This window comes from Salminus brasiliensis, chromosome 12 (genome assembly GCF_030463535.1).
Source record: "Salminus brasiliensis chromosome 12, fSalBra1.hap2, whole genome shotgun sequence".
NCBI lineage: Eukaryota > Metazoa > Chordata > Actinopteri > Characiformes > Bryconidae > Salminus > Salminus brasiliensis.
In genome coordinates this window covers 1,461,212-1,604,408 of record NC_132889.1, presented here as the reverse complement: position 1 = coordinate 1,604,408, position 143,197 = coordinate 1,461,212, and the positions used below count along the sequence as shown (strand labels likewise).

Here is a 143,197-nt window from a genome sequence, read left to right as displayed (position 1 = left end):
AGACCAGCGGCACACCCTCCTACCACTGCTATCCGTTTAATGACCATGTTAAACCTAAATGGACTCGTAACTATCTGCCACTATTAATATGACCATTATTAACTATCTGCTATATCTGGTTTGGTCATTTTTATCAATAATTAATAAATAGTTCTGATCAGAGGAGGACGGGTCGGGTCTCTACCGAGTCTACCGAGTCTTGGTTCCTCCCAAGGTTTCTTCCTCCAGCTCTGAGGGAGGTTCTCCTTGCCACTGTCACTGGGGTCTTCGTTCATGTCTTACGTTATTTCTTTGTTGTCTCTGTCTTTTATTAATTATTAATGTAAAGTTGCTTTGTGACGACAACAGTTGTAAAAAGCTACACAAATAAATCTGACTTGACTTAACTTGACTTTACTGCTGTCATTAGAAAAGCTCCGTACTGATGGGTGCTGTCTTCAGGTGCAGGCTCTGATCAAGGCCACAACATGGGCCGAGACGTCCTCCGGCACTCCCAGAAAGCCGGTGACACATGACAGGCTCATGCACACCATGCTTTCCAAATGACATCAGGTTTAAACTGCAGCTTGAACGCACAACTCTGGCTCCAGTGCATCCAGGTTATTTACAGTCCTGGTGCTATGAATCTTCTGAATACGCTGATGCTTTAGGTGGCCCCAGGGATCATGCAGCTCTACGGGAAGTCCACACGTTATATGGAGGTGGCGTGTGTTCCCCCAGTTAAGGTGCATATGATGTCACTTGGACACCAATTGCATCGTCTTGAAGAAGGTGCTTTTTTACCCGAGGTGCATAAATTAAACAGCATTCTTCTCCACTGCTTGATGTTATAGATGGTGTTGGCAGCAGGGAGCGAAGCATGGCTACCTTCCATGTGACACTCTCTTTATTAAGTGTTACCAGACTCACCTGTTGATGGTTTAAGCAGAGATCATAAAGACCCGTCCTTTTTAGAGTACAGCTGGCCGAGAGACTGCAGTGAGGATACAGTAGGACTGCTTGGTCCTAATTCAGGTCTGCTACACAGTTTTCTTCAGGCCAGTAAGCAGGTTCTGAGGTCCAGAGACCTCTTCAAACACCCCTTTGTAATTATTGCCAATAGAATAGGACTCTCCAGAGCAGATAAACATGAACCTATTGGTACCACGTGGGCTAGTAGAGGGGTATAAAGCCTCCCAGCATTGAGGAGCTGTGGAGCAGTGGAAGAACTGTGTTCTCTGGAATGATGGTGGTGGAGCTCCATCCAATACTTCTGGGATCAGTTGGGGAATTGATGAGGGGAAGGATGAGGTGGGTGGTGATCAATCATCCAACATCCTGACCTCAGTAGCGCTCTAATCACTAATAAATAATAAACAAAAATAATAACAAATTCCAGAAAATGTCTGAAAGAAGGCTGAGATCCAGGGACTGTGGACTGTGCCATGTTGCTGGAACCATTCAGTGATGATATGGGCCTTGTGACATTGGTCAATTATGTTGGGACTGTCCAACCTCATCCATGGAAGGATGAACTTGGTCTGCAAAAATGTTTAGATATGAAGTTTCATTCATATAATCTTCAGTGGTCCTAATGAGTGCCCACTTCATCACACCACCAGACCACACTAGTGGCCTGTACTGTTCAGTACAAGCAGGACAGTTCCATGGATCTGCTTGCGTCAAGGTCTTATCCTTCAGTCAGAATAGTGCAAAGCGTCCAGTCCGGCAACTTTGCTCAGTTTCTCAATGGTCCAGATTTGAAGCTCCTGGGTCTACGTGGGTCAGCTCTTGTATCCTATTAAAAACAAGATCTGGTAAGAACTCCTGAGTGTTCTGAGATGACGTGATTTGGTTGTACCATTGCTATTCTGCTCTGATCCTACAAACTCTGAAGCATCCTTTCACAAGATCAAGGTCTACATAGACGATATCATGCACTGCAGAATGGTGACCTGTTGGAATGTAAGTCATGTGAAGGTATAAAAATTGGCAACACAGTAGGTACAGTACCTTGGTTATTCCATGCCATGGAGATCACCAGAAGCCGTAGAAGGAAAGGTCGACCAAGTCCTTCATCTACACAGATTCTCTCCCAGTCTTTCCCTTCCAAAGCAGTGTTTGACATCCCTGCATGATTAACTACTGATCAGAAATCACCCTGGTTCTTCTCTTGCACAGAACATATATTTAGCGCTGGAAACTCACGTACTATTGCTCCATCCTGACCCACCACCAACCCCGGCCATCTGCATTAGCGTTCAATAAACCTGCCATTGTTTTGTAACCATGGTGCTCGCGTTCAAGCCCAGGTGCCTTCAGCCTGAAGGAGGTTGGGCTGAACTCATATTGTGGACACAGAAGAGAATCCAGCGTCGTTTGGACAGGATCTGAGTTAAACTGCAGGGCTGATTAGGGGAACGATAGAGACTGAGATATGACCTCATTCTAAGAAGCTGCAGCTGGACAGCAGCTCGGGTTACGGAGAGTGGAGGAATCGGGCATAAATAACAGAAACCTGGGAGAGGAGAAAAGAGTCAAACAGCTTTGGTGGACCAGATCCAGGGAGTTTAGCTGATCAGACAGTTCCCCAAAAGCGTTGCACATCTTCATGCTATGATGTTTTTGGAGGAGTCATGCCAAGAGCCGTAAACTCATTTAGTCCTGGACGAACTGGCCAGAAACACCAAGGCACATTCTTCCACTGCAGATTATGCCGATTAACCTCCTGAACCCTGGGTTTATAATTCTGCCATTAATTACAATGTAGAAACCATTATAAATTATTTGGTAACCATTTGGTTTAGCATATTTTGTGGAGTCCCTCAAGGTTCTATTTTAGGGTCAATGAAACTGCTGTTCTGGACAGGGTTTAAGGAGTTAATAACAGCCATTACTCACAGAGATGGGGATCAGCAACTTCACTGTGGCTTTATTGGTTGCTCAGATCTTCATCTTGAACTGTTCATTAAAAGCACCAACTAGGTTCTAAGCAATAGCGTTCTACACAGTACTGCCAAGATCTGCTACCATAAATGCAACCATAAATAAACATCTACAGAATGCTTGCCACATTGCTAAGAACCTTTAGAATCAATGCAAACCCTATTTAAGCTTCTATATAGCACCATTGCCTTTCTTTAGGAACCCTTGAGGAACCCTCGACAGACACTGCAGAAACCTGTTTAACTCCACCATTGGGCCTAACTGTGTAAGCTCAGATCTAAGCTGCCGTTATAGAAGTATTTATAAAAATCATCAACTATACTCTGGAGTTCGACTTGTATGACTTGTATGAACAATGGAACCCTTTTTGGTGCTAAAGAGAATCCACCAAATGTTTTCACCCTTAACCCTCACCCTTAACCCAGCAAATAACCATTCAAGCTTCCAAATTCTCCTTTGAGGTGCCATGGTTTTATATATTCAGTTCTGGAAAAACTTAAGAGACCACCCGACATGATCAGTTCCTCTGGTTTTACTATTTGTAGGCAGTGTGTTTAAGGGAAATTAACATTTGCGTTGTGTTTTATACACCATGGACAACATTTCCTCTAAATTCCAAATAAAAATATTACTATTTAGAGCATTTATTTATTTATTTGAAGAAATGACAACTGCTCAAAAACAGCTGCTCAAATAATACAAATAAATTATCATAATAATTATAAAGTAAAGAAGTTATTATTCAGGTTTAAACACAGTACTAATATCTGAACTTTGAGAGCATTCAGAAATCACTATGGTGAAATAATAACCTCGACTGACAATCACAGCTCAGCCAGCTCGCCACTAGTCTTTCACACTGCTGTTGGGACTTTATACCATTCATAGTCTGCAGATTTAGCAAACTCAGCTCTGTTGAAATACCTGGAATTCAACGGCTGCCAGACACATAGAGATGCAAAATTATGAAAACATTTAGTGGTCTCTTAATTTTTTCCAGAGCTGTAGAACCGTTGAAGAGCCTTTCACTGCAGAAACTGTGTAACCATGTGATCAGTATGACTGTTAGCAACATCTCCTGAGATGTTTTCAAAAGATTCCTCAACAATGAATACTGTATAACCCCATTACAGGTACAATAATGAGCAGGTCAGGCAGATCACGTAAGAAACCCGTAAGCCCCAATCCTGTAGCACCCGGCCTACCCCAAATCACACGGCTCAACTTGGCAGCTGAAAGCCGTGTTCTTCACAAGCCGAAAGATGGGTGGTAGAGCAGAGCTGGGACTTCTGTTTCAGAAGCTGCCCACCAATCAAATATACAGTGTCCTATATAGTGCCCTATCTGGTGCACACTGTCAAACTGGGAGCTGTTTTGGACTGAGGCCATCACTCAGTCCAGATGTCAAGAACGCCCTCCCTGATTCTCCCTCCAGAGCTCTCCGAGGTGCTGAAACACAACAGTCCACCTGCAGGATCTGCTGTGCCAAGTTCAAGGCAGCATAGTGCAACGCCCTCAACAAGAGGGTGTCATTGATAACCTGCTTCTGCCATCGCACTAAAAGATGCTCTGGATGCGAGGCCCTGCACTGCGTTCCTGGCTAATTCGTGGCGACGTACGGCTTAATAACCGATACTGGCGGCAAATTGTTGCAGCTCTCGCGCCTTCTCCGGCATGCCCTCCCCACCTGCAGAGAGTAAAAGAGATGAAGCAAGCGAGAGAAAGAGAGAGAGAGAGAGGGGAAGAGCTAGGGAAGGCTCCGGGGCGTCTTCGTTTAGATTAACGACTTTTGAAAACGTGGCAGTGGCGCAGATTCGCGGCCCCGGCCCTCCGCCGAGCTCTCTTAAGGGGCCTCCACGTGGGGGGGTGCAGACCGACACTCAGTCTGTCAGCATCATTATCTGGCGCGAGTGCTGTCATTAAGGCAGCAAAGAGCTGAAGGGTGTCACCCCCCGAAGCAGAGATTTAGCCTAAAGTCCTCATCAGCTCAGACAACCGGTGTGTAGGACCCTCCCAGGCGAGAGACAGAGGCGGTGTGAAGCTCGTTTCATTAGCCCTCCACACCAGCGCCATCGACCTGTTAGTAACCTTACACTGACAGCAAAAGAGAGAGCGTTTGACTGGCACTCAGCGTCTGATCTCCGGTCTCTGGCGATGAGCTCAACAGTTACGGCTGCGTATCGTCGGCGGGGTCTATCTGCCCCCTCAGTTTCACATTCATGAATGTCACCAACAAGGTCAGGGGGTTGAGCAGAAAAGTGAAGGTACAGATTTCAGAGTAGTTCATGGAAAAGGAAGGTGCAAGGTCAAGAAACAGCGATGCTGAAGCTTAACCTTCTCAAGCACCCTTTGATTTGTCACTGGTGGGCACTGAAGCAATGGTGGGCCCTATAGTGTGGAGCCTTGTCCTGCAGACCTCCTTAATTGCCTTGTGTGCAACACCTGTGCTTGTTCTCCACAAAGAGGATGACCATCGGTTGTCCATCGGTCGTCCAACATCACAACCTCACTGTCACTGAATGCCATCAAATCCTCACAGCAATTCTCCAGCTCCAAAATCTAGTAGAAAGCCTTCTTCCCTGGACAGTTGAGACAGTTACTCCCACAAAAGCAGGATACACCCTAGATTTCGGAAGAATAAAGATTGAGCAGGTGTCCCAATACTTTTGTCACCAGTACTTGAAGTACATTTTCTCGTGCAGTGCTTTTCTTCGCCAGGGTCAGAGCACTGGGTCAGCCATGCTATGCTACCCCTGGTGCCCCTGGAGCCTGAGAAGGTTCAGTACCCAACAGTGGCAGTGGAGTAGCAGACCTGGATATCAAACCCACAACCCTGTGACGTGGGGGTTGCTAGTCTCTCAGACTGAAGGTTCTTTTTGAGGTTGAGTCCAGCTGTGAGTGTCAGTACCTCTGCCACGGTCCCATGTTCTCTGCTGGTACCGCTCAGACTTTTCTGGGTCTTTAGTGAGGAACGCTTTAACCTTTGAACAGGTGAGGCACAGAAGCAGAGTGTATCAGTAACAGGCCACACTCCAACCCCTCCCCCTAACTCCCCGTGACGGCCGTCATCTGGCTCTCACACACACACACACACACACACACACACACACACACACTTCCACACACAGCCTCGGTTCCCAGACACAAATCTGCGCTGATGTTTGCCACATGTCTAAATGGATGTGCTGAAATCCATGCATTGTCATGCACCCCATAAAACAGTCGCTTCTAATTAGGCCGCTCGCTCTCGGGACGGGGACACGTTTATAGGGGGACTGTAAACCATGTCTGACTGAGGGCTGTGACCTGGTTTTTAGGGGAGTGTAGAAGGTCAGCGAGTCACTGTACGTGTAAATCACTCCCAGCGCCTTGTGGGTTTCTTGGGCAGTGCACTGCGGTCAAGTGTGAGTTCACAGATGGTGGTAGGAGCTGTCTTAGGTCACCTGCACACCATGAACCGTCCCCTCATGCACCCGTTTATTTATCCCGTCTGCGCGTCTGCAGGCCATTTCACAAAGATCATCACTGCAAGAAGTACACTGACCAGTCCTGACCACTGCCTGTGTTATAAAAGTCTATTTAGTGCTTTTTTTTACTAAAACCGTGTCCCTCCGCTGACGTGTTGACGACAGTTGAAGTGGCTGTGCTGGCCCAGTCGATCTGGACACCTGGACAGTTGACAGGGTCCATCCGTGAGGTGAGTCTTACACTATCAGCAGTCCTCCTGGACTGAGTACAGGGCTCAACGGGCACCTTCACAAGCCTCCGCTTAGTCTGTCCTGCTGTTCTGGAATTGTTACTGTTGAATAGCAGTACCTCGTTTTTTTGGAACTACTTTTAGGCGGAGCTAAGCATAGCATATCCTAGCATAAGCACAGCTTTGATGATCGACGACCAAATCTTCTTACAGTCTTCTCCTGCTCTGTGAGCATCAGTTACTTTAGTAGCTGCTGGTTGTTGGGATGAGATTTGGGGAGTCAAATTTCTAAAATTCTAATTTGGCCTTTTCTAACAATGATTAGTAAATAAATATTCAATAAAATAAACTCTATAAAACAAACACTCTATAAAATAAACACTCTACAAAATAAACACTAAATAAACACCCTACAAAATAAACACTATAAAATAAACACTAAATAAACACCCTACAAAATAAACACTATAAAATAAACACTAAATAAACACTATAAAATAAACACTAAATAAACACCCTACAAAATAAACACTATAAAATAAACACAAAATAAACACTATATAATAAACATTAAATAAACACTATAAGTAAACACTCTATAAATAAACACTATAAATAAACACTATAAAATAAACACTAAATAAATACTCTATAAATAAACACTCTATAAATAAACACTATAAATAAACACTATAAATAAACACTCATTTTGCTTATAAAGTTGAAAATAGTGTCTCTTTAGAGATATTTGAAGATCAGTTCATCTTCTACTCACTTAACTATTCCTGAGAAACTTGAACCAGGGGTGCCCAAACTTTTGCAGGCCACTGTAAATCAGGCCTGGCATATCACAGCTCTGCCTTTCCAGCTGAGCGGGACCGTTACTGTTAAAGTTCTTAAAGATCAAGCACAGCGTGTCGTGAACGTGGAGCAGGACGTTCAGATTCAGGGTTAGGGAAGGTCTCTGTGAAGGCCTTATGAAAGCCCTTTTGCACACACACTGGGAGGAGGTGGGATTAGGGTCAGGATTAAGGGTAGGAAATGAGGCCTTTGCTTTTTCCACACATGGCACCGGTACCAGATTCACACCATCGTTACGATGGCCTCGAAAGCCTCTGCAGCCTCCTTCTCAGCCGCGGTGGCGGTTCCTGAGAGCAGCTGGGCCGCAGCGTGGAGATTAATAAAGCCGGCATGAGGGGCATTACGCACCAGCGCTGACCATGCCAACTCCAGGGAGGACGGTAATGGCTTTAATATTACCGGGGCATGTATGAGAGAAACCTTACATTAATTCGTTTAAACAGCAATTTACGCCCCGTGGTGAGGGAGTGCCACGGTGAGCCAGCCTCGCCGCCGGTGTAATAGGGTCACTCTGGCACGTCGGGCTGCGCTTAGTTAGTTCACTTGATTAAATCCTCCTGATTGAGCTCAATTACAGTACGCTTCTGTGGCTTAAGCTCTGGGGAGAAGGCTTATTGCTGGTAAAACGTCCATAAGCAGCACTTTTAACTCTTCCTAAACACCCAAAACAGTCCATATTAATATTCAAAATGAGGCTAATGTCGCTAACAGATGGCTAACAGATGATCTAGTTTTAAAAGACCATTAAAAGTTAGTTTTAGTTGAATTTTCACTCAGAATTAGTTTGGAGTTTGTGTTTTAGTATTAAGGCACTTTATTAAAAACAAATACCATAATATTTTAATATAAATACATTAACATAAATGTAATTTTTAATCAAACCTATTATTGACAGGATCAAATGTGTCTCTGTTTACAGTATATATATATAGTTATTCAAAATAATAATAATAACAAGTCTCTTTGGCAAAAATGCTATGATTTCTGTGCCTTACCACCCCGTCACAGTAACAGGTTCTGTCTTTAAAAAATTTACTGTTGCTTTAAATTACATCACACAGAGGAAGTGACATCATTTAAGCCTTTTGGGACAAAATAAGGCAAGTTCTGATGTTTCTGAACATTGTTTTTATTTATTTTTTATGTTTTTTTGTGGGACAGGGTCCATCCAGCTCCATCCAACCACCCCGTCACGCAAAATACATGTGAGAAATTGTTCAATAAAATTATTCAAATGTTTCCATTATATTTCAAATGGATTGGCATGTGTTCAAGGCCAGGAACTTGACCACTCAAAAAGCTGCAGCCATGCTAAAATGCTAGGATGAAATTTACCACCCCGTCACATTTTGTTGTGAGTATGGCTCCCATATCAGAATAAAAAGGATAATATTAATACATTTATTGGTTTTGTCGAACGACTCTCCTGTCTAGCGCCCAGTGTTTCCGGGTATTATATAAATAAATGAAATGGACAAAAGTATTGGGACACCAGCTCATTTAATCATAATTTCTTCTGAATTCAAGAGTTTTAAAATGAGTTTATCCTGCTATTGTTGGAGTAACTGTCTCTACTGTCAAGATAAGAAGACTTTCTACTAGATGTAGTAGGAGAATTGCTGTGAGGATTTGATTGCATTGAGTAAGAGTAAGAGCGTTAGTGAGGTCAGGATGTTGGAAGATTGATCACCACCCCACCTCATCATCCCCAACTCCCCAACTCATCCCATTCAAAAGTACTGGATGGAGCTCCACCACCATCATTCTAGAGAACACAGCAGCTCTTCCACTGCTCCACAGCTCCTCAATGCTGAGGGGCTTTATACCCCTCTACTAGCCCACGCCTGGCATTATTAGACATCATGGTGCAGATAGGGTCATGATGTTGATCTGCTCCAGAGACTTGATGATGTGGTTTCTAGAACATGGATAAAATAGACAAAACAAGCTTAAGCTTCTTTAAAATGATTCGTTGGATCATTCCGAGCTGGAAAGCAGGTAAGTTAAGAAGCACTTGCTGAATATTCATGAGCACCTGTCTTTCCCAGGAGACTGCGGGGTTAACCGATGCGTCGGCGGTGGCCCGTTCGAGGCCTGTGTGATGGTGAGCCAGGCAGGAGAAGCGAGTACAAAGTAACAGGTTGCAAGACAAAAACATGTCCTACAAACCCTCTCCAGCTCCTTCTTTAAGAACACCACCCCCAAACAACCACCCAGCGATCACACTGTTGTTTCCGAAGCGCTTTCAACTCGCTTCTCCAAGGCGTCCCAGGCGGAAGCGTCCGCCGCAACGTCCTCACGCGTTCCGAGATGATATGAATTCCACCCGCTGCTCCATCTATCACCATGAAACAAATGCGGCTCATTACCGGGGAAAATACAGCCGCCGTTCCGGCAAGGGCAATTTCGCCTCCCCCAAAAAACGTGTGGGAGTTTTTAATACTGTGGAGTGTGAGCACCCGGCACCCAGGGAGCCACTTCAGCTTCTCATCAATCTGCTGCTTGCTGCTCTCTCTCTCTCACACACACACACACACACACACTCACACACATATATACGTACACATACACCCAACGGACCACGGCGGAGATGAACACAAGAAACCGAGCATCAAGTGAACAATGCTACTCTCACCTCACTGGAGAAATGTCCTATTTTATTCCACCAGAAGCAAAACCATCTTTCATCTTCTAAGGAAGTCTTATTTTAGTGGCAATTAAAGCTCTTTTCAAGCAAGAAAAACACACACAAACAGCCCAGAACGGTTCATGTGTCTGACTGATGCCTTCATCAGCGGAGGCTCTACTCTTTCCCCTCATTTACAGGCTACAGAGTCAGCTGAAGTTGGGAATTTAGTGGTGGAGGAAGGGTCGGCGTGGCGACGGTAAGGGAAAGGAGTCGAGGAAGAAGGTGCTTTTAGCAAAATCCACTGACCCCTGAAGTCCATCAGACAAGACAAGCTTGGTGTTCGAATTGTAGCATAGCAGCTACCGTAGCTAGCAAACACTAGAAGTCAATAGTCACCTAGGCCTTTTGGCCAGGCCACATTCAGTAGTTACCTACTTTCTGATTGGCTACTGTCAACTAGGTAACTTTCTGATTCATTTTTTTTTGGATAGTCTATTTTCATAAAGGCTACTTTCTGATAGGCTATTTGCTACTAAGAAAGGTACTTTCTGATATGGTACTTTCTAATAAGGAACATTCTGATGGGGTACTTAATACCCCATCAGAATAATAACTTGCAACGTTCTGAAAAGGTACTTTAAACTAGGCACTTTCTGAAAGCATCTTTTGGTTGGGCTATTTTTAACAAGGTTACTTTTAGGTGGGCAACTTTCTGATAGGCTACTTACAAGTAGGAAAGTTTCTTTCGACGAAGCAACTGTTGATAAGCTACTTTTGACTACACAACTTTCTGATAGGATACTTTTTACTACACAACATCTAATAGGAGCTTTCTGATAGGGTACTTTTTACTACACAATTTTCTGATAGGGAACATTCTGATAGGGTACTTTCGACTTGGCAACATTTTGATGGGGTACTTTTAACTTGGAACTTTCTTGAAACTTTTTAACTATCTTTCTGATTCATTTCTTTTGGCTAGTCTATTTTCAAAAAGGCTACTTTCTGATCTATTTGCAACTAGGAAAGGTACTTTCTGATAGGATACTTTTGACTACACAACATTCTGATAGGCATGTTTTGGTTGGGCTATTTTTAACAAGTCACTTTCTGATAGGCTACTTACAAGTAGGAAAGTTTCTTTCGACAAAGCAACTGTTGATAAGCTACTTTTGACTACACAACTTTCTGATAGGGTACTTTCTTATAAGAAAAAATTCTAATGGGGTACTTTCGACTTGGCAACATTTTGATGGGATACTTTCTCATAGGCCTAAAAGACTACTTTTAGGTGGGCAACTTTCTGATTGGCTTCTTACAAGTAGGAAAGGTCCTTTCGACTAAGCAACTTTCTGATAGGGTACTTTTCACTAGGCTACGTTCAGCTAGGCTATGTTTGGCTTGGGTACTTTCTGATAGGCTGCTTTCGGTTAGGCTTAAGGCTAGGCTACTGAAAGTACTAGGGCACTTTTGGCTGGGCTAGTTTCAAATGGGCTATTTTCAGTTAGGAAAAGCAAAAACATCTTTCTTCTTATTTTATTCTTATTTCGTCTTATTTTAGTCTTATTTAGCTCAAAAAAAGAAAAACAGGGTCTACCATGTACACTCCTTTTACTGGTTCTGAAGTTAGTTCAGGTTGCGATTTCAGCTGTGGAAGAAGGTGCAACGTGAGTTAGTATAGGCAGAATTTTAACATCACAGGTTTGCAGCGACCTCTGATGACCTCAGATCTGATAGGCTACTTTTGTGTGGGCTACTCTTAGTCATACTGCACCCTGGACCACATCACATGAGACTACACCACCTGAATGAATACCTGGATGCAGTGTAAGCAGTTTGAGAAGTGTGTGAATGTGTGTGTGTGTGTGTGTGTGTGTGGAGCAGATTTGGGAGAGTATTGACTATTATTGTTATTTACATTAACCTACCTCCAGTACCCCCATAGGTCATCAATCAGCTTTAAGACATGTTTTGATAGAGTGTGTGTGTGTGTGAGAGAGAGAAAGCGAGAGAGAGAGAGAGAGAACAAGAGAGAGAGAGAGAGAGAGAGAGAGAGAGAGAGCACAAAATGCATTATGTATCTTTACTGCTGGAAAAGCTTGTCAGCTCACACACACACACACACACACACTCACTCGCTGTCTGTGGGCCGTATTTAAGGAGCGGAGGAAGAGGCTGTTCGTTGTTGACGAGGCTCTGGCCTGAACTCCACACTCCTCAACTCAAACTCATCATAAGTTTCCTATCAGAGCGGCGTGGAAACGAGCCCGGGAAGAAGAAGGATTACACACAGCCTGTAAAAAACGATCTCCATCTGGACAAAAGGAGGCGAGGGGGTTACATGGGGAGAGGGGAGGGGGGGACGGTTGGAGGGTTCCTTCCCAAAAAAACATCTGGAGAAGCAATCTGGCGTAAATAAGCAGGCAGCCTTTCACTGCCCACCCAATAAATAACACAGAGAGAGAGAGAGAGAGAGGGAGAGAGAGGGAGGCCTCAACACCAGCCTGAACCGGTCCCCCGGGGTCCAGAGCTGGACACTGAGAGCAGGGCAAAGGACAGGACACTGGAGAGTGTCCGGTTTGTTACTTTACTGACTCTTTTCAGATACGTGTGTGTGTGTGTGTGTGTGTGTTCCGTTCAAAAATCATAGGAAAACACAGATGAGCCAAAACATTACAACCACCATGCTAGTGGTGCAAGTTGTAAGGTGCAGCCTATGTAGATCGGACTTGCTGTTTCAGCGCCCCCTACAGTTAGTTACAGTTGTGCTCCACAGCTCAATTCTGGGGGGCTTTATACCCCTCTACTAGCCCACGTCTGGCATTATTAGGCAGCATGGTGTCAATAGGTTCATGTATATTGATCTGCTCCACAGAGTCAAGCAGTGTGTGTGTGTATGTGTGTGTGTGTGTGTGTGTGTGTGTGTATGTGTGTGTGTGTCCGTTTGCACATCTGTGCCAGCAATGGGTGCCACTTAAAGTAGCATAGACACACTATGGTGTATATGCATAACCTAGATATACATAGTACTATCATGATATGCATGTGTGTGTGTGTGTGTGTGTGTGATTCCCCATTGATTCCCAGTTCCTCTCTTGGCTGTCTGTCCCTCGTTGGCAGGTACACACACTCTCCTCTTGTCCGCACTACAAACTGCCGCACCTTCCTGGATGGCTCTGCTTGCCAGCACATTTGAATTGTGCTAGATCCACACACACACACACACACACTTACACACACAGCTCCCCCTGGGGACTCCCCCCATCTCTCTACTTGAAATATTTGTTTTCTGCACTCGGGTAGTGGTTTAGGCAAACAGCATATTGCCCGCTCCTGGTTGGCACAAACATGTTCTGTTAATTGTATTTTCTCTGCCAAGCAAACACTGAAAAAGCGCCGGTTCACTTTTTTCCCTCCTTCTCTGACAATTCATCACTAAAAGTGCATGTTCTCGCACTGCAACCACCGAGCGCTGTATAGTTTAATGCGCTGTTGGCGGCGGCGGCGGCGGCGGCCGTGGCGGGAGCGGTAATTGCTCCTATGTAAACTCGACTTGTTCTAAACTTTTAAATGCACTGAAATCCATCAGCATCCATAACAGCTATTAATGTGTCCTGATTAAAAGTCCCCGTATCAAAGTAATGGACTGTAATTGTGTTCGAGGTGCTTAGCTTGTGCTAAAAACTTTGCCGCTAGCCAAAACAGACCAGGATTTGCTCTGCGGTGAATTCAGCGCACACCGTTTCCTCCTTTCCAACCAAGCAACTGTAGACAAGATCAGCCCAGAAATGTTTGGTGTGTGAAGTTTGCTTCCTTAGTTTAGAGCAGGAGCTATGAGGCTAATGTATCGGCTAAATGACCAATTAACATGTCACCTCACAAAATGACAAAAATTATTGTTTGCTACACTATATGAAAAAAAAAAGTATTGGGACACCTTCACATTCCATCTACAGGAGCTTTTATGCTGTCCCGCTCTAAACCCATAGGCATTATTAATAAGGAGCTGGTCCCCCTTTGCTCTGAGCTCTACCAGCAGCAGCAGGTCTGGAGCTCTGCAGTTACTGAGTCAGAACTTTATGTGGTCAGACAGAGAACTCTGTGGCTAAGCTGCTGTGCTTTACTTTGGGGGTCTTAGTTACAGTAGCAGTGTGTGAAACTACCTCCATCATGTTTGGAGGCTGGGCTTTACTTTGAGGGTCTTAGTTACAGTAGCAGTGTGTGAAACTACCTCCACCATGTTTGGAGGCTGTGCTTTACTTTAGGGGTCTTAGTTACAGTAGCAGTGTGTGAAACTACCTTCACCATGTCAACTTCAGTCAATGTTCTAGATAACAATGGGTCGTAAAGTATCAGAAACCACGTAAATAAGTCTAGTAGAGATTACTGACCTCCACACGGTTTCAGCGCCATGTCTTAGCTGGCTGATGGCATACGGAGTGAAAGTTTTCCACACTGTGGTTGTGGTGGTTGTTGTTGTTGTTGTTGTTGTCAGCAGAGTTTGAGGGGGACCAAAGGCAGATGGCATGGACCCGAGTCTGAGGAACCCTGCGCAGGAGGCCGGGGAGATCCGGAGCAGCAGCAGACCTCCACCCCCAACATCTACTGGAGCCGGGGTGTTAATGAGAGAGACTGAGAGAGGGAGAAGCAAGGGGGAGAGAGAGAGAGAGAGAGAGAGAGAGAGAGAGAGAGAGAGAGCAGACAGCTACAGCAAATGAGCTAGCGACACGTGAACAGGTGTTGTGAGAGTTGGGAAGAGGACGGAAAGAAAGAGACAAAGCAAAGCAAAGAAAGGAAAGAAAGAAGCCTCAGCCTTCAGTGTTCCTCGAAGACTCTTAAGACTTTCAAACTTCTCTGGCCCTCAGGGGCCCAAGCCCAAGAACGGAAGAGCCTCTAGGGGACTGTGGGAAGGAAGGTGGGTTCGATGTCCATGTTGATAAGCTGCCACTGCTGAGCCCTTGAGTAAGGCCCCAGGCTTTAGTTTTTAGGACTGAAGGAGCATGTGCTGCAGCGTCTTTCTGTATTTTGCACCTCCCACCCTCCCATCCATCCACCCATCTATCCATCCACCCATCTATACACCCACCCATCCATCCACCCATCTATCCATCCATCCATCCATCCACCCACCCATCTATCCTTCAAGTTTGACAAGACGCCCAGGCACCACCCAAGAACAGGCATCTCCAACATGATGCTGCCACCACCATGTTTCACCATTGAGATGCTATTTGTTGAGTAATTGTCAGTGTTGGGTTCTCTAAGGTTCTTTAAAATGGGGTTCTTTAAGGGTTCCTTAGTAAAGTCTCTGCTGTATGGACAACCATGGTAACTCAAATATCCATTGAATGCTTAAATGGTTCTTTGTCTGGTTAAAAAGTGAACTTCACTTTGGTGGACTCTCAGTTCTAGATGGTTCTATTTAGCACCAAAAAGTCAAAGAACCCTTTTTCAGTACTACATAGAACTTGTTGTGCTTAGCGTTTACCAAAATAGATATGCTGTCCCACATGAGATGCTCTAGCGGTGCCAAAACTGCACGAAAATGTCTCTCCGACTGAAGCTCTTCGAGTATTACTCCGCCAGGTGCACATGTATCCTTGCACCAACGCCAGCGCTTCCGAGACCAAACACCAAACGCCAAAGCTGAATATTAGAATTATAGAAGTAAAAGACTGACAATAAGGATTATAATGCGTTAATAATTAATTATAATTGCTTTAAAAACGATTGTTTAGCTTTAAATTTGGATGATGATGGTTTTACTGACCAGCCCGATACCTCCAATGAAGGCTAAAGCCCAACGAAAGCTAGATGCTGGAGATTTCACGCTGTTACAGGGCAGCACTCATCATAAGTGTTGCTAGGTTGGCAGGTAGGTAGGGTACATTGTGTGGTTTGAGACACGGAATAAGGTCAGCCAATCATAGAGCATGATCTGCTGCACAGCAAGTTCTTAATATTGAACATTGGCAGTGTGTGTAGCAGTGTGTGTAGCAGTGTGTGTCACCATGGGATTAATGTAACCTGTAAGAGCACCTAAAATTTTGCCCATCATAACCTGTTCCTCGACTGTTTTCACTGAAGGTCTGAGGATGTTGTTTAGCAGCAGGGGTGACTGATAGAGGGGGACTATTTTATCTGGCGGAAGGTCGATTAACACACAGATCATTTTATCTTCAATTCTAACAATAAACAGCGAAGACAGGACTGTGTGGTATAAGCTCAGTAACACACTGGAGGTTCGTGCTATAGTGAAGGTTGGGGGTAATGGTGGCTCAGCAGTAAGAGCTCCGGGCTATTGATAATAAGGTTGTGGGTTCGATACCCAGGCTCAGCAAGCTGCCACTGTTGGGCCCTCTGGGCATGTTGTGTTCACAGCACACACAAGCAGAAGCCAAATTCCATCTGTATCCGTCACAAAATGGTAAATATGGATGTCTTGTCTGAGAAATCAGGCGCTGATGTACTGACACTGACTCGTACCTACGACCACAGTGCGACAGTACCAATAAACCACTCCCTTTAGTGCTCCCTCTCATAAATCATTGCCTTAATAATGAACTATTTTGTTGTTTGGCAACCTGGCCTACTGTTAACAACCTCCACTAACTAGCAGAAGAATTGCTTGTCAGTATTACTGAGAATAGATTTAATTAATAATTAAATATTGATTAAAATTTGAGCTGTATTTTATTAAAGGGAATGTTTAACACCATCTTTTTATGATTTATCGCTTCATTTTTGTTGTTCTTTCGAAATAAAGAGTTCTACCAGAGCAGAGAACAAACCTTGCCTGCATCACATCCTGCTCCCAAAGCCAGGTGTGTGTGAGAGAGTGTGTGTGTGTGGCGGCCTTGTGGAACATTACATATGCATTATGGGAAGCGAGGGAAGGAAAAGAGGAGGGGGGGGGTCTCAAGAATGGACGAGGATCATGAATAGTTTATAGAACATGAGAGAGACCAAACGGAGGGCACCAGGAGATATCTGAGCCCATCAATATTACAGCACCTCTCCACATGTAGCGCATACACAGGGGCCAAACGTCTCGGGCTCTGGGCCGTCCGCCACGCTGGAGGAAGCCCGCAGAAGTTCGGGAAAGTTTGAAGATGAGATTCAACTTTCCGGAGCGGACTGCATCCTGTATCAGAGTGGCTGATTTAAAGGAGAATAACACTGGGCTTTTGGGGGACTATGACTGTAGCCCACCAATTAGCATGGTGCCAAAAGGAGCCATATGCACCATCCACCAATGAGCCACAACATTACGACCACCTCCCTAATATGTGTGACACCAAAACAGCTCCAACCTGCTGTGGCATGGCGTCTACAGGACCTCTGAAGGTGGTGGAACGTGGTCCCACAAAGCCCCCCACAGGTAAACGGCCTACACCTCCCAGGCCATCCACATGGTAGAGGAGGAAACGGGACTTGCCCTCGTCCATATATTCAGAGTCCAGTTACGAAGCTCCCGTGTCCATTGTAGGAGTTTTTAATGGTGGACAGGCGTTAGCATGGGCACCCTGATCTGCCCTATATACGCAGCAGGGGGCGCTGCACTGTGTGTTGTGACACGTTCCTCCTCCCGTAATCGGTTGGGCCCAGTGTCACTCTTGCACTTCGGTGAGCCTCGATCGCCCGGCGCTCTGTCGCCTGAGGCGTCTAGACCCTGTCCATGCGCTACCTGTAGAGAGGTGCTGTACTACTGATGGGATTGTGCAGAATGCGACAGGCACCAAACCAATCACAGAGCACCTTTTACTTGACCCCGCCCCTTTGTAGTACGTAGGAATTTCCCAGTTGTGCCTAAAGCTTTAATTTCTAAACTGTATGGTGTTTATTATTAATCAGTAAACGTCCGCTTGCGATCTGCTGCTGAATGCTGATTGGCTGCTAAACTGGAGTAAAGTGCTGGGCCATCGCAAATGCACATAACACACTGTTAGACACAGTCCTTTAATCGGAGTACAGTGCAGCGCCCCCTAGCACCTCATCAGCCTGGAAGACAACATTGAGTGGCAGTTTTCCTCAGTACAAGTTCAGGAGACAGGATGGGAGACAGGACAGGTGCACTGACAGGAGTCAGGATAGGACATAGGACAGGTGATGGGACAGGGGAATGGAGGGGAGATAGTGTAAGACAGAATAGGAGACAGTAACAGATAATGAGACATAAACCGTAACTGGGTTTACGGGACAGGGACAATAACAGGAACATGGATGACAACCGGAACAGGACAGGGAACCGAAGACAACACAGACAAAACACCAGGGATGTTAGAGGCTGATCAGACAGGGGACCAGGTGCCCAACATTGGGCTGCCGACGGTAGAGCAGTTGACCTGGGGTGGGTCTTTTTTTCAAAACTTCTAAATCAAGACATCATGAGCAAATATGGAAACCATCCCTCCGTCAATCTTCTTATCTGCTTTGTCCTGGCCTGGGTCGCGGCAGGTCCAGGGCCTACCTGGAATCCTTGGAGGCCTACCTGGAAGTATGTGGAGACCAGGCAACACTTAAAAAAATAAGACAAATGAAAAAACAACACCACAAACAAACAAGTAAATAACACTGTATGATCCAAGCGATCAGTGTTAATTAGAACCCAAACACTGAACTTCACCCAACAATCCGCTGGCATGTATAATACATCAGAAGAATATTAAGATGAGAATTGTGATGGCAAGAGGAGTCGTGTGGAAAAAAAACCCAAAACAAACGAGACTAATTAAGGGCTTATTTGCTTTTGTGTAATGTTGCCGTTTGTAGCTTAGCGGGGGTAAACAAACATCTTCAATTAAGCGGCGGGGCCCGGCCGCTGTATTTGTTCAACACGCGCTCTACAAATTCATCTGAACAATTGGATTATTGACAGTTTCACTACTCTGTTAGGGGTCAATAATTTATCAGTGGAGTGTAACACGCTGTTAGGCTTGCAGTAGGGGGTGGGATTAATATTTATACCACTGGAGCCCTATCGAGTGGAAACGGCACGCTGCACTAATGAGCAGAGCAAACTTTCACCAAATAAAAAAAGGGAAACACTTCACTGCACTGTATATTTATTCCCCCTTGAGGAGGGGGGTGGGGTGTGTGGGGGTGGGGGGCTAATGTGCACTGATGTAGGAGTGCGTATTGTTCCTGAGCTCCGTTATGGCAGGGTCGGGGGTCATGGCTGCCCAGGGCCAGGATCAGGACAGGGTCAGGACTCTGCATCCTTCTCTCTGTAATGATTCAGCAGGTGATGAAGCCCGGGTGCAAATATGAGTGGTGTTTATCACGGCCCATTATGGCGATGAACCCAAATAGAAAAAGCACAAAAGACTTATAAAAGCAGAAAAACATAGAAACTGGGCAGCAGGCCAGAAAACAAACGAGATCCAGACCATCTGAAAGTGCAAACACAATAAACAACAAACTTGGAAATGAGAACAAAGAGCAGAGAAGAACAACAACAACATCAACAGTACTCCACAAAGCTCAGGGAGAGCCCGAGGGGTTTAAGAGCACCGAACACGAACAAGAAACACCAGGGGCAAACGACGAGGGGCGGGGTCAGAGACAAGAAACAAGTGAGAACACTAAAGACCAGGCAGGGCGAGGGTGGAGACTGGGAGAAAAAACAAAAGCAGGAGTGCGTGGAGAAAGTCAACAAAGGGGGCCAGATGGAAGACAGGACAGGAGACAGAATAGATGACGGGACAGGGGACTAGACAAGAGACTGAACAGGTACACTGATGGGAGGTGGGACAGGAGATGGGACGGGGGCAAGATGGAAGACAGGACAGGAGACAGAATGGATGACGGGACAGGGGACTAGACAAGAGACTGAACAGGTACACTGATGGGAGGTGGGACAGGAAATGGGACGGGGGCAAGATGGGAGACAGGGAACTAGATGAAAGATGAGAGACTGAACAGGTACACTGATGGGAGACGAGACAGGAGATTGGACGGGGACAGATGGAAGACAGGACAGGAGACGGGATGGATGACGGGACAGGGGACTAAACAAGAGACTGAACAGGTACACTGATGGGAGGTGGGACAGGAGATGGGACGGGGGCAAGATGGGAGACAGGAGACAGAATGGATGACGGGACAGGGGACTAGACAAGAGACTGAACAGGAACACTGATGGGAGACGGGACAGGAGATGGGACAGGTGATGGGATAGGGGGCAAGATGGAAGACAGGGAACTAGATGAGAGATGAGAGACTGAATAGGTAAACTGATGGGAGACGGGACGTCTAGTCCCCTGTCCCACCATCCATGCTGCAGGGTGATGTACAATAAAACATTGTATCTGTCAGATTCGCCACTATTATACCATCATCAACATTTCATATATAAAACTCAGAAGACGTGTGTAGCCTCACTGGTGGATTTAGATAGGAAATAAAATATGGGCTATATCTGTGTTGTAGTCATGGCGACCGGCAACCAGCGACCCGTTCCATTCACCTTCACTGTAAAGAAATCAAAGTGGGTAAGTTTCTTTACAGTGAAGCACAATTTCACACCAAAGCCCGACTCTGAGTGTAGTATTCTCAAAGCCGGAGTGACAGGCTCCATGTTAACACAGCTTAGAGGCAGCTGGGCTTTCAGATGGCGTAAAAACACTGAGTTATGTGCTGAGGCTGCTGTGACCAGAGGCTCATACAGGACAGCGTTTCCCAAAATCTGCTCAAAGCACATTCTTTACTCTCTCTCTCTCCCTCTCTCTCTGTGCCTCACACACACACACACACTCACACACACACTGTAGCAGGTCGAAGTGCAGCCTCCCTCACCTGCCATAGATGAACAGAAGATGCACAGCAGGTCAGCCTGCAGCCTGAGCCCACAGCCTCACAGCTCATTAAACACACACACTTATACACACACACACACACACACACACAAACACAGTTCACCAGCTCAATCCCATACCAACACACACAGCTAACTCTCACACCAGCGTTGTAAACCCCAGTGTTGACGTTTAGTAATTTCATTGAGTGATGAGGGGAACGTCTTCAATGTTATTTATTTATTTATTTATTTATTTATTTGCAAGTTTAAAGAGGAAGTCCACCAATCTTTAAAAATGTCACTACAATTCCGTGGTTGGGATGTAAACAGCTGTTCAAAGTGGTTTTGGCTAAAAAACCCTCCGTTCTGGAGAAACTCACCACCTCAGATATCTTCACTGTGGTGGTGAATGGAACCAGGTGTCACAGTGTTGTGGGTATGATGTCCGGGTAGCCAATATTGGGTCCTTGAGCAAGGCCGTTGCATGGCTGACCCTGTGCTCTGCCCCTGGCACTCTAATCTGGGAAATGTAAATGCAGGCACACGTCACTACTTATAACTATGTGTGGTAGCTGTCATGTAAAAACCTCGTATCCCCAAAAAGGAAATTTTACAGGAGGAGGAAAAAACCTTCTCAGCGTTCAGTGGACGTCACTGGAAAAGGATTTAATTCCAGGTCATTTTGGAGTTTTTCTATTGGTTCATTCATCATGACATTCTGATACAGTATAAAGAACAGCTGCCAAATAACAAGCCCATCTGACTCCTTTTAGTCCTGGGCCGGAACGCCCTTCTCTCACGATGCACGACATTAAGACTGGGAGTGTAACCATATGACAGCTCAGGCTTAAACTTGTTCATAAGACCAGCAGAAGACTGTGCTTCATTTATCTGTAAGAGCAGATTCTAATTAGCTACTGAATTTATGAAGCTGTGCTGAAGTGGACCTGCAGCCCCACTCAGGCCAGAGGGAGCAATAAGCCCGGACGGTTCTCTCCCTGATACACCGCGGCCAGACAGAACCTGCAGATCTGGAGTCGCGCAAAGAACCAGAGAGAGAGAGAGAGTAAATATTGAAATAATTGTGGCTCACAATAAACACACACACACACACACACACACACACAAACACACGTATATATATATATATATATATGAATGGACCAATAGAAATGCTCCAAAATGACCTGGATTATTTTTTTACATTGACTTCCATTGAAAAGTTCAGAGGGTTTTTTCCTCCTCCTGTAAAGCTGCTGTTCTAAAGACAAGTTATTTGTGACACTGAGACGACAATAAATAAATAAATAAATAAATAAATAAATAAATAGTGTGTGTGTCTATTAGCCACAGCCAGGGTCAGGCAAAAAGCCTTGTTCCGACAGTGACATTACAGCACAGTACTGGACAAACAAACATTACACATAAAAATACAATTATCTATTGGATATTAGAATAAATACTAATAATATATATATATACACACAAAAAATGTGGTTTTATGTGTCTGTCTGTTTCACTAATGATTTCCAGCGCTCTCCTGGATGAAGCCCAGTTCATACAGTGGCCAGAAACTTGTGCTTTTCTGCAAATGCTAAATATTCTAGTTTCTGACTTTATGTTTATTTGGGTTTATTCTAATGTTATATAGAGTTAATTACAGATAGACACTCTCACTGACCACTGACTTTATGTTTATTTGGGTTTATTCTAATGTTATATAGAGTTAATTACAGATAGACACTCTCACTGACCACTGACTTTATGTTTATTTGGGTTTATTCTAATGTTATATAGAGTTAATTACAGATAGACACTCTCACTGACCACTGACTTTATGTTTATTTGGGTTTATTCTAATGTTATATAGAGTTAATTACAGGTAGACTCACTGACCACTGTCTTTATGTTTATTTGGGTTTATTCTAATGTTATATAGAGTTAATTACAGGTAGACACTCTCACTGACCACTGACTTTATGTTTATTTGGGTTTATTCTAATGTTATATAGAGTTAATTACAAGTAGACGCTCTCACTGACCACTGACTTTATGTTTATTTGGGTTTATTCTAATGTTATATAGAGTTAATTACAAGTAGACGCTCTCACTGACCACTGACTTTATGTTTATTTGGGTTTATTCTAATGTTATATAGAGTTAATTACAGGTAGACACTCTCACTGACCACTGACTTTATGTTTATTTGGGTTTATTCTAATGTTATATAGAGTTAATTACAGGTATATATATATATATTACATATATATTATATTATATATAATATATATTATTACATACATATTATATATATATTTCTGCTCATTTTACACACAATATTTATGTGTTTACTAAATTGAACATATTGGAAAAATAAAACACATAATGTGCTATTACATTTGCACATGGCACATTTTTAGTTCCCCCGTGGGTTAAATTAATAAAGAATAAACAGTAATTATGAACATGAAAATGTGTGTTTTTTCCTCAGCAGAGCTTTTGTTTGTTTATATTAATTTTAATTATATTTAAGTCAATTATACAGTTGATATTAACCATTACACTGTTTTCTTCAGTTGATCCTAAATTGATTGTTTCCTCCAGAAGCTGGAATTGTAAAATTCTGAGCTTTGTAAATCTGAGAAGCAGAAGGAGGGGAGGATCAGCTCTAATAGAGGAGTGAGGTAATGTCAGTAGGTTCGCTCGTGTTGTTGATTTTCTTATGACAAAATCTTCAAATTCTGTAATAATAATAATAATAATAAATGTTTCTGGCCCATTTTATATGTTATGTTTTATTGATGCGAATTGATACATATTGATAAGAGTTGTTAACAAACTATTAGCTAAATACAAATTGCTGTCATATCAGGGATCTGTTATTATAGCAGTATGCAAAGGGAATCAATGTAAATTCATACTGCGTTATTTTTTAATGTCCGTGTTTGTTCTTATTTATTTATTTTAAACTAGAATTCAGTGTTGGTTTTGATTCCCGACGCTGGGCTATTCCACAACTGGCATGTTTATTGTAGCATTTGTAGTTTACAAAGCTTATTTACTAAGTAGTAAATAAAAATGTATGTGGCATCTGCAAAACTAATGACACATCAAATGTGTTATATTATAAACACACACACACACACACACACACACACACACACATATATATATATATATACTATTATTATCATCATTATGCTGAATTCAGTAAACAGAACCTTTGTCTGAAACGTTTGCTTTTTGTTTATTTCTTTACTTATTTACATCAGCAGCCTTTGATCTGACATGTCCAAACATTTGTATAAGACTACATATATAAATACAGTTTTTGTCTTCATACATTTATATTAACATATATGTGTGTGTGTGTGTGTGTGTGTATGTGTGTGTATGACATCACTGTCAGATAAAAACCTTTTAAAAAAAATAAAATAAAACGTTCTCAGCTTTTATGGAAGTCAATGCAAAAGATTTTATTCCAGGTAATTTTGGAGCATTTCTATTGGTCCATTCAGCAGAATATCCTGATACAACCAATATAAATAAGAACTGTCAGATTTTAGTTTTGTCAAAATGTTTTTGTCTGACAGCAACAACATATATTTACAAAGCTTGTATCTCCAAAAACAGAACAATAGAAGGGAAAAAACATCTTACATTTTTTTTTTAATTTAAAAAATTACATTTAGACTTTTTAACTATGAAGCTCAGTTTTTGCAGTTTTTCTCTTTTTGCCATAATATAAATCTGACAGTTCTTCTTTATGTTGTATGAGAATATCAACGGAGCAATAGACACACTGCTGTGTGTGTGTGTGTGTGTGTGTGTGTGTGTGTGTGTGTGTGTGTGTGTGTATATATTTATTTATTTATTTATATCTATATTTATAGAAAGGCCAGTCTTCTCTTCAGTGCTGCATTAATCATGCAGACTGGCTGGGTAAGTCTCAGTGTTATAAAAGGTGTCTGCCCAGATGCCGGACACAGATCTGCAGCTCGTGGAGAGCGTTCTCTACCTGCAGGCCTGTGTGTGTCTGAGCTTTCTCTGCGGACAGTAACTAGATCGTAATTCAAATGAGGACAGCGCAGATAACCTCCCTCAGTGACTCATTTGAAAACTGTGCATAAATCACACTGTATATAAAGCTTCATTATCAGGAGTCCGCTCCACTGGACTTCTCTCTTATCTAAACTTCCATGCATAAAACATCAGCATCACTTCAGCAGACCGGCAGACGGACCACGTCTGAGACAGAGGTGGAAACCACAGGGCTGGACCGAACTCAGGCCTGCGTACAGAAAACACACACACTCACACACACACACACTCACACACACTCACACACACACACTTACACACTCACAGCAAGCGGCTAAATTGAATAATTCACAGCTCATAAACGAGGGAAGGACTTTAAAAAAAGGTGTGCAGATGAGGTGAGCGTCTGCTGAGGCATGTTGGACATTCATTATTGATGGAGGGCCGAGTTCTCTCTCACCCTCTTACTATAGAACAGGGCTCAGTAGGAGCACAGGTCCCCCAGGTCACCGCCATTCTAACCACTGTAAAGCCATGCAGAATTTGGGCAGATGTGCGGGATGTTCTGGGGTTGTCTGTTGGGTTGTTATGGTGCCGTTTCCACACATCTGTATGATCTGCAGCCGAGTTTTGGGGTCTTATGTGGAGTGAAGTGAAGTGCTGTAGCACAGAGGCCTGTTCTAACACAATTACAGTGCTTTGGTGCCATCTAGTGGCCGAGAGACTAAATAACCTTCAGATTGTGGGAAACTATATCTAACTACATCTAGCTTGTCTAGTCCCTGTAGAGAAGAAGTACTGCCAATAGAATAGGACTCTCTGGAGCAGATCAACATCATGACCCTATTGGCTCTGTGCTGCCTAATAATGCCAGGCGTGGACTAGAGGGGTATAAAGCCCCCCAGCATTGAGGAGCTGTGGAGCAGTGGAAGAACTGTGTTCTCTGGAATGATGGTGGTGGAGCTCCATCCAGTACTTTTGGGATGAGTTGGGGATGATGAGGTGGGGTGGTGATCAATAATATATAATATTTATGTGTGTGTGTGTGTGTGTGTATACACATATATATTTGAAGGTTATATATATATATATATATATATATATATATATATATATAGAGAGAGAGAGAGAGAGAGAGAGAGAGAGAGAGAGAGAAACAGATGTGGACCAGGTGTGTTAGGTTAAGGCTGTAACTGGACCGCAGGGTTTGGCAGCACACACTCTCCTGAAGTGTCCCAGGATGCAATGCACCATCGTGGGCACTAGATGGCGTGCTGTACCAACTTATTCGGATTCGAGTTTGACTTCCTGCAGGGCTCGAAAATATGAGTGTGTGTATCATCACAGAACAGTGTGAGTGTGTGAGTGTGTGAATGTAATCTGCATGATTAAACATTTATTTAAACAAAAGTTTAATAATTACAATTTTACTGTATTTGATTTTTTATACATTGTATAGATTATTGATTTCTTACTTGTTGTATAATAAAGTTATAATAATAATAAGAAGAATAATAAGAAGAAAAATAGAAAGACTAAACATTATTATTATTATTATTATTATTATTATTATTATTATACCAATTTAAAAATCCTTTTTTTTTAAATAATTTAAAGAACAAGAAGAAAGAAACCAAACTATTTTTACTAAATTTAATACTAAATTAATGTATTACTAAAAAGAAAATATATTATTGGTTATATTATTATCCAGTTACATATGTATATTAATTAGTACAATAATTATATATATAAATAATATATATATTATTTTAATGAAATTATGTTTTTTTTAATACCAATTTAAAAAAATACCAAAAACAAGAACTGATCTCAAACTATTATTACTAAACTAATTTATTACAAAAATATAGAAATATATTATTGGTTTTATTATAACCAATTACATATGTATATTAATTATGTTAAGTAAGATCAATTAATGGAATTATATATAAATTAATTAATTATAGTATATATTAATGTTTACTATATAATAAAAATAATAATAATAATAATAATATGAACTTATAATGTATGTCTACAATAAATTATATCATTAATTATATTAAGTAAGATATAAGATTTAAAGTAAATATATAGTTATTATTATTGTTGTTGTTGTTGTTTGTGTAGTCTATAATGTGTAGACAGACTGTTTTCCTTTGTAAGAGGATAATATTATTGTTCTGTTGTTTATTTACTTCTCGGGGATTATGCCTATGAATCAGCCTTAAATAAACAGGCTATTGCAACAATAACAGTGTCTGATCTGGTCTGATCTGGTGTGAGATCTGCTGCTGGGAGCTCGGCTGTGCTTTCTGCCGTCCCTCTACTCCATGTACTGTGGCCTGGTCTGGCTCTGAAACTGCACAGGGGGAAAAATAAATGCAGGCGGCTGCAGGACTGAGGGCAGCAGTGCGGACTGTGAGGCTGGTCATGGCATCACGCGGGACTCTCCTGTTTCTCATAGCTGTCCTGGTTGGGGTGAGGAGCACAACTGCTGCAGATACTGAATCTGCTCCAACCACTCCATACAGTTCCTCACCTAATCAGACAGAAGCAGCTCCACGCTTCAGTGCGAGACCGACTCCAACAGGCAGGAGAGTGGCTCCTGGAAAGACCACTGGTTTTACCCCAAGCACTGCAGGACCAACGGTCAGAACTACAACAAAAGCTGCTCGGCTGACCACACCGGTCAGCTTCAAGACTGAGGACCTGAGCGAGAAGAGTGAGCAGAAGTGGATTAGAGACAATGAGCCGCCCACATTAGGTAAAACCACCAAATACCACAAAGTAAACAAAGTAATCAATGAAATTCTGTAGAAATAAATGAAAGTGAGGATTTTGAGAGCACGCTTTTGTTAAAGGGAGTATTTGAGGATTTGATTCTTTTAAAATTTGCAGTAATTTGGTTTAATTATGTCAATTACATCAATGTTTACGTAAACATATGTAAAGATTAGGCTTATTTATAATTAAACTGTTTTATATGTATCTAGTGCAGAAATCCAGGTCATCCCAAAGGGGTTCACTTACTTTTTCACATTTTTCTGTTTATTCTCCAGTAGCATCGTACGACTGCGTTGACTGAAACACTGTGGTAATTAGTCTACGGATGTTTATTTTGCATGTAAATTTAATTTCGAACCAGTTAATAAAGATACCGAAAACTGAACACCTGTCATTACCGTAACCAACAGTTCTGCGTCGGTAATGACGGTGTTGCGGTAATGACAATTTTCACTTTTAGACTCCAGATCATGGAATTTGCTTTAAGATGGGCATTTAAATAAATATAAATAAAGTTAACGTAAAATGTTTGGGGGTAAAATATTGCCGTTACGATATGAGCGGTATAAGCGGTAATGACACTGAATAAATCTTTACCTTTAAAAAGTTCGGTAATGTTGTAGTAATCAGTGAAATGTTGGAGACGGTGATATATTATTCACAAATATGCAAAAGTACACAAAAATATGCAGCTATGACTGTAAATAATAATCGTGTTTTTAGGTTTTTATAAAAACATAAATTATGTTTTTTTTATTTGTTAATCATTTATTCATTTTTTTAATTAATTTTACACTTTTTAATCATTTTATTAGAGCAGACAACGAGCAAAGTATTGATTTTTGGGCCATATTTAGTTTAAATAATTACTGATTTATCACTGATTAATGCCATTCCGCTGCATGAAGGGTCCTGCTGAGAGTGAGGGGTCTCTTTGTGAGGACCTCCTCCATAATTCTGGGCTTATTCAAACACTGTAAAGTCGCCTCTTCCTGTGTCCAGAGCCAGCTAGGGCAGAGTGAGGTTTGCGCTCTGAACAGGGGCTAACAGAGGCCATAATCACTCTACTGTGTGGTGATTTTCCACAGAGCGTGAGCAGAAGTCTGGACTTCAGGGCTAATAGAGTAGCGTAGTTCAATGTACAGATGTGTGGAAGTGTGCATGTCCATGTGATGAGTTATACTGTAGTAAACACTGCTATGTAGCACTGTATAACACTAGATACCAGGCAGCAAGGTCACCCAGGGTCAGAGAGTGAGTGTCTGTCTCTACTCAGGCTAAGCCAAGGGCTCAGATCCACAACAAACACAGTCTGTAGTAGAGCAGCTGATATAGAGATGCAGTATCAGTATGGATGGGTATGGATTGTATGGGTATGGATTGTAAGGGTATGGAGTGTAGTGGTATGGATTGTAAGGGTATGGATTGTAAGGGTATGGAGTGTAGTGGTATGGATTGTAAGGGTATGGATTGTAAGGGTATGGAGTGTAGTGGTATGGATTGTAAGGGTATGGATTGTAAGGGTATGGATTGTAAGGGTATGGAGTGTAGTGGTATGGATTGTAAGGGTATGGATTGTAAGGGTATGGATTGTAAGGGTATGGAGTGTAATGGTATGGATTGTAAGGTTGTGAGTATTGGATGAGTTTAGATGGGTATGGATTGTAAGGGTATGGATTGTAAGGGTATGGAGTGTAATGGTATGGATTGTAAGGGTATAGATTGTAAGGGTATGGAGTGTAATGGTATGGAGTGTAGTGGTATGGATTGTAAGGGTATAGATTGTAAGGGTATGGAGTGTAATGGTATGGATTATAAAGGTATGGATTGTAAGGTAATGAGTATAGGATGAGTTTAGATGGGTATGGATTGTAAGGGTATGGACTGTAAAGGGTATGTGTTTAGATGGGTATGGATGGTATGGGTATATGGTGATTTTTTGATGAGTAAGGGTATGGATTGGTGATGGTATGGATTGGTACGCTTACAGATGGGTATGGATGCTATGGGTATAGATTGGGGATATATGGTTGGGTATGGGTATAGATTGGTGATGTATAGATGACTAAGTGTATAAACTAGTGATGGTATGGGTTGGTACGCTTACAGATGGGTATGAATGGTATGGGTATGGATGGTGTGGGTATAGATTTGTGATTTATGGGTGGGTATGGGTATAGATGGGTGTAACCTTGCTGTTATGGGTGCAGAAGGGTTTAGATTGTAAGGGTATGAAAGGGTATCAAAATATGTATTTCATTATAGTTGAATTGCCGCCTCCAGACTCCTGCATTTCTAACTACCCCCAAGTATTCATGCCGTATGACTGAATGGTGAAGAATGTCATAGTCATACTGTCCACTGTAGCAAAACCCAAGCCCCACCACCCCAAGATGCCTAGTTATCAATCTACAGGCTCTGTCTTTGCACTTACAGTGGAGTAAACACTATAGTGCTTTTGGGAAAACAGAGCTCCAGATTGTATCCAGCCTTCACTAATTACCTCCAAAGGACTCAAAGGCCCTATAAAAACCACAGACACTCCTGGCTGACTAATATGAAGGGTATTATGGAGGGGGAGAGACCAGATCTTGGTGTACACTAAACGATCCAGCTGTTAGTACAAAGAGAAACCTGTAAGGTGAAAAGTTCACAGTGTACAAATCAGATTTGTTTTACAGTGGTGGTGAATGGAATCAGGCGTCTTCATGACCACAACACAAATATGGCCAATCTATTTACTATCCAAACCCACCCGTGACCCTTCTGAGTTTTATATCTAATATGTTAATGATGGTAACATCTGTGGAATCAGTGGAAAATCTGTAGAACAATAGTTTTCATTAGGCACTATTTTTTGCCGCATAACGTCCTGCAGCATGTATCCCTCCACCATTTTAATCATATGCGATTTTAAAAGCAGGTTCTAGAGCCAAACTCTTCTCAGAACTCTGGTTTTCATCTTCAACATTTAATTACGAAGGAATTTTGAAAAATCTGTGAAATTTCCCTTTTCCTTTAAATTGTATGGTCATGAGTACCATACATACTATTGCTGCCACATTAAAACCTCCATCATTTCACACACAGGTATCAGAAATACGAGGTTCTGCTACAGCAAGATAACTTAAGACCTAAAGTAATTTTCCATTAGAGTGAAGTAAACCCTTTTTCTGCAGTACAGCAGTTAGCATGTCTCCTGGTGGTCTGCATAGAGCCTTTCCTGTACCGTATACCAGGTCAGAGTAATTGGGTCATCAAAATATCAGCTCCAGATGTGAGAGTGGATTTTGTGTTGAGTCAGCAAATCATCCATAAACGCTCTCTAACTCGCCCACAGATATTTTTCCATAGCTTGGTGCCTAGTTGCCACGTCCTACACTTACACAAAGCTAAGCCATAACACACAATACAGACACATGCCAGACGTAACAGGGGCTACATTCAATCCCCTACGAGGCATCTCAGGAGGGATATCTCCGGGTAATGGGTTTATACTAGGGTGGATAAGCAACCAATAGTAACTGTTATACTGTAATTTACTTTAAAGAGCCAATATCATGGAAATCAAACATTTCCATTCTTATTTAAAAACAGTGGGTAAAACAGTTTAAACAGTTAAAATATTTAAGTGTTAAGCTGGAAATCCCATTTTAAATTTATAATGGTTGTGATGTCACAACCATGGACACATTTTATTTAGTTTAGTATTGTATAGTATAACACTTTATAGTGCAGTATAGTATTGTATAGTATGGTATTGTATGGTACTGTATGGTATAGTATAGTATAGTACAGTATAGTAAAGTATAGTATTGCAAAGTATAGTATTGTATGGTATAGTATAGTATAGTATAGAATAGTACAATATAGTAAAGTATGGTATGGTATAGTATAGTATAGTATAGTATGGTATGGTATGGTATAGTATGGCATTGTATAGTATAGTAAAGTATAGTATAGTATTGTATGGTATGGTATGGTATAGTATGGTATTGTATAGTATAGTATAGTATTGTATGGTATAGTGGAGTACAGTATAGTATAGTATATTGTGGTATAGTAACAAGTTCCTTCACATCAGTACATTATATTTATTAAGAGAATATTTTAGAACATTCTCAAAAATAAAGGTGTCTAACAGGTTCTTTGGAGTTATATTAGAGAAGAGCCACATTTGGTTCTCTTTCTGTCCACTCATTAGTCGGTCTGCCCCTTTTATAGCTAAGCTAGTGAGAAGCTCGTCTGGGAAGGTAGGGAAGAAGGCTAAAAAAGTGCAGAAGAAAATCCTGACACCAAAGACCACACCAGGAAAATCCAAACCCAGAAAGACTGGAACATCGTCAGCTCCAGGGAAAGCCAAGAAACCAGTAGACCGTATGTATGAAGAGTGTGTGTTGTATACAATATGGGCCTGCTCGCATCTGCCATACTGTATACAGTCCACTTTACCGGTGGTCATAGCCAGCATTTAGCATTCGCTCTTCTCCAGGCCTCGCTGACACTCTCCTCTGAGAAATTTAGATTTCAAAGGAGAGTCTACTATACAGATTTTTGGATAGCTTGCCTTGCAGAAGTATTTAATCCATCTAAAGTCATCAGATTTGTCTGGATTACAAAAAATAGACTTTCTGGCATTTTGTCCCTTGTCACATGCTGTTTATATAAGTATTTGGCCCCTGTTTTGTGTCTAGACCCTCCACAAACACATTTGAAGGCTGATGATTGGCGTTAATGTCACTAGCTATAGGACATGATTGTTGGCAATGTCAGACTTAGCTTATCTTGGAAATCAGCAAATTAACAAGGAGATGATGAATGAACTTCAAATAGGTAGTGATACTAGTTCATTGGCTGCTTAGTCTTCTCACAGGCTGAGTTTTGAAGGTCAGAGTTTAATGCTGCTGTTGTATCAATAACATGCAAAAGAGAACCTTACAGGTAGCCTACATACCGGGCAGGGCTTGTGCGTACTATTAAATTCATTCCTGCCGTCGCCACTGAGGCTACAGAACCCTAGTCTGAAGGGGTTGAATACTTGTGGAAGCAGCAGTTTTCAGCTCTTCATTGCTGACAAATAATGAATTCTGACTTGGAGCTCGGACTGCTCTGCAGTATAAACACTGTCTGGAACCGTCTGTGTAATCTTTATAAGTATCATTTGTAATCCAGACGAATCTGCCGACCTTTTAAAGGGCTGAATGCACTGTTTTTGAGTAAAGCACACACATGCCGACTGGTTTGGCCATCTATCTGCAGTATTTCCTGTCCGCTGCAGTGCGCTTTGTCTGCCGACCCCCTTTCTGTAGAGCAGCTTTTCTCTAGTTTGCTTCTCTGAACTGGACAGGACCACAGGGAGCCCCCTCTTTTTTGTCTGGCCTCCCCCCACCCCAACTATATACTTTATAATCTTTGTGGTTTACACTTTCCTCACTCTCTCTCTCTCTCTCTCTCGTTCTCCCTCTCTCTATCTCTCTTTATCTCTGGTGCAACAACACAGACCCCATTAACTCCCTTTCCCTGCTCCTCGTCTCGCTCACCGCCTGTCCCGGACACTTCCTCTGAAAGGGGCCTCGGGTGCATTCTCTGGGCTGGAAGTGGGGTGTTGTAGTTTCAAGGCTGGAAGAGGAAGTATGTGTGTGTGTGTGTGTGTGTGTATGTGTGTCAGAATGTGTGTGTGTGTATAAACAGAGAAAGGGGGAAAGTTCACTTCAGTGAGAGTGCCTGAGGCAGCTGAAGTAAGGGGTGGGGGGTTCACATGGTCACATTTTTCACAGTTACACATTCCCAGCGCTGGCTTACAGGCACTCCAGTCAAACTGCACTTTGTAAGAGTTTAAAGCAACAGTCTGCAGCTATTCTCCCTTCAACCAGCAGCTTCAGGATCATGCTGATGCTCCACTGGCTGGAACAGGGGGAAAATGGCGTCTCCATCATTCCCACTCCGGGCCGGAACGCTGCTGCTGCTACTGCACTATGGAGCTTTGGTGGTGGAGCTGCAGGAGGAGAACCTCTCTCCAGAACTGCTGCTGTGTAACGCTGCAGAACCCATAGAGTCATATTAGTGTAAAATCCTGTAGTATTACTCTACCGCCTCCACAGTCCACATGCTGCTCCACCTTCAGATCAAGCTTCTGCAGCTCTCAGCTTGTCCAGAAATGCATATGTACAGCTGTCCATGAGGGTGCGCTTACAGAGCTGATAGTTCCGTATGTTTGGTCAAGTGTGAAAGCCAATCTCGAATCCCCTTGCAATCAGTGGTCAGAGGTCCGTTTCAAGCGGACTCTGGTGCAGCCAGCCTCACATGTGGAAGCTATCTGCTCCAGGTGTCACATGACTGCTTTGACTTATCTGAGATGGGGAAAACCCGTTTGCATCTGGTACATAGTTCCGATTGGTTCTGCCACCAGAAGAACATTAGGTCAGATATCTGGATCCCAAAGGTACTGGAGGGAGGATCCTAGGGGATTTGTACCTCTCTAGTCCAAACTTACAGTTGAGCATGGTGGCTTTTGTACAGCTCCTCCAGAGCGTCCTCCATTCGACCAGCAATGCTTTTCTATGAAGATTATGCAAAAGATTTTGAATTAATGAATTTTGCTTTGCCAAGACGTCAGGAAATCTGCCACAAAGATTTCTATTGGTCTAAAAGCTTTGGCAGGTCATGAGATCCCTAAACCATTCGGCTTAACTGGAAGGAAATGACTCATCCATCTCATATTCATGCAGGACAGCTCGCTCAGGACAGAAGACACCAGACTACAGGTCCAGTGGGATTCAGAAGTGAGAAAGTGTTACGCTGTTGTAGCCCGGAGAATGCAGGGTGAGGGAGGGTGTGTTTGTAGAAGAGATGGACCGAGCTGAACTCTAACAATAGCCACCAGTCTGTCCTGCAGATGTGCAGATTGGGTTTGGTGGGTTTGGTGGGAATTCCCTCTGAAAGCACATGTCACAATGCTCGTCTGATATTCCGACACACAGTACAGGATCTTCCTTGTTGGGAATTTGTGATCCTGATGAGTGTGGTTGGGTCTCTGAAAGGAAGTAGGTTAGGTTGCTGCAGTCCCACCCCACTAACACTGGCTTGGTCATGATGGTCAAAAAGTTTGGTCTTACTGGTTGACTAGCTTGGTCAGGTTGGTCATGCTGGGATGCCATCTAAACCATCATGGTCAAAAGGCAGCATACCCTACTCTGAGCTGGACCAAGCTTGCTCCAGTACGACTAACCTGAGCACTCTGGTCCACCATTACGGTCCACCAGTATTCCTCCGACCATCAGACCACTCATCTTGTTCTTCCACCCATCCACACCATTTCTCTTTCTCCATCCCTCAACCTTGGAGTGTCCATTAAAGTTGACTATCTGCACCGTGTTCTGTGTCAACCTCTGCCTCAGAGTGCCCCCCGCTGGGTCTGGAGAGTTTGCGGGTGAAGGACTCCCAGTTGCAGGCATCGTCCCACCAGCGCCGTGGCCTGGGACCTCACCGTGGACGACTCAACATACAGGCAAGGCTTACACTGCTAACATCCGTATGCATGCAGCACATCAGCGAGGCTTACCCTGCTAACACGGCTGCTGTTGTGTTTGTGTGTGTGTGAAATCATGCAGTCTGGTATTGAGGATGGGGATATTTACGATGGAGCCTGGTGTGCTTTGCATGAGGATAAAAACCAGTGGCTGCAAGTGGATGCCTTGAGGGCTACTCGATTCACAGGGGTCATCATACAGGGCCGCACTTCTCTCTGGAGGTAAAGTATGGCAAAAACGAACACTGTAAGTAAGTAATGTTGTCAGCGAGGTTACAATTATTATATGTATTTATTTTTTCACTTTTTTGCCAAACCTTTAGCTGGAATTGGGTCGAATCCTTCAAGGTGCAGTTCAGCAATGACTCCATAAGCTGGAAGCCTTGTATGAATGGGACGCAAGAGGCGGTAAGGCTTGCCCCTGTAAACACTGCCTGTAAGATTGATGTATGGCGTCCTGCTCAGGGCCTGAAGCAGTCCAGGCCAAAACGGGACTCCTTATAACCAGCATGAATGGGCGGGGCTAAACTGCATATATAAATGTAGATGTAAATGTGCTGGATTTTCTGAAGACCATCAAAGCAAATGAGCTCAGAAAGATGATTCATTAACCTCTGGTATAAGTTTCAAGTCAGTGGGTTTTCAGTTCTTCTCCAAGTTCAGGGAAACGTCTCAAAATTATGGTCTGTGGAAAACTGAATGTAAACTACAGATGCAGAAGTGTTTCCGCATCACAAGGCTGAAGGCAGGGCCCTGGCCGGCACAGTAGGGCTGACTGGACGCTGCTGATGTTGGACATCAGCTCTGGCGTCCCCACGACGCTGTATCATCCCCATCATTTGGCGGGCCTGGGACCCCCTGGCAGCACACTCGAGGCTCTATTAGAGACTGGAGGCAGCTGTTGGCAGCAGTTGGCAGGGTTAAGTGGCTCTTCTGGAAAGAATGGCCTGCCCGCTGCTGTGTACTCAATGCCAGCTTTCAGTTTGCCCACGCGGCATACACTGGCACACTCAAAAACCCCTGCCAAATGCTGCTGAGCCAAAAGCCATTTGGGCTAGTTGAGCCGGAGGGGTCCGATGAATGTGATCTTTGGTGCTAACAGGTGTTTGAGGGGAACCAGGACACTGAAACCCCGGTGCTGGGCGACTTCCCCGAGTCCACGGTGGCGCGCTACATTCGGATCAACCCTCAGACCTGGTTCAAGAACGGAACCATCTGCCTCCGAGCAGAGGTGCTGGGCTGTGCTCTCCCAGGTACTGTACGGCACTAGCTGAGCCAAATTCATACAGCATAACACCATGAATAAGCAGCCACTGGAGTAGTAAATACATCAATTCACATATTTTTCCACCTTCAGAGAGCACCACCATTTACTTCATTTACCATCAAAAAGGCCATTAAGTACAAGTAATTTTCAGGAGACTCACTTTCAGTGTTTCAGCTGAAATCTGCAAGCTTTCCTCACCTCCTGCCCAAGATCCGAAGCGTACCACCTCATCTGTTAAACATGGTGGAGGGTGTGTTCTAAAATTCTGCAGAAAGATCTTTCCTCACCTCCTGCCCATGATATAAATCATACCACCTTATCTGTTAAACAAGGTGGTGGGTGTTCTGAAATCTTCGGGGAGGTTTTTCCACACCTCCAAAGTTCAGTCTTATAAGTCTTATAAGTCCAAGTCCATCATGCTAAGTTGTCGGTAGTATGGGTGGTCCCCCGGGTTTCTTCTATCTGATCTCCTCAGAAAGATCTTCTGAACTATGAAGAACTTGCACTTAGTGGCTGCTTTGACTGGGAATGAAAGTAAATCAACAGAGATTATATGTACATGAAGACATAGTGACCTTTCTAACTGACCTTTGTAACTCCCTTTAGATCCCAACAACATCTACCAGTGGCAGGCACCGGCGGTCACGCAGGACAAGCTGGACTTCAGGCATCACAACTACAAAGAACTGAGGAAGGTATGATGTTTCCCGAGGAGATCTGGAATTGATCCAACTCAGTTGTTGAACCAGGCTTAAGCTTTCTTGACCTCTAGAAGGCCTCTAGAATGATGAAAGAGGCAATATTAAGGTTCCTAAGAGACGTGAATTCTCTACTGAAAGACGTTCTTCTGCGGAAGCCTGTGGCGGCTGCCTGATGAAGATGAAGGGTGTAAGTGTGCAAGTCAGGCCAAGTTGGACTTCACGGTGTGTCTGTAAGCCTTGGCTTGTGTGGGCTGAGGTTTGCCACACTCACCAGAAAGCAAATATTACTCTGGGCTCTTCTGTAAATAAACGCTAGCCAGTGGGCCACAGGGGGGCGACTCTACCGCAGACCCTATTCCTAAACGGTGACTCTATTAACACAGGTTCATGGGTAAACAGGTGTATATACACTCCAGATTCTTTCCATGCACTGTATACTGTCTTACAGAAATGATCTACTGGAAGGATGTACAGAAAGTGCCCAGTGCCTGTGTTCTTCTGGCTGATGGTTATGGTTTTACCGTTTCAGGACCCTATGTAGGAAAAAAGGTTCTCTGAACTTGATGAAAATGGTAAATCTTTACATAGATGTACACTTTGGATTCAGCAGAGCAAGACAGAGCTCAACAACCAATGGCAGAAGAACTAAGCTCCTAAGCTCCTCCTGTGAAGGACGAGAATACCTAGTTCTAACTTCATGTCTAGACCGGTTCCTTTGGTCTATGATGGTTATTGGTCATCAAAACCCTCTTAAGTTGATTATGTCCTTTGGTCAAACTGCAAGACCTCATAAGCTCTTCCCCTCTCGCTCTTGCTTTGTCTTATGCTAAATAAGCCAAATGTTCTCCCCATTAAGAACGTCACTGAGAAGTGGCAAGTCAGGGAAGCCGTGGAAGCAGAGATGTGATCTAAAAGAGCAAGAAAACAACCTCTTGGAGAGAACTGCTCATATGCTGGTAAGAAAGGCAAATCTAGGCCTTCAAAAGACTGGTGGTGCACATTTCTACTGTGCAGCATTCCTTCTGAAATCAAGGCTTTTAAAGAGTTTATCCTGCTTCTGTTGGAGTAACAGTCTCTACTGTCCAGAGAAGAAGGCTTTCTACTAGATTTTGGAGGAGCATTGCTGTGAGGATTTGATTGCATTCAGGTTCAGGATGTTGGACTCCAACTTCCAAACTCATCCTAAAAGTACTGGATGGAGCACCACCACCATCATTCCAAAGAACAATAGGGAACAAATCATTAAAAGAGGTGTCCACAAATATTTGGACATATAGTGTACTAGGCTGATATATTAGATTTGAGGTCAGTCAGTGAGTTTGGAGCTGGTAAATTTCCAGGAAGTTATTTACCTTCCTCGGCTTTAATCGTATCTCTCTTTGGCAGGTCATGAGGTCCGTGCACGAGGCCTGTCCGGACATCACGCGCATCTACAGCATCGGGAAGAGCTACATGGGCCTCAAACTGTACGTGATGGAGATCTCAGACAACCCAGGCAAACACGAGCTGGGTAAGACGGAATCTGACTGAATTTAGCTTCATAATCGTTTAACAAAAGCTACTTTTAAGCAGCAGGGACACACGAAAATAGGGGATTCGGATCAGAGCAGAAAAGATGGCGTTCTTGTCATGAAATCCAGGCCGGTTCGTTGTCCAATCATATCTGGCTGCTGACTGTGGGCTCTACAAGCTTCTCTTGATGTTCTGTAACTTGCTTCAAACCTTTTGTGAGTTTTACGATGAGCTTGCAGGCAGAGTTCCTTCTTATGACTCTTCCATGAAGATTGTTCATGCTATCCGTTAGCATAGTGCTAACTGCAGTCCAACATTACTTGGCGTACTGCGTCTACAACATCTCCTCTTTGGTTTGAGACAAGCGTGATTTTTGCATGCAGATTAGATTATGCATGCAGTCCAATGGTTGATAACTGAGTGTTAGCCCACAACTTCAGGCCTGATCTACTAATCAAGGTCTGAGACGTTGAGTAATTGCACCGTTTCGGCTGTCCATAACATTTGCGAAGACCTCACTTATGATTTTATGACTTTATTTGACCAGCCAACTGTTTCCTAATTCAGCTTTTGGTATAAAAGCTGCCATGGGTGTCTGAAGGCCACTTAGGCCACAATCCCAGCTCCACGCAGTGAACACTGTGGATTTCAGAGGCTATCCACCCCCTCTCCTCCCATCAGCTCTGTGTTTACTCTGGAACAGCGCAAGGTTGGTTTTGGCCAGTGAGGTGGAGGTCAATCAGATCTCCCTAGTCAGGGTTGGCCTGTGTCTGTGCCAGCTCGCGTAATGAGGCCTGAGGTCAACCGTGCCAAGGCAGAGCCCAGTGCAGAGACAGTGGAGGTGCCCAGTGGAGAATGGGCATGGATTAGAAAGACTCCTAACACAGCCCAGGCCATAAACCCTCTCAATTTAGCCCTCATTTCACTTTATCTGGCCTTATCTTATCTTCAATCTCTTGACCCGTTCAGGTCTGGTCTGGTTGAGGCTCATCAGTTTTCCTGGCTATTGTAAAGTAAAGCATTTCGTGTTCAGCAAACAGTGTTCAGGTGTCAAAAAGCAGGTTAAGCCCATCTATTGACACTGGAGGAGCAAAATTAGAAATCCTCACCATGTTTTAGAGCGTGAAGGATGTGAAGATGCCATTATAGAAGTCAAAGCATTGACTGTTCCTAGCTGGGTTCTCGCCACGTGTCCGGGCCATTGGCTTCTAGTGTCGGTGAACTCTTGCTTGACATCCATCTTTGGCCTAATCCGCACCATTACGCTGACACTCCGTCCTCATTCCGGCTGTCTAGCCTCCCAGATTGATAAGCCGTGGTGGAAGCCATTCCCTGTTGTAAACAAGGGCTACAGGATAAAAGAGAGGAGACATCTGTGGGTGTTTATGGCCCCGTCCTTTCTGGTGTGTCACCGCCATGTGGTTTTTCTTGCAGTGTGTGAATCAGGGGCGCATTGTCTAGGCCTGCCGGACACATGCTTCTTATCAACTATGAGGCAATCCTGCGGTCGGGGCAGCAGAGGTCAAAGGCCTCTGTAGTCCTTCTCCGGTGTTCCCTGGCTCTGCTGCTTCAACTGGAGCATCCGGTTGCAATTCAGAAGGTGCTGAATGGGTCGACTTGTTCTCCAGTACATGAGGGAGTTGTGGACCTCCACATGATTCACTTGGATCCACTAAGACGAAACCACTGTGCTGATCTTGATCTTGAAGCAGTTTGACCAATGGCTGCATGTCGACGCTGGTACATATACTACAGACCAGGTGTGATGACAAGAAGGCGGGGCTTAGGGAGACGTTTTTAAAGCTGTAAGAAAACATGGTCGCCGTGGTTCCATTCCATTCCGTTCTACAATAGCAATGAAGCCACAACTGTCCGCCATGTTGGCAAATTTGCAACCAGAGTCTGCGTAGTATACACCAAAGGCAGAGGCAGACTCTTCCCCTACTCATTTGGTAGACCCGCCCCCTTCTCCCAGACCAAGCCTCAGTGTCTCAGACCGCCTTCATTGAGCTTCCAGCGCAGAAGCAGAGCAGATTTCGCCCTGGATTCCCAGTTTGTTCAGTAGTGGACAACAGCTCCAACAGTAAAAGTGCAGCTCATGGAACTCAGCTCCTCCATGTACTGAACAGAAAGGACGCCATGCAGGTCCTGCTGCAGACGACCGGTCTCTTCCAGCCAAGGCTGTCTGCCAATCACTTCATTCCTAAGTGTAGCCCCGCCTCTGATAGAGCAGAGTAAGGGTTAAAACTGAAATAAAACATGGGTCAATATCAGCACAGGAAGAACTAACTGCTGGGCGGGGCTAGTTTGTCATTGAAACATTAGGAGATGGGCGGAGCTACACATTATGCTAAAACCAGCCAGCAAAGGCACTAGACCTGTGGCGGCTTCACATTTAACATGTAAAAACAAACAAACGCTAATGTAAATTCAGTGAGAAGAGTTTTCTGTAGTGTGTTGCCATGGCAACCAAGGTGAGCGTCCACATCGGGAAGGTTGCTGCCCACCCCTACTATGTAATAGAGCAAAAAAACAAAACAAAACCCTCCACTTCATCATCAATTGAGATGCAGAATAGCTAAACTTTCAACCACAAGGGGGCGCACTAGCCAGGTTTGTTTTTAGAGTGTGAAAATATGAGAAATACCAGGGTACTCATAAGAATCAAACATAAGACTTCTTTGAAGCTGTGCCTCCAAGACTACACTTGCTGTAAATATAGAAATTTCATTTTAATAAAAAATGTACAAAATTTTTTTTAAATAAAAAAATTACAATAAACTTCATTTAAAGCCTAAACTTTTACACAGGCCTGTATATTGTATTATTGATTATTTTTAATAGGCTATTTTAATACTGATCATAATTATTTTAAGGAATATTTAATAACATACACATACATATATATATATATATATCCCTTCAAGCTTGTATTTTTTTCCGATTTCATTCCCGATGTTTTCCTACCATTTTTGTGAGGAATGTTGTTTTTTGCGGCCGGACCATTTTAGGGAAGGTGCCAGATTTCAGACCCCTCTGCTAGCGCAGGACCCAGTCAGAGGAGGAGGCTGAGAAGAAGGAGCTGGATGTGAGAGGTCGTGTTTCATGAGGGCCTCTCATCTCCAGCCTTACCGTAATACCCCGACTAGCTGCTCCTGCGAGAGCTGAGAGCTGAAGCACTGCAGTAGAAGCAGTGAGGGGTGTTAGAGCTTCATACACTCCTTAAAATAAAGGTACTTCAGAAGGTTCTTGGGGCAAAACTGATTCCCCCCTTATTTTGGGGAGTGTAGGGGTGGGCCATGTGACGATACTGTTATTGTTATGATGGACTTGAGGGGGTCTGAGGGGGTCTCTTCGGTAGCCTGCCCAACCTAATAGATCATTCAAAGGTCAGATCTAGTAACTGCCATTGGCTGATTTGGCCATATATTTGTGGACACGTCTTGTAACGACTTGAAAATGCATTCAGTCACTTCTAGTTGCACTTATTGCTGACACAGATGTGCAAATGCACACACACAGCTTATCTAGTCCCTGTAGAGAATGATTACTGATAGAATAGCATTTTCTGAAGCAGATAACTGTCTGTTGTTGCTGAATGCAATCCAATCCTCACAGCAATGCTCCTTTGAAATCTAACAAAAAGCAGGATCAGCTTTTTAATACTCTTGATTTCAGAAGAAAACAAGCAAGTGTCCCAATACTTTTGTCCATCGTGATTATGCGATTATGATTGTTGTTAGTAATGAATATTGGTGTGTTTGGACTGGAATTCAACTACCTTATAAAATGCAAATAAACCAGGTGACTGCCTGCTGTGATTGGCCCGTTGGCGATTAGCTGTTTTCGTGCATCCAGCCCACCGTACAGGTCAGCCCACCATGCTCTGACCCACTGGCCCACCTAAATGTATGTTAAAGAACCCAAATCTGTCTCAGCGTGTAACAAAAGCCCTCTGCTGCCCCCTGCAGGTGAACCCGAGTTCCGCTATGTGGCCGGCATTCACGGGAACGAGGTGCTGGGCCGGGAGCTGATGCTGAACCTGATGCAGTACATGTGCCAGGAGTACAAACGGGGCAACCCGCGCATCATCCAGCTGGTCAAGGAGACTCGCATCCACCTGCTGCCCTCCATGAACCCGGACGGCTACGAGTTTGCTTATAAGAAGGTGCTGCTGTGTGCTGAATGTCCTACAACTTGGGCTCAGGGCTCAGGGGATCTGAAGCTGTAGTGTGAGCGTGATGGATGAGCGTGTGTGGTATCTTGTCCTCCTCAGGGCTCTGAGTTGTCCGGGTGGGCTCTCGGGCGCTTCAGCTTTGAAGGAATCGACATGAACCACAACTTCGCTGATCTGAACACGGTGATGTGGAAAGCGCTCGAGCTGGAGACGGACAAGTCCAAACTCATCAACCATTACTTTCCCATCCCTGAACAGTACACTTCAGAGGAGGCCTTTGTGAGTAGCAGCTACTGAATGCTCAATCAACTGATCAATCAATCAATCAATTAATCAATAACACACTTTAGATCACTTACAGAACAGTGCACACCTCAGCCATGTAGATGAATGTAGTCATAATGGAAAAGGCAGTGATTCTGAAATACGATGTCCAAATGTTTGTGGACACCCCTTCTAATGCATTCGCACACACTTCGCAGATCAACATCATGACCCTATTGCTGCCTAATAATGCCAGACGTGGGCTAAGAGGGGTACAAAGCCCCCCTAGCACTGAGCTGTGGAGTAGTGGTGGGATGAGTTGGGGATTAAAATATGTTGTGATCAACCATCCAACATCCTGACCTCAATAACAATCCCGTAGCTGAATGCAATCAAATCCTCACAGCAATGTTCCTTCGAAATCTAGTAGAAAGTCTTCTTCTCTGGACAGTAGAGTTTACAGGTTCAACAGAAGCAGGATCAGCTCTTTTTAATTCTCTTGATTTCAGAAGAAGCAATGAATGAGCAGGTGTCCCAATACTTTTGTCCATTTAGTTTATGAAGCAGATCCCGATCGCAGTCCCTCGGTCCAATCTAAGTACCTTAGCACTATGGTAAACCCGATCGATTACAATCAATATCCCATTACCAGTCTGTCTGTCTTACCTGTCCACCGATTTTATGTATTAACCTGATCGATTATTGATCAATCGCCCTCTGGAAGGTGGCCCCTGAGACTCGGGCAGTGATCAGCTGGATGCAGGCCATCCCCTTCGTGCTCAGTGCTAATTTCCACGGGGGGGAGCTGGTGGTGACGTATCCATTCGACATGACCCGGGACTGGGCCCCGCGGGAGCTCACCCCCACTGCGGACGACAGCTTCTTCCGCTGGCTGGCCACAGTGTACGCCAGCACCAACCACGTCATGTCCAACCCGGACCGCCGGCCATGCCACAACTACGACTTCATGCGGCACAACAACATCATCAACGGGGCCGACTGGCACACGGTGCCCGGCAGTGAGTATCACCCCTGTTTACCTGCTTTACCAGCTCAGGCCTCTGGGGGTAGTCCGCTGTGGATGGGCACTGAAGGCTCATTAATGCTCATGGAGGTCCCACCTTACAACTGCTAACATCTGGAGGTGTCCAGATACCACAGCAGGACACCTTTGGAGTTGACCCTGTGGGGTCAGAGATGTTTTGGCAGCACGAGGGGGGAGCTATACAATAATAAGCAGGTGGTCTTAATGTTATGGCTGATTGGTGTGTACAAGGTTGTTGTTAACAGTGTTATTACATGTTAATAAGCTGTAGATCCAGTCTGAGCACCACCGAGTCAGCCCTGCTCAATTCTCCTCTCAGGTATGAACGACTTCAGCTACCTGCACACTAACTGCTTCGAGGTGACCGTAGAGCTGTCCTGTGATAAATTCCCTCACGCCAGTGAACTGCCCATCGAGTGGGAGAACAACAAAGAGTCTCTTCTGGTCTACATGGAGCAGGTAATGTTCAGCTCTGAATTCCAAAGCTTCCACAGAGCTCTTAGAAAATCAACAACACGTGGGGTGTCCAAACTTTTGCACACAACTGTAAAACAGCCGCTGATGTGTCTCTCTACCTCTCACAGGTGCACAGAGGGATTAAAGGGGTCATAAGGGACAAAGACACTAAAGCTGGTATTGCGGATGCCATCGTCAAAGTGGACGACATTGACCACCACATCAGATCCGGTGAGGAGAACATCGACGGTGCACCTTCACACACTGTAGAAAAGATCTGCTGATCTGTGCAGCTTGTCTGATCTCGCAGCCAGGACCAATTGTTGCAGTTGCTTAGAACACTCTAGGCCCATTCCGATCTAGGGCGATTCTGATTTAGGCTCAATTTCAATCTTAGCCAATTCCAATCTAAGCTGATTTTGATCTTGGTAGATTCCAATTCAAATCGATTTTCATTTTGGGTGATTCCAATCTAGGCCAGTTCCCATCTAGGAAGATCCTGATGAAGGCCAATTCTGATATAGGACATTTTTTGATCTAAGCCAATTCTGATCTAGATTGATTCTGAACTGTGTCAACTTCCACCCTGACCAATTCCAATCTAGACTAATTCTAATTTTGGATGGTTCTGATGTAGGATCATTTCAATCTAGCCAGATTCCAATCTAACCTGATTCTGATGAAGGCCATTTCTGATTTAGGCCAATTCATCTCTAGGCCAATATTGATCTTGACCATTCCTAATCTAGGCTGATTCAGATCTTGGCCGTTTTTGATCTAATCCCATTCTGAGCTGATTCCGAACTATTCAGATCTAGACTAATTCTAATTTTGGATGGTTCTGATGTAGGATAATTCCAATGTAGGCTGATTCAGATAAAGGCCAATTTGATCTAGACTGATTCCAATCTTGACCGATTCTGATCTAGGTCAATTTCGATCTTGGCTAATTCCAATCTTAGCCATTTCCAATCTAAGTTGATTTCGATTTTGGTAGCTCCCAATCTAGGTCAGTTCCCATCTAGGTAGATTCTGATAAAGGCCAATTCTGATGTAGGCCAATTTTGATCTTGACTGATATCCAATCTAGGCTGATTCAGACCTTATTCTAAATATTTAGAATTCAGAACTTATTCAGAACTATTCTGATCTAGACTAATTCTAATTTAGACTGGTTTTGATGTCGGATAATTTCAATCTAGGCTGTTTCCAATCTAGGACAATTCCGATCTTGACCGATCCGAAACCGAATTCAGATCTTGGCCGATTTCTTGGTTGAATTAGATTTTTCACCAGTCTTCTTTAAAACTCATCCAATCAGGCATCAATTGCTAGAAAAGAATGTGTGTGTGGGCGGAGCATGGCGAGATCACTTTATGTAGAACTAATCAAAGTTCCTGCTTTCCGTCCAGCAATCGATGGGGACTACTGGCGCCTGCTCAACCCCGGCGACTACGACATGACCGTGACAGCAGAGGGTTACTTCCCTGCCAGCCGCTCCTGCAGGGTGGAATACGAGCACTACCCCACCATCTGCGACTTCTACCTCACCAAGACCCCCAAGCAACGGCTGCGGGACATCCTGGCCAAGGGTGGCAAAATTCCCAAGGACCTCCAGCTGCGCCTGAGGCAGCTGCGCATGCGCAAGCTTCGCACCACCACCAAAATTCTCAACCAGCGGCGGATGGCGCAGAGGTCTAGGAGAGCCCACCGCTAGAGCGAACCTCTTCAACCTTGGACCTGTTTTGCGGGACAATTACAGGAGCAATGTGGTGCTACTAACAGAGCAGGTGTTCTGGAGAGAGATTAGGATCGAATACCTGATTTCACTTCATAGTCCAGGGTTGGGAGTTCCACTTATGTACGAGTTTAGCAGTTGAGGGTCATGGTTCTTCAAGGAACGAAAAGTAGTACCTTCATTTTTAAGAGTGTATGGCACCCCGAACTGTTACCTGTGAACAGTACTGTTAAAAGTAGAAGATCCTTGAGGAACTTTTGAAGGTTCTTCAAATTGAAACTGTGGAGGAACCTCTTAGGGTGCTTTGAGGAACCTTCAAGAAAAAAAGTTTTTTAGAAGAAAAAAGTTTCCTTGAAACCTAGATTGGAATTATCCGACATCAAAACCAGCCTACATTAGAATTAGACTAAATCTGAATAGTTCAGAATCAGATCAGAATGAGCTTAGATCAAAAACCGCCAGGATCTGAATCAGCCTAGATTAGGATCGGTCAAGATCGATATTGGCCTTGAGAAGAATTGGCCTAGATCAGAAATGGCCTTCATCAGAATCAGGTTAGATTGAAATCTGCCTAGATTGGAATTATCCTACATCAGAACCAGCCTAAATTAGAATTAGTCTAGATCGGAACTGGTCAGGATTGGAATTGGCACAGTTCAGAATCAGTCTAGTTCATAATGGGCTTAAATCGAAATCGGCCAAGATCTGAATCAGCCTCGATTGGGATCGGTCAAGATCGAAATTGGCCTAGATCAGAATTGACCTTCATCAGAATCCACCTAGACTGAAATGATCCTACATCAGAACCAGCCTGAATTAGAATTAGTCTAGATTTGACATCATTCAGAATCAGATCAGAATGAGCTTAGATCAAAAACAGCCAAGATCTGAATCAGCCTAGATTAAAAAAGGCTCAAGATTGAAACTGGCCTGGAGAGGAATTGGCCTAGATCAGAAATGGCCTTCATTGGAATCAGCCTAGATTGGAATTATCCTAAATCAGAACCAGCCTAAATTAGAATTAGTCTAGATCAGAATTGGTCAGGATTGGAATTGGCACAGTTCAGGATCTAGGTCAGAATGGGCTTAGATCAAACTGAAGAACCTCCAAAAGTTCCTCAATGATCTTCTACTTTTCACAGGGTGCAGCAGTCGTAGGTAATCGGTGCCCTGAGGGTGTTTATTTTTACAGCTGCTGGAAGTAAAGGACTGTTTCAGTTATATTTGAATATTGTTCTGAATATTGATCTATATATTTGTGGCCATATGTTTGGGACTAATTTAGGATATATGGGTAATCAAAAACACCACACCACAGTTCACCACCCCATCACTGATCACCCATCCTCACTTTTCATTTTCTCAGTCTGGAACTGACATTTTGTAAAATAGCAACATTAAAGTTTGATCATTTAAACCAGTAAGTTCGTATATTTGTCCTGTTACATCCTAAATTAAGCACAAACACACTGGGCCGGTGAGGGTCAGTTACTGTACACTTACTGGGTCTGTCTGGGGATTGTAGCTTTGGTAAACTGGGTCAGAATTGCTAAGAAAATTTAATAAAACTCAATAAAATTCACTTAAAACTCTTTGTGTTTGTGAAGAAATGGAAAATGAACTCTGGGAAATTTGATTATTAGCGAAGTAGAGCTCTGACCTGGCCGGTTTCCTTCAGAACAGCTCGAGAGCAGGTCTTCTTATAATTAATACTAAACCTACTGGTTCAACAGACAACCCGAATATGAAGCTGGCAGAGGTTTGGAGAACAAACGGGGAAAAAAGATCCACCAAATCTGTTCTGAAGATCTGAATCGGCCTAGATTAAGATCAGTCAAGATCAATATTGGCCTAGATCAGAAATGGCCTTCATCAGAATCAGGTTAGATTGGAATTATCCTACATCAGAACCAGCCTAAATTAGAATTAGTCTAGATCAGAATTGGTCAGGATTGGAATTGGCACAGTTCAGGATCAGTCTAGATCAGAATGGGCTTGGATTGAAATCGGCCAAGATCTCAATCAGCCTTGATTAGGATCGGTCAAGATCAGATTAGAAATTGACCTTCATCAGAATCCGCTTAGACTGAAATGATCCTACATCAGAACCAGCCTGAATTACAATTAGTCTAGATTTGGTATCGTTCAGAATCAGATCAGAATGGGCTTAGATCTGAATCAGCCTAGATTAAAAAAGGCTCGAGATTGAAACTGGCCTGGAGAAGAACTGGCCTAGATCAGAAATGGTCTTCATCAGAATCAGGTTAGATTAAAATCTGCCTAGATTGGAATTATCCTACATCAGAACCAGCCTAAATTAGAATTAGTCTAGATCATAATGGGCTTGGATTGAAATCGGCCTCAGAAAGATCTGAATCAGCCTAGATTGTGATTGGTCAAGATCTGAATCAGCCTCGATTGTGATTGGTCAAGATCGAAATTGGCCTAGATCAGAATTGACCTTCATCAGAATCCGCCTAGACTGAAATGATCCTACATCAGAACCAGCCTGAATTAGAATTAGTCTAGATTTGACATCATTCAGAATCAGAAGCAAAATCAGATTCTTACGCTTGTCCAGTTCTCCTGCTTCAGCATCTTCATCATCATGAAGAGATGACTGTTTTTCACCTGCTGCCCGGTAGATCCAGGAGCTACCGGAACCAGATCATCTATGTTAGTCCATTCCCTTCACCCTTCAGGGGCTGGGGGAGAAGTGCTGGGTGTACTAATAATTGCTAAGGGAACTTTTTTTTTTTTTTTTTTTTAATTGAGGAGGTCTTTCAGGCTCTACTCCCATCTTTATAAAGAGCTGATATTTACAAAGATCTAATTGGCTAATTAATTGCCCTTAGTTACCCAATTAGCTCCCTCTCTCTCTGGACTATACCCCTCATACAGCTCCTGTCAGACTGGCGTTTTGGGTCTCAGCAGTGTTAGCAGAGGTGATTACACCCAGCCGGGCTGAATGATTCCCATCCAGCAGGTGGCGCCTCTGAGCCTAATATAGCTCCACTTTATTGATCAGATTTAAACGTGCACACCAATGAGCCCTATTTAACACAGTTCATCAGTAGCTGAACATTACAGAGATACACCCAAGACATTAATTAAAACAATAAAATATTCATATATAATTATAATAATATCAAGAAAATATCATTTTCTTTCACCAGCTTTTGACATAATTGAATAAATCACTTCAGTTCTGCCTTAAATACTACGGGATTTTCTTTCATCTATTATATTTATGGATTAAATATTTAGCAATGATAAAAGTTGCATAATTAAAAGTTAATATTTGCAACAAAAAAGTAAATGTACATAATATTAAAATAATAATAATAATAACTAATAACATTAGTATTATTCTGATTAAACTCATCATCATTGGTTTGGTTTGTTCGGTGTAAGTGGACAGTTTTTAATTTCCCTCAATGTTTTATAATCAATTGTAATAAATATAAAATCTAATAAATATCGATATATATGTATTTAAAATTAAAAAAAGATTTACTGTTGTCTTATAGATAATACCGTATTTTAATACAATAATTATAATAAAAATAAATTTAAAAAAAGAAATACTGTTGCTGTTTTTTTTTCAAAATAAAAGTTCGAGGGTTCATTCTCTCTGTTTATTTCTCCATTGTGTGAAATTATTATTATTATTATTATTATTATTATTATTATTATTATTATTATTATTATTATTATTATTATTATTAAGGTGTTTCCTTCACTTACAGAGATGTGTTTATTTGTTTTATTTTTTATTTTATTAAATTGATCATTTTAGTCCTCTTTGCTGAGAACGTCGCGCTGACGTCACCGTGGCGCGCCGCAGTGTCATGCCGTGCAGGGCTGAATGTCAGTGATGGATAATCTCTCCTTTAAAGCTTTTATTTGATTTATTTACTGATCCAAACATGCGCTGAGCTTCTGAGGGTGTCAGGCATCAGTAACAGGATGAGGTGAGGAGTGAAGAGACGCTGTTTACCTTCAGCTTGTTGTTTTAGTTCATTAATGGATTCTAGCAGATCGTAACCAGTAAGTTTAGCTGACGTCTATAAAATATCAGGCAGAAATTAAACACTTTAATGACTGAAATGTGATTAGGGCTTAGATTAGAGGTCTTTACTGGTCTCTACAGCAGTGTGTTTCTTTATTAATGCATAGAGAATCGCTTTGGATGCGTGATGCATGCTGGGTAGTGTAGTGCTGGTGCTTTAAGGGACTGAAAACACACAAACACACAAACACACACACACACACACACACACACACACACACACACACACACACATACACAAAAAAAACAGCCTGGTCAAGCTGGTTGATTGGTATGGCCAGCCTGACCACTCTGGCCCACCAGTTGGGCCAGCATAACCAAGCATGGCCACGCTGGTCTACCAGTGTTCGCTCTTGGCATGCTGATAGACCAGCTAGTCCATCAAGCTGGAATGAAAACAAACACCATGCTGGTCAAATGCTAAGCTGGTCATAGCATATTAAGCATGGGGAATGTTAATCTGGATGACTAGCTTTTCAACCACCCTGACCATCTGAAACCAGCTGGTCAAAAGTCAAAAGGTCCTGTACCAGCACTAAATCATCTCTCTCTCTCTCTTTCTGTCACTCACTCAGATTACCGTCTGTGACACGGTTGAGGCTGACTGGCCCTGTAGCCAGCTGTGGTCCCCTGAGGTCGTGTTGCCATGGCAACCAGATGAGGTCCCAGGTCAGAAGCATCTCTCACGTTGTGCTTACAGTGGATCACAGGGGTCACCCCGCTCGTCCTCTCCTCTGTAAGCCCCAGACTCCTTCAGTACTTTGGCCTCTGACTCTGCAGCCTTGCCGGGCGGTCAGCTCGGTCCGGCCAGGCTGGTATGAGAGCATAGCGGACTCCGGACCGGTCCACTTGACCGAACAGCTGCTGGTCTTTAGCCAGCAGGCCACGGGGCTACCCTGGTGGGCCAGCATCGTCTGCACCACGCTGGCCCTGCGCACGGCTGTCACGCTGCCCCTCGCTGTCTACCAGGCCATCATCATGGCAAAGGTCTTGTCTCTCTCTCACACACACACACACACACACACACAGGAGGGAAGGTATGGGTAGAAATGGGTGGGTATGAATGAAACAGATGGGAATGGATAGGTGTGGGTTGGTGTAGGTGGGTATGGATGGGTATGGGTAGGTGTGGATGGGTGTGGGAGAGTGTGGATGGATATGGGTGGGTGTGGGAGGGTATTGGTAGGTGTGGGTGGGTGTGGGAGGGTGTGGATGGATATGGGTGGGTGTGGGAGGGTGTGGATGGATATGGTTGGGTGTGGGAGGGTATTGGTAGGTGTGTGTGGGTATTGGTAGGTGTGGGTGGGTGTGGGAGGGTGTGGATGGATATGGGTGGGTGTGGGAGGGTATAGGTAGGTGTGGATAGGGGTGGGAGGGTGTGGATGGATATGGGTGGGTGTGGGAGGGTGTGGATGGATATGGGTGGGTGTGGGAGGGTATTGGTAGGTGTGTGTGGGTATTGGTAGGTGTGGGTGGGTGTGGATGGGTGTGGATGGATATGGGTGGGTGTGGGAGGGTATAGGTAGGTGTGGATAGGGGTGGGAGGGTGTGGATGGATATGGTTGGGTATGGGTGGGTGTGGATGGGTGTGGGAGGGTATGGGTAGGTGGGGATGGGTGTAAAATAGTATATGAATGGGTATTAGTATTGGTGGGTATGGGTGTTTATTGGTGGGTATGGGTGTTTATTGGTGGGTGTGGGTGTTTATTGGTGGGTGTGGGTGGGTATTGGTATGGATGGGTGTTGGTTGTTGGGTATAGATGGAAGAGTGTAATCAGATCTTGTAAAACAGCTCCCTCTCTCTCTCTCTCTCTCTCTCTCGCTCGCTCTCGCTCGCTCTCGCACACACACACAACGTGATGTGATATGATGCCGTATGTTTCCTCATGTGGGGTCGATTAGCCGGAGCATGATGGCCCATTTTTTAATACTTATCTTCATTGGCATCATCGTCATGGCGACACCTGAGCTTTTGATATCGGCCGTGTGGTGGCATTGTGTCTCTATAGGAACACAGCAGTTTAGATGTTTATGACAAAGCTGTTTTTGTATCACGAAAACAGTGGGTGACCATGAGTGCTGAAGTGTGTGTGTGTGTGTGTGTGTGTGTGTGTGTGTGTGTGTGTGTGTGTGTGTGTGCGCTCGGACTGTTTACTTAATAACAGCAGAAATATGAGAGGCATGTAAGGGAAGGTCAGTGGATCGTTCTAAGCAAACACTGGAGATCCCTCTGGCTTATTAAGAGTTTTTCCCTCCCAGCTGAGGGATGCGTCTCCTGCCCAGAAGGCACTCCGGCTTTTCTCAGTAGCCTCTGTAAAGCTTTCCCGCTGAGAGGGAGCGGAAGCTTCAGAAATAGCAACCACACAGCAACCTCAGATACCATAGCAACTGATTATGAGCACCATAGCAACCACTACAATCAGCAACCAGCCACACTCCAGCAGCCGCCATAGATGGCAAAGCAAAATATTAACCTTAGCTAAATTGTGTTTTTATATAAACTAGATGTCCAAATATTTGTGGACATCCCTTTTAATGAATGCATTCGGCTACTTTAAGTTGCACACATTGCTGACACAGACGTGCAAATGCACACACACGTACAGCTTATCTAGTCCCTGTAGAGAAGCACTGCCATTCAAATAGGACTCTCTGGAGCACAGGGTGTGGGCTAGTAGAGGGGTATAAAGCCCCCCAGCATTGAGGAGCTGTGGAGCAGTGGAGGAACTGTGTTCTCTGGAATGATGGAGGTGGAGCTCCATCCAGTACTTTTGGGAGGAGTTGGGGATGATGAGGTGGGGTGATGATCAATCCTCCAACACCCTGACCTCACTAATACTTTTGTTGCTGAATGCAATCAGATCCTCACAGCAGTGTTCCTTCAGAATCTAGTCGAACACCTTCCTCCCTGGACAGTAGAGACAGTTACTCCAACAAAAGCAGGATCAGCTCTTTTTTAATAGTCTTGATTTCAGAAGAAACAATAAATAAGCAGGTGTCCCAATACTTTTGTCCAAATAGTGTATGTTAATGAAATCTTTTTTAAAGCAAATAAACAAAGATGTTTGCATGTATTTAACATGATGAGATTAGTGACAGTCTAAGCACAGTGTTGTTAGCAACATTAGCCTATTAGCATCCCCCATTCTTCACTAAAGAGGCACAGTGATCAGTCACTACTCCGAGGCTAGAAGTCACACTGGTGGCTCATCCTTCACCCCAGTTAGAGGTTTCACATGTTTCTCATGCAGTCACTGACTTTTTGTTTGTGTTCCCATAAATCGGCCGCCCCCGTGGTCCCCAGGCTCCTGCTCTATTTTCGTAGAGTCCGGATTAGCCAGGCTCCAGAAAGAGAGCAAGGGCCGTAGCTCAGACTGTTAGTCGTAATACTGATCTGGGATCAGTTTAGGCCTCTTGAGTGTAGAGAGCCTGTAGACCATCTCTAGACTTTTAATCAGTGGTCAGTTTCTGACCCGTCGAGACGGTTTTGCCTGGATTTTTAATAGCTAAATACCATGATCCACCATTCACCCTATAAAACACTACATGGACAGAAGTATTGGGACGCCTGCACATTCATAGTTTCTTCAATGTTGGAGTAACTGTCTCTACTGTCCTGGAAAGAAGGCCTTCTACTAGATTTTAGAGGAGCATTGCTGTAAGGATTTGATTGCATTCATTGAGAAGACCATTAGTGAGGTCAGGATGTTGGATGATTGATCACCACCCAAGCTCATCCCCCCAGCTCCCCAGCTCATCCCAAAAGTATTGGATGGAGCTCCACACAGTTCTTCCACTGCTCCACAGCTCAATGCTGGGGGGCTTTATACCCCTCTGCTAGCCCACGGCTGGCATTATTAGGCAGCATGATGCTTTTCTACAGGGACTAGATGATGAGCTTTGTTTGCAGCTTAAAGTAGCTGAATGCCTTCATTTAGAAGAGGTGTCCACAAACTTTCGGATATATGGTGTATCTAGTTGACGGAGAGCAGCCCTAATCAGTGACGAATGGGAATTCTATAGTGGACCTATTAGGTAGGTTCCCAGTGAGGGGAGCTTGAAGGTAGGTGTTCCTATTAAAGTGGTCCCTCAGGTGAGTGGTTGGGGTGTATCTGGGTCTGTGGGAGTGTGGAAGAGTAACTGTGGGTTCTTCTTGCTCTCAGACAGGTTGAAGCCCTGCAGAAGGAGATTGCAGAGCTAGCCAGGCAGCTGCACTATGAGGTTTCTGTCAAAGCTCAGGAGAAGGGCTGGTCTGAGAGGACGTGCAGGTAAGAACAGCTTCTGTAGGACACAGCTCCTCAATGCTGGGGGGCTTTATACCCCTCTAGTCCACGCCTGGCATTATTAGGCAGCATGGAGCCAATAGGTTCATGATGTTGATCTGCTCTAGAGAGTCCTATTCTATTGGCAGTACTTCTTCTCTACAGGGACTAGACAAGCTGCGTGTGTGTGTGCGCACATTTGCACATCTCCTTCAGCAATGTGTGCAGCTTGAATTAGCTGAATGCATTCACTCAAAGGGGTGTCCACAAACATTTGGACATGTAGTGTATATGTAACATCTGTGGAACCACTGCAGAATTGACTCATACCGTGAGCTCATGCATTAAGCGCTGCTTCGTCACTCGCAGATCCCATTTCAAGAAGAACCTGCGGCGGATCGTGTCCGAGCTGTATGTGAGGGACAACTGCCACCCGTTTAAGACCAGCGTGCTCATCTGGGTTCAGCTGCCCATGTGGGTTTGTGTCTCTCTCGCCCTGCGCAACCTCAGCTTGGGAACGGGACACGTCTCCACCGGTAAGCTGCTTACAGCCTCAAACATCGGCCCTGTCCCATTTTACAATATTTAGGCCTTTAGTTCAGAAGAAAAACACTGCTGGCTCATTCCCTAGATCCATATGTGTGAAATGTATTGACTTTCATTCCTCAGGTAGACGTGGAGATACTAGGGTTTAAAAGTATGTCCAGTAAAAGTGTAAAAGTACTGGTTTCAAAACGACTTCAAGTAGAAAAGTAAAAGAAATGGAAGGAAAACAAAGGCCGAAAGCTTAGGCCGCAACACAGGGGTCTACAGTGCACTACTTCCGACAAAGTGGCCAGTCAGCATAGGTACAAGGTCAGCGTGGCTGAGAACCAACAGCTCAGTGTTTCACACCTTTCTGTGTTCACAGGGTTGCAGCAGGAGCTGGCAGCAGGGGGCGCTCTGTGGTTTTTAAACCTCACACTCCCAGACTCCACCTGGATCATTCCTGTGTCTCTGGGCCTCACCAACCTGTTCATCACTGAGGTGAGATCCAGGTCCTGGTCCTGGTCCTGGTTTTGCTCCAGTCCGAATCTTATACACTTGATCCAGGTCATGAAGACCTTCAGGGGCGTCTGAGTGGAGTCAGGTGTGATGGATACGTGCAGTAATAGCTTCCTCCTGGAAGCCCGGATTGCACTCTGTGTCCAAATATTTGTGGACACCCATTTTAATAAATGCATTCCGCTACTTTAAGTTGTGCCCGTTGCTGACACAGATGTGCAAATGCACACACATGCATACACACACACACAGCTTGTCTAGTTCCTGTAGAGAAGAAGTACTGCCAATAGAATAGGACTCTCTGCAGCAGATCAACATCATGACCCTATTGGCTCCATGCTGCCTAATAATGCCAGGCGTGGGCTAGAGGGGTATAAAGCCCCCCAGCATTGAGGAGCTGTGGAGCAGTGGAAGAACTGTGTTCTCTGGAATGATGGTGGTGGAGCTCCATCCAGTACTTTTGATGGAGATGAGTTTGGGTGGTGGTTAATCATCCAACATCCTGACCTCACTAACGCTCTTTTCTGAATGCTGAATGCAGTCAAATCCTCACAGCAATGCTCCTCCTCCAGAATCTAGTAGAAAGACTTCTTCCCTGGACAGTAGAGACAGTTACTCCAACAGAAGCAGAATCAGCTCTTTTAATCCCCTTGATTTCAGAAGAAATAATGAATGAGCAGGTGTCCCAATACTTTTGTCCATATTGTGTATCTGTACTGTTCTCTTTTGCCTTTTCCACTATTTGCTAATAAAACTGATTTCAGAGAGTAAACACGTTGACTGACTGCCTACACTTAGTGAGCATTCAGGGGTAGCTTAGCAAAATGCTAACTGTAGCATTTTAGCATGTAATGTAGCATTTCCTTCTGATGCTCTTTCATTCGGAGCAGGAAATGTGCTTTTATCCTCCCTCCATTCAGCTCAGGTTAATGTCTGTGGTCAAGTGTCACCGGACGGGGGGAGGGCGACACAATGGGGCCGAGGGAAGGGTGGAGGTTTTCTATGCGAGACAGTGAGCGTTCCAACAGGCCAACTTTAATTTTAGGCCAGTAGGCCTCGATGGAAAGAGAATCCTGACCAGGAAAACGATGCCGGGATCAAGAGATTAATGACCGGTTTTCCCAAAAATGCTGGACTTGACCTCAGTTCAGAAAACTCTCACCTTAAGCTTTAAGCAGCTCTCAGTAAACGGAGGTAGATTACAAATCAGGGTCATTACCCATCAGCCACTAATCTGCTATTAATGAAGGTTCCCGGGGAATAGGTTTAACAGCTCAGTCCAGACTGAAAGCAGGTCAGGCATTCTTATCTGACCAGATCTCCAAATTCTGGAATTGGCTTAGAAACTAATGCATGAATGTTGTACATATTTTTCACACGTATAAAAAATGACGGACACTTCTTCAGTCAAGCACTGTTCATCTAAGCTACACTATATGGACAAAAGTATTGGGATACCTGCTAATTTATTGTTTCTTCTGAAATCAAAGCTATTTAAAAAAAAAAAAAGAATTTCTACTGTTCAGGGAAGAAGAGTTTCATCCAGATTTTAGAGAAGCATTGCTGTGAAGATTTGATTGCATTCAGCCACAAATGAGGTAAGGATGTTGGACAACTCATCCCAAAAGTACTGGATGGAGCTCCACCCCCATCATTCCAGTGAACACAGTTCTTCCACTGCTCCACAGCTCAATGCTGGGGGGCTTTATATATACCCCTCTACTAGCCCACGCCTGGCATTAGGCTCATAGGATCATCTACTAGAGAGTCCTATTCTATTGGCAGTACTTCTTCTCTACAGCTGTGTGTATGCATTCGCACCATCAGCGATGGATGGAACTTGAAGTATCTGAATGCATTCATTAGAAGGGGTGTCCACAAACATTTGGACACCCCAGATCATTTCACGTTTGTCCTGAATGTGTGTCTGTTGGTCAGGTATTTGCTCTGAGGCAGGTCCAAGCTTCCAGGTTCCAGAAGAATGTGACTCACTTCATCAGGGGACTCTCGCTGGTGATGATTCCATTGGCGGCTGCAGTCCCTTCGGTGAGTACCTTCGTTTTCCAGAGCGACGTCCGTCTACTTTCCAAGAGCTTCGCTCCAAGGACTCTTACTGGTGTAGAGTGATGGGCTTGTCCAACCAAGGAATCAGATCTTTCTGTTTCCTTTAGCTTGGTCTCAACGAACACACACCCTAATGCTGGTCAAGAGCTAAGCTGGTCAACCAGGTGAACCAGCTTGAGCTGGCTAGGCTAGATTCAAGAAGGCTCTTAGAACTAAAAGGTGCTTTCGAAGGGTTCTTTGAGCGATGCTGTAGAAGAACCAGGTTCGGTTCCAGAAAAGCCATATTTGTAGACAAAACCTTGCATCACGTGAAAGCTCTTCAGACCTCAAAAAAGGTTCTTTACACTTGAGTTGAGAACACGGCCAACTTTATCTGCTTACCGAATCCAACTGTGCAGAAGAACGTGTAAAAGCTTTGGAGGGTTCCCAGATAATCGACCCCACATCATTCACAGAGGGGCTGCAGTGTCTGAAGACCGCAGGATCAGGGTGGGATTTATCTGGTCACGCTCTAGAGCAGGTTTAGGATGTTTGGGCTCTGCAGAGATGGTTCCAGCAGATCCGTGCCATTGCTCCATTGCTTCTTATCTAACAACACCAAGCAAGAACAAACTGTTACTGTTGGCTGCCCGTGTGACCTGTCTCCATCTCAGTCCGCCTCTCGCTTTTATCTCAGATGATTGTTTTCTGCGTTATTGATTGATTTATCTCCTATAATGGACACAACGTTAAGGTTAACAGGCTGTCCAGGGTTAAGGAATGCTCTATTCTCCCAACCCAGGTCCTGGAGAACCTCCTGCCCTGCACGTTTTTCAAGTTTTTCCCAGCTAATCGGCTCATTACCCACCCTTTCTCAGTTGAAGAGCAGGAGAACGCTTACACGCTGCAGGACTGGAGGTATTCCTGGACCAGGAGAGCTAACGTACGCATGATGTTTCAGATGGACGTGAAGTTCTGGATGACGAACAGCATTAACAAAATACTGAAACTACTGACTACCTTAATCTGCCCCAGCCATCAGAACCCTCAGTGTTGTGTCTGCGGTTCTGGTTACGTAAGGGAGAGGATGAATGCCATAATAGAGAGTTCCAAAGCCAGACACGTGCCGGTGGTGTTCAGACAGATAGCTTTGGACAGATAGCATCTGGAGAAAGCTGGAGAAAGTCAATGTGGGGTTCCTGTGGTTCTGAGAAACCTGGAACTGTAAGTCAGGGCTGGAGACGGATTACGAGGTAACAGCAGTGTTTTAGTCCCTACAGAAAGTGGTGGTGGTTCTCCATCACTGTGTTCATCATTAGAACATCTCCAAAGTTCTCCTCATGGAGTCTAGTATTATTTAGAGTTCCCTGGTTTGGTGGTAAATCAGGGTTTAATGATGGTAAATCAGGTGAGCTGCTGTTGCCTGCTGCTTTTATTGAAGTTAGGACAGTGGTCGTGGAATTTTCTTGGAATAATAGGGAGCGTTTTGGAATTCCGTCATTGGAAAAGCATGGGAGCCCTCTCAATGCTGTCTGATTGGCGGGATGTCTGGGCAACTGAAAGGCACCTAGCAGGTTTGTGTTTGTCCCTAAAAAAAAAAAGCAGCAGGCACCAAGAGCAATGAGCGGTATGCATCTCCTGTTGTGAAACAGTGCCTCCATCTCCATCCACGCTTATCTTTTCCCCTGTAATGCCTTATCTTCATCCATCAGGAGCAGAGGTTCCATGGCTACACTGGAACAAAGTGATTTTTGCAGACTGAAAAACACTAACTGTCTAACTCTCTAACTGTGTCTGTGTCTCTGTCTCCGTCTGTCTCTGTCTCATTCCCCAGTCCATGGCGCTGTACTGGCTAAGCTCCAGCTGTGTTGGACTGGCTCACAATCTTCTCCTGCGCTCCCCACGCTTCCGAGCCCTCTGCCGAATCCCCCCGACACGCTTGGACTCCGAAACGCCCTACAGGGACATTGTAGCTGCGTTTGTGGCCAAGTACATCAAATTGAGAACATAAGGGTCTGATCGGTCTGATCAGAACATCAGGTACTAGAAGATCCAAGTTTCCATGCCTCCAGGGGCTCCACATCTGCCGTGTGGTGTCAACCCGGATGAGTGCTGTGGGTTCTTGCATTGTCCAGTTCTTCAGATGTTCTCCACCCCAGGCTGTAGATCATTCAGACAGCTCCAGCACAGTTGGTCCACGTCCGTGTTGGTTTCCGGTGTTCTTCTGGACTGCAGTCTTTGGTTTGTTGGATGTCTCTTGTGTCTGTAAGTAAGCGAGTCTTCCTAAGGAGCTTGAGAAGGAGCTAATCCACCGTCAAGTTTAACTGTACATCCAATAAACTGTTCAGTAACCCTCTCTGCAGCGGCGTCCTCTCTTTTTTTTATGTCGATTATGATGATTTTAAAGGTCTCTGAATACAGGAAACCTCTCACAGCTGTGTTCTCCACCTGTTCTCCCTGGATAAGGTGTCATATGGTATCTGGCACCAAGAACCACCCGCTGACATTGTATAGATCCCTGTCGTGCTGCCTAAACGGCTCTGACCCATTGAGGTGTGGACTCTACAAGACCTCTGAAAGTGTCCTGTGGGCCTCTATCCTCTGGAGACCTTCAGATGTTAGCAGCAGATGCTTTAAGTCCTGTAAGTGGTGAGGTGGGGCATCCGTGAGCATCAGTGAGCCTTGAGCATCCATGACCCTGTGGCCGGGTCACTTGTGATACAAGCCCTTACTCAGTTTTTACTAGTAGAAACTCAGTTCAGAGATCAGACACTAATTGTTTACTAGTAAAATCAGATCTCCAGTCTGACTGGTCATAAACTCACTCTCTCTTTTCTATAATTACATATTTACTAGTAGAAACTGCAGATATCTACATATCTAGATATCTACAATGTCATGCTTACTAGATAATAGTATATGTGTATTTATGTGTGTGTGTGTGTGTGTGTGTGTGTGTGTATATATATATATATATATATATGACGGCTTTTTTAATGAAGCACAATACAGAGCATCCAATCCAATAATTATATATATATACACACATATTTTTTTATATATAAATATATAACCATGTGTGTATGTATGTGTATATATATATATATATATATATGTATGTGTGTGTATGTGTATATATATATATATATATATATGTGTGTGTGTGTGTGTGTGTATATATGTATATGTGTATAGACGGCTTTTTTAATGAAGCACAATACAGAGCATCCAATCCAATAATTATATATATATACACACACACTCATATATAAATACATATATATTGGATTGGATGCTTTGTATTGTGCTTCATTAAAAAGGCCGTCTGGGCCCTATAAGCTCCGCCCAGAGTAGGCGTGTCGTGTGGTGTCGTCTCTGTTCCTTCTTGTGGGCGTGTCCAGCTGAGTCCCTCGCGCCCCAGCAGCGTGTGCCTCAGTGCCATATCGCGCTCTGCTCCGTCATGTTTCGCCTCCTCGTCTTCGCGCTCGCGCTCGCGCTTTCCGTCGCCACCGACGCGACCGAGGGCATCTCATCCCCCGAGTCCGGGACCGAGGCCCCTCCCCCGGCTACGGTCTCAAAGAACCCGGTGCCGGTCCAGCGCGCTCCCGGTCTGGGTGAACCGTGCGGCGCGCGTAACGGCCCTGCGGTTGCGCGCTGCGCCCCGGGTCTGGAGTGCGTAAAAAGCAAGAAGGACAAGAAGGGCGGCAGCAGGACGGGCGTGTGCACGTGCAAGAACAACTACGAGGTGTGCGGCACGGACGGCGTGAGCTACGACACCGCGTGCGCCTTGAAGGCGGCGAGCGCGCGCGCGGAGGGCGAGGGCAAGAGTGGCATCAAGGTGCAGCACAAGGGCAAGTGCCTGAGAGGTGAGTCTGACCTCTGTCCTAATACTAAAGACGCGGTGTCCAAAAAAGTATGTGGACATTGGTCCTCAGCATTCTGGGAAGGTTTTGAAGTGGAACATGGCTGTAAGGAGAGGTTGGTTGCATTCAGCCACTTACTGGCAGTTGCTAGACTGTTGCTATGTGGCCATTAAGGGTTAACCAGTTCTGGCAAAGTGGTTGCTATGGTATCCTATATGCTTGCTAGGCTGTTGCAATGCAGCTGTTATACTATTTCAGGTGTTAACTGTGGCGTACCAAGTGGTTGCTAGGACAGTTGCTAAGGTGTTCCAAGTGGTTGATATGGCAAATGCTGTCATGGTGTTCTAAGTGGTTGCTATGGCAGTAGCTGTTGTATATCACGTGATTGTCAAGAAGATGCTTAGTGGGTGCTTTGGGGGTTGGAGCGGTTGAAAGGTGTTTCCGAGGTACTCATCTGTGGTTGCTATGGTGTACCAGGTGGCTGCTGGGATAGCTGTCTAAGATGGCTAAGTGGGCTAAGATGTTTCTTGGTGGTAACTTTGGTGCTTCATGTAGTTGCTAAGGTGTTTCAGGTAGTTGATATGGCAGTTGTCTTAGGTGGTTGCTAAGGATTTGTGTTGCTAGGGTGTTTCTTTGTGGTTGCTATGGCATTTCTATGGTACAGTGTTGTCTAAAAGTGTTTCTTGGTGGTTGGTATGGGATTTCAGGTGGCTGCAGTGGTGTCTCAGGTGTTTGCTTGGATCTTGACAAGTGGTCGCTGTGGTACACTGTTGGTGCTTTTTTGCCAGACTGTGTAGCTGGAATGAACTGAATGTTGTTTCAGGCAGAAATCACCACACCATCACACACACACACACACACACTGTCATGCCAACAGTAGATCAGGCTGTAGGCCATTGTGTTTTTGCTGGGCGGCACCCGTTTCCTTATCCCTGAACAGACATGTCTGAAATTCCAGCCTGGCGGAGGGATTTGGGAGAGTGAATGGGAGTCGGATTCTGATCAAACACTCGTGTCTGTTTAGGAACACACGGAGTCGCGCTGTTGGTAGAAGCAGAGCCAGAGCTGTTCACACCACTGAACCTTCACACACTTCATTACAGCTGCATGAGGGCTCTGGATTAACAGCAGGGCCTGTCAGTGAAAACCCCTCTTTGGCACAGTGTCTCTCTCTCTCCCTTTCTCTCTCCCTCTCCCACTCTCTCCCTCTCCCTCTCTCTCTCTCTCTCGCTCTCCCTCTCTTTCTCTCCCTCTCCCTCTCCCTCTCTTTCTCTCCCTCTCCCTCTCCCTCTCCCCCCACTCTCTTACTCTCCCTCTCACTTTCTCTCTCTTTCCATCTCTCCATCTCCATCTCTCTCTCCCTGTCCCTCTCCCCCCACTCTCTCTCTCTCCCTCTCACTTTCTCTCTCTCTTTCCATCTCTCTCTCTCCCTCTCCCTCTCTCTCACTCTCCCTCTCTCCCTCTCACTTTCTCTCTCTCTTTCCATCTCTCTCTCTCTCCCTCTCTCTCTCTCTCTCTCTCTCTCTCTCTCTCCCTCTCTCTCTCTCTCTCTCTCTCTCTCTCTCTCAGTCAGATCAAATCAGATCAGTGTACTTTGGGTCTGATAAGCGAGCTGCTGTTGCCGAATGTGTTCCGCTTATGTTGGCTGAGTCAATAATAAAGAATGTAATAAATACAAGTTCAGGCAACATGAGATGGATATATGCAAATTACCTTTATTCCGATTGGCTGCTTGGTTTTGTGGCACACAGTTCAATAAAAAAAACAAAAAAACGTCACAGCCTACCAGTTTAAGATGTCATTATTCAAAACTGTCTGGTGGTTGCTAAGGTGTTGCTAACTGGGTGCTATGAGGTTGCTATGGTGTCCATAGGTTGTTGCTATGGCAGCTGCAAAGGGTAAAGCACCATGGTAACATGTATTTATGACATCACAACGTGAATTCAAAGTGTGCTAGCTGTGACGTCACAAACATTAAAATACTATGTCGTATGGTTAAGAGATCACAGGAATTGACACAGGTGTGACATCACACACATGGCAAATGCTGTCATGTGGTTACGGTGTCATCATGCCATCATATGATTTATGACATTGAAATGACATCACAAACATGGTGAATGATGTTATATGGTCATTGTGCCATGATGACATCAAAATGGACTTTCTGTGACATCACAAATCAAGCTCATGAGGATATATGGTTATTGTGTCATGATGACATCATATGGCTGATGACATCACAATTGTGAATTTAAAGCATGTTGGCTGTGCCATCAAAAACATATTTTTTATAAAATATTTTTTGCGGCCTAGTTTCTATATATGGACATAATCTATGACATCACAGCCATAATGAATTCAAAAACAGACTCACATGACATCACATGCCATTTTCATGACATCATATGGGTATTATTATCATAACATTATGATGATGCCGTGTGCTTCTCTCTTCTACTAATAAGGCTATATCCTGTAATGTCAGGCTCGCTGCTCCCAGCAGGGGCACACGGGCTGCAGAGCACCTGACCACAGGTCTACTGCAGTGCCCCTTTAGCTTTACTTGCTGTGAAGTCAGAGGGTCAGATCCGATCTTCAGTAGCGCAGCTCCTTTTACAGGAGATCAGATCTCAGCAGCTGCAGCTAAACTAAACTTCAGGAAGAAGCATAGTTGAAGTTGAAGCTTCAGGAAGAGCATAGTGCAGAAAAGTCTCCAGCGCTCTCATGACTCAGTGACCTCCTCTGGCATTAACATCAGCTCAGAAACGATGTGCCGGGAGCTTCATAGCATTGGATTTCTGTCTGGCTTCTGATGGACGAGTCTGGGTTTGGCGAGTGCCAGGAGAACATTGCCTGTCTGCTGTAAAATTTGGTGGAGGGGGGATAATGCTATGGGGGCTGTTCCACAGGGGTTGGTCTATAGATCAATAAATCTTAATGCTTCAGCATTCCAAGACATTTTGGATAATCGTACCTGTCCAACTCTGTGGAAGCAGTTCTTTTCTGCTCCATCAAGGCAGGGTTGGGTGGTGAGTTTGGAGTGAAGAACTTGACTGGCCTGCAAAAAGCCCTCAACTCAACCCAGTCGAACACATTTGAACTTAACTAGAGCAGGGATTGTGAGCCAGGCCCCCTCGTCCAGCATCAGCGCCTCTGACCTCATACATTCAGTCTTCAGAGCTTAGGGCAGGCCTTTCTGTAGGCACACTCCAACATCTTGCAGAAAGCCTTCCCAGAAGAGTGGAATCTGTTTGCTGAGCTGCAAAGGAGGACCAAGTTAATGCCTGTGGGTTTAGAATGAGATGTCATAAAAGCTTCTGTAGGTGTCCCAATACTTTTGTCAATTTAGTATATTTTTTTCTCTTAGCCTCTCTCTCTCTCTCTCTCTCTCTCTCTCTCATCATCATCCAGCTTTAATAATTAAAAAGTCTAAACCCCTGTTTTCTTTTTTTCCCTCTTCCTCTCGTTCCGCTCTTCATCCTTCTCAGCTCCTACCATTGTGACGCGCCCCGGGGAGGTTTGGAATGTGACAGGCTCACAGGTGTTCCTGAGCTGTGAGGCGATCGGGATCCCCACCCCTGTGGTCACCTGGAAGAAGGTACTCCTCTGAGAGACACACACTAGAGACTAAAAAAACACAGCCGTTACGTTGTGTGTGTGTGTAGGTACGTACACACACTCTAGAGTACACACTCAGCACCACCGCAGAGGCCCACATGTAGCCCCCCCTTCAGACAACTGGGGAGCAAGTCACTACATTTTTCTGCAAGTGTATGTGTGTGTGTGTATGTGTGTGTGTGTGTGTGTTTACAGTATGGCTCAGACTGTGTGAAAGGATGCATACAGCTATGAATAACACCATACAGAAACAATAGGGCCGGAAACCAGGAAGGATTTAGGAGAGGAAGTTTTCCGTCCACAGTGGCATCAGAGACGCTACCCTTTATAGCTAACATCCTCCGCTAACGTCACTGACCATCACTATACCAGACCTTCTCCATCAGCTCCATCCTCAAGAACCTCCATTGACCATAGCTGTAGCCTCCCGTGATAGACTGTGAGTCAGGCATGACCAAACTCCAGCTAAATGAACAGGCCAGGTTGACCTTCAGGAGAAATGTGCTTTTTTCACACTTCCGGAGCCTCGTCAGGGTGGAGCGAAAGTTCTAGAAGTGTGGAAGCATTTTAGGAATACCTCTGGGACGTACGTTAGTCTTCATGTATTATGCTCTCCATATATCACTGCAGAACCTATAGGAAACCCGAAGTGGTTCCTCTGTGGCTTCACTCCAGTGAACCTCTTTTAGCATGGGCTGGAAAGAGCTGGAGGAGAAATAAGAGCTCGACCTTTGCTTCATTATTTGTGGTGTTGATGTTCTGCTCTCTGTAGATCAACAATAATAAGGGGAAGATGCTGCTCCTGCCCGGAGACCAAGAAAACCTGGCTATCCAGACGCGTGGAGGCCCAGAGAAGTATGAGGTCACCGGCTGGGTACTGGTAAGCGTGCTCATCCTGCTGGCTTGGTATAGAGGAGTAGATCCCTCCCTCTGTCAGAGACAGTGCAGGTATGTACAGAAGCAGAAGGTAGATAACAGTTTGTGCGTGTGTGTGTGTGTGTGTGTGTGTGTGTGTCAGATCTCTCCTCTCACTAAGTGGGATGCAGGCTCATACGAGTGCCACGCCAGTAACACCAAGGGTGAAGCATCAGCTGTGGGCACCATCCATGTGGTGGAGTCCATTAGTGACATCCCCACCAAGAAGGGTGAGTGGTCTGTAATTTCTGTATTGGTCTGTTTTAGTGGTTTGCAATAGTCTGTAATTTATGTAATGGTCTGTTTTTATGGCGTAGTATCTACTATATTTGATTCGGTGTCTACTATAAATGATGCAGCATCTATTAAAATGATTCATGAACTGCTTTAAATGATTCAGCATCTACCACAAATGAATTAGTATCTAGTATAAATGATTCAGCATCTACTATAAATTACTACTATAAGTGATGCAGTGTCTGTTATAAATGATTCAGCATCTACCACAAATGAATTAGTATCTAGTATAAATGATTCAGCATCTACTATAAATTACTACTATAAGTGATGCAGTGTCTATTATAAATAATTCAGCATCTATTAAAATGATTCAGGAACTGCTTTAAATGATTCAGTATCTACTATAAACGATGCAGTGTCTGTTATAAATGATTCAGTATCTACTATAAATGATTTAGTATATAATATTTAAGTATTATATATATATATATATATATATATTATATAAGTAATTCAGCATCTATTAGAATGATTCATGAACTGCTATAAATGATCTTGTTTCTACCACAAATTAATTAGTATATACTGTAAATGATTCAGTAACCCCTATAATTGATTCAGTATCTATTATAAATGATTCAGTAACCCCTATAATTGATTCAGTATCTACGATAAAGGATTCAGTAACTGCTATAAAACTAACTTGTAATGTTAGTGACGTTGTGAACAGTGACGCTGACTGTGACTCTTTGTGTGTGTGTGTGTGTGTGTGTGTGTGTGTGTGTGTGTGTGTGTGTGTGTGTGTTAGTAGTGGTCCAGGATGACGAGCTGTAAGAGGGTGCGAGAGTCACGACCCCTCATCAAACCTCCTGCAGGATCAGGATCAGACACAGACCAGCTACACACTGCTGTATATGCCTGCACACACTGCGCCACATACACTGCGCAACACACACTGCGCCACACACACTGCGCCACACACACTGCGCAACACACACTCCACACACTGCGCAACACACACTCCACACACTGCTGAATGCCTGCACGCAACATGCAACAAGGTCAACGGCCTCAAATCTACCCACGATTAGCACTCTCACACACTCACACACACACACACACACACACACACACACACACAGGCCTGAAACCCTACTGGCCCTATTTCACACTGCTGGGGATCCTCAGTTAGCCAGTTAGCCGGAGGTGGAGATGTTCCCGCTGGCTTTTGAGGAATCTTTAGCTCACTTTGCGTCAGTGAATGAAAGAATAGCCCGTGTTTAGCGTTATCCTAATATCTAGAGTCGTGCTAAATGGTTCCTAGCATCCTAGCATTGATGTTAGCTGTGTTAGCATGCTTGAGGGACGTGTTCCCTTCAGCTGTTCGGTGTGGTGACTACCTTTGGGTCTGCCTTTGGGTCTAACAGTAGCTTGTTTTACCCTTTATTTCATAAACTGATGAAAAACTACAATATTTGATAGCATTAGCTCTTCAGCTTTTTGTATTCAGCTAACATTCCTGTGAGAGCTCCTCGTTATTTTATATCGCTATTTTAATGACTGACTGTTGCGCAGGTTTTTAGATGATTAAATGATTAAAAAGACATGCTGACATGTTTTTAGCTAAATGCACTTCCACAGATCCTGCCTTTAAGAATTAAGCTCTCCTTATATAAAAGCTGCGCACCTCCCAAATATTCCTTTCTGAGGTAACGCAAGCTAACTAGCATTGTAAAAAAACAGCAGAATAGTAAATATTTTCCTATTAATGATTTAAAAAATATTCCTCGACAATTTGGGTCCTTTAGGCCAGTGGACGAGCTTTTTGGGACGGCAGGCCGGCTAGGCTGGCTAGGGCCGACCACGCTCACCCCTCTGGCTCACTGAGAAATCCTCCTCCGTTTCATTCTAAGACTCTTATTTGAGAGAACGGACCAAAACGTCACCCAGACATTTCCATTTTCTGTTTCACCAGCGACGCCGCGTCCATATCGGCCCCCAGGACGACTGTTGAGCCTCGAAAGAAGCGCCCGGAGCACGCTATCAGATTGATCTGTTGGCATTTGGCCCTGTAATGAAATCTCCTCCAGAATCTCGTAGGCTTGCACGAGACTCCTTCCTTCATCTCTTTTCTTTTAAGATAAAGCTTGTTTTGTTTACGTTGCGCACGCGTTCCACGTAGACGTCACCTTCGTGGAGCCGAGGGGCCCAAAAACACACGAGACAAGACTTTATCTAGAGTCCAGTTACTCACTTACTTAACTGCGTTATTTCCCCCTGTTTAAAACAAGTGAGTTGCCCCCCGGTAGCCATGTCATGCTTATTAACTATGCATCTGCGGTTCCGGCCCTGGCTGGTGCGCCCCTTAGAGGGTGAAAATGAAAATAATAATAATGACTTTCCCAGGTTTTTTTTTTTTTTTTTTAATCTCTCATTTTTTGGGCAAAAGACCAGCAGATATTCTGATGGTAGATCTCCTTTCTAGGACTGCAATATGTAAATAATCTCTGTTCTGATTGGCTGCAGTCAGCCCAGGCTGTTAAAACCATTTAACGGAACAGAGATGGGGCTAACGCTGCGATTTAAGTAAGAAAACTTGTGAAAGTAGGGAGAGCTTCACCCACCCAGAGTTCAAAATCTCACCATAAAACATAAAACGTAAACTGCGAAATCTTTCGTAAACTAAATGGCTAAAAAGAAAAAAACAAACAACGCACGTGACATCACAAAAACCAGCGAGAATGTTCCGTTTTCCAGAACACAGGCCCTTTAATCCAGTTCCCCACCACATATACTCCATTATTCTTCTCTTGATCGTATAACGTTTGGTGCTATTTGGAAGCCAGTATGTGAACGAGTTGGACCATGAAGTTGTGTAACTGCTGTAACACACAAGGGTTATCCGGAGCAGTGCGATGGGCTGCAGAGGTGGAGATGTTCTGATAAAGGCGTCTGAAAGGTGCTTTAAGGAATTTTATGAAAGAAGAAAGAAGGTGTGAAGGTTTGCTTTGTCCCACTAATTCAAGTTAACGTCCCGAAAATCCAGCAAGCAAGTACGTGAAAAAAAAAAAAAAAAACATAGATCAATACACACACATACACATACACACACACAATAATGTACATAATAAGCAAACCCTGAGACATGTTGGGAAGTGTTAAGGAGGTCACGTTTGGCTTTGGTGCTATTTGAGATATTTTGTCACTATTTTAGACTGGGTTCAGTCTTTAGCTTGTGTTGCCTTACATACCTGCAGTAGAACGATGAGCTACTAATTCATTTATTTAAATGTTAAGCCTTCACTAATGAATAAAGTGTTTATAATGTGGGTGTTTTCTGTGTTGATATTGCTGATCTACAGATGCTGGACACAAAAACATGACAAGGCATCTTTAAGGCCTAAAACTCAGCTTAGTTTTTACTAAAGACTAGAAACTACTGTAATTTATTCTGTATCTATTAAAAATGATGAATGTGTACAGTAAATGATTCAGTATCTACTATAAATTATTCAATAACTGCTAAATGATGCAGTAACTGCTATACATAATTCAGTAGCTACTGTAAATCATATTGTATCTATTAAAATGATCCTGTTTGGCAAATGATTCAGTGAGTACTATACATGATTCAGTATCTACTATAAATGATTCAGTAATTGCTAAATGATGTAGTAACTGCAAAACATAATTCAGTAACTACTGCAAATTATTCTATATCTATTAAAATGATTCTGTACTGTTAATGATTCAGTATCTATTATAAATGATTCAACAACTGCTAAATGGTTCAGCAACTGCCAAAAATGATTCAGGAATTATTGTAATTTATTCTGTGACTTATAAATGAGTGAGTAAATCAAATATATGACTCAGCAGGTTTAAAAGATTCAATAACTTCTATAAGTAATCTATTAACTGCTATAAGCGGTTCGGTGACTACTTTAAACCACTATAATGGTTCCATAACTGCTGTACAATATTCCATATCTTCAGTAAGTACATTTAGTGTATGCTTTTTGTTAGTATGTATAATTATTCTGTAGCTGCTATAAATATCTACTATAAATTGACTTCTTTTAATCATTGACGGTTGTTATAATTACCATTGCCATTGTTTACAGTCTTCTTTTTGGTTCCTAAAACATTTGGCCGAATTTTAACGCCATGAAATTAAGATCGTAGTTGATCGCAAGTCAAGGTTTGCATGTTTTACTCAATTATATATACACTTTTATATTTCTCCAAACAATCCCTTTAAGATTTCTCTGCACAATCAGGTTTCTCTCTGTTCTTGAATGGAAGCCCGGATTTGATAAGGATCAGTCCAGCATGCTTGTGTATACACAAAGAAAATTCTTGTGCTTGAAGCAGTGCGAGAGTCACACCATAGAGAGGGGTGTGTGTGTGTGTGTGTGTGTGTGTGTGTGTGTGTAAAGCAAACTCCAACGCTAAAAATCCAGTCTCCTCACTCCTGCATGCAGAATTTACCAAAAGGTCTAAGTTAATTATTCAGGGCCATTGATTATTACTGTCGTATGTAAAAACCTTGCATCTCCAAAACGATGACTTTACAGAAGAATAATAATCCATCTTAACTTTCGATGAAAGGAAAAATGGTCCAGTCAATGGAAAATTTGGACACCAACTGTCAGATTTACATTAAAACGCAAAAGTTTTTGCATGGCAGCAACAACATAAAAGTTCCACAAGTGGACTAAATATTATGGGTCAAATCAGGGGCGACCTCCAGATCACATGAAGCAGAAAAATAAAAACCTCCAAAAATGTAAAAAGAAGCTACTTTATTTGATTCAACATTTTACAAAAACAACCAAGAACAGATTTCACATCCAAAACAAAACAGAAGATGAGAAATACTTTACGCAGACGGGGCAACGAGTGCATTCAGTTCTTCTCCTCTTTAGTACGATGAGCCCAGCTCCTCCGGCCTCATCCATTTTTCCTCATGATTGAGCAGCGCGAGTGCTTAGCTGGTCATCATGCGGGGTGCAATACTCATTGACATCAGCTCCTGGAACAGAAGCTTGCAGGCGTACGGCAGCCGGACCAGGGAAATCTGAAAAGCACACGGCCAGAGAGATGAGGGGGGGGGTTGTTTTTCCATATTCATTAACATGATTTTACTCCACCATGTTCTCGTACAACTATCATCCTCATCAGCTTTTGGGTACGGTAGTGAGCAAAATACTTTCACCATAAGAAAGTAGTGAGATCTTGTCTGTGAGCTAGTCTGAAGAACAGAGCTCGGTTCCTCCAGGTTTCTCCTGGACGCCCCCCAGTCCAGGCAGCACAGCGTGGAGGATGTGTTCACCTCCATCTGCAGCAGCAGCAGCAGCAGCAGCAGCTCACCTGATTTACCATCATTAAGCCCTGATTTACCACCAAACCAGGTGTTGATCTGAGGAGAACTCTAAATAACACTAGACTCCATGAGAGAGGAGAACTTTGGAGATGTTCTAATGATGAACACAGTGATGGAGAACCACCACCACTTTCTGTAGGAGTGTTATTATTAGTGTATATTCTAATATCAGTGATTTACTCAGGAAATAAACACTTACTGCCCAGATAAGCAGCTTTACACTCTTTTACAGGGGACTAACATTTTTGCACAGTGCTGAATTCATATTTAAAAAAAAAAAAAAAAAGCTATTAGCTCCCACCTGAGTCTTGTTCCGGCAGCCCCTGCACTCGTAGGTGTGGGTGCGCGTGTTGGCGATGGCCATGAGGCCGCAGAGGTTGCACACGTGCACCTGGTAGGGATCGGATGCTTCGAACAGACGCTCCCTCAGGAACTGCGCGGCTCCATGAGCAATTTGGCAATCTCGCTCCATCTCTCCGAAACGCAGACCACCATCACTGTAACAATCACACACAGACATGGAGGGTAAAAATACTGCATGCCGAGTCCGGACTAACTCTAACATACACTGTGTGCCCAAAAGTTTGTGGACACCCCTTCTAATGAAGGCATTCAGCTACTTTTAAGTTGTACCCATTGCTGACGGGTGTGCCCACTCACGCAGCTTGTCTAGTCCCTGTAGAGAAGAAGTGCTGCCAATAGAATAGGACTCTCTGGAGCTGAAGATCAAATTCATGACCCTATTGGCACCATGCTGCCTAATAATGCCAGGCGTGGGCTAGAGGGGTATAAAGCCCCCCAGCATTGAGGAGCTGTGGAGCAGTGGAGGAACTGTGTTCTCTGGAATGATGGTGGAGGAGCTCCATCCAGTACTTTTGGGATGAGTTGGGGACAATGAGGTGGGTGATGCTCAATCATCCAACATCCTGACCTCATTAACACTTTTGTGGCTGAATGCAATTCAATTCTCACAGCAATGCTCCTCCTCCAAAATCTAGTAGAAAGCCTTCTTTCCAGGACAGTAGAGACGGTCACTCCAACAATAGCAGGAGAAACTCTTTTTCTTAAATACCCTTGAATGAGCAGGCGTCCCAATACTTTTTGTTAGTTCTGTTCTGATCAGCAAGGGTTGTCTCACCGTGATCTGCCCTCCATGGGCTGCCTGTTGAGGATCTGGACGGGGCCACGTGCACGTGAGTGGATCTTATCGTCCACCATGTGCTTCAGCCGCTGGTAGTAAGTGGGTCCAATGAAGATCTGAGAGGTCAGTTTGCGACCTGTAAAACCGTTGTACAACACCTACAGGACCAGAGAGAAGACAGAGGGAGAGGCTTTAGGGTAACTACGCAAATGAGGGATTAGAGCTGTGGACGTCACGAGCTGGGAAACGGGAAAACCGCAGGACAGAATGTGTGCGAGAGACGGACACCTCACCTCGTTTCCTCTCAGATGGTAGCCGTACTCGGACAGCAAGTTGGAGACTTTCTGCACATTCACAGCATCGTTGAACGGTGTGGCGTCACCAATCTCCCCTTTGTTTGCAGACACCTGTGAGAAATGCACAGAAAAGACAGAGAGAATTTGGAATTTTAGATTAAAATATTTATTGAAATTTTAGAAGAGAAACTTAAAAAAATAAAAAAATAAAAAAAAATAAAAAAGCTTAAAATGGTCAAATTTTACAACAGAAACAAAAATACATTTTGGGGAAAAAAAAAAACATGTTGAATTTCTAAGGATAATTTCTATATTTAATTTATATTTTTATAGAAGGAAAAAAAAAAAAACTTCTGAACGTTACGATTTTATTCTGTCATTTCGGAACATTTCTATTGGTCCAGTCATCATCAAATTCTATAAAATGTGAAGAGTTGTCCGATTCACCTTATTATAAAAAAAAAAAAAAAAAGGAGATTAATTAATATTTGTCAAATTGGTGCTGCCAATTAACCCACCCCTTTGTATCTCCCCCTAGAACTAGCACTGCTCCCGACACAGAGGAGAGTGATGAGGGGAGAGAGCGCCATCTACCCATCCGGAGGGAGCATTTGAGGCCAATTGAGCTGCTAAATTGCAAATTGGCATGGCTCGGGATTCGAACCTGTGACCCCCAGGGCCATAGTGGTAGCGTGTCAGCCGGCTGAGATCATTATTAGTATTAATGAATATCAGGAATGCATACCTTCCCCTGCAGGCACTCGATCAAGTGACCAACTGTCATTCTGGAGGGGATGGCGTGGGGGTTGATGATGATGTCCGGGGTGATTCCTTCACATGTGAAAGGCATGTCCTGCAGAGACAGAGACGCTGTTTATACATGGGGGTCATATCACTCTACAATCTACTATGTACTAGCTAGTCTTGTGAAGTCTGTGATGATGCACTGGCAGTGAGGTTTTATCATTACTGTTGTTTATAATGGATCAGACATGTGAGCCCAGATGCTGCTGGAAGGCCTCGTCTCTGTTTATGAGATCTATAAACAGCTCTGCTTCCAGGATGCACGTCAGTCTAAACAAAGCTACAACATCTGCGACAGCATTAAGTGACCACAGAAATCCAAACAAATGGCAAAACATTTAGACTAGTCTTCCAGTATCTAAATCAGTAAGCCTGGATTTCAAACATGCACCAAAAATGTGAGCGTTTCCAGTCGTGGGTCAATAATTTCGACAAGTCAGCTCACAGGTACTGCAAGTTTTTAACCACATCATAGAAAATTTGAAGTGACTTGTGTCATAAAAGCAGAACAGCAGAGGGTGCTGTGACATTACCTCCTGCCTGTACTGAATTCCACAGGTACCCTTCTGTCCGTGACGACTGGCAAATTTGTCCCCGATCTGAGGGATCCTGACTGAGCGAACCTGCAGAAGAACAAATTTTAAGAGACAATTGCAGCTTTACAAATATGACTTGCAAACAAAGAAGAAGAAATAAATCTTCTGAACAAATCTTTCCATCTTCTCAGCAGTCTGAAACACTACAGGATGATTTCTTACAGAAATAAACACCTTGCAAAGAATTGATTGGAATAATTTAATCATTTAATAAGAGAGAATTAATAAGAGAGAGGCTTATGTGGGCCTGAATCCACACTATTAGATTTCTGTATAAAAGTAGTTGTTCTCATGTTACACAACATATATATTTATACATTTTGTTCATTTTTGTAAAATAAAATTAATCAAATTATAAAATCTTTCCTTTTCTGCTTACAGATGTGGGACGGACTAACAGGCTAAGCAGATATTTAACGTTATGGACTGTAAGTTTAGGACCCACACATTTGACAGCTTAGGAACTGAGAGTACAAAGAAAGTTTAGTATAGAAATTAAGTTTTGAATAGAAAAAAAGAAAAAGAAAAAAGATTAAACAAAACCACAGAATAGAATAGAAACGAAACAAAGTTTAGAACAAAAGTTTCGAACAGAATAGAGTTTAGAATAGAAACGAAACAGGAAGTAGAATTGAAGAGAGTTTAGTACAGAAACAAAAAGTTTAGAATAGAATCAGAGTTTAGAATAGAAACAAAACAAAAGTTTAGAATAGAGTTAGGAATAGAAACAGAACAGAAAGAAATGAATAATAACTAGAAGTTTTGAAGAGAAAGTAAAAGTTAGTAATAGAAACTGTATCAGACCGGTCACAGACATCAGCCAATTTACAAAAATCGTCAGCAAAACACACTTATTTCATGCAAATCTAAACACATGAAAACACGTAACAAAAATAAATAAATTACAGTAAAACCCTTTTCCCCCTTTTCTACACTAAAAAGCAACGTCCCCGACCACGCAGCTCATCAAAAGATATATGGATCACCGACACCCAACCACACGTACCCGGATCTTGCAGAACTTGTAGCCTTCCTGGTTGAGGGTGACCATGACCTGGTCGACGATGCCAGTCTCACTGGTGCGGAGGAAGGTGCTGCAGTCCCTCTTTGTGTAGCGGCGGTTCGTACTGTCCAGCTCGTCATCGTTCTCGGGCAGAGTGACCGTTTTACCGATGATCACATCCTCCCCAGACACACGCACACCTGGAGCTATCAGCCCGTCATCGTCCAGCTTATCGTAGATAGCATGGCGCATGCCTGGAAGTGAAGTGTAGAAGGAAACAGTGTTAATTAAAAGCAACCCTGTGTTTGGGGAGATCTCTACTGACGTGAAGATCATATAATTCAGGATCTGTCAAAGCACAGACAGCCCAAAATGATCAGCGGAGCCATCCCAGAGATGTAGATAGAATTTATAATAACTTCTAGAATTAAATAGCTCACCCTGACACTCTTCACGCTTGGGTTTCTCAAAGATCTCCTCCTGGTCAAAACCCTTCTTCGACTCCTGCTCTTTATAAGAGCGGTAGAACACGGACCTGAGAGAAAAAAACATGGTCCACAGTTAGTCAGTCTACAGTTTACTCCATCTATACATTACTGCTAACCAAGGAAGGCACAGCTACCTGAAGAACCCTCGGTCCACAGCAGAGCGGTTCATGATGACAGAGTCCTCCTGATTGTAGCCAGTGTATGAAGCAATGGCCACAATGGAGTTGATGCCTGCAGAAGAAATGCACGAAGAAAATCTCAGCAAAATCAGCCATTAACTGCTTAAACCCACAGCCAATTATTTAGCTTAGAGACTAACGATTCAGTGACCGCAGCAAACTACTCGGAATCTGCGGCAAACGACTCGGAATCTGCGGCAAACGACTCGGAATCTGCGGCAAACGACTCGGAATCTGCGGCAAACGACTCAGTAACAGTTAAAAATGATGTAAATGACTCATCAACTGCTACATAGATTCAGAAAGCGTGGGGAGCAATTCGGCAGGTGGTAGAACTGCTATAAATGATTCAATGACTGAAAAATTTATCAGTTATTGCAATAAATGATTGAACTGCTATAAAACTAATTTATAACTTATATTGTTTGAGAGTGAGGAACAGAGGTATGGGCCCACATACAGGCCTTTAGGGCTATAAGGATATATTTTGAGAATCATCACTGAATGACAAACAAAACAGAGGGATTCAAAACATCCGACACCTTCAGATAAGCTGCAGCTTAAATTACTTTCCCCCTCCGAACAGGATGCTACGTGACCCTTACGCTGAATAAAACAGTGCAGCACTTCAAGACAGGCAGGACAGTCTTCATTTCACTGCACAGGTCTGTCATGATCATAATATTTTATGTGAAATGAACAGATAATTCACAATTTATAATTCATCTTCATTCAAGCCACCCCCTTTTCCTGCAAACTGCCTCCTATATTCAGCAATCCTGACAGGTCTGTGCTTGCAGTGATGTTTGTTGCGCAAGTCTCTCCTGCTGCAGTATGAACTCTCTGGCTTCTACATGAGGCAGTCGAATGATTAGGCCGCTACATCACCTGCTGGTAGCTCTCGGAAGCGCAGGTACTCCATAGATCTTGTGGTGACCAGAGGCTTTTGAGGGTAGTACAGCACGTGGGCCAGAGTGTCCATGCGAACGTGGAAGTTTGTGATGTAGACTCCCATAGCCTGCTTTCCCATAGCAGACTGGTACGTGTTCCTGGGAGACTGGAAACAGAAGACACCGAGGCTTTAGATCTCCTGGGTGAAATGAGGGCCCTGACAGACCCTACAATCAGGAACAGCACCAGTGCAGTCTAGAACCAGCTCTGGTGGCATCCTAATTATCTTATTGTAAATGTAAACAGGTGTGTGTGAGAGTGGGAGACTTATTTGTGACTGAAGAACAAGAAAGCAAGCGTGTGTGTGTGTGTTGAGATCAGGCGTCCATGTCTGGCTGTAATCATAAAGGGCACAATCGATGTGTGTGTATGCACCTGATTGTGATCAGGGAATGGGATGATGGATGCACACACTCCCAGGATCATAGAGGGGTGGATCTCACAGTGTGTGTAGGTGGAGCAATAGGCTACACCCTTCTCCTGGAGGTCATCTGGGGTCATGGCCAGCATCACAGTCTCTTCCTCCAACGTATCAATATATTCCACCACGCCACTCGCTACCAGGTCCTGCCAACTGCACACGTGCACACACACACACACACACACACACACACACACACACACACACACACACACACACAGTAAGTCTTATGAAAGTCTCAAACACCCCTTACATTTCTGAGTGCAGACTATTACTAATTACTGTGTTTATCAGAAATAAGATCAGAAATATATATATTCTAGATATTATAGATATATATAGATATAGATTATTGTTTATATTAATAATAATAATATTAAGCTAGCACTGCAGAACCAGCACAAATTAAACCAACTGCCCCAAATGAGACCGGATTTGCGTACCTGTAGTTGTTGTACTCTCGCTCTTTGAGCTGGTCAATGTGGCGCCTCTTCAGCAAGAGCTTCTGCTTCTCCACGATGAGCAGCGGTCTGCAAATCCGTCCGGCATCTGTATAAATCCGAATCTCTCGCTCTCTGATGTCTCGGATCATCGACACCTGAACGGAAAGAAAGGGTGGTCAGTTCCAGTTAGACGGGTCTCAGAAGCAGGTACTATGGGGTACTGGTCGAGGATTTGCGGGTGTAGGTACTGTGCCACTTTCCTGAAGCAAGACCAAGTTTAGCTCAGACCTAAAAAGACCCTAATTAGCAGTCCTCTCACCTCAGACACAATGATGTCCATCTGTCTCCTCAGCTTCCTCAGGGTGTTCATCAGCTGTTCGGGGTCTTTGTGGATGCCCACCCAGCAGCCGTTCACAAAGATTTTAGTGGCACTAGACAAGCATATTGAAACCCACAGTCAATTCATTGACAATGAACGAGCAGGTGTCCCAATACTATTGCCCATATATATCCTGATAGACGTGCATTTCTCCCTATGCTAGAATGAACTGTACTAGGAGCCTGTTCGTGGTTTAATGCTTAATGGGGTGCTGCCCCCTAAGAGACAATGAGGGCACTGACTCTGCAATTGCAGCAGGTGAGATTTCTTCCAGGTTCTCCATGCTCCACTCCTCCAAGAACTCCAGGATGGGGGAAGGTTGGGACCCCACAGAGATGTACGCCATGAGCGCCAGGTTCTTCACCAGGCCTACAGCGTGGCCCTGCAAGCAAACATACGGACAAGTGTTCAGAGCAATTCGCAAGTCTAAACAACATAAGGGCATTTCGAAGAAATCCTTGAGTCGTACCTCAGGGGTCTCGGCGGGGCACACCATGCCCCACAGCGTGTTGTGGAGTTGCCTGGGCTTGGCCAGCTTTCCGTCTCGGCCAATGGGGGAGTTCACACGCCGCAGGTGTGACAAGGTAGAGGCAAACGTCAGTCTGTTCAACACCTGTAGAGGAGTGATGCACAATGACGACAGAGGCTAACCCAGCTTCCAACACACCTGAGCCAAGAATAGAGGCCTACAGAGCACTGATTACCTGGCTCAGGTGCGCTGAGAGTTCAAAGACCACATCAAATTAGTCTGAACCTCAATGAACCATCTGCCAACTCTTTGAAAACACAGAACACGCTACCTGAGACACCCCAGCTCTGGCCTGGTGGGCCTTTTTCACATCACCCCAGTTGCCAGTGGCCAGAGAATACTTCAGCCCATCAGAGATGATCCGGGTTTTAATGGCCAGCTCGAGGTTGAAGTCCTTCCCCCGGTCGATAAACTTCTGTGCATAGATCCTGATCTCCTTCAGCAGGTTTTTGAACATCCTGCAGGTGGATACGAGAACAGCAGAGCGAGTTAGTTAATGAGGGTTTAACGTCAGGACAGCTCATAGGCCACTTCACTGGATACACTGGTGTCTTCAGTCCTGTAACTGATAGGGACTTCACCAGCGCTCCAGCGATTATGTCATTTATTGCTGGTGCTATAATGAGTCTGCTTCTACTGTGATGGTAAATTGTGGAGTAAGGCAGGTTTTGTGGTGTAGGGGACATCCCTCAATGCCAGAACAGCGGAGAGGAGCCTACTGCTATTTCAAAATTTATATAAAATACCCTTCACATCTTTTAACTTCCACTTTTCTCACCCTCTGAAGAGGAAGGCCAGTAGAGGCCCTGCCAGGTCCAGCCTTTTGTTGCCATAGTGATCTCTGTCATCCAGCTCTCTTCTGCCCAGAGCTGCAAGCAGGAGTCTGTGCACCATATAACTATGAGACAAAAAAATAAGGGTAAACACAAAGATCTAGTGAAGCTGGTAAACAGCAACATACCAAACACATTAAAACCAGTTCAATTTTTTTTATTTATTTAATTTTGTCAAAATGTTTCCATTTTCTGGAGCTGCCAATTAACCCACCTATACAAAACTCCCCCCCCAGAACTTGTAATGCCCCCAATGCTACCGCTGACACACTCTGAGGAAAGCATCAGGTCCCCAGCTTCACTGCACCAGCTAACAGACGCCCTTAAAAGTGACAAGGGTGGAGAGCAGCATCTACCCAGCCTGAAAAACTCCGGACAATATTGTGCCCTCTCTGACTCCGGCCGCTGATGGCAAAGCTGCTTGGCTTGGCTTTGCTTGGGATTCGTGACCGCATAACCCCCACCCCCGGGCCACCACGATGGCGAATTAGACCACTGAGCCATGTGTAGCCCCCAGTTTAGATAGACAATTCCAGCTCCCTACATCAGAACTCACCCTAAAAAGTAGGCCTTCTTGGTTTCACAGAAGTCAGACACACCCACATGGGGCAGAACTTCTTTCTGCAGAACCTCTTTGGCGTACTTAATCCTCCTTTCCTTGGTGACGCCAGGCTTGGCTCCTCTGGAGCCGATAAAGTTCAGAGCTACGTTCTGCTCCTGGATCACAAAGGCCTCATCCAGAGATGGCTTTACCTGAGGAGACAGAGAGAAATGGGTCATGGTAGGACTATTCAGAACCTGATATCAAAGGCAAGGTGTGGGTACTGATGGTACCAGAATATTCTAAGTGATACCCAGCCCTAGTTGCTACAGCACCAAAAGCTGTCCTGCCTGCTTATTTGACCGTTTCAAAGCAAGCAATTACCATCTCCATCATCTCTGGGTCGTCAAAGTCGTAGATGATGTGCTCCAGGATGTCCCTGTCGGACACAAAGCCCAGGGCTCGGAACACGATGATAATGGGCACCTCCTGTCTGATGTATGGCAGGGTAGAGACAATTCTCTGACCAATGGCACTCTTCTTCACTCCCTGGATGCAGAAAGGTCACAAATATCAGCACCACAATTACTGTCCAGGAGAACAGGCAGTCTCAAGAAACTCTTGACTGTAATAAAAGGAAGGGCTTCCGCATATGGATCAATATATAATCAATAAAAGTCATACTGCCATACTTTGCACTAGTTTAAGTCATTTAAGAGCCTTTATGGAGGTCTCGGGATGAAGTGGTAAACTAGGAGACATGCAATTTACTAAGATTAGGCAAGCAGATAAGCAACACTGACCAAACGCAGCAGCCAGAAAGAATGAAGAGGTCTGAGGTGTATGAGTGTATTCTAACCTGTCCTCCTCTGGCCATCATGCTGACCCAGATGGAGCTGGTGGGTCTGGAGGAGTTCTCCAGGCAGGACCTGCACTCGGCTGTGTAAGCATACTTGGAGTCCTTCTTTGCAAACACATACACTGTGTTGGTGGCCATCTTCTCCTGAGCTATAAGAACCTGCAAATCCAGAAAACTGAATTTTTTATTTAGGGGTAAATACTGCAAACGGCATGAACATGACAGGACTGAGAAGATGCATTAGACTTTCTTTAATATTTCTTAAATATTTATGGATATAGGGTTGCTTAATTATGTCAAAAATACAGCATGATTATTTGACATCATTGTTTGTTAGTTGTTGTGTTTTTTTTCCTTCTAATTTTTTTTACCCGTTTTGACCTGCCAATTTAGATTGCCAATTACTCAACCTGTACGTATTCTCTCCCTCTGGCTTTGAAGTACCAGCTAGCAGACGCCAGTGATGGCCAGCACCGCGTTAGAGTGATGGGGGGGGGGGGGGGGGACTATCTACCTACCCTAGAGAGAGCAAGGCCAATTGCGCTCTCTCGAGGTCCAGGCTGCCAAAGGCTAGCAGCGTGATCAGGATTTATGTATAACAACAACAACAATAATAATAATAATAATAATAATAGAAAACAGCAAAAGTACACCGCTGTAAAGGAATAAAGATGTGCATTGGATTTCTAACTAAAGACACAAAAATCATAATTTAGTTATAAATAAAGTATTATTAATATTATAATTTTTATAAATATTATTAATAATAATAATTAGATTATTACCCAGCCTTAGAATGCAGATTTGCTATAAATTAACATATTTTGCACCAAAAAGTAATGTTCTCCTCAATTTTTCCAAAGGGAAGTATCTGGCATGAGCCATTTAAAAGTCTGTAGCACTGTTCTTATTTATATATAATATTATATTTAAATCATATTATACACTTATATGCAACTTAATGAATATTTCATAGCTCAAGTACTGATCATCACTGAACTTTAAAAACACTGTAGTGTTTAACCAATTTATAAAAGAACAGAAAGTCCTTTGATACGGAAATGATATCAGACACCAAATCCTGACCTTCTCGGAGCCGTTGATGATGAAGTAGCCCCCCGGGTCCAGAGGACACTCGTTCAGCTCACAGAGATCACGGTCAGTCAGGCCGCTGAGCAGACAGTAGGTGGAGCGAAGCATGATGGGAATTTTGCCAATGAAGGTTTTCTGGTGCTGGGTCTGAAGCTGCTCCTCTCCCTCCTTGATGATGGTCTTTGTGATGTCAACATAGAGAGGAGCCGAGTACCTAAACCAGCAACACATTCCCATGTCAATCAGTGTGTGGATCTTCACCTCGTCTGGCAATTCTGCCAGTGACCGCTCACGTGCACTACGATAACTGGACTCACGTGAGGTTTCGGAGTCGGGCCTCGTTCGGCATCATGGGCGAGGGAGCTCCATCTCTTTCCCAGTGTGTAGGCTTGGACAAGTAGATCTGCTCAAACTTCAACAGATACCGAGGCTGCAAAGGACACATCAAACACAAATTTAAAAAAGTCTCCAGAAATCGTAAGTTGTTTATTTTATAGATTATTTAGAATTGAGACAACTTCAAATAAAGGTGGGCTTGGGACCAGAAAGTCATCGATTTGATCTTCTGGACTGGCATGGCTAAGCCCTTCTCCTTCAATTGAAATGCATATGTGCGGAAGCTCACCGGTTCCTCCACCTCTCCAGAGGTGTGCTGAGCCTCAGCCTGCAGATCTATGGGTGGAGCGTCCTCCACGATCCTCTGCACAGACATCTGAATGAACTCATCAAATGAGTCCAGCTGCTGTCGCACCAGACCCTTCTCATCAAAGTAGGAACTGGAGAGGAAACGAAAAGCACACGATAAACATCAACAACACCAACACCACCACCACCACCACCACCACTGCCAGCGGCACCATCTGGCCGGTGGATTTCTCCACTGATGGATGATCAGACACACCAGCTACCTGATAACAATCCAGCAGGCCTCCTGCCACAGATCAGGGGTGATTTCATCATCATCTTCATCATACTGGATATCTGGAGAAAGAGGAGGGGGAAAGGTTTAGGGTTAGACACTAACTAGGTACACTTAGGAAGATAAAGCCAAAGCTACTTCATGGGATTATCTCATGCCCTATAAAGTGCACTTAAGAGGGCACTGAAACTGTGGAGCTTATAGCCAACGATGTGATGCACACTATTTAGGTCCACAAGCTATTCTTCAGAGATTATCTGCATGACTTCCATGATCTAGTGCACTAAAGATAGACAGCTAGAAAGTAGGGAGCGACTCGAGACTCAGACTCGTGGACTTCTATTCTTCAGTCACATTGTTTATACTCCTTTATCCAACATATTTAAAGCATAAATCAACTAACTAACATTTCTACCTTCTAAAACCCGAAAATTTAAATCTATAAAGTTTGAAACTCCACAAAAAAGCGATTGTCTATAATGGTCAGCTAAGCTAAGCTAACAGGCTAACTATAGCTATAGCTCCGTTGTGTTAACCCGCACTTTCCAGCACATTATACTGCCTTACGAAGACGGAACTACCCACATATGCTTACATTACTTCATACATACCTTCATCTTGATCATACATGTTGTTTGTTGTTGTTGTTTACGTCCTAGTTTACAGTAAACAAACAAAAAAAGCGTTGCGGCTAAAACGCGCTCTGTCCGTTCAGCGAGCCGCAGACGGCTATATGGCGTCACTTCCTGTGTTCGCAAACGCACACAACATATATCATTTTGCGACAAATTATAGTTTTATTTTTAATAATATTTTAAAAATTCAAATTAAACAAAATAAAACGTACTGGCGCTTAAATTCTAATGTTAATTAATAAAAAAAAATAATAATCAAAAAACGTTCATCCGGTTACGTATTTTGGCTGCGACACACGAAAACATTGCCCCTCTGTTCACGTGTTCGTAAGTTGGTGGGATTTTTTATGTTTTTTAATGTTTAAAGTAGATTATAGTCGCGTTTTGCAGTTGTTAGGGCTATGTTTAAATTAATACAACTGTCTTCGTTCCCGTTTTCGTCTCTGAAATGTTTAAAACGTGTGTCAGAGCTAGAAAGAAGAAGATGGTGTCACCTTTATTTGGGCCTTCTGTCCCAAAGCAAAACACACAGCTGTGGTTCAGCTCACAGGACTAAATGCTTAGGCTTTCACACCACTGCAGTGTCTTCAAAAGGCTCTGAGGCTGAAGAAAGAGCTCGGGCATCGCCAGCTTCAGCTCTGAAGCCTCAAGCCAGAGCAGCCTACTCTTCAGTAGAGCCAGACAAAGAAGAGGAGTTTGTTTTTCTTGAGTTCTCTGAAGCTCTGGACCAAAAAGAGGAAGGTCTTCCAGAGCATCTTTGTGTAACTGAGACCATGAAGGTCAAAGAGGACAAAGCGCCCAAGGTGACAAGCTCAGAGCTGCGTCGGAAGGCCTTGGAGCTCCAGTTGAGGTCTTTGAAAGATGTTGCCAGCGAGGAGGTGGACGAGGAGGCTTCTGTCGAGTTCCACGATGTGGAGTTTCCTCTGGAGATGACTTCCAAGAGGAAGAAGAAGAAGGTGAAGAAAAATCTGGAGCAGAAGGTCTACGGGACGCCGGACGCAGACGTTCCGGTCAGTGACACCTGCTGCTCTGGATGTGGTGCTCTCATGCACTGCACCGTCCCAGACGTACCTGGTTACCTGCCTAGTGAAAAGTTCAAACAGCTGATGGAGGAGGACACGCTGAAGATGGCGGTGTGCCAGCGCTGTTTCTTACTCGTACACCACCAGAAGGCTCTGAATGTGACCATGTCGAAGGAGGAATACACCAAGATTGTCGGTAGGATCAAGTCTAAGAAGGCGCTGGTGCTGCTCATTGTGGATCTGCTCGACCTTCCAGACTCCATCATCCCAGGCCTGCCACAGCTTGTGGGCCAAAACAAGCACATTGTGGTTTTGGGGAACAAAGTGGACCTGCTACCTAGAGATGCGGACAATTACCTACAAAGGATCAAACGGCAGCTTATGCAGTATTGTGCAGACGCAGGTGTGGTCATCACTGACCACAAAGATATCCACCTCATCAGTGCTAAGACGGGGTACGGCATAGAGAACCTGATCACGAGGCTGCAGACATCCTGGAAGTACAAGGGGGATGTCTATCTGGTCGGGACCGCCAACGCTGGCAAGTCCACCCTGTTTAACACCCTGCTCGATTCGGACTACTGCAAGTCCAAAGCGTCGGACATGATCAACAAAGCCACGATATCTCCATGGCCAGGTAAGTCCCTCAGCAGAGCTTCTCTCTGGGTTATCCTCCAGGACCTCAACATGGGTCCTGTACAGTACAGCTGAACAGGGCCTAGTTTCCCCAAAAAAGCTTCATAGTAAGATCATCTTAACTTAATGAAGGTTCATCAGATCACAGGAGGAACATAATTGGTCAACATGCCCATGCTGACCCCCGTCCACTCTGAAAAATACACCATGTTTATGTCCTGTTGTTCATGAAAGGAACAACGTTGAACCTGCTGAAGTTTCCCATCATCAATCCGACGCCATACCGGCTGTTCCGGCGGGCAGAGCGGCTGCGACAGGCGGCCCAGGAGTCGGAGGAGGACCTGGACCCTGAGGAGCTCAAGAGAATGAAGCAGTTCAGCAGGCAGGGATACCTGGTCGGTGAGTTGGAGGACTTATTGTAACCATGAAGCTACAAAAAAGTGTTGAGGGACTCCTAGTTGACCCTCTAACCCATGTTTGGAGGCTGTGCTTTACTTTGGGGGTCTTAGTTACAGTAGCAGTGTGTGAAACTACCTCCACCATGTTTGGAGGCTGTGCTTTACTTTGGGGGTCTTAGTTACAGTAGCAGTGTGTGAAACTACCTCCACCATGTTTGGAGGCTGTGCTTTAATTTGGGGGTCTTGGTTACAGTAGCAGTGTGTGAAACTACCTCCACCATGTTTGGAGGCTGTGCTTTACTTTGGGGGTCTTAGTTACAGTAGCAGTGTGTGAAACTACCTCCACCATGTTTGGAGACTGTGCTTTACTTTGGGGGTCTTAGTTACAGTAGCAGTGTGTGAAACTACCTCCACCATGTTTGGAGGCTGTGCTTTAATTTGGGGGTCTTGGTTACAGTAGCAGTGTGTGAAACTACCTCCACCATGTTTGGAGGCTGTGCTTTACTTTGGGGGTCTTAGTTACAGTAGCAGTGTGTGAAACTACCTCCACCATGTTTGGAGGCTGTGCTTCACTTTGGGGGTCTTAGTTACAGTAGCAGTGTGTGAAACTACCTCCACCATGTTTAGAAGCTGTACTTTAGCCTGGCTAGCTCTCAATGTCAGCTGAAGTTGATCTGCTTCTAAACGGTGCTCTATTACGCCACCAAGAGGAGATTCCGATAATCTAGGTTCTGGTTGATTTCCTGCAGGCCGGGTTGGAAGGACCTTCCGAGTGGATCACTCCAAAAAGAAGGTTGTGGAGTTCGACCCTGACTGTCTCAGCTTCGGAGAGGACCTTCACGAAGACAGCTTTGATAAGCCTCGTGCGGAGCCCACAGTGGAGACGGAGCTCCCATATAACGAAATCAAGGATGCCCACTGGTTCTACGATACCCCCGGCATCATGAAGGAGTCTGATGTAAGTCGGGACGTGGGACACGGTGAAGGAGTTGAAGGTAACTTGGCACAGAAGGGTGAAAATATGATGTTGGCTTCGTCTGTCATGAGCAGGTTCTCAGCGTGTTGAACGAACAAGAGGTGAAGCTGGTGTTGCCTACGCATGCCATCACCCCGAGGACGTTCGTGCTGAAGCCTGGAATGGTGTTATTTCTGGGAGCGCTGGCACGCATTGATTACCTGGAGGTAGGAATGAAAAGTATTCATCAAAGCTCAGTGGTTGCAAACACACAACACAACACAACACTAGTTACACTATATGTCCAAAAGTTTGTGGACACCTCTTCTAACGAATGCATTGATTCAGCTACTTTAAGTTGTATGTGTTTATATATGTTTCTGCATATTTTGGTTTGCCAAAGGATGCAGCACCTAAATTGAAGGGACATCTAATGTAACTGCAGAACTATTTAAGGTGGAATGGAGAGTTAGTACAATAACCAACTTCAGCTTTAGTTTTGGCTGCTAACAGGTAACAGCACCGCTTTTATCAGTCCAAATAAAGCTTGGTTTAGTTTATTTTACTGAAAAGACAGATCACATATGAACTGTGAAGATCGTCTGCAGCAGCTGAGGATCAAGTTTATTACTACTAATGGCGCCTAGAAGATGCCAGATGGCGCTCTGCTACAGCAGACCTAAGCATTGGCCTTAAAAGCTGATACCCGATTTGTTAAAAATGCCTGGATTGGTCCTGATCTCCAGTCACTAGATCGGATTAGGACATCCCTATTCTTTAGACCCCCATTAATGAATTCGGCTCCAGTTCCTAACTGATGAAATTCAGTTCCTTTCATAACTGAGATGAATATTTTTCTTAGGCTGTATTAAAAATAACGAAACCTTTACCATCAACAGGGGAACAACTCGTGCTGGTTTACGGTCATTGCTTCTTCCCGAGTCCCGGTCCACATCACCAGCTCGGACAAGGCTGATGCCATCTACCAGAAACATGCGGGGGGCACTCTGCTTGCTGTGAGTTACAGTTTTCATCATATTAATAAAATCTGTGTTAAAAGACCACATCAATCCTGTCCCTCATAAACCTTGTATCTCCAGAACAGCAGCTTTACAGGAGGAGGAAAAAAGGAGGAACCGAGCTCTGTTCTTCAGACTAGCTCACCGACAAGATCTCACTACTTTCTTCAGAATGAGAAGCTCTTGTTTCTCCTCTTTACTGGATTTATGTTCACCTGCTTTATCTGTTCTGATCAGATCTATCAGCTTCACTGCCCATTTAGGTGAACCTCTGAGCTACACAGTGCTGCTGTATGGTTCATTCCAAAGCAGGGGTGGTCATAGTGTTCTGATATGGCTGTGTAAGCGAGCGAGTTTTAAAACCTATGTGAAAATGAAGATCACAGGAAATAAATGTGCGTTTAGACCGAGGTGAGAGTTTTCACACCCCACTGTTTCCTGCTCAGGTGCCAATGGGTGGAGAAGAACGCATGAAAGACTTTCCTCCTTTTGAAGCTCAAGACTTTGAACTTGAGGGCCGAGGGCTCAACACGGCAGTGACGGACATCAGACTGTCCTCAGCAGGTAATTTAAATAATCCTTCTGCACCTAAGTTGATTGGTGGCTTCACAGTCCAAAAGTATTCGGACACCTGCTCATCTGTTGTTTCTTCTCGAAATCGGGGGTATTAATTCATTCGTTGTCTGTACTGTCCGGGGAAGGCTGGATCATCATCCCAAAAGTCCTGGATGGAGCTCCACCATCCATCATTCCAGAGAACACAGTTCTTTAACTGCTCCACAGCTCCTCAATGCTGGGGGGCTTTATACCCCTCTACTAGCCCACGCCTGGCATTATTAGGCAGCATGGAGCCAATAGGGTCATGATGATGATCTGCTCCTATTCAGTCCTATTCTATTGGCAGTACTTCTTCTCTACAGGGACTACACAAGCTATGTGTGCATTTGCACATCTGTGCCAGCAATGGGTGCATGCATTCATTAGAAGGGGTGTCCACAAACTTTTGGACATGTAGTGTAAGTACAGAAGTGCGACCTGCTCAGTGCTCTATGCTGTAACTCTCTCTCTCCTGTCTCAGGCTGGGTAGCTGTGACCGCAGCAGAGGGGGAGCGTATCCTGTTGCGGACTCACGCCCCAGAGGCAGCTGGACTGTGCTTAAGGAACCCGCCGATGCTCCCCCACATCGTCAACGTGAAGGGGGAGCGCATCCGCAAGTCTCCCGCTTACAAAACCAAGAAGCCAGAGCCTCTGGCCAACAGCCGTGTGCAGGCACAAAAGAAAAAGAATAAGGTAAAGAATGCGCTTCCTGGATGCTGACAGACTCTTCTCCTGTCTAGACGTCTGTAAGGCGCACTCGCACGTCTGGAGACGAACACCTTGAAGGAAGAATGGAAAGACTGAGTGCTGAGGATCTGTGGTTTCATCAGTTGCTAAAGAAAATGATGCTTAATAAATGGATTAAGATGCAAAGAGCTTTCGTGGGTTTGATGTAAAACACATTCTAGAGTTCTAGATAACCACCCCCAGTCAGAGCTGTTCTACAGTGGAGTCTCTAGATAAGCTCCCCCAGTCAGAGCTGGAGTTCTACAGTGGAGGTTCTAGATAAGCTCCCCCAGTCAGAGCTGGAGTTCTACAGTGGAGGTTCTAGATCAGCTCCCCCAGTCAGAGCTGGAGTTCTACAGTGGAGGTTCTAGATAACCTCCCCCAGCAGTCAGAGCTGTGGTTCTACAGTGGAGGTGAAGGGCAGCAGACGTCTGAAGCTCTAATAAAAGCTCCTCACAGAAAGTTCTTCACCTAATGGTGATGAAGACGCTGCCTGATGCCTGAGACACGGTTCTACCAGAGTTCTGAGAAGAGTTCGGCTCTAGAACCTGCTTTTAAAATCAGATCATTAAAATGGTGGAGGGATACATGCTGCAGGGTGTAGTGCAGCTACAGAAAGTAGTCCCTAAAGAGAACTGCATTAGCTGAGATTCTCCACTATTTTCACATCTATAATAATGTTAGAATTATTAATAAAAATAAGCGTAACACTGGCGGAAGGCTGCAGAACCTTCCTGTACAGTGTCAGTCACACGTTTATACCCCACAAATACGCGACAAACGTGCATTATATGTGACATTCACACTTCGAATCAGCTGATTTCAGCCGTCTTTGTTGTCCGTTTGCTGATAACGCTGGTTTTCTGAGCCCCCTGTGGTGAGGCTGCTGTGAAGTTGATAGACCCCCATTGTTTCAAGGTAACAGTCACCATTTGTCTGCTCCTATTCCTCAGACAGTTCCATATGTAAGAGCATGTGGTTAAACTAAAACAAATGAAATAAAAATAAAAAAATCTGTAAAATTCCTGAAAAAAATTCCCCCACATTGTTTACATAAAGAAAAAATGAGTGGAATTTTCCCTTTAATAGTTTGTAAACATTTCTATATATATATATATATATATATATATATATATATATATAAACAATAATATGCATGGTATAAGGAATTTAATTCAATGTAATATTTAAATTTAATGCTAACTAATTTAACATTAAACAATTTAATACATTTTAATTACGTTCAATTTAATCCAAAAATGTTCTCCCTTTTTTCTGCTTTAACTGTTTCAATAAATTCAACAAAATAATTAAAGAGATAAAAAAAAAAAAACATTTGTGAATTTAATATTTTTTATTCAGATCTTGGTTCTGTACACGTAATATAAGGCACCAAGTACACGGAACCGCAACAGTTTCTGTAAAAAGCCAATTAAACGTCCTCGGAGGAACTACATTACAGCTGCTAGCACAGAACTACCGTCACACCTTCAAATAAAAGATATTTGATTACTTTACTGATCTGTGAAAGAAAACGATCAGTCTAGATTCTTACAGCCTTAGAAAAGAGAAAAGGGTCAATAAGTGAAAACCTCTGTAAAGAACTCAAACTAAAGACAGACTCATATTTACAATAACGCCTAACCGTCTACGAGTGCATTACTTTAAAGGGGGGGGGGGCGACAGGAGGGTTAGGGTACAGGGGGCTGGCCAGTTACAGAAGGAGGGCCTAGAGCTCGCTTTGGTTTGAGATCCAATATACATTATTGCACTAACTCACTAAAGGTGTCCATTTTAAGGGTTTTTTCCTGGCACAGAAACCAGCTGACACATGGCTGCAGATGAGCGTCCCGTAAAACAGTGAAGCGGGCCAGCCTGGGGCGGCTTTGGAGTAGCAGAAACGTTCAATGCGTAGAATTCCTGCGGCACGGAGATCTGCAGTGTTCTTCAGGAGGAGTAGGACAAGGAGAAAAAGGCCAGCTTAAAAATTTAACCTTATGAAGAACGAACCCACACACACACACACACAGTATAAAAAAAAAATCAGAAAAAAGAAATAAAATGATTGTCAAAGGCACCAAAAAACAAACAAACAAACAAACAGTGGAGTAGTATGTACAGTGTTTCAGCAACAGGCGCGAGAGACTAGCAAATCATCTTTGGACCAAATTGTGAAATTGAGATAGGAGAACAAGAACCGGTCCTGGGGAACCTCCTGGCCTGCGCATTGTAGTCGTTTCCCACCTTCGACTACCTCTTCAAGGGCTTGTTAATGAGCCAATCAGCTGGATCAGGTGTGCTGGGATCTGGTTAAACACTACACGGCTGCAGCACGGCTGAAGGTTCTCCAGACCCAGATCAGAGCACGGTTTTAGAGCTCAGGCAATGAAGGAACCGACAGCAGAAAGAGAAACGTAAAGTTTGGCCTCTACAGCTTTGGGTTTTCGCCCATACGCTTCCATTGTTAAGCAGCTACTGCATGAAGTTAATCCACAGGCAGACGTCCAAAGACACTGCCGCTGGTCCAGAGTCCCTTAAACCATATATATTTTTATTCCCCCAAAGAGACACTGACCGTTATCGGTCATGCACATCAATGTTAATGCTCTCTTTCATTCTCGCATTCACAAACACTCCTCCTCCTCCTCCTCCCTCTCTCTCTCTCTCTCTCTGCCCGCTGTGGTCGAGTGGAGCCGTACAAAAGGCTGGAGAGCCCCGTTCTTCTCAGTGCTATTCAGAGTCTGACCACCTGGCTCTGTTCAATCTCAGCTCTCTGCTGGGATGGATGGTAGTAGCCCTCCCTTGTGTTGCAGTGAGGGATTTTATTTTATTTTATATATATATATATAGCTAGCTACTACTGAGAGATTAACTTGTACACTATATGAACAAATGTTTGTGGACACCCCTTTGTGTCTGCAATGGGTGTGCACATAGTTTTCTGGAGAAGATAAATATGAACCTATTGGCACCATGTCTAATAATGCCAGGTGTGGATTTTGTTTTTTTGGGGTGGGTGGTATAAAGCCCCCAGCATTGAGCAGTGGAAGAACTGTGTTCTTTGGAATAATGATGGTGGATGGCCATCTATTTTTTTTTTTTTGGAAGAGTTGGGGATGATGCGGTGAGAAGGTGATCAATCATTCCACAACCTCACTAATGCTTTCGCCACAGAACGCAATCAAATCCTCGCAGCTATGCTCCTCCTCCTCAAAATCTAGTAGAAAGCCTTCTTCTCTGGACAGTAGCGACAGCTATTCCCACAACAGCAGGATCAACTCCTTAATATCCTTGATTTCAGAAAAAACGATGAATCAGCAGGTGTCCCATTATTTTTGTCCATAACTGCATCACCATGCTGATGAACTGGGCAGCAGCCACAAAGAAATGAGTGATGGGACTGAGATGATGGCTCAAAGCTGAAGGGCTAAGATGTAAATAAAGGCCTTCAGAGTGGTTTGGTGGGAAATGCTCAATCCGTTGACCATGTTTTGACCGACTTTCAACAGAAGTCAATGTAAATAGATATCAATCCAGGTCAGTTTGGAGCATTTCTATTGGTCCGTTTATCATAAAATTTTGACATATGGTAAAGAACTACCTTTACAAGTGAAAATGTACCACAAATGGAGATGCCATACGCAGAAGCTACATGTAGGTTCACTGGTGGGTTTGGATAGTCGATAAAATGGACAGTATGGTTTCTCTACAATGAACCATTTCACACCAAACCATCTGAACCCCTGAATTACTCGGAAATCTTTGATTTCCATCCCCCTGAAAATACACGTTCTGTGTGGTTCAGTGGTCCGCAGTGGTTTAAAACTGGGTGAAATGGGTGCTTCTACAGGAACTTGCAGCTCAGGGGGTATGAAACTACATCCTGTTCAGAGTCCTAAAGGTGTGCTACACCTAAACACCACAACGCCACGTTCCTGTAGGAGTTAGAACAGAGTATTTGAACACATTTTTAACAGAACTGTGACATTTCCCCTTTAGCCTTTACCGTAAGATCATATCATTAACAGCAAAAGTTGAAAATACTGTGTCTGCGGTCTAGACTTTCCAAAAGTGCTACTGTATTGCCCAAGAAAGCTTGTGAGAGGTCATATCTGCACTGTATATTCCTGCAGAAGCACACAAACACCACTGTTTTAAGGCACTGTGAAACACACAGGGGTTTTCTTTAAAGAAAAAGTCTCAGTTAATCGTGTAAAATGTTTTTCCAGTACATCATGAGCTTCTGCGCTTGAATAAATGCTTGAAACTTGATCAAATACAACCAATTCCCCATCCCAAAATTTACTACAGGCGGGAAGAAAAGTGACCAGCATAAAGAAAAAAAGTTGGGAAACAGTAAAAATTAAAAAAATAATTTTTAAAAACACAACCGTACGAAGTCCACCCATCACTTGTTTCTCTGCGTGGCTGTTTCCAGGTAATACACGTTCACAAGGTGGCGGTTCAGGTGTCGCCGGTAGTCCATCTCCAGCGGGAACGTGCGGTCGCAGAAGACACATGTGTGACTGAGGAGTTGGGTGGGAGAGGGAAGCTCCTCTGTGGGCGTTTCCGGGAGTTTCTCCATGCCGTTCGCCAACCCGTTGAGCCCGGAGTCGTAACTTCCCTCCGAGGCGCAGTCGCTGATGTCGCTCCCTCCGTCGTGGCTGTGGATACCCTCGTCGTCCTCCGCGTCTGTTGGTTTGGAGCGAGTCGGTCCAGGCAGTTCCAGAGAGGGGCTCTCGACCACTGGTTCCTGGCTGAACCCTGGGTCGCCGTCACTTTCAGTCGGAGAAGGGATCTCCTCACTCTCGCTTGCAACGGATTCGGATGCCTCCTGCAATTCGTTGGTGGTGGTCTTGCTCTGTCGTTTAACAGAGGTCTTCTTCTTTGTGGCCTTGGGCAGTTTCCCTGAGGCACGTTGGAAGGTCTCTGTTATTCTGGGTTGCTTTTCAGTAGCCAAAGGTTGCTTCTCCATTGAGCAGCGATCTGGCGCATCACTTTTTGTCGAGCTGGTCTTCTCAGGGGGTTGCGGTAGAACAGGTTTCTCTGTGTGTTGCTGTAAGGAAGGCTTCCTCTGCTTTTTCTGCGAGGAATGCTTCTCCGGCTGTGGCTGCAAGGCAGGCTTCTGCAGGGCAGACTTCTCTGGCTGTGGCTGCAAGGCAGGCTTCTCCAGCTGCTGCGGCAAGGCAGGCTTCTGCAAGGCAGGCTTCTGCAAGGCAGGCTTCTCTGGCTGTGGCTGCAAGGCAGGCTTCTCCAGCTGCTGCGGCAAGGCAGGCTTCTGCAAGGCAGGCTTCTGCAAGGCAGGCTTCTGCAAGGCAGGCTTCTCTGGCTGTGGCTGCAAGGCAGGCTTCTGCAAGGCAGGCTTCTCCAGCTGCTGCGGCAAGGCAGGCTTCTGCAAGGCAGGCTTCTCCAGCTGCTGCGGCAAGGCAGGCTTCTGCAAGGCAGGCTTCTGCAAGGCAGGCTTCTGCAAGGCAGGCTTCTCTGGCTGTGGCTGCAAGGCAGGCTTCTGCAAGGCAGGCTTCTGCAAGGCAGGCTTCTGCAAGGCAGGCTTCTGCAAGGCAGGCTTCTCTGGCTGTGGCTGCAAGGCAGGCTTCTCCAGCTGCTGCGGCAAAGCAGGCGTCTGCAAGGCAGGCTTCTCCGTCTGCTTCTGCAAGGCAGGCTTCTCCGTCTGCTTCTGCAAGGCAGGCTTCTGCAAGGCAGGCTTCTCTGGCTGTGGCTGCAAGGCAGGCTTCTGCAAGGCAGGCTGCTCCGGCTGCTGCTGCAAAGCAGGCTTCTCCGGCTGCTGCTGCAAAGCAGGCTTCTGCAAAGCAGGCTTCTCCGGCTGCTGCTGGTGCAAGGCAGGCTTTTCCATCTGCTGCAAGGCAGGTGTCTGCACAGTAGGCTTCCCTGACTGCTGCAGAGCAGGCTTCTCCTGCTGTTGCTGCAAGGCAGGCTTCACCAGCTGCACAGTAGACCTCTCCAGCTTTTGCTGCACAGTAGACCTCTCCAGCTTTTGCTGCACAGTAGACCTCTCCAGCTTTTGCTGCACAGTAGACCTCTCCAGCTTTTGCTGCACAGCAGACCTCTCCAGCTTTTGCTGTGTCTTCTGCAGGTCTTGTTGTAAGGCAGGCTGCTCAGGTGCTCGTTCAGGCTCTGCAGAAAGTGAGGCAGTCACTTGTGAAAGTTTGGTTGTTTCACCCAGCAAGTCATTTTTCACAGGTTTGGGTACCTCAGACTCCACTACCCTCACCTCTGCCTTATTTGTGCTCTTTCTGCCCTGCTTGCCTTTGCCCTTCGAGACCTTTACCTCTGCAGGCGTGCTGGCACTCGTGGATGGCTTGTCGGCATCCGTCTCCCTCACTTTCCTGCGTTTGGCTTTTTCAGGGGTGCCATCCATTCTGGCGGAAACCATCGGTGGAGAGCTTGTGCTCTCCGCTTTACGCTTCAGTCCCTTTGTCTTGACGATATCACACGTTTCTTGGCACCGTTTTTCACCAGTGTCTACCTTTGCCACTCTCGCCTGCCTCTTGATTGGACTCCTGTTTGGGGCCTTCTTGGAGGCCTCCTCCTCCTTTTTCTCCTCACCCTCTTTCTCAAGCTGCTCCTCATTCTCCTCTCTGTGCTTCTGAGCGTTTCCTCTTGTTTCCTTCTCCAGCCTTTCAACCCTTTGCCCGTTCTCCAGGTCTAGTCTGTGCTCCTCTTCAGGGACAGGCTGATCTCTGCTTGCGGTCTCCTCCTCACTGGTGTCCCTCACAGCCTTGTCTTTTCTGGGGCGAGTCTTGATGGCTTTCTCTGCAGATTTAGGAGCAGATCTTTCCACCTTTTTCAGCTCCTTGTCCTTCTTCCCATCTTGCTTCTCGGTGGTGTCAGACTTTTCTACCGCTTTGCTCTTCACTTTCTTGTGACTGATGTCTTTCCCCTCATTCCTCTGTGCAGCTCTTTTCTGTGCCTTTTTCTCATAGGTGTGATGAATCGTCTTTCCAGACCTTTCTCTCCTGAGCACATCTGCAGCTTTCTTGGTGTCTGCAGTATGCACAGAGCTAGGCCTACTGTTCTTCTTGATGGAAAGATTGATGGGCCCGCAAGAGTCTGCGTCCACCTCCAACTCTTGGGCCTGTTTTCCACTCACAGAAGGAGCGGGGCAGTCGTCTCCGTCTGCCTTCTTAACCCTCAACCTGACCTTCGACACGTCCATGGAGATGCCCGAGCAGCCGGGATGCCTGGACTTGATGTGGTACTGTAGGTTGCATTTCTTGGACGCGGCGTACTTGCACACGGGGCACAAAAACTGGCGCGGGTTGACGTGAAGCTCCACGTGCTTCTTGAAGTTGCTGCGGTCGGCCGTCTTGTACTGGCAGTAGGGGCAGCTCAGCGGCTTGGGCCCATTATGGACCTGTCTGGCATGGCGGGTCACCTCGTGCTGATTGGCTGCCAAGTAGCTGCAGCTGTCACATTTGAAAGGCCTCTCACCTATTAGAGACATATGAAAGGCATGAGGTCAGAATTAAACAATGAGTCTTTTATGTTCTTTGTTTTTAAGGGGAATAAGCACAAACTCCAGCCTCATGCAGGGGGGGAGAAAAAGGACATACGCAACCTAATCGCAGTACAAAACTCAGTCACCCAGTAACACAAACCTTTTACCATTTTATCCAAAGCCATCTGGCTCCATGGTGTGCAACAAAAGAGGAAAAAAAAAAGATTTAGTGACAAAACGGAGATGGCAGATCTGTGGATACAGCCTAGCCCAGAAAAGAGGAACACCATTGGTGCTTTTCACACAGTATTGTAATCAATGCACTCCTAGGAGCACTGCTGCAGAATACCGAGCGAGTGGGAAGTGTATGCTGGAGTGTGTCCTACCTGAGTGTGTCCTCATGTGTCTGGTCAAATGAGTCTTCTGGGAGCTTGAGTAGTCACAGTAAATGCACTGGAAAGGACGTTCGCCTTAAAAAGACAGATAGGCAACACATCAGATGCTGGTCAGTCCTGAAACTTACACTGGTACACATTCTGTACTGAATATTTTGCTGTAGGCTGCCTTTAATGCCATGCCTTTATTTATATATATATATATATATATATATATATATATATATATATATATATATATATATATATACACACATACACACACATATACACACACACACTTAAGCTTTAGTTTTAATATGGAGCTCTAAGCTTTGATAAACACTCAGGGTCAATAGCAAAATCTATCTATTCTACCACATCCAGGTTTTATTAAGGTCCCACTTCTCAATGTGGGTTAACTCTATAAAACCTGAAGGCCTGTGTATCTCAGCCCATACTTCAACTAATACCCTACAAGTAAGACATAAGTTACATAAAAAATTATCAATATATCAAAGTACTGCTATTTTCACAAGTAAAGCCTGCTGGCAGACAGTGGTTCGTTTAGAGTTGTGCTTAAACCCCCACCACTAGAGGGTAGTGTTGTACCCGTACAATGTAATTATCTTAGATTAATTAGAGTATATTAAAAAGCCAAAGCTGACCAATATTCTGTACAACTGATAAAAGCAAAAAACAAACTGAAAAAAATGTAAATAATACCACACAGAAATACAGCATATATTAATATCAATCCCCTGGATGAGTAAAATCCTTCAACTAAAATTTGATTTAAATTCCTCAGTATCTGAGACAGATCTGACTACATAAGGTAATGTATTCCACAGTCTGGACGTGGCTCTATATATTTATTTATTTATTTATTTTTTGCTTACAGTATCACACCTCCTTTATCGTGATACTGGACAACTGTAAGCACCTAACATCAGACCCAGACATTTTGGACAGATTACACTCCATTTGAACCTGCTGATCCTAATTTTAATGAAGATAAGTGTTTATTATTAGAAAGAGCGTACATTTGTCGACATGGCGGGTGTGAAGGCTAAGGGGAGTCGCAGTCTGCGGGGGGGGGAGGCGGGGGGAGTCAAAATTAGGCACACCTGTTGTCTAAACCGGCTGCTTTCAGCTTTCAGCTGTACAGAGTGAAGGGGTCACTGTTATTAGAACAGGAAGTCATACACGGGACGGGACGAGTCTTAGCCTTAATCTTAGCGTACACCTGAATGAGGCCTGTGGGTTCTGGTGTGCGTTGCCCTAAAACTTGAGAAGTTAATTTGGACACCAAACCTGCCTTGGCTAATCGTCTATAGTACCAAACCACTCATTACCAAACCGATCAATTAAATTGGAAAATTAATTAAATCAATTAAGCCTGAATTAAAACTTAGGATGATTGTGTGGCTCATTTCTCAACAGTACCTTGAATTCGGGGTCTCTGGACACTAACTCTGGATATTCGGAGTAAGTAACTAAGCACTTATGTTGACAAGACAAGCTTCTGGCAAATGCTGTACATCGGTCTGCCATAACATTAGCACCAATGACCAAGTGACTAACACTGATGATTTGGGTCCAGTGGCTCCTGTCTGTGGAGGGGTGGATCTACAAATTAGGCAGCGAGTGAAGAACGGTCAGTTCTTGAAGGTGATGAAGGTGATGAAGCAGGAGAAATGGACAAGAGTAAGAATCTGAGACACTTTGACAAGAAGAACCAGACTGTGATGTTCTAGATAATGACTGGGTCAGAACATCAGCAAGGTCTTGTGGGGTGTTCCCTTTGGAATGGTATGCAGTGGTCAGTACCTACCAAAAGTGCTGTTGTGGTGGCACAAGGGGGGCCTATTCAGTATTAAGCAGGTGGTACTAATGTTATGGCTGATCGGCGTACATATTTTGACCTATAATTTTAAGCACATTAAAATAAATGAATGAAGTCTACATACCGGTGTGTGTGCGAATGTGCTGGATGTAGTTGTTTTTTCTGTCGGAGAAGTAAGAGCACTGGTTGCAGGTGAAAAGCTTGCTGGGAAAATGGTTCCTCAGGTGCTTCTTCCAGTGGTACTGGCTGACGGTAGAGTAGGGGCAGATTGTGCACCTAAACACCCTCTGATCATCCCCTTCGTTCTTGTGGTGCCGGAGGTGGGCCATGTAGTGGTCATAGCGGTTGGTGTTGTAGCCACAGCGCTCGCACCGGATCACCCCCTTGGTGGAAGCGCCGTTTTCGGAACCCTGCTGCTTAGCCGCCTCGTTGGTGGCCTCGTCGTCGGACTCTCCCATGCTGTTGACCACGATGAGCTTCTTGGCGCTGTGGGTGCGGATATGCCGAATGAACTCCTCCTCGCACTCCGCCTGGAACTGGCAGGGTTTGCAGTAGAACGGCTTCTTCTTCTTCTTGGGAGGCTCTGCCGAGGCCGCGGGCACGATCACCTGGTTCTGCTTACGTTTCCCGACAGCCGAGCGCTCAGTCGGGCCCGGGTTCGGGGATTTGGAGAGGTCCTCCGGCCTGGTCTCCGTGCCACCAACGCTGACCACCTTTTCCACGACTCGCTCCGCCGGCTCTGGTTCCGCTTGGCCTGGAGCTCCATCCTCCAGATAGGCGGCGTTCTCTGACGTCTCCGAGGTATCGTAGCTGTAGGGCACGGTGTTGTCGTCCTCGCTGTCAGAGTAGCTGCTGCAGCCCACGTTCTTCAGCTCCACCATCTGCTTTTCCTCCACAGCGTACTCGCCTGGAGATGGCTCCGAGGTCAAAGCCACGTTGGCCAGCAACACCAGCTGAGGCGCTGGCAGATCTGCTCGGGGGAGCTCTGCGATTTCATGGCCGTCTTCAGGCAACGGAATTCCACACGATGGCACGAAAATGCCTGAGGCCGTCGGCAACACCGTCTGAGCAGCCATGCTCAATCAGCTGAGAGACAAACAAACAAACAACAGAGTCAGACAAAGTCTCCTACACAGGTCAGACACTGTCCAAATGTTTGTGGACACCGCTTCTTAGAAATGCACCCATATATTTTACGTTAATAAAAACAGATTTATGCCATCAGTGGAACTAAAATACTTTTAAAAATATAAAAAAATAAAAGCTTTATATTAATAAAACCACACCAACATCATAAGTTAGTGGAAAGCATATGGAATGTAAATAGAAATAAATAAAATATTAAGTAAATGTACATTTTACTTTTAAAAAAGTCAACAACCAATCACAGGCCCCAGAGCTTTTCTTTGGTTCCTAAACCTTTTCAAACGTCACTCCCCAGACTCCCATCCTTATCTCTTATCAAACTGCTGAAACTGTCCAAATTGAGAATGAAAACACAGCAACAATAGCAGCTGTGTGTCACGCACTGAGGTCTCCAGCGCCCTCCCGTAATTACATTCCACTCAACTCTGGGAGGAGAAACATGCACACATGTGGAGAAAACACTGGCAGCATTATCCTGCTCTTCAAACGGCCGAGAGCGGCTAAATAAAGTCATCGCTCTCACATAAAGGTCAGCAGCCCGGGTGAGAGTGCGGCCTCCTCCGGGAATTACAGCAGACAGCTCAGTTCAGGGCTGAAAGCCATGTATGGACATGTCCTTCATGACTCACGATGATTCAGTTTGGCGAGCATTGTCTCGTTTTTCTCCTGAGAGCGAGGCCTGAAGCTCCAACGGGAGATAAACCACAAGAACCCTGTTGTTTTCATGATGAGGCTCAAATCAAATAACGTCAAGGCAGTGCAGGAGATCTAAACTAGGCTGAAATTGAAAACGAGGGTTTGCTTAGGTACAATAAGATCCGATATGGGCTAAAACTCTCAGAAATGCCTGTCATGACTCAAGCAATGCTTCAGGCATGAGCTTGAATGGAAAAGGAATAAATGGAAGAGCGTGTTTATAGAAAATAAGGAAGAAATGAGGCTAAAAAAGACTTAGAGAGATCTAAAGTGAGCTTAAACTCTTAAAAATGTCCTTCGTGACTCATGATGATTGACGTTGGCAAGCACAGACTCTTTCCCTGCCAATTAATTAAAGTCAATGTGCTCTACTATCTCTAAAACCAGGCTTTAATTAATGAACTATCATCCAGAACTTTTCATTTATGTCAAATTAGATTGGTCCTCCTCCATGTTTGAATCCTGCCATTTCACAACAGCGCCACCAAACTCAAATGCTAAAGCCTGGGCAAGTCAGGAAAAGCTCAAAACTCTTGACTTCTGGTCAAAATACCACCAGAAACCACCAGAAACATCCATTTACCGCCATTAAAGTAGCCTGAGTTTTCATGTCAAAACTCATTTTTCATTATTAAGCTCAAATCAAAATGTCAAGATGTTCTACTAGCCCTAAAATCAGGCTTAAATAAATATAAAAAATAGGATCCTGTTACATAACACAAGAAAAAGTAGGCTAGAGCGATCTAAAGTGGTCTTAAACCCATGGAAAAGTCTCGAAACTGGAGCTGCTGAAGAAGTTTGGCCTCCTCAATGCCTGCCTGCTGAGTTTGGCCATTTTACAACATCAAACCAAACAAAATTAACAATTCCAATTGTTTGTGATAATATTAAGATTGTTAATATTCATGGATAATGGATTAAACTCAGTTTTCATGTCTAAACTCTTTGTTTTCTAGATAAAGTTCAAATCAAATCATGTCTACCAGGTGTTGATCTGAGGAGAACTCTAAATAACACTAGACTCCATGAGGAGAACTCTGGAGATGTTCTAATGATGAACACAGTGATGGAGAACCACCACCACCACCACCACCACCACGTTCTGTAGGAGTATTATTATTAGTGATTATTCTGATATCAGTGTTTTTAATGGTCTTCAAATAATGAAAAGGTGCTCTACTAGTACTAAAAACCAGGCTTACACTAAAAATAAAGAAGAAACATTTTCAGAGTTTTTAGAGTTTGTCAAATGTATTTCTATAGATTAATTTCCTAAATTACATGTAATTCAAATACCATCAAGGCCCTCTACTATCTCTAAAACCAGGCTTATTTAAGATGCATAAGAAAGAAAGTAGCTTAGAAAGATCGAAAATGGGCTTAAACTCTGAAAGGTTCCTATTCTAAAATCTATTTCTATATATTATTTGTTTTTGAGATAGAGTTCAAATCAAATAATGCCTACCAGATGTTGGAGGAGATCTCTAAATAATACTAGACTCCATAAAATGATGTTTTAATAAACCCCATAATGGAAAACTACTTTTTGCAGGAATGTTTTTTCATGTTTATTTTAATATTAAGAGTTTTTTTCATATCAAAATTCTTTGTTTTCATTTTAAAAAGCAAATAAAATAAAGCCTTGATGATCTTCTAGCTCTTGGGTTATTAAAGTAAAATCAGAAAGATACAGGGTTAGAAAGATGTAAAATCTTAAATACGGTTTGTCACAAATTTGTTTTAAAAATTAAAGAAATAAAAAATAAATCAAATCAAATAATGTCTACCATGTGTTGATCTGAGGAGACCTCTAAATAATACTAGACTCCATGAGGAGAACTCTGGAGATGTTTTAATAAACCCCATAATGGAAAACTACTTTTTGCAGGAATGTTTTTCATGTTTATTTTAATATTAGAGTTTTTTTTATATCAAAATTCATTGTTTTCATTTTAAAAAGCAAATCAAATAAATCCCTGATCTTCTAACTCTTGGGTTATTAAAGTACAATCAGAAAGATACAGGGTTAGAAAGATGTAAAATTGTCTAAAACAAAAAAATAATGTCTACCAGATGTTGGAGGAGAGCTTTGGAGATGTTTTAATAAACACAGTGATGGAAAACTACTACTCTTTGATTTGACTGCAGTTACGTTATTGTTATGTTTATTCTAATAATACTGTTTTTTTTTTCATGCCATTTTTTTTGTTTTTATTTTACTAAATAAAACCAATTAAAAATAACAGGTTACTGAAGTGAAATCTGAATGATACATTAGAAATATCTCTCAAATAAAGTTTTTATGGCACAAATATTTGTTTTCTAGATCAAATTCTAACCAATTACTGTCAAGACCCTCTACTATCTCTAAAACCAGGCTTAAAGTAAAAAATTCTCTCTTATTTAAGCTACATAAGAAAGAAAGTAGCTTAGAAAGATCTAATTTGGGCTTAATGGGCTCAAACCCTGAAGGGTGGCCGGAGGTCCCATGTCAAAAATCTTTGTTTTTATTCTGAAGCTCAAATTAAACCATGTCAGTAAACTTCACCAGCTCCAAAACCGGACTTGCATTGAAGATTAAGAGCTTTATTCCAGTAAAATGAGAAATAAAAGATCTGGAGTTGGATTAAAACTCCAGGAAAGTCCTGAAAACCTGGAGCTGCAGCTGAAGTTTGGCCTCCTCCACGTTTGCATGCTGAGGAACTCGAGTTCGGCCATTTTACAGCAGCAGCAGCCCGGGCAGGTCAGGAAGAGCCCGAACCCCCTGAAAACGGCTCAAACCCACCAGAACGTGCAGGTCCAGCTGGTTCTGGTGGACAATATTACACATTAAACTCGGAATCAAGCTCAGAAAACGAGAAACCACGCAAAAGCAAACCTCTCCATTAAAGTTGAGTGAAAACATTGCTCTTGTTGGACAGCTCCCAGAGCACGGAAATCACTCCGACCCGCACTAAAACGACCCTAACGACTAAACTCGACCCGTGCTGAGGTCCACAGAGCTAAAAGCACGCTGAGGGGTCGCCTCTGGGGGTGTTTGCAGCGCTAAACGTCACCTTTAAAACTTCTAAAACGAGGATTTCCGGGCGAGAAAAGTTCAGCAAGCAGCGGCGGCGAGTCCAGTCCCGGAAACTAGGAATCCAGTCCAGGATTTCCCTCCGGCCGCCGGAGCCGCGCTAAAGCAGCTCGACTGCAGCGGCGCCGCACAGGCAGTCGGCTGGAAACCCCGGACTGGATTCCTACACTCCGGACCTGGACTTCCTGACTACACGCAGCGCTCCGCTTATTAAAACAGCAAAAAAAGCGGCGTAAGCTCTTTATTCGACGGTTTGTGGCCCGCTTCGTGTGTAAACGCGTGTCTGGCGTGTTTCAGCGGTGAAGTTAGTTGTGTTTTGGTGGGTTTGGGTGTGAGTGTGTGTTAGCCGTGGTCCTGATTTGCCCGTGCTGAACGGTGGAGTGCTCAGCCCTGCTGGACAGCGCCTAGATCCGCTCGTGCCTCCATTTTTTGCCTCACTACGACGGACTAAAGTGCGCTTTTACCCTCCGAAACGTTCCCCCGCGTGAGCGCACAACTTACCGCACGCGTCTGTTCGCTCCGTCTGCGCCGATTCCGCTTCAAAGTTGGATTTTTACGAAGTTTTGTCCGAAAAAAAAAAACTCGCGCAAACTTGTTCGGAGAACTTCGAGCCGCTCGCGCGCATTCCAACACATCACCGAGCTGTGCAGCTCGTGGGGCCTGTGCGCGTGACGTCACCCGCTCCGCTTTCTGTGTTTACACGTCGCGCGATCCGGTTTATTTATTTGTTTTATTAAATTTAACGATTAAAAAACTCAAACTTTGAGCGTAGCATCTGCACATTAAATACGTCATGGTTTTGTCGCGGTATGAAGAAAAAAAAAGTTTAAAATTACGTGTAAAATAGATTTGTTTTGTTTTGTTGTACGTAAATAATATGTAAGCTTATGCAAATTTGTAATTCCTTGTAACTAGTAAATAATAATAATAAATAGTATAAAAAACTGTATTACCCACGTTTGTTTAATAAAACCTTTCTTTTAAATAAGTTTTAAAGTTTTCTATATACTATTATTTTTCCTTTTTAATTGTTATTTGCATAAAGTGATTAATTAATCCACTTTTCCAAAAATGTGCATAACAAGTGTATTTTAATAGAAAAATATATTTGTAAATAATGCATTTTTTTAAATGAAATGAAAATATTTAAAATAAAAAGCATAATTAATGTAGTTTATTATTAAAGTAAATAGTGTATTATTAATAATTTAATAATATTCCATCTTTATTCATTAATATATATTTAAAAATAGAGCCGCACAAACTGCAACCTGTTAAAACTATTTATGTATCTATTCATGTTTAATAATCATACCAAGACGTTCTATTTGGTTTCCTATGATTTTACAGAGAAGTAAGGAATAATAGCCCTGATATCAGCTTTACTGAAGGCAAATCTAGTAGAAAGTCTTCTTCTCTGGACAGTAGAGACAGACTCCAACAGAAGCAGGATCAACTCTTTAATACTCTTGATTTCAGAAGAAACAATGACTGAGCCGGTGTCCAAATACTTTTGTCTTAATAGCGTTCATATCGGGAATGTGAGGGATCTTCACCATCAGCTGGAACCAAGCATGCATGCTGGTACGCATTCATTGAGTGTTTTTCAGTAGATCTGCTGATCTGGGGTCAGTTGAGTGTTCGCAGGGCCGGGTGTGAACACTGAGGCTGTGAATGAACAGAGCTGATCCTGGATCAGCAGTGTGATAAATACGTGTCTTTATGTCGGGCTGTGCTGTAGCCTGCATGCCTGCGAAGTCGCCGGTTTGTCTCTGTTCACAGAAGGATCTTTCAGAGCAGACAGTCTGGACACATAGTCTCACTGTCCGGCTGCGCTTGGGAGAGACCCTGGCATTCGCCTTCAATCAGCTGTCGGGTTCTATATTATCTGAATCTCCTCTTGGTGACGTAATAGAGCACCGTTTAGAAGCAGATCAACTTCAGCTGACAGCCGCCAAACATGGTGGAGGTAGTTTCACACACTGCCACTGTAACTAAGACCTCCAAAGTAAAACACAGCCTCCAAACATGGTGGAGGTAGTTTCACACACTGCTACTGTAACTTAGACCCCCAAAGTAAAGCACAGCCTCCAAACATGGTGGAGGTAGTTTCACACACTGCCACTGTAACTAAGACCTCCAAAGTAAAACACAGCCTCCAAACATGGTGGAGGTAGTTTCACACACTGCTACTGTAACTTAGACCCCCAAAGTAAAGCACAGCCTCCAAACATGGTGGAGGTAGTTTCACACACTGCTACTGTAACTTAGACCCCCAAAGTAAAGCACAGCCTCCAAACATGGTGGAGGTAGTTTCACACACTGCTACTGTAACTAAGACCTCCAAAGTAAAGCACAGCCTTCAAACATGGTGGAGGTAGTTTCACACACTGCTACTGTAACTAAGACCCCCAAAGTAAAGCACAGCCTTCAAACATGGTGGAGATAGTTTCACACACTGCTACTGTAACTTAGACCCCCAAACTAAAGCACAGCCTCCAAACATGGTGAAGGTAGTTTCACACACTGCTACTGTAACTAATACCCCCAAAGTAAAGTACAGCCTCCAAACATGGTGGAGGTAGTTTCACACACTGCTACTGTAACTTAGACCCCCAAAGTAAAGTACAGCCTCCAAACATGGTGGAGGTAGTTTCACACACTGCTACTGTAACTTAGACCCCCAAAGTAAAGCACAGCCTCCAAACATGGTGGAGGTAGTTTCACACACTGCTACTGTAACTAAGACCTCCAAAGTAAAGCACAGCCTTCAAACATGGTGGAGGTAGTTTCACACACTGCTACTGTAACTAAGACCCCCAAAGTAAAGCACAGCCTTCAAACATGGTGGAGGTAGTTTCACACACTGCTACTGTAACTTAGACCCCCAAACTAAAGCACAGCCTCCAAACATGGTGGAGGTAGTTTCACACACTGCTACTGTATCTAAGACCCCCAAAGTAAAACACAGCCTTCAAACATGGTGGAGGTAGTTTCACACACTGCTACTGTAACTAATGACGGAGTGTAAACCCTTCCCAGGACAGTAGATTCAGCTTCTGAGTGTGACGATTAGATAGATCGGGTCAGGTGACAGGAACAGGGTTGGTGGCCACTGCTGTGCACCATATGAACATACGGTCACCCAGAGGCCTAAAAGGGCTCAGATTACATGAAGTGAACGTTCCTCGCAGTGCTGGAATTGCTCATTTTTGTGATGTTGCACTTAGATATGTAAACTTATCCAGCCTATAGATTGTTTTTTGTTTTTAGTCTCGCCCACTCCTTCTGAAGGCTGTTATAGAGAGTGTTTCAGGTCGGACTCCTGATTAAATGAAGCACAATACAGGGCAGCCAATCAGAACAGAGCTTATTTACATATTTGAGGCACAGAAGCAAAAGAGATGAGTTTAAACCCATACAGATGGATATACTGACAGCTGGGAAAATTAAGTACAAGCTGACTGTAGGGTATAGCCTCTGTTTCCTGCTCTGCAGAGCTGCTCTACCATTAGCGGCCACCAGGCGGCGCCAAAAAGCAAGGAAAACACAAGGTCAGGAGACGTTTCAGCCTCCGATAAAAAAAGATAAGAAAGTAAGACCAGAATAAAAGGTTATGACGATTACAATCCACATCTTCGTTTTCCAAAAGCATTAAGATTAATACTTAATCAAATAGTAGAAAGAATGAAATAGTTGTGATTCTGGACAATTTAAGAATAATTAGTGCGCTAAAATACTAGCTGGGAAGCTCAACCAGTTGAATAAATATTATATTATAAATGAATATGATGAACTTTGCCAGCAGTGCAGTCAGTAAACCTGTAGTGAGGAGAAGAGCCGCCTGGTGATGCTGTTCACGTTGTTCGGGCCTAGAGGGCGCTCCTGAGCAAGCGAGTCCAAAATCAATGGGTTCATATGGAGCCAGTTTTTAAAAATACACACAAGACAAAGGTCTGAAATTAGGGCTTAGAGCATCCTGTAATTGTAATTATGAGGTTCAGTAATATTTATTTAATATTATATTTAAGACATATCTTGTCTTTATGACCAAATATAGAATCGGTTTTATATTTTACAATATATCTCAGAATAATGAGATATTTCCTCATAATAACAATGAATTATGTCATATTTCGACAGTATGTGTCATTTTTACAAATATCTCACAGTACCGACATATTTTCTCGTAACTATAAGACGTCCTATGTCATAATTACCTACATAATGTGTCTTATAATAATGATGTTTTCTCGTAATTATAATTTAACATAGCAAAATCATAATAACATATTTCTACAACGTATTTAAATGTTTATAGATTTTGTAAATGTACTAAATTCATCTGTTTAACGAAATGAAAAATACTGTGTGAAGTTTTGCCACATCACCCCCCCCCCCCCCATTCAATACGCCTCGCCCAGAAGCGCCCTCTAGCGTTCGTTAATCATTTACAGCAAGTGGGTGAGTCACGTCCGTTAGTGATGGGAAGCTCGAGTCAGTTGACTGAACCGAATCTGTCCGATTCAACGATTCGTCTAATGTAAAGATTCTGGTTGTTTTCTTATATATATAAGAATATATACACAGACAAGGTTAATAACTTAATGACAATTTTTATTAATGACAAAAATATATATTTCTTTAGTTGTGTGTATTTATTTACATGACCTCCGTCTCTTAATATTGTTTAATTATTTAAATAAAGATCAAATGTCCAGATGTTTAAACGTATTAATTAACACACACACACAGATATCTATATCTATCTATCTATATATATATGCTTTTGTTATTATTATACATGGCAAAATGTATTAATTATTGACAATTACACTATCATTTCTAAAAAAAAAATAAAAATAAATAAAAAAAAAGATAAAGAAGAAGAATATAAAACACATATTTTGGGGTGCCATATGTAAATAAACAAGAAACCAGATTTAGGCCTGCTTTTTTTGTTTTACTTTTAACTTTAAACCTGTCAGTGTTAGTGTGCATTCATAATGTTTACTATATACACAATGTCTATTTACATTGTCTAATATATACAAATTATAATACTACAATAAATAATGAGTAAATGTACCAACATTTATGATATTAATAAATAATATACATATATATCATAATACAGTATAATAGTATATATTATGCAGTAATGTTTTATCTGTAACCATCTTTAGAAAATGATTAAACTCACAGTGAAAGTGAACCATATTTAATAAAGGACTATGTTATCTTATCTTATCTTATCTTATATTCAGTGCACCACCGCTACGCTGCGGGTTTGGTTCAGCTGGATTCGGCTCTACCGGTTCAAACGAACCGATTCTTTTCACGAATCGATTCTTTTCAAGCATGTCCGCTCTAGCGCCTGGATGTTGATTTATCTCGTGTAACTGCAAACCCAGGGCTCCGCAGGTAGCGTAGCTTACGCCAGTGTACCGCGCCGGTCTATAGTATATTGAGTAGAGTAAGTATAGTAAAGTAAGTACTTACTTTTTTCCCCTTATCTGTTTCTTTTTTATTTTGCACGATTTGCATGTGTTTATATAGTATATAATATATAATTTATATAATTTATGTAGATTTATATAGTTTTTATTGTCCGTGTGGATGAGTGGGTCTATTTTAATAAGTTGCAAATCATGGAAAATAATATATATATATATATATATATATATATATATATATATATATATATATATATATATTATAGATTTGAAATACATTTCAGATACATTGTATTTTATTTTAAAACTAAAATGTATTTCAAATTTGTCCCTTTGTGGCAAATATATTTTAAATGTATTTAGACACATATTAAACACTGATATGTAGCATATCTTATAGTTAAGAATTAGTAATTTACATTTAACGTAGCAAAGAGAAGTTTCATACTGTCTGAACATTTTTGATATATATCAAATTCAAATAAACAACAAAAAAGGAAAAAAGTAGGTAAGTAAGTAAATAAATAAACAAATAAATACAATTATTTTATATAACAACTAAATTATTACAATTAATTTATATAACGAATAAATAAACCAATACATACATAAATAAATTAAATGTATATAATAAATAAATAAATAAATAAATAAATAAATGTATTTTAAAACGCGCACGTGCGTGGGCTGTAATTTTGCCTGATCTATAACTAGCTGCGTGTTTTTGGCAGAACTGACTAAAACAGATCCGCTTGATTAACAGATCAGCCAAAGTGAAGGAAAACAGGCAGGAGACGGCGTTTCGTCCACGATTTATAACGAACTGATTAAAATAAGAGTTATTACGAGTTTATTAATTCGTTTTAATCCCGTAATAAAAGTCTGTAACCGAGCGGGCCGCGTCACGCCGAAGCTAACGTGCTAACGTGTTCTTGCGTAGTTACCGTAGTTACCGTAGTTACCGTAGTTACCACACCGCTGCGCAGATAACGTAGCTCGCTAGCGTAGTGGAGGACTTGTCAAACGCGAGTCGTCTCCGTTACTTCATCCAGCGGAGCAACTTTTCCGAACGAAGAGGAAACTGGGAGTTAGACCCGCGACCCGCGGAGCCCAAAAATGCCGGGAGGAGTTCGAGTAACGGCGCTGTGTAGTTTCCGTCTCACGAGCTCGTAGTTGAAGCGGCGCGCGAGCGGTCGCTATTTTGGGGTAAATAACGTTAGGAGTTAGTTAGCTGCGCGGCTAAACGTTAGCGGCGGAAAAAAAGCCCCCCAGCTCGGAGGAAGTTTCTTTCAAACTCCAGAAAAATCCAACTGCGAGCTGTTAAACGCGACGGCTTTCTGTCTGAGAGTTTACACGTCGAGTATTTCGGCCTTTTCCGCTTTATTTCGAGGCAGCTGAAGCTGTTATGAGCTACTATGCGGGTCACGAGCAGGAAGAGGGGGGGAGCTAGCTCACTGTGAGGGCGGCTGGAGGCGCAAACCAGCCCAGCTTCAGGCTTAACAGCCAGTTATCATCATTATCATTATTATCATCATTATTATCATTATTAGTGTTGTTATATGTGTTTATAGGTCATTTTCTGAGGAGTTAAACGCGTAGGTAGTTAGGTAGTTAGGACGGTAGATATTACAGTAAAATGCGCGACTCGAATGTGAATTTTAATTTCCTGCACAGGACCTGCACCCTGGTGGTGCTCCTGTGCTTTCTTCACATTTCTGTCACTTTATTTTATTATGTGAGGTCTTGGGACTTCAAGCAGCATTTTGTGCAAAGCCACCAAGGCCAAAGAAAGCTGGCAGCTGAAGGAGAAGGCACTGAAGAGGAGGCGAAGCACACCACCACCTTCCCTGACCTTCTGCCCAACGCTACTGAGAGCACCAAGGACCTCCAGAAGTGCCCAGAGCCCTCGCCTTTGCTCGGTAAGCTTGGAGACCCTGTCCTGTCCTGTCCTGTCTTGTCTTGTCCTGTCCTTTCTTGTTCTGTCTTGTCTTGTCCTATCCTGTCTAGTCTTGTCTTGTCCTGTCCTTTCTTGTTCTGTCTTGTCTTGTCCTTTCTTGTTCTGTCTTGTCTTGTCCTTTCTTGTCTTGTCTTGTCCTATCCTGTCTTGTCTTGTCTTGTCCTATCCTGTCTTGTCTTGTCTTGTCTTGTCCTATCCTGTCTTGTCTTGTCCTGTCCTGTGGGGCTTAGGGCTGGGCGATATGCTGAAAAATACTATATCACACTATCTCAGACTTTTTTCATATATTTATCACGATATATGTAATCACAGACTAATAAACACACAGATTCTTAAAGTGCAATAATTGTTATATTCTTATATATTTTATTTGATCTTCATCTAATTAATCCAGTCTAATTACACTGTTTGTAATGAAACCTGCGGCTCCTCCATATGATTAGAAAAGCTTATTGTTATCACAATGCCATAAATTAAATATATCGTCATATTGCCCAGCTCCACTTACAGATGGACTTGCTCCCATCCTAGGCAGCCCAGGCGTGCTGGGAAATCTGGAAAAGTCATTGAAAGTTTTGGAAAATTAGCAAAAAAAAAATTACTTGGGGTTATTAGTGAGATCCTGGGAAAGTTGAGCTGTTGAGACACGGATGTCCTGTATTTTGAGCAGCAAAGAATTTGCATATCTTTGCTATCAGGCAGAATTCTTGTACAGTTTCTTTTCAACGTCTTTCTTCCTGTAAAGCCATTTTGGAGATACAAGGGGTCGGCGTAATGTGATGTGATGTGATGTGATGTGATGGCACTACGAGTTGACTATCAGTTCTGCCAGTAATCATTTGTATAAAACTTGATGATACTGATACTTTGAATAATTAGTCTACGCTCTTCCATGGAGGTTCTGCTAAGAGCTTTTCTGAGCTGAGGTACAGAGCGGCAATCCTGAAGGTATTTACCGTGGCCTGTCGGATCTGCCAGGCAGGAAATTGGAGCAAACTGGCACTGTTGAGGATATTGCATCAGATTTGCTTCTCTTTTAGGATATTACATCAAACTGGGGTCATTTCCGAGGTTATTAATCTTCCCAGCAGGCACTGGTTGTCAATTTGACGTCAGAAAGACGTTGGAATTTTGCAAGTTTAGTGGAAAATGAAAATCGAGCTGATCTCTGGTTGGAAATCAAAGTTAAATATCTGTTAAAAGCCAACACTGGGTTGATCACGAGCTCCAATGTTGAGAGGTGTTGAATTTTGGTAACACCGTGGGCCCTGTCTTATACCCTGCACCCTGAAACTGGAAATGACTGGACCGAAATCGTGGTGAAAAGTTAGTGAGGAAAAAAAACCCTGCTGAAATTAAACAGACGTTGGTATGTGGTTGAACGTAGGTCGTGATTTCAAGTAATGTTTAATTCCAGCGTCAATTTGAGGTAGAAAAGTGTTCTCTTTGTTAGACGTTGATAAGTGGTTGGTGTTGGGTAACCATAATTCAACGTCTGTCTAACGTTAGAGCTTGATGTCAACCCAATGTTGGGTTTTGACTCTGGAAATGTGACTTTGATTTCCAGACAAAATTCATTCAACGTCTGTCTAACGTTAGAGCTTGATGTCAACCCAATGTTGGGTTTTGACTCTGGAAATGTGACTTTGATTTCCAGACAAAATTCATTCAACGTCTGTCTAACGTTGGAGCCTGATGTCAACCCAATGTTGGGGTTTGACTTTAGGAATGTGACGTTTTGATGTCCATACAAAATTAATTCAACGTCTGTCTAACGTTAGAGCTTGATGTCAACCCAATGTTGGGGTTTGACTTTAGGAATGTGACGTTTTGATGTCCATACAAAATTAATTCAACGTCTGTCTAACGTTAGAGCTTGATGTCAACCCAATGTTGGGGTTTGACTTTAGGAATGTGACGTTTTGATGTCCATACAAAATTAATTCAACGTCTGTCTAACGTTAGAGCTTGATGTCAACCCAATGTTGGGGTTTGACTTTAGGAATGTGACGTTTTGATGTCCATACAAAATTAATTCAACGTCTGTCTAACGTTAGAGCTTGATGTCAACCCAATGTTGGGGTTTGACTTTAGGAATGTGACGTTTTGATGTCCATACAAAATTAATTCAACATCTGTCTAACGTTGGAGCCTGATGTCAACCCAATGTTGGGGTTTGACTTTAGGAATGTGACGTTTTGATGTCCATACAAAATTAATTCAACGTCTGTCTAACGTTAGAGCTTGATGTCAACCCAATGTTGGGGTTTGACTTTAGGAATGTGACGTTTTGATGTCCATACAAAATTAATTCAACGTCTGTCTAACGTTAGAGCTTGATGTCAACCCAATGTTGGGTTTTGACTCTGGGTCCAACGTCTTTCTTACGTCATATAGACGTTCTGAGCCTGCTGGGCGAGGTTCTCTCTCCACTTCTGTGTGTTATTTGAAGTATTGAACACAGCTGGAGATGACCCCGCCCCTTTCTGCATGTTGATCTGATAATCCGGTCTTTGTGGTTGGTTGGTCAAGGGTAATGTTGGATCCTGCAAGGAAAGTAGATCTTCAGGAGGAGGATCGATTGGTGATCACTGATATGCTCACATAGCGGATCTCGGATTTCAGCCCTTTGACCAACCCAGCGTAAACGCATGTGGCTAAAATCTGATCAGGAGACAATCCGTGGCCAGGTGTGGACGGGGTGCCAGTCTGATCTGCTCTGGATTGATGGTTGAAGTGAGGGGTGAAGAAGATCACCATCATGGCCAGATCCAGAGAGCTCTCTGAGGCCTTCAGAAAGAAGGGTGTCGAGTCTGGGACGGGGTTTAAACAGATCTCAGAACTGTTAGAAATCAGACGTTCAAGGCTTGGTTTGAATGAAGCCCTCTTTCCTGTCCGTGATGAAGTTGGACAAACCTCATGACCACATGGAGCTGGCTGGACAGCAGCCCGGCTCATTGACCTGGCACTTCGTTCGTTGTCTAATCTCGTGTTCGGCAGTCTTGGCTGCCTGTACGGCGGTGTGTCTCCTCTCGCTGCTGCCTTCGTCTCATTGAACGTCATGTTTGCGCAGCTGTGCTCCCTGTGAGGGATGTAACTTTGAAGCCTCTTCCTTTGTTCACAGTCTGGTCTGGTCTGGTGTCAGGGCCATTTGGCCCACAGGCAAGGTGTTGTGGTGGTGTTAGCATGGGCTTTAGGCAAACGCTGTGATCCGTATCACATGTATTCAACCTGGAGAAACCTGGAGAATTGTCTGTATTGCGATACCAGGGTTACAATTCATGATATTTTGTGATTTTTAAAAGTCTGATTTTAGGGGAACTATAAGTTGATTGGGTTTTACACTTTATAATAAAGTATTAGAAATTAACTAAAAAAAGTATTGGGACACCTACTAATACACTGTTTCTTGAATGTCTTCCAAAATCAATGGTATTACAAAGAGTTGATGTTTTGTTGGAGTAACTGTCTCAACTGTCCAGTAAAGACTTCCTAGTTGCATTGCGGTAGGATTTGATTGCATTTAGCAACAAGAGCGTTAGTTACGTCAGGATATTAGATGATTGATCACCACCCCACCTCATCATCCCCAACTCCCCAACTCATCCCAGCCAAAAGTACTGGATGGAGCTCCTCCAACATCATTCCAGAGAACACAGCTCAATGCTGGGGGGCTTTATACCCCTCTAGCCCACGCCTGGCACTATTAGGCAGCATAGTGCCAGTAGGGTCATGATGTTGATCTGCTCCAGAGAGTCCTATTCTATTGGCAGTACTTCTTCTCTACAGGAACTAGAGAAGCTGACGTCAGTGATGTATCAACCAACCCTTATAACTTGGTTGGTCTAAAAACACGCCATGTCAGCATAATAGCCACGTCACAACATCACATCAGTAACTTACGACTCACTCCTGTTTTCCATCCCATAATTAGGCAAAGTCCAGTGCAGACTATGTCTAGTGTGAAATGATACGCTGTATTTCCAAATGTTAATGGATACCCACAGACATGCAAATGCGCACACACAGCTTGTCTAGTCCCTGTAGAGAAGAAGTACTGCCAATAGAATAGGACTCTCTGGAGCAGATCAACATCATGACCCTATTGGCTCCATGCTGCCTAATAATGCCAGGCATGGGCTAGAGGGGTATAAAGCCCCCCAGCATTGAGGAGCTGTGGAGCAGTGGAAGAGCTGTGTTCTCTGAAATGATGGTGGTGGAGCTCCATCTAAATTTTGGGATGATGAGGCGGGATGGTGATGATCATCATTCTGGACAGTAGGGGCAGTTACTCCAACAAAAGCTGGATCAGCTTATTTTAACAATGACTGAGCATGTGTCCTAATACTTTTGTCCATATAGTGTAAGCAAAATGATTCCTGACTGAATGTTTGACCTTTTGAAGTGACCTGAGGTTCTTGTGTTCCTCCCCTGCTCTGCAACAGTGGGTCCACTCCGAATCGAATTCTCCTCTCCGGTCAGCCTGGAGCTCGTGAGGAAGGAGAACCCAGCACTGCAGAATGGAGGTCGCTTCAAGCCCAAAGACTGCATCGCTCTACAGAAGGTCGCCATCATCATCCCCTTCCGCAACCGGGACGAGCACCTCAAATTTTGGCTCTATTACCTGCACCCCATCCTGCAACGGCAGCAACTTGACTATGGGGTCTACATCATTAACCAGGTGAGTCCTCCGGGCCGTGCCTCCTCAACCAGCGTCGCCAGCCTTCGAGTTCTGCATTAGGGTTGTAGAACCCACAAAAACCATGTACCAGCTCTAGGATCAGCAGGTTTGATTATTTTAAATCAGCCATAACATTAGTACCAGCTCAAGTGAAGAACGTCGATTATCCTCTGTCAGTATATTAGACAGTAAGGTGATGTGGCGCAAGAATCTGAGACACTTTGACAAGAACCAAACTGTGATGTTCTAGATAATGACTGGAGGGTTCATCTCCAGAACATCTCCAGAACATCAGGCAGGTATTATATGGTGTTTTCAGTATGCTGTGGTCAGTACCTACCAAAAGTGCTCCAGAAGAGAACTACCTCTAAACTGGTGACCGGGTCATGAGCACTCAATGCTCATTGATGCTCATGGAGGTCAGGAAAGGCCTTCTGAGGCTTTGGTCGGAGCTGTCATGGCGGCACACACATGGGGGGGGGGGGGGGGGGGGGGCTACTCTGTGTTAATGTTATTGCTGATGGGTGTTTTCTGGAGTTCACATAATCTGTAAACTCCTCTGAAATGCATGTTTGTGTGTGGACAATAGAATAGGAATCCACCCTCCCACCACTTTCTATTCACTGGAAGCACACTGTGTGCTGGACAGCATCTGGTCAGCGGCTTTTTTTCCCTCCCTTTCTCTGCAGTTTCACCACGGGCAGCTTTAGTTTAACCTTCAAATAGGTGCGCTGACGTTGTGCAAAGTAGACGTGAAACTTGATGCTAAATGAAAGCCTTTGTAAACAGCTTTCCCTCCAGAGTTTGTACGTTGTTGGGCTGGATGTGGTGCTGCTTGTGGTTGCAGGCTGAAATGTGACTTGCAGGTATGTGAGGTGCTGTCTTGTGATCGGCAGGTTCATAATTAACCTGTATGTTGTGGTTTTGTGAGATTCATCTCTTTGAATCTCATGTTGTTTCTGTATCTCAGACATGACGAAACCTGACGGTCAAATGGTCACGAATGGAAACCGTTTCAGATCCAGTTCTTAGGAATTGTTAAAGGAAGTTACAACGTGTCTCTTTCTCACTTTTCCCTTTTTTAGTTCCTTCGATTCTATGAGGGTTTATGAGGTTTATAAGGTGTCACGGCACTGCAGACTGTGTGTAAAAATGACCAGTGTGGCTTGTAAAGCCCTTCCCTTTTTCTTCTTCTTTTACACACGTGTGTGTGTATATATAACTTTGCGGCCGTCTTTGCGGCGCGTCCACAACCCTCTTATCAATAGCCAGGAGCTCTAACCCCTGAGCCACCAGTACCATTATGCAAACGCACATTTTGCAAATCAATGTTTTTTCCTTACCAGTTATACGATTCAGTAGCCACAGCTCTATATACATGCCGAATTTCCTGCCACAACTTTCAGTGGAAGACAGTGTAGGAAGACTGTGTGTATATTCAAATTTATTTATTTTTATCTTTAAAATTTTAAATATTTTCCTCAATTTTCTCTCCAATTTGGACCCGCAATTACCCAACCTGTACATAATCTCCCCTCCGTTGCAAGCGATGCTCCAAAAACCAGTGAAGGCAGACTTGTGCACAGTCAAGCCGCTCATTTTTCGAGCTGCCAATGCGCCTGGAGGGAAGCGCTGCATACCCTGCTCCAGCGCAGGGTATGTGATGTGGGGTGGGGTGGGGTGGGTGTTCGCCATCTAGAGCAAGGCCAATTATGCCCTCACTGGGCCTCGGCTGCAGTATGGCCAGGATTCGAACCAGCGATCCTCTGATCATGATGACAGCGCCTTAGTCCTCTGGACCACACAAGGCCCATTTTGGAACATTTTTATTGATCATAAATTTAAAAAAAAAAAGAAAATGGATGAGAATCACTATTTTTTGCGATGATGTACAGCTTTTAAACTGTAGACAAGTGGCAACCACCGGGGTCCAAGCACTGTGTGCCATAATGGAGCCAGTAGGACACAGTATGGCCACTTTTTTAGAATAGTGTTTATTTATAAGATATATAAGTTGAGACCTTATTTAATAAGTATGGCGTCAGTAAGCTTTATGGTATCTGTGCCCTCTAAGTGCCAGAGACAGTATCGGTATCGGTGCAACACTGAAAAAAACACTATCACGGTATTTAAAAGACTTTTGTCACGATATTTATCACAATATATATATATATATATATATATATATATATATATATATATATATATGACAGACTGAAAACATCAGTAGCGACAGATTCTTATAAACTACTATTCAGATGAGTGGTTTATACTCAGCATCTGCTGCCCTTCATCTAATAACCCAGTCTAATTACACTATTAGTAATGGAACCTGCAGCTGATCAATATTTAAAGCACTGACAGTCTCCTCCATATGATTACAGAAGCTTATTGTCTATCACGATACAATAAAATCGTCATATTGCCCAGCTCTATATCCACGTTGGAGAACCTGAGGTTTTCCTCTGATAATGCCACAGTAGATTGTTTTCTGATATGGTCACCTGACCTCTACATGTGCAGTGTGGATTGATGAGATAGCAAACACCCTAATCTATGACAGTGATGCTCCATTTCCATTGGTTTGGCATGGCAGTGGATGTGATTGTGCTTCAGTCGACTGCATACGGATGTAACAGGGGTGCACCCAGTGAAGTTCAACCAAAACTAAATATTGCCAAGCAAGTATTGATTTAGTTAATCCTAGAATATTTGGAGGATCAGCCAGTCAGCGTTGTGTACATCACGTATCCGTTCGTTGGATTGGTTTTGGATTTGAAGACCAGAGGTGAATAGGTCTTTCACACGTTAACCTGTTGCCACTAAAACACAAGCAGCATTGCTTTCTGCCAGGCTGATGGAGACAGCAGGTCTCACAGGTTGGTTCAGATGTCACAGTGGTTGTGAGTGATGCCAAGCTGTTTAATTTTCCAGGTTTCTGTTAGTCATCACTGCCACCTCAAACCACATTAATAATTGTAGGGCTGGGCGATACCACCAGACATTTGTATCACTGCACTGTGATGTGAAATTCTGAAATTCTGATTTCTGTTTCAAGTTACATCAGTTACTTACTTACTTATTTATTTCTATTTATGACTGGGACTGTATGCTAATTACTGTGTGAATGTGTAGTCCCTTGTGAAAGTACTTTATTTACCTCATTAATGAACACACTCTGTTTGTAACACTCTTTAGTGTGGTAGTGTGTGGTTTGGGACACTGCAAATCTGTGTTCTCTGTGTATCTGTGTATATGTAGAGCCCCAGCTCTATATACGTGACCAAATGCCCTACGTCTTCTGGATTTGAGTTTGCTAGGTTGTGAAGGTTTGCCAAGACCCTAAACGATTTGACTTTCTGTGCCAGGCATGACGAAGCGAAAGGCTTCCTCGAGCTCATCCATACAGAAGAAAAGCTGCGAAAGCTCCTTTTAGTGCAGGATATAACAGAATATTCACCCACACTTAGATTCGGACTGGGTTGATATAGACTGAGGTCATTTTTATGGCTCGTTTTACAGAAGTAAAATCATTACTGATGTAGGAGCTCACAGACTGTGAAGATGATAATTACACTACCCCAGCTATTTACATTACCCCAGCTCCCCTTGTACAACTAATCCCGTCCGAGGTGTGGGACAGTGGTGGCTCGGAGGTTAGAGCTCCGGGCTGTTGATGACAGGGTTGTGGGTTCGATACTCGGGCTCTTATGTGTGTATATGGTTGTCTTGTCTTGTCTTAGTAAGGCTTTATTATAGTGTTTAACTTTAGAAATGGTTGTGTAAGTGATGATATAATTATATACAATATAATTATGTGATGAATTGGACACTGCTTAACACAAGTGCGGTGTCTGTGTGTTGAGATGTATGGAAATTGTGGAAAATGTGCTGGAAAAGTTTTGATATGGACGACCTCTTGTCCAAGAACAGCGGGCAGTGCAGTGCATTAGTTCTTAAATTGGCTGATTGATTATAATAATGATAATAATGACCTTAATATTGAGCAAAAATAATTAGTTATTTTAATTTTGGGCATTATTGTGCATCCTTACTCGGACTATACCTACTCTGGTTAGCCCAATTCCGATTCCTCGTGCTCCTCCAGTGGGCTCTACAGGGTCATCAGCCCTTTTTTATTCTCTGTTTCTCTCTTCTCTGAATGTTGTCTTTAAGTACTCTGCTCTGCTCACTCTGCTCTCTAATTTTGTCTCTCGCTCTTTTTGCCACCCCTCTTTTTTCCTCTCTACTTTGCTCCCCCCTGCCCTCCCCCACCGTCCTGACCTGTCTTCCTCTTCCTGACCAAAACTGCCAGCCTTTTGCATGTCCGAAGGCTTGCACGCGGCTCTTTCAGCAAGGGGGAACAAGGTGAGAACGTCTACTCTTTCTTCTCTGCCCAATCAGAGGCTGCTCCGGAGTCTGGGTTTCGCTGCTGGTAATCTTGGCTTCTCAGTTCTCTTTCTCTCTTTTCTCTTCTAATTTGTCTTTCATTTCCTGGCCCTTTTTTAAATGATTTTTAATTTTTTTTCCTGTGACCCCCTGCACAGCAGAGCCATCAGATCTCATGTGGATTAGATGGTTTATTCTGGATTGATTTTGTTTTATTTGTGTATTTTTAAGGATTCGGATGATGTGTTTTAAGTTTTGCGCAGAGGAAAACTTAAAAACAGCCGTGGTTAATTTTTCATGACCGTTGTCCAAGTTGTATTCATTTCTGATGCATGTAAACAATACCTCTGTTCTGATTGGCTGCAAAGCATTTTGCCTTCTAATGTCCATGTGAATGAGCAGGGCTTAACTGTTGAGGCTGAATAAGTGGATATATAACAAACAAATATATACATTAAAAAAATAGGCTGTTTTTTCTGTATATGGACTCCTTTTACCATCTTTCACCAACATACACTCTTAAAAACTTAGGTGCTTCAAGTAGTTCTTGAAGCGAAGCCATAGAAGAACCACTTATGGTTCCATGAAGAACCTTTAAACCAAGTGAAGGTTCTTCACACTCACTAATCTCTTCTAAATTACAAATATGGTTCTTTAGGAAACCAAAAGTGGTTCTCCTAAAAGTGGTGGACGGAGTGACGCTCCACAGAGATAAGGCTGGTGAGATGTGATACTCTGTGGACATTACGTCCATTAAGGAGCCCCAATTGTCCTATCTACATTGACCTCTCTAAATCTGGATGCTCTGGTCCTCCTCTTTGAGGCCCCTTTCTAAAAGCCCCAGCCCTGGCTCCGGGGCCAGACGAGGATGTCCCGTATGCTACAAAAGACAAGCTCCGCTCAGCGCCTTTGGGGAGCACAGATTTCATTTCCTGCTGCTCTAAAGGAAGGCTTCTTCGTCTCCTTGGCACAGAGAGCAGTGAACAGATAGCCCCGTGGCCCTGGAGACGCTTCATCTGTTCCTATCGCTGAGGCGGTCCCAGACACTGCCATTGTGCTTTCCAAAATAAAAAAGGTGGTCCGCAGGCGGCGGACTCGTCCAGCTCCCCAGAGACCTAAAGACACAGTGGCCTAAAAGTGGATAGGACCTGAATGAGAACCTGAGACGACTTGCTGCGGAGTCTGAGGCCTTGTTCCGGAGCTAGGGAGTCCCCCAGTCAACAAAAGAGAAACCGTACCTGATGCCCCTTAGTGCTTTAAGACCTAGTCGTCTACGTTTTCATCGCCAAAGATCTGCGGAATCTGCTGCGCCCAAGTTGCTTATGGATAAAAAGTAAAACCAACCAACACCTTCAGGGAGGTGTAACAGAGTTCAAGCCTGGCTTATTTCCAGTTAAGAATCTGCAAACCCCATGCCAAGGATAAAGGCGTTGGGCGTGGGGCATCAGAAGGGCATTTAGCGAGAAGCCTCTGCGAGTTCACTAGTTAAAATATTGTCTGCTGTTTCTATTTTTCTCTTTTAATGTGGTTGTGAGAACCGAATCCAGGTTGAGTCACATAGCAGGTGGTTTCTGAGGTTTCTGACTAGACTAGGTTGTACGTGCACTGCAAGACATCTAGTATGAGCTCCCAGACAAAAGAAACGGGGCACCTAGCGCCCTTAAGTTGGTGGTAGTAGTAACGTCAGACTCCTGCAGATGGCGCTGCACAGGGGGGCTATAAATACCTGTGGTGGGGGGGTGGATGATGGGGATTCATAGATTGAGAAGAGGAGGTGCAGTGCAGCGCAGTGAGAGTCTCGCTGGATGTGTGGAAAATGATTGATTGATTCGCTAAGCAGAGACAGTTAATGATTGGCTAAAAGGTTCAGCTACTTCCTGCAGATTCGAGAAGCCACACCCAAATGCAGTCACTCCTTTTAGCCAATAATTAGCTGCATAAGATTTGCGACCCGTTTTCCACACCTCCAACGAGACCCTCACTGCACCCCAAGGTATTTATAGCCCTGCCATTCTTGTGCAGCGCCATCTGCAGGAGCGTGAAGTTACTACCAGCCTACAAACGTAAGGTCATTTTTGGGCCGGAAAGCTCATCTTAGCAGGTGAAATCGTCTCAAATCTAGTCTAAATATGTTGGGTCTCATTTTTACATGATAATTTTATTGTCATTTTATTTACTGAAAGCGTCTTGGTCCACTGGCAAAGCATGTTGCTTGTTTTAGGCAGTATTTCTTGACGACAGCTATAGATTATCTGTTATTTCTTATTACTGAGTTAAGCAAAATGATCTCCCAATAGAACAAGACGTTTTTAATAGATAGAATCACTAAACCAAGTAAGAATTACTTATAAGAATTAATTATTACTACAATAATCTAAAAATGCGATAACAAATATTTGATATGTAGACTACATTAAAAAGGGGTTTCACTTTTGCTGCGTGCATTTCTGAAATGCAGTCTAGATCAAAAAACAGTTCTGTAGATGATGAATAACATTAAACAAAAAAAAAAAAAAAAGAAGGAGGAAGTAATCTGAGCCTAGATCGTCACCTGGATTAGTGCAAAAGTCGTTTAGGTAGGCCTGCTGTTTGTTCTGGCAGCTCAGGCTTAAATGAAAGTCCTGGAAGCCAGTCTTGCGGTTCTGAAGTATTATTTGCTTCTCACTCATATTTGCTTAATAGCTTTCAACCGAATTTCAGAAACCTTCTTCAGTAGAGAAATCCTGTGTAGCGTGTGGTCCTCTCATTGTCTACAACGTTAGCACACTTTTTGTCCTTCCTGTACTTTCCAACACAGTGTTCCAGGAACTGAAGGACCCTGGGTGTAATCAGATAGCAGTCAGATGTGCCATTGATTGTGTGCTACATCAAATGTTGGTACACAAGCCAAGCCATAACGCCACCAGTCCTCCCCGTAGTGTATTGTGATCTGTCCATACGTGTGGTGTCAACATGTAGAACATTAAAGAATCCACTTTTGCATTTCTGTTCAGCTTTGTGGAATAACCGCGTGGAGCCGTAGCTCATGTGTCTAATCAATGCTGGTTTCCCTGACAGGACGGAGATGACACCTTTAACAGGGCGAAGCTCCTGAACGTGGGCTACGCCGAGGCCTTGAAGGAGTATGACTACGACTGCTTCGTCTTCAGCGACGTGGACCTCATTCCCATGGACGACCGCAATACCTACAAGTGCTTCAGCCAGCCCAGGCACCTGTCTGTGTCCATGGACAAATTTGGTTTCAGGTAACCGGTCCGTGTGCTGTGGGTTACATTCTCGTTTTCTTCTGTGCTCAGACGTCCCAAATGGACAGGACAAGTGAAGGGGAAAACACAGTCATGGCCAGGTCTACAATATGGGTAACCTGTGTCACTGTAGCAAAGGTTTACCCTGTTTTTAGCCCTGCTCCTCAGTCTGGCAGTCTGTGCCGGTTGGATCTAGTCTCCAGATTTTTCAGCGATCAGCAAACAGTCGGAGAGAGAATCGAGGCGCTTGACCGGGTGATTATGGCCCCCAAATCATGTTTCAGACCAGTCAGAGTATCGACCCGACTCTGTAGTAGTGTATGCTGGTAGGGATGCACCGATCTGGCTTTTTATTTTTTTTCAGTTCCGATATCGATACAGATACATAAACTTTGCATATCGGTACCATTGTTAAATTAATAAACCGTATACCTCACCATGTGGGAGAGAGTTGAGGCATCAGGATTGACTTAAACATTACTTTACTAACTTTGTAAAACAAAATCTAACTAACAATAATTAAAATATTAAATATTATATTAAAACAAATTTAATATAAATGTACTAAATTGCTATTTCTTTGTCACTCAGATAAACAGTGGTGCAGAACCTTGACACAGCATCAAATTCAAAATAAAAAAGAAGTCAGACTTTTTAAAATATATTAAAATACATCAAATGTATCAGCCAAAACTCAAAGCGCAAATAAGAAGCTTCACGTTGTCAAACACATAAACCGTAGTAAATCTTATTTTAAAAAAATGGAGTAATTTAAAATAAAATCTAGCAGCTGAACCTGAGGATGAATAAGTAACTTGGTCAAACGTACAAGCAGTAATCAAAAATTGCAAATATGTAAACATTTAGTTCAGTCTTACACCAACCAATTAAAATGAAAGGATCGGTTCCATGGATCGCCTAATTATCTGATACCCGATCCAGCTAATTTTGTTAATATCAGGGCCGATATCCAATCCTAATATCGGACCAGTGCATCCCTATATGCTGGTCAGCGTTTCAATCTGAACGGGTCCCGTCAATAGCCAATGAAAACCGAGTGCGGAAAGTGCCTTTCCAGACAGTTCTTATGCATATATATTTTTTATGTTGATTTTTATCTTCCACCTTAAATTATGCAGCAGCTGCATGTTGGCGCAAGCACATAGTCTGCAGAATTATTTAAGGTGGAACGGAAACTAGCAGAAACTTGTCTGTACAGACCATGCTGACTCGGCTGAAACAGTTTCATCATTCCTATCATTTTGGGTCATACGTGTAAGTGGTACGCGTGTTTTTGGGACGTTTTACAAACAGGTTGTAGTGGATTTTGTGATGGACATTTTGTCATTCGTCATAATAATCAGTAAAATATGGAAGAGGAAGATACCCAGTCTTTAATAATCTGCTGCCACCTTAAAAGTGGTGTATTGTCCCCAAGACTCTGTATTCTTAAAAAGAATATTTCTTATATTATGATCACCTCACTATCTTCTCAGACTGTGAGAGTTCTGAAGCTCAGCCTCTAAAATGATCTGTTTAAACAGTAGAATTACAGAATTGTCTGACTTAACAGCATTAAAAGTGGAGATTGTTCTGAAGAGATTGAGTCTAGCCCCAACAGTATTATTGGGATGGAGTGATGTACTCTCCTAGCTGGGGAATTGAACCTCTAGTCGAACCCTAGTCTGGCACAGAGAGGACACTGTGCAACGCTACACAACTCCAATCCTATTAACCCCCTAAAGCATGTATGAAAATATTATTATTATTATTATTATTATTACTGTTATTATTATTATTATTACACTTTGTACAGCTTTTAGTTGTAGTAGCTGTCAGACGTTTTTTAGAAATGCTCACACCTTAATTACCACAGATGTTGTCTTGTTGATGAGAGCAGAAAACTTAAGCCTGTTTTCTAATTATATAAAAAAAAAGTCCACAGCATTCTGACAATTAAACTCTGATTAAACCAGTCGGTTCAAAAGAAAACCATCTTCTCATCCATGCTCATTAGCGTTGAATGTAGAAAAACAAGCAGCAGAAGGGATGCAGCTTGCGGTTTCCCAGACAGCCGTCTATCTCTTTTGTTTTCTCCCTCTCTCTCGCAGTGAGCGCTCTCTTTCCTTTTTTCTTAGGCGGAGAGGAAATTCTCCTGAGATTTCATTCGAGTTCAGGGAACGTCCTCAGAGCCTCCACTGCACCTGTATTTTTCCATGATGTTCACACATAACCCTCCACCACCCTCCACCTCTGTGCCGTAGACAGTCCCAGTCTTGTTTGCTTTGCACTTGAATGGCAACTGTTTCTTCTTCTTCTTTCCTTTCCGACACCGAGGCTGGTGCTCTGGGGCATAAACGGGCTACTAAGGATTTGTGTGAATCAGGCACCTTGTTTTTCCAAATTTTATGAAGAATGGACCAATAGCATGGCTTCAAAAACGACTTGGAATAAAATCTTCCAATTAAAGTTCATTAGGTGTTTTCCTCCCCCTGTTAAGCTGCCGTTTTCAAGCCCGACTGATCTGCAATCTGTGAGGACTGCATGTCCAAATACTTATGGACAACACTTCGGAGCTTTTAAAGAATACAGATTCAGCTACTTTAAGTTGCACCAATTGCTGACACAGATGGGCAAATGCACAAACACACAGCTTGTCTAGTCCCTGTAGAGAAGAAGTACTGCCAATAGAATAGGACTCTCTGGAGCAGATCAACATCATGACCCTATTGGCTCCATGCTGCCTAATAATGCCAGGCGTGGACTAGAGGGGTATAAAGCCCCCCAGCATTGAGGAGCTGTGGAGCAGTGGAGGAACTGTGTTCTCTGGAATGATGGTGGTGGAGCTCCATCCAGTACTTTTGGGATAAGTTGAGGGGGTTGGAAAGGGTGAGGTGGGTGCTTTTGTCATTAAATGCAATCAAATCCTCACAGCAGTTCTTCTACAAAATCTAGTAGAAGATCTTCTCTGGACAGTAGAGACAGAGACAAGCAGGATCAACTCTTTTTAACACCCGATTGCAAAAGAAAGAATGAATGAATGAGTGGGTGTCCCAGTACTTTTGTCCATTTGGTGTATTTCTACACCAAAGAGTATAACCGGTTGTACGACAGCGAGAGTATGTGATTAGTACCTTGGGAAAGCTGCTGGGGCAAATTCTATCTCTGTCTTAAAGCAGGGGCAAGATGGAGGAGATACTGACTGACTGGTGTGTGTGGGTGTGGGTGTGGGCTGGGTTGAGTGGTTGCCATTAACTACAAAGTGAGTCATGTGCTGGTGTAACTGGTGTAAACTGGTGTAACAACCCCCCTCCCCCCTTGAGGGATACCATTAAGAACCTTCTTGCACAAAGAAACATTTGAAACACCTTCATTTTTGACCCTTTATTTCTTCCAAATAATGGATGAAAAATAATGTTTATTTGATGTTTTTGAGAAAAAGAGAAGTAAACCATTTGTGGGAACATCTTATAAGACCTGCCTGATGTTCTGGAGATGTTTTGAGGCTCCAGTCATTGACTAGAACATCACAGTTTGGTTCTTGTCGAAGTGTCTCAGATTCTTACGCTTGTCCATTTCTCCTGCTTCATCACCTTCCTCACCTTCAAGAGCTGATTGTTCTTCACTCCCTGCCTAATATGTAGATCTCAACTCTTGACTGGAGCCAGTAGGACCCACATATCTATAACTATCTGTGGTTTTAATGTTGTGGCTGGTCAGAGAATCACTGTGAGAATTCTCCTGACAGGTCTGTATAACACATGCAGCTGGCAAAAGTATTGGGACACCTTCACATCACACCTACTGGACCTTATACATGACGCCCCATTCTAAACCCATAGGCATTATTAATATGGAGCTGGTCCCCCTTTGCTCTGAGCTCTACCAGCAGCAGCAGGTTATTGAGGCTTTTCTGTACTATGCTCTGAGTTCAGCACTCAGCCCTGACCCCTCTCTTTAACTTTACGTGGAGGTGCTCTCTGTGGTTCCTCCGAAACGCTTCCACGGTTCAATTATGATACCACTCACAGCTGATGGAGGAAGTGCTTGATACTAAATGACTAGGGGCTTTGTTTTATACACCAGAAATGAAGGAAATGCCTGATGCCTTCAGTGATTAAGAGATGTGTCACCATATTTTCAATGACAGTAACAAGATAAATGTGTAGAAATGATGTGGCATCTGTTTACAACAGCTTGCAAGTCAGTCTTCTGGTTTAGAAACTCACCGGGCACACCCAGTGATGTAAAGCCAAGCGAACGAGTTGTGCTGGAACTTTATGCAGTTCGAAATGGATCTAAAACAGCAGTGTTGTCGTAATAAATAAATAAATAAATAAACCCTGCTTCAGTTTGCGAGAGCAGTCTGCATGTGTTTTGCGGCGTCTTAACTACGTTCTCCCCTACTTGTGAATAACCTCCATGAATGGACCTGTTCTTCCTGCTGAGCTTCAACAGCATCTGGTTGTAATTTTCTAGGTTTAGCTCAGAACAGAGAATTTCAAAAGAAGACGTCATGCTCCTTCTGAAGGATAATTTGTACTCCCATTAACTGCTCAAACTGGACCGACCAAGCCTGAGACCGGTCACTTCACAAGGCAGGATTGTGACATTCTAGACGACTGGGTCAGACCTCAGGCAAACATCGGGCAGGTCTTGTGGGGTGTTCCCTGCTTGACAGCCGGTGAACTGAGAGTGCTCAAGGCTCTTTTGATGCTCATGGAGGTCCCATGAGCATCTATAGTTGGGATGTTGTGGCTGGGGAGGGGGGGGGTTAGGTTGTAGGGCTGTGTGTGTGAGTGTGTCTGCTACCTCTATACTCATTTAGCAAAATCAATAGCCTCGATAACCTATATGACCCGATCACCTCCTTTCAGTTCAGCCTAGAACTTAGGTCTACCTGGAAACCCCCCAGCCATGACATCCTCACTACCTGTGTGTCCCCAGTGTCCTCTTTTTTTGAAAACAACAATATGGTGAACCTAGCATTTGGATCAGATGTTTTTAAAATGCCGGTCACCACATAGTCAGTCGGGTGTGTCCAAACTTTTGACTGGTGCTGTGTGTATATCGTTCAGTTCTGCTTATCCTTCTCTAAATAATAGCAGTAGTTTAGACCTACTTCTGCTGTGAAATATGGAAGTAAAGGGACATCCCAGAATTCAATAAGCCGCCGTTAAAACTGTTGTTTAGAAACACTCCAGAACCGCTCTGACCAGTCGAGGCCTCTGTGACCTCTGTGACCCTCTGTGGTGTCTGGACACTTTCAGACGCTAACAGCAAGTCCTGTAAGCAGTGAGGTGGGGCCTCCATAACCTCCATAACGGTAACACCTCACAAGACGTCGTTTAGAGACGTCTGTAGTTTCACCTATAAGCTGTAATATTAGAACTCTATGCAGCCGACTGGAGCTCACCCGGGGCGTAAGTATCTCCAGCTTGGTCTTTAGGGCTGCAATGGATGTTTATTGTGCTAATGTTTTTTTCACTACTAGTGTCCCCTCCCCCTCCCAGCACACACACTAACCCACTCCCCGTCACACCACCATCTGTTGAAAGTGACTAGACGTTTCCTATCTCATTTATTTTCCATCGTTTCCTCTTGCTGTTCTGTAACACCGCTTCACAACAGCAGCTGTGATTAAGGGCCCTCAGAGAGTTTAAAGGCAGTTGTTTTATGAACCATTAAAGACCTGGAGGAGTTGGAACCAGCTTTTCCTGAGAGGTCCTTTCATCCCACAGAAGAACGCACACCTAGGCTTTATCTCGTATCTGAATCTGTTGCAGCATCACTGGAAAACAGGCCTACTTCGAAGTAATCGAAGAAATGTTAAAAAATGCCCCATGAAATGAAAGGCAGGGCTAAGAGACTTCATTAGGCTGCACATGGTTGTTTTTAAGGGTTTCTGAAATTTCAAGAAGAGTTAGGAGTATACAGACAGCAGACCTCTAATATTAAGTTGAACGTCCCTTAGCAGGTTGTCCCTGACCAGATGCTTTCATGGCCACACCAATAAGAGTCCCTTGGCAAGACTCCTAAAACTACATTGGCCCACCTCTGTAATATGAGTAATGTTGTAAGTCGCTCTGGATAAGAGCGTCAGCTAAATGCCGTAAATGTAATTAATATTTTAAGCACAGTCCCCATATTTTTCAAAAAGGTGGAGGGCAGGACTTTAGGAATGCCATTCCAAAAGCTTAATGTTGGCCAGCTTTATCCATTCCACATTGCTATTGTGGGTCATTGGGGTCATTGTCTTCTTGTGAGAATTTTTTTTTTATTTGGGAGGTTTCTGAATCAACACAGGGTCAAAGTTCTACATAAAAGGCCATAAATATACATACATACATCACGGCTAATATATGGTTTCATGTCCTCAAGCAAGTCACACCCTAAACCAGGCTTTTAAGCACAGTTCACATATTTTCTGTACAGTTCAGGTCATTCCAAAAGCATAATGTCAAACTGCTTTCCATTCCATGCAACCTGGTTTGTGTTTGGGGTCATTGTCTTGTCTTAACACCTAATTGTGTCCAAATTCCAATCATCTGAAGAATTCTGAGGTAGTCCCCCTCCTCCTTCATCATTTGTGCAGTGTGGCAGGTGCACTAGCTGCAAAACAGCCCAGAGCATGATACTACCACCACCATGCTTAACAGCTGGTAGAGTTTTCTTGAGATTGAATGCCGCACCTTTACTTCGTCAAACATCTTTGACTCGTCTGACCATAAAACCTTCTTCTAGAAGGCTTTGTCTTTGTCTATGTGGTTCAGCATCAAACCTTGGTTGAGCAGGAGCTCAGAGCAGAGTGCAGAAAAGCCTTCAACTGACTCAGTAACTGCAGCAGAGCTCCAGACCTGCTTCTACTTGATAGAGCTGAGAGCTAAGGGGGACCAGCTTCATATTAATAATGCCTGTGAGTATTCAAGCTCCTGTAGGTGTAATATGAAGGTGTCCCAATACTTTTGTCTTTTGTTGCTTTTTGTTGTCAGTCTTGATATTTGGTGCCACGTAAGTGGAATTACTTGGGAATGAGCGCTTGTGTGTGTTTTGGGGGTCACTATGTAGGTAGCTATTAAATAACGGGTTGACTCACGTTCATTATGGCATTACCGGGAGTCCAAAAACTCATCATCTCCAGACCAGCAGTTAGGCTAACCCTTATGAACACATGCCCTCACACTGTTTCCTTTTGTCCTTTTTGCAGGCTGCCTTACAACCAGTACTTTGGTGGTGTGTCCTCCATGAGCAAGGAGCAGTTCCTGAAAATCAATGGCTTTCCAAACAACTACTGGGGCTGGGGCGGAGAGGATGATGACATCTACAACAGGTCGGTGAACTGCCTGTGTAAACATGTGCGAAGCCAGTGAATAGCATTCATATTATTGACCCAGCCGCCGAGGGGCTGGGATTTGTGTCAGGGATGAGTCTCAGTCCGAGGCATGCTGTTCCTATTAGTCCCTCAGACTCTTATCTCCCCGTTACTTAAACGAAGTGAATAGCAGAGACCTCTGGTCCAGTTCTGGAGGATCTCAAGCCAGTCCGCAGTTTGGCTGTGGTCGATTAATCCTGTGGCCAGTTAATCCTTCTTGTTAGCAGCTTCCAGCTTCCAGCTGAAGATGTTTCCTCATAGACCTCATTTACACAAGGTATTAAGCAACAGTGTGTGTGTAAAAGTCTTAAGCCAGCTGAGGAAATGCCCTGTTAAAGCCCTGTTTTCCATAAGCATCCGAGGATTAAGATCATTCCAATGGGTAGAGAGTGAGAAAATTGAGTGTTGAGTTGCTTGCTTGAGCTTTGAAGAATCATCTAGGTGCTAAGACACTTCTGGTAGACCCAGGTTTCGTCCACACAAGCATTATAGCTCTGTGTCAGGACTGAGTCTCTGTCCTCACTGTCTGCCTGAATACGCCAGTTCATGTAATCTTGGCTCACGCAAACCAATTTAAATGGAAAGTTCATTGTCTCAGCCAGTGCAACGACCAACTGCTTTTATAGTCGAATAATCGATCGATTAATGGAATGAGTAATTGATTGTGAATCGCTCAGTTACCAAATACCTCCTATGTAGGTATTAGCTTTTACCTTTAGCATGAGGCTGTTTCATATGTTTGCTAACTAACAATTATGACAGAGATCAATATCTTATTCCAAAATTTCACTCTTTTAATGAACTTTCCTGCTAAAATAAAAGATCACTAAAACCCTAATATCTTTTTCCTGTCACCATTTAAAACAAAACATGCACAAAGTAGGAGCAATAAAATATAATAAAACGAAATCAGTTCTCCCATCATTTTTCGGATCAGCAGAAAAAACACAAAAGGGAGATGAACGTGAGACTTTTCAGCTTCAATCAGAAATTATTTTGTGTTTCTGCTTTGTTTGTATTAGTGACTTTTATTTTGACACGGCCTGGCTGGAGCCACATTATCACCGGACCTCCTGTGCTCACAGCGTAACCAGCAATCCCTCTGGCTCTTTTTCTGTAAACAGAAAAAGCCATGTTGAGCGTTATGAGAACTGCCATTTATATTCCATACAGTGACCTCTCTCCTCATTTAGAGCGTCTCTGCGTCCATATGAGACTCCCACTCCTCCCACTAATAAAACTCTGCTCTCCACTCACCCACCAGAGTGATTGAGCTGTAGATGCGATGCTGTGTTGTCTTATGGCTCCGTAGCGGTTTTATCCACACCGGACACACAGCGGTTCAGTTTCCACTGCAGCTCTGCATCCAGACTGAGAGAATTATTAATGTTTGAAGTAACAGGCAGCAAAACTGTGTATTTCACACTGTTATGAAACAGTATTTCACACTATTCACACTATTATGATTGTTGATCCGATGTTAACAAAATGAACAAAATTAGCTGAAACGGGTATCTGATAATTAGGCCGATCCATGGAACCAACCTTTTCTCTTTAATTGGTTGGTGTGAGACTGCACTAAATGTTTACATGTTTCCAATTTTTGATTACTGCTTGTACGTTTGACCAAGTTACTGATTTATTCTCAGGTTCAGCTGCTAGATTTTAACGTTGCAACATATTGAGGAGCCATTGTCTTTCCCCCTGCAGAACATACCGCAAAAAAGTGTGTATCCACCGCGCATGGCGCAGATTTCTCCACCTCTTTCTTCACCAGCGCCTCACCCGCATGAATCGGGCAGTGAATACCATGCGGCATGCAGTCCACATGAGCCGTGAGAGCCCCTATTGCAGTTATGCTGCGGGTTGCTGCTGAGTTTGTACTGAACATTCCAATGGGAACGTATTCTGAAGTGTTTACATGGCGCTTATTCTTAATTTTTTAACAGATTATTTAACAGATAATTTAAAGGATTACCCATCTCGCTCAGCCAGATAGAAATTGGATCCAGAATGACCTCAATATATATATATTATACTCTGCGTTTACACTACATACAGAAGAAATGTACCCTGAGGGTTGTTCACACTGCCTGGCAATTTCACAATACTGTGAAACAGGGCTTCTAGGAAAACAATGCTGCAGTTTCCCACACATTTTCCCCTTCTGTTGACGTATTCTGTGAAGCAAGCCAGGGGTTTTCACCTCAGTCAGCTCTTCCTAAACATTGTGGTATGTGGTGTGTTTGTGTCTAAAAGATGACGACCAGGTCCTTTCCTTTGTTATTCCTTATACTCTTTATGCATAATTCATAAAAACCCTTTCCATGTGTTCTCAGCGGCTAGACGGGGTTGAAGTGTCCAGAAAACACGTCACGTGACTGGAGCATTTCCAAAATTATCCGTTTCAGCCCGTCTATACTAAAATACTCCCAGCAGCGCTACCAAAAGTCTCTGTTTTTTTGGGTTTTAACGGCGGTGTAAAGGGGAGTAGAAAATGTAGCCGAAATTATGTGTTTTAAAATGAAAACGTAGCAGTGTGGACGTAGCCCCGGTTCTGGACCGTAGACAAAACCGTTCAGCCTCAGCCTTTTCCAAAAAGCTCTCCATGAGGAAGGCCAGTATCTACAGTTCCCATTAGGGATACACCGATCCATCTTTTTCTGTTCCGATAGCGATACCGATAGATAAACTTTGCGTATTGGCCGTTACCCGATACCGATCTGATACCATTGTTGAATTAATAAATCATATATCTCACCATGTGGGAGAGACATAAATGCATCTAGATTGACTTAAATTTTACTTTACTAACTTTGTAAAACAAACTATAACAACACAGATATAAACAAACCCAAATTCTGTTTATTGAACACTAAAATGATAGTGTTGTCTGGGCTCAGGACTTTTATTCTATAATTCTAAGTCTGTGAGACTAAAGAGGAGCTAGCAGCCCCTCCCTTCTCGGTTCTCCTTATATGGACGACCAGCTGGATTACTCGCTGAGAGAGGATGGACGGGTCAAGGGCACCACACTTACTGTTTGCTATATGTGCATCACCTCTGTAGGCTGATGTGGAGTTATGAAGCCTAGAATACCGACGGTGCAAGAATCTGTGACTGGATTGGTCTCATCCATCAGACTAGTTATCCAGCACGTTTTCTTAATATCGGGTCAGAGCATCCCTAGTTCCCTATCTGATCAGTCATACATTAAGGTGAATCAGGTGAGCTGCTGATGGAGCTGAACAAATCCATACGGTATCAGAACCCCAAAACCAGCTCTTCAAACCAGCACCTCAACAACTATAATAGGATCATTTCTGGCAGCCCAACCACCGGCACACCTGCTTCTGACCGCAGAAGCAGCAGGAGATATAGTCATGTACTAAATACGTAAGCAGTACCTTGCTTCTAGTCGCAAGCTCCGATCACACGTGGTCACTGGAGATGCGTTCAAGACGTAGGTGTGAATATCTGTACATCTGTCTGGCGTAAGTGTTGATGCCAAAAGGGGGAACATTGTAAAACACACATCCCTGCACCCATAAAAGCTCACATGCCACTTCCTACAGTTTTAACAATTCTGTTTTGCTTGAATGTTCAATCAAGGCCTAAACGGCGTAGATGTTTTGACTGCTGATTTGCCTCAGACATGCCATCAGGCTCTTTAACTCTTCACAGTGGGGCTGGAAGAGGGATGAGGGCGGATGAGGACAGAGTCTCTTATGTTTAATCATAGTTTAATCTGCACTATTTACACTTTACTGTACATTCTGTACATCTGCACTCCTGGACACTACTGACACTTTACTTAAATATCAATATATGTACATATTTATTCAGTATTGTCATCTGTCTGCTGATTCCTTAGTCTTTAGAACTACACTGACCTTCATCTCTGCTTGGTTCAAATGCATATTTTTTATATTTATTTTATTTATTGTAGTTATTGTATTGTATTATATTACTGTGCTGTATTATGCCATTGCTACTGGCTGATAAATTTCCTTCAGGATCGATAAAGTATCTATCTATCAGTCTGAAGTGGCCTGTTCTGCTGAATCGCTGGTGGAATAGTGCTCAATAGCTCAGGAATCTGAAATGACTAAGCCTTAAGTTCTGGATTAGACCAGGTTGTGTGTTATGTTGATTTAAGAACAGGCAAGTGTTGTTTTTTTTTGTTGGGCAAAGTCCTTAACCATGAGTAGAACATCTCAAGTGGCTCATTATTGCTTCTGTGAAACAGCAACAACTCCTGGTATGATGTAATACACTAGCCTTTATCAACTGGTTTCATTTACAAAACACATTAAAGAAATGTACAGTCTTCACTAAAGGTTCATTAACAGTATAAAGGTTCTTTGCATGGTTCTCCATGGAACTGAAGCTGGTTTCCTCTATAGCATCGCTCAAAGAACAATTGGAGGGCCCTTCTTTTTGAGAATGTCGTCTATATGGAGGACTGCTTGGCCTCCTCTGTTTCAAAAGGCTTACTTCCAGAGCTGTAGCTCAGCTGGGCAGTACGTAGTAGGGTTACTTCTTCTTCTCACAGAGGAACATCGCAAATAGAGTATAATTGGCCTCTCCATCCTACTTAAAGCACCATTAGGGTTACCCTGTTGTTCTCAGAAGTGCTCAAGCTGGGCCTTTTCACCAGTCAAAGTCCAATTACTAATAACTGAGGTTATTAGGCAACTCCTTTGGTCCAGAAAAGGTTTTTTAGACTTGCAGAAGATTGTCTTCCAGCTTCTTGGCAGTACCACGTATTCGCTTCTTGGAATAGCTTATCCTTATTAAAAGGAAATCAGTATTAATCAAGCCTGTGTTTACACACACCGCGCAGAAGAGTGTGTACTAAAACGAGACTCCCTCTAACCTTTTTTTTTTTTCTCCTCTCCAGGCTGAGCTCCAAAGGGATGTCCATATCGAGACCGAGCGGCGCGATTGGGAAATGCAGGATGATTCGCCACGAACGGGATAAGCAGAACGACCCAAATCCTCAAAGGTGCGGCACTTTGAATGTACACAACCCGCCACCGCTCCACCCATCATATCAGGGCACTTCTGCGTTTTCTACCTCGGCCCTGGCTTTCAGTAATGACTCAAAATAAACATCCGACACACAAAGGTCCCTTTTAGTGGTGCTGCTTTTTAAAGAAGGTGCTGAGATGTGGGCATTGTCCTTTCAGTGCCTTCCATTTCAAACACACAGCAGCTATTCCGATGATGGGACCCACAGTAGATAAGCTCGCTAAACCGACGCCACATTAATCAGGGTCAGGAAGTAATGATGGTTCCTCCTGGCAGTAAATGAGGTTTGCTTTTCACGACCACATGAAGTTTCACAAAAGCGGTTTTACCTTTCGTTCACAGTTGCTCTGTCTGAAACACGCTGGCGACCACCTAGTAACACCATAGCGACCACCGAAAATCTAGATTTGTTAGGAAAACACCATAGCACCCACAGTACATCTGTTTAAGGTTGGCGAATTGAAATCACCATTAATGTTACTTGGCTTTAGCTAAAATATTACAATCAGCAACACTATAGAAACCCTTATGGCAACCATCTGGGATACCATCACAACTGCCTAGCAACCACTAACCAATATCATAGTAACCACCTAGCAATTGTCTAGCAACCCCATAGCCCACACCATAGCAACCACAGTAAATCTATCTAAGGTTTGTAAATTGACAACACCATTAATGTTACTTGGCTTTACCCCACAATTAGAATCAGCAACACTATAGAAACCCCATGGCAACCATCTGGAATACCAATGAAATAGCCTCCACCATAGCAGCAGAATAGCAACCACTTGGTAACAACATAGCAACATAGTAAACTGACTTTAAATGTTATTTAGCTTTACCCAAAATCAGAATCAGCAACACCTAGCAACATCATGGAAACCCCATGCCAACCACACTAACCAATACCAGAGCAACCACCTAGCAACTCCATAGCCACCATCTTGGATACCGAAACAGTTGCCTAGCAACCACTTAGTAGCACCATAGCAACCACTTAGTAGCACCATAGCAACCACAGTAAATTTATACAAGCATGGCAAACTGACATCACATGAAATGAAGTTTTTAAGGAGGTGAAGGTGAAGTTCCAGATTGGTGGTTTGACCCTCCGCGTATAGTTGCTGGTAATTAAAAACCATGGGAAAAACTCGAGCAGTCACTGCAGGCTACCATTTAGTCCCGAGATAAATAATAGACACATTATTGCAGTCACATGATCTGGGTACCTCACCCAGAAAGACACGTGGGAAAACAGAGCTGTTATCTGAGCGGCCCAACACGAACTTAAGAGCGAGAGGTGTCTGGTTGCAGTACAGGCTTAAAGTGCATGTGTGACCTTAATCGGTCATCAAAGCCCTGGAGTTCCCCTCTCAAACCTCAAACCCTTAACAGCAAAACAAGTTGGACGTGGCAACCCCACAACACACCTTGGTAATGAGTTGGTTTTTGTGTATTGTTTCATGTTGCTCAATGAGGAAATGATTGGCCTTCGTACATTTCATGCATGCATGCCCTGTGCCGATCATACTGCAGCAAACACCGGGAAGTTACCAGCTGCATGGTTGTGTTTTTTTTATGGAATTTACAGTTAGGTCGGACGCCAGGTGTGTATTAAATTACACCTCTGAGAACATACCTTTAGGATGAGCTGTTTGTTTCCCCATACTGTTCACTGGCTGCTGACACTGTTGGGCAAATGCAGATAGATATCCGTCGCTTGGGTGGTCGATAAAGGCCCGGGTGCTTCATAAGCATTTGGTGCTGAGGTAGTGGTATCGGGGGCCCTAAATGAAAATCAGCTTAGGGCCCTATAAAGGCCTGGGCCAGCCCTGGTAGTAACCGTTTAGAAACACTGCCTAGTATGCCTTAGTAACCACCTAATAAAAAGTTGGGTTGGGTTTATTTCTCCAGGGGAAAGATCTCCACCGAACAGGTCGCAAAATGTCATTTAATGTCAAGTAGGCCTTAAAAATGAGCGGCAAGCCTATTCTTCGGCTCCAGCCCAAGGTCAACTGCGTCTTTTCTTCCTTCAGGTTTGACCGGATAGCTCACACCAGGGAGACCATGCACAAAGACGGCATCAACTCCTTGTCCTACAAAGTGCTGAAAGTGGAGAAGGATCGGCTGTTCACCAAAATCACAGTGCACGTTGGCAAACCACCAAACTGATGGCCGCTGTTGTCGCCAACGTCCGCCGGATGCAGTAACCAAATGTGCCTTGGCTTTACGTCAGATATGCATCGGACTGTTGTCGTCGTAGACTTTTTTTGTTTTTAAAGAGAATGCTATATTTTTGAAAGACCTTTCACAAATTTCTTGCCATCTTTGCACAAGCAGTGGCGAAACCGCGGCGGGAGGAGGAGGTGGAGGAGGTGTAGATGTTCTGCCGTGGGTAGTCGTGAGTATGCCGCTTGCAGGGGTGACCAGCTTTCCCTCACAAACTGATGTGCTTTTTTTATTATTTTGTTTTTATATTTTATTTTTAACATTTTTTTGTTTTTTAAAAACTACAAATAAAGCCCCACTGTTCGCCTTAGCGACTGCTGCTAAGGAACAAAAATAGTTCCTCTTGAGCCAGCTGTCCGTCAGGGTGTCATGTGGTGGGACACGTGAAGAATGTATGCTTGCGGTGCGCACCCCCTTGACTCGAATCGATCCGTGGACGCAAACGCTGATCGGACTGGACGCACAGGAGTTGGCGACGGACCCTTGCATCTGCAGGCATACATCAGCACTTCTTCATTCCAAGTGATACAACAGGTCTAACAGGGCCAATGCCAGTGTAGCACTCAGTAAAGTGCCTTCTTCTTTAATGCTGAAAAACCAAAACGATGAAGCTCCCCCAAAAGCATGCAGCTCCTGTTTCTGTCGCAGTCCGACTGTTTATGTTGTAACTGTCTCTGTGTCTCAGTGTGTATCTCTGGTTTTCCTCCAAACACTACTCCGCTGACAAGTAATTGGTACAATAGTTTGTACTAAAAAACGAAAATGCTGTCCAGTGAAAAACATGGTAACCTTCTTAACTTTGAATGGAAGTCAGTGTAACAAAAGAATTTATGTAATTAAGTAATTTAGAGCAGTTGGTCTGTTCATCCATAATTATAGACACAGTGTAAAGATCAGTTTTCAAACAGTGAGGAAAACTGAAAACTGACAAAAATAGAAATGCATGGTTTTCATTGGACAGCAGTGATATGGTATAGAAGCTCCACAGACTCCACAGTCCAGCTTTATGGCTAGAAGGACGTTTGCTACAAAAATAACACACATCAAGTGAAATCATCTCGCATCTGGTCTGAATATCTAATATTTCTCATTTTGCAATTCTAAGAATATTGTAAGACTGTTTATTTATGAAAAATTTGATTGAAAAAATGATTTACTTGAATTTCACACATTCTCATCCTTTATGTTGAAAAATGCTGCTTATTTCAAGAAATAATGCTTAAAAGGAGCAAATGAACTGGTGACAACAAAGTTTCTGTTTTCAGTTTAAGATAAAAGGACTCCAAACAAGTACAAGGCAGGTCATCTTATAATATTCTTACAGCAATCTCAAAAAATGAGAAAGATTAGATTTTTGTTTTTTTTTAGTTTTTCAGCCTAGTTTCTATCCGCCACCAACTAGAACAGAAACTTTATGATTATAACTGTTTCACTTTCTGCTAATTTTCATCCATTATAAGTACATTTTCTTTTGTTTTTAAGGAAATATTGAAGTTTTATCTGTGGTTATTAATTAGGGGTACATGTTTATATCAGAATAGAAACGTATCGATATCAGCAGATAACTCCTCTCATATTTTCATTGCCAAGACGATTAGAATAATTTACCGACATTTGAAGCTGATATTTGATGATGATTTGATGAATATGTAGGTGGCTCGGAGCATCCACACCAAAATCTATGCATTTATTACCTACATAAATATTTTATTTATCCATAATGCTGATCCAGATGGGCTTAGTCTTAATTTCTACAGTTTAGAAATGTTTATGAATCAGTATCTGCAGAAATGTATTAGGGCTGATAGGTTATTGGGGAGCGGGGACTGTACCTTAGAGTCACAGATGTGCAGAGAAATACGATTAGTCACATTCAGTGTGAATCACACAGTACAATACTATTATACCATTAATTACAAAACAATTAGCCACTCGGATTATACGGACAAGCCGTATTTATTGACCAATATTGTAATCATTTAACTGCATTTAAACCCAAATAAATATCATACACCCAATTTCTACAACTAAGGAATGTTTACGAGGCACCATCCGCTGTCATGAAAAATATCCGATATGGGCATCCACCCAGAATTCCCATTTCGGTGCATCCTTATAGTCAACCACCACACTCTACAGGTGGGGCAGATAGAGAGGAGGTTAAACTAGCTGAAGTATTTCTGTGTTTATTATTGGATTGGGGTTCACGGGGGTTCACTGGGGTTCATTTTTGTCGGCCTGTTTTGGTTGTTTTTTTTTTTGTTTTGTTTTTTTTTAACTTTGTCCTGGACTTTGTGGCTTGAATTGTTGTGAGCTGTTCGTTTTGCACAGTGAACTGTTCGAATGTGCACCACTGAGCTGTAATAAAGCACATATATACAGTTGTGATAATGGGTGGGGTAGGGTGGGGTGGTGGTGGGGGGTTGGGGATTGAAGCCATTGAGATTTAGACTGGACCGGGTTTTGCAGTATCTTATATTTCGTTCTCTTTTGTGCGCTGGTTTGTCTTTAAACGGCCTATCAAACTTGAGTTAGCTCCTCAGCACCGCTCTTGCATTTCATTCCCTCTCAAATCCCAAAGCCTCAGCTTCGTGTACCGAGTACGAATAATTCGGCCTCGGCATGAATCACTGTAGTGACTTTTCCAGAAGTCTTTTCAGGATTGAAGTTGGCAGGCCGTGTGTGTTGAGTATCAAGTGTTTAAGCCGTGCAGAGCCAAGAGCCAAGGATTAATTGTGGATTTTTAACTTTTTTTTTTGTTGTTGGCCGAGACGGACAACGGTGTTTTCATTAAAAAAACAAACAAAAAAAACTCTTTTAAGTTCGAGGATTCAGCCTCACCGTTTCAACACATCACACCAAACCCAGTCTCTCTTGTTTAGGTTACCTTTCGCCAGGTATTAGATCTATTTGGACAATGGCCTTTGACCAGAGCCAGCGCATACTTATGTTCAGGGTGATGTCTTTCGCCTTATTTCACCGGGAAAGTTGCCTTATCTGTAATCTTGGTTTTTGGTCTTCTGTCTTTGTTGTGTTGTTTTCGTTCTCTTTTACTTTTCCACACACCCAGACGCTGTGTCTTAACCCGTACTGTCCTCTTCCTTTTCGGTTTCTGACCTTATAATGCTGAAGATGAATCTAATGATGATCTAAATGATTAAATCACTTTTTGATTGACATTATCTCTGCTCTGGTGTGGTTTTGTTAGTGCGCTCCATGTCCAATGCAGCGTTCAGGGGTTGTCAAGTGATACAAATCTGCCTTGTATTGTATTGCCTGCAGTTTCTTCACTCATAGCTTCACTCAATGAACTGTGATTAACAGAATACCACAGCTCCAGCACTTCTACATGGAATTGCATGTAGTACATCCAGTGGATTCAGTGAAATAGGCCTATTTTAACGGATCAGGTATTGGCTATTTTAATCCCAATCCAGTTCTGAGTCTTTGTCAAGGCACCATTAACGGATGTTATTCCCAGCTGGCTGCAGTAGCAGTGCAGACACTCCCAGAAGGTAAATAAAGGAGTTGAGGTTCTGTAGTGTGGAGCTATTTTACAGTGGAACCTGAAAAAGACCTGTTTTACCAGCGGGAGAACCGCAGAACCGCTCACTCGCCTTTCTCTGTTTATAAACCAGCACTGAAGAACCCGTTCAGAACCGAGTGAAGGCTAACTCTAATGCCGATCCATTGTTTGGAGCATTCCTGAAAACTCACTCAATACAATCAAATCCTCACATCTAGTAGAGACTGTGACTCCAGCAGGAGCAGGGTCAGCTGTTTTTAATACCTGTGAAGTATTGAGCTTAAAGTAGCTGAATGCTCTCTGTGGGTCAGTTTAACCCTCCAGTGTGTGTTCTGTGACCCAAACTAGGTTGATTTTTAACCCAGTTTACCTTCAACAAACCTGAGCACGGAGCCTGAGAGTAATCCGCTGGACACAGTGGGACATATAATCATAAATGAGAACTGTGCTCATTTCCCAAAGCCATGGGTAAACTTTATGGACCAACACATGGCAAATAGCACACCGCTGACCGAAATCTCACTGTTCGTTTGTGTCCAGCTGGGCTGAAATGAGCTCGGTTCATTCAGATCTGGGTTTTTTCCACTGAACAGGAAGCTTGTACGAACCTTGGCCAGCTTTGAGGCAAAGCCATTCAGCTGTTCCCTCGTAATGACGCCACAGCAGCTTTCTACCATTTACTGGCCTTCAGTGAAGGGACGTCTCGATCAGGTTATCTGATCTGAGTCTCCTAATACTGAGTATCAGCCGATACCAACCCCATCCGATCTCTGTGTGTGTATAAATAATAATCCAGCCCTACAGTTTAGATCAGACGAGCTGCTGATTAATCTGATCAGTAAATTCTCTTTAATTTCAGGATCAGATTCTATAATCAGACATTCTGGACTGACTGATTTAGTTTAGTCGAGACTTTTCTTAAAATGATGTTTTATAGTGTTTAATATCTGATAATCCAGTCTGATCTCCTCCCTGACCAATCAGCTCCCAGCTCCTTTACAACACTGCAGTCTGATCACTTCCTGAGTGTGTGTGTAGTGGTACACACTCTGGACTGGTATCTGTGGTTGTTGGTCTATTGGTGTGTAATAACTGGTTTATAGTGGGTAAATGGTTCTGTGTGTCCGTGTGTTAGCATTAGCATTAGCCTCCACTCGGTTCTGAACGGGTTCTTCAGTGCTGGTTTATAAACAGAGAAAGACTTCTGAGAAGGTCCGCACTGCTGGTGCTGCAGCCGGCTGGGAATAATATCCGTTAATGGCGCCTTGAGGACACCAGATGGCGCTCTGAACACCATGGTTAAAAATAAAGACTGTAAACTGGACTGTAATTAAAACAGCCAGTACCCGATCCATTAAAATACGCCAACTC

General features: G+C 43.6%; 7 protein-coding genes across 8 annotated transcripts; 5 read left to right on the top strand and 2 right to left on the bottom strand.

The window, feature by feature from the left end:
* The first annotated feature begins 27,346 nt into the window (after positions 1 to 27,346).
* On the top strand, positions 27,347 to 47,856 carry cpxm1b (carboxypeptidase X (M14 family), member 1b). Its single transcript, XM_072693410.1, has 13 exons — positions 27,347 to 27,724; positions 35,142 to 35,251; positions 35,355 to 35,494; positions 35,596 to 35,680; positions 36,375 to 36,525; positions 37,146 to 37,234; positions 38,627 to 38,750; positions 42,724 to 42,920; positions 43,029 to 43,208; positions 43,918 to 44,212; positions 44,558 to 44,697; positions 44,823 to 44,925; positions 46,107 to 47,856. Exons 1-13 carry the CDS (start codon positions 27,391 to 27,393, stop codon positions 46,409 to 46,411), a joined length of 2,253 nt encoding a protein of 750 aa, XP_072549511.1. The 5' UTR covers positions 27,347 to 27,390; the 3' UTR covers positions 46,412 to 47,856.
* Positions 47,857 to 50,278: 2,422 nt separating this feature from the next.
* cox18 (cytochrome c oxidase assembly factor COX18) lies at positions 50,279 to 60,199 on the top strand. The gene is made up of 7 exons (XM_072693707.1): positions 50,279 to 50,406; positions 51,080 to 51,491; positions 54,672 to 54,772; positions 55,136 to 55,302; positions 55,677 to 55,792; positions 57,749 to 57,856; positions 59,688 to 60,199. Exons 1-7 carry the CDS (start codon positions 50,402 to 50,404, stop codon positions 59,862 to 59,864), a joined length of 1,086 nt encoding a protein of 361 aa, XP_072549808.1. The 5' UTR covers positions 50,279 to 50,401; the 3' UTR covers positions 59,865 to 60,199.
* Positions 60,200 to 61,272: 1,073 nt separating this feature from the next.
* igfbp7 (insulin-like growth factor binding protein 7) lies at positions 61,273 to 69,821 on the top strand. The gene is made up of 5 exons (XM_072694050.1): positions 61,273 to 61,719; positions 65,208 to 65,317; positions 66,110 to 66,217; positions 66,356 to 66,482; positions 67,304 to 69,821. Exons 1-5 carry the CDS (start codon positions 61,314 to 61,316, stop codon positions 67,324 to 67,326), a joined length of 774 nt encoding a protein of 257 aa, XP_072550151.1. The 5' UTR covers positions 61,273 to 61,313; the 3' UTR covers positions 67,327 to 69,821.
* Positions 69,822 to 71,282: 1,461 nt separating this feature from the next.
* polr2b (RNA polymerase II subunit B) lies at positions 71,283 to 84,097 on the bottom strand. Its single transcript, XM_072693660.1, has 25 exons — positions 83,964 to 84,097; positions 83,342 to 83,414; positions 83,059 to 83,209; positions 82,751 to 82,863; positions 82,428 to 82,647; positions 81,342 to 81,500; positions 80,867 to 81,031; positions 80,498 to 80,694; positions 79,887 to 80,006; positions 79,380 to 79,566; positions 79,049 to 79,192; positions 78,822 to 78,961; positions 78,520 to 78,631; positions 78,201 to 78,355; positions 77,712 to 77,910; positions 77,274 to 77,442; positions 76,341 to 76,437; positions 76,159 to 76,253; positions 75,722 to 75,972; positions 74,653 to 74,742; positions 74,061 to 74,168; positions 73,313 to 73,426; positions 73,017 to 73,177; positions 72,180 to 72,375; positions 71,283 to 71,572 (listed from the first exon to the last, which is right to left on the bottom strand). The coding sequence occupies exons 1-25, from the start codon at positions 83,980 to 83,982 to the stop codon at positions 71,483 to 71,485; spliced, it is 3,525 nt and encodes a 1,174-aa protein (XP_072549761.1). The 5' UTR covers positions 83,983 to 84,097; the 3' UTR covers positions 71,283 to 71,482.
* Positions 84,098 to 84,286: 189 nt separating this feature from the next.
* noa1 (nitric oxide associated 1) lies at positions 84,287 to 89,487 on the top strand. The gene is made up of 7 exons (XM_072693491.1): positions 84,287 to 85,646; positions 85,880 to 86,044; positions 86,793 to 87,001; positions 87,094 to 87,225; positions 87,898 to 88,014; positions 88,464 to 88,581; positions 89,096 to 89,487. The coding sequence occupies exons 1-7, from the start codon at positions 84,389 to 84,391 to the stop codon at positions 89,332 to 89,334; spliced, it is 2,238 nt and encodes a 745-aa protein (XP_072549592.1). The 5' UTR covers positions 84,287 to 84,388; the 3' UTR covers positions 89,335 to 89,487.
* Positions 89,488 to 90,675: 1,188 nt separating this feature from the next.
* Positions 90,676 to 104,560, bottom strand: rest (RE1-silencing transcription factor). 2 transcript variants are annotated; one of them, XM_072693785.1, is made up of 5 exons: positions 104,436 to 104,560; positions 99,141 to 100,102; positions 97,183 to 97,266; positions 95,152 to 96,789; positions 90,676 to 95,109 (listed from the first exon to the last, which is right to left on the bottom strand). In XM_072693785.1, exons 2-5 carry the CDS (start codon positions 100,090 to 100,092, stop codon positions 93,749 to 93,751), a joined length of 4,035 nt encoding a protein of 1,344 aa, XP_072549886.1. In that variant the 5' UTR covers positions 100,093 to 100,102; positions 104,436 to 104,560; the 3' UTR covers positions 90,676 to 93,748. The 2 variants fall into 2 exon arrangements, with proteins under 2 accessions (XP_072549886.1, XP_072549885.1); XM_072693784.1 differs by having other exon boundaries at positions 90,676 to 96,789.
* A 5,851-nt stretch (positions 104,561 to 110,411) lies between these two features.
* Positions 110,412 to 140,694, top strand: b4galt1l (DP-Gal:betaGlcNAc beta 1,4- galactosyltransferase, polypeptide 1, like). Its single transcript, XM_072692957.1, has 6 exons — positions 110,412 to 111,309; positions 115,793 to 116,028; positions 123,475 to 123,662; positions 130,870 to 130,992; positions 135,938 to 136,042; positions 138,108 to 140,694. The coding sequence occupies exons 1-6, from the start codon at positions 111,027 to 111,029 to the stop codon at positions 138,241 to 138,243; spliced, it is 1,071 nt and encodes a 356-aa protein (XP_072549058.1). The 5' UTR covers positions 110,412 to 111,026; the 3' UTR covers positions 138,244 to 140,694.
* Positions 140,695 to 143,197: the final 2,503 nt, after the last annotated feature.

Bases quoted from the DNA above. Each gene is read 5' to 3' on its own strand.
- cpxm1b (XM_072693410.1), top strand. From the start codon at position 27,391: ATGGCATCACGCGGGACTCTCCTGTTTCTCATAGCTGTCCTGGTTGGG. The intron at 36,526-37,145 runs GTACTGTACGGC...AACTCCCTTTAG, and splicing joins GCTGGGCTGTGCTCTCCCAG to ATCCCAACAACATCTACCAG. The intron at 43,209-43,917 runs GTGAGTAGCAGC...GCCCTCTGGAAG, and splicing joins ACACTTCAGAGGAGGCCTTT to GTGGCCCCTGAGACTCGGGC.
- cox18 (XM_072693707.1), top strand. The intron at 55,303-55,676 runs GTAAGCTGCTTA...CTGTGTTCACAG, and splicing joins AACGGGACACGTCTCCACCG to GGTTGCAGCAGGAGCTGGCA. The intron at 57,857-59,687 runs GTGAGTACCTTC...CTCATTCCCCAG, and splicing joins TGGCGGCTGCAGTCCCTTCG to TCCATGGCGCTGTACTGGCT.
- igfbp7 (XM_072694050.1), top strand. From the start codon at position 61,314: ATGTTTCGCCTCCTCGTCTTCGCGCTCGCGCTCGCGCTTTCCGTCGCC. The intron at 61,720-65,207 runs GTGAGTCTGACC...CATCCTTCTCAG, and splicing joins CAAGGGCAAGTGCCTGAGAG to CTCCTACCATTGTGACGCGC. The intron at 66,218-66,355 runs GTAAGCGTGCTC...TGTGTGTGTCAG, and splicing joins AGGTCACCGGCTGGGTACTG to ATCTCTCCTCTCACTAAGTG.
- polr2b (XM_072693660.1), bottom strand. The intron at 80,007-80,497 runs GTGAGTTCTGAT...TTTGTCTCATAG, and splicing joins AAGAAGGCCTACTTTTTAGG to TTATATGGTGCACAGACTCC. The intron at 75,973-76,158 runs GTGAGCTATTTA...CTTCACTTCCAG, and splicing joins CAAGCGTGAAGAGTGTCAGG to GCATGCGCCATGCTATCTAC.
- noa1 (XM_072693491.1), top strand. From the start codon at position 84,389: ATGTTTAAATTAATACAACTGTCTTCGTTCCCGTTTTCGTCTCTGAAA. The intron at 88,015-88,463 runs GTGAGTTACAGT...TTTCCTGCTCAG, and splicing joins CGGGGGGCACTCTGCTTGCT to GTGCCAATGGGTGGAGAAGA. The intron at 88,582-89,095 runs GTAATTTAAATA...CTCCTGTCTCAG, and splicing joins CATCAGACTGTCCTCAGCAG to GCTGGGTAGCTGTGACCGCA.
- rest (XM_072693784.1), bottom strand. From the start codon at position 100,092: ATGGCTGCTCAGACGGTGTTGCCGACGGCCTCAGGCATTTTCGTGCCA. The intron at 97,267-99,140 runs GTATGTAGACTT...TGTCTTTTTAAG, and splicing joins GCACATTCGCACACACACCG to GCGAACGTCCTTTCCAGTGC. The intron at 96,790-97,182 runs GTAGGACACACT...TGTCTCTAATAG, and splicing joins ACACATGAGGACACACTCAG to GTGAGAGGCCTTTCAAATGT.
- b4galt1l (XM_072692957.1), top strand. From the start codon at position 111,027: ATGCGCGACTCGAATGTGAATTTTAATTTCCTGCACAGGACCTGCACC. The intron at 123,663-130,869 runs GTAACCGGTCCG...TCCTTTTTGCAG, and splicing joins ATGGACAAATTTGGTTTCAG to GCTGCCTTACAACCAGTACT. The intron at 130,993-135,937 runs GTCGGTGAACTG...TCTCCTCTCCAG, and splicing joins GATGATGACATCTACAACAG to GCTGAGCTCCAAAGGGATGT.